General features: G+C 37.0%; 4 protein-coding genes across 7 annotated transcripts in view; 2 read left to right on the top strand and 2 right to left on the bottom strand.

Annotated features, from left to right (window-relative positions):
- LOC121370852 (probable tubulin polyglutamylase ttll-15) overlaps positions 1–23,582 on the top strand; it is a 37,724-nt gene extending 14,142 nt beyond the window's left edge. Inside the window, exons 6-16 of the mRNA XM_041496357.1 lie at positions 1,312–1,387; positions 2,690–2,759; positions 3,682–3,765; positions 4,439–4,523; positions 11,499–11,577; positions 12,232–12,340; positions 15,544–15,610; positions 17,575–17,702; positions 19,356–19,455; positions 20,199–20,312; positions 20,901–23,582. Of these exons, the coding sequence (XP_041352291.1) occupies positions 1,312–1,387; positions 2,690–2,759; positions 3,682–3,765; positions 4,439–4,523; positions 11,499–11,577; positions 12,232–12,340; positions 15,544–15,610; positions 17,575–17,702; positions 19,356–19,455; positions 20,199–20,312; positions 20,901–21,032 (1,044 nt within the window). The 3' untranslated portion in view covers positions 21,033–23,582. The remainder of the gene's footprint in view (positions 1–1,311; positions 1,388–2,689; positions 2,760–3,681; positions 3,766–4,438; positions 4,524–11,498; positions 11,578–12,231; positions 12,341–15,543; positions 15,611–17,574; positions 17,703–19,355; positions 19,456–20,198; positions 20,313–20,900) is intronic.
- Positions 23,583–37,262: 13,680 nt separating this feature from the next.
- LOC121370850 (BTB/POZ domain-containing protein 17-like) lies at positions 37,263–53,742 on the bottom strand. Of its 3 annotated transcripts, XM_041496354.1 has the most exons (5): positions 53,695–53,710; positions 50,027–50,045; positions 48,341–48,375; positions 40,859–41,225; positions 37,263–39,945 (listed from the first exon to the last, which is right to left on the bottom strand). In XM_041496354.1, exons 4-5 carry the CDS (start codon positions 41,213–41,215, stop codon positions 38,851–38,853), a joined length of 1,452 nt encoding a protein of 483 aa, XP_041352288.1. In that variant the 5' UTR covers positions 41,216–41,225; positions 48,341–48,375; positions 50,027–50,045; positions 53,695–53,710; the 3' UTR covers positions 37,263–38,850. The 3 variants fall into 3 exon arrangements, with proteins under 3 accessions (XP_041352288.1, XP_041352289.1, XP_041352290.1); XM_041496355.1 differs by lacking the exon at positions 48,341–48,375 and having other exon boundaries at positions 53,695–53,708; XM_041496356.1 differs by lacking the exons at positions 48,341–48,375; positions 50,027–50,045 and having other exon boundaries at positions 53,695–53,742.
- Positions 53,743–59,120: 5,378 nt separating this feature from the next.
- Positions 59,121–89,781, bottom strand: LOC121370849. The gene is made up of 7 exons (XM_041496353.1): positions 88,432–89,781; positions 69,122–69,248; positions 66,060–66,225; positions 64,340–65,384; positions 63,683–63,800; positions 62,173–62,327; positions 59,121–61,231 (listed from the first exon to the last, which is right to left on the bottom strand). The coding sequence occupies exons 1-7, from the start codon at positions 89,388–89,390 to the stop codon at positions 61,126–61,128; spliced, it is 2,676 nt and encodes an 891-aa protein (XP_041352287.1). The 5' UTR covers positions 89,391–89,781; the 3' UTR covers positions 59,121–61,125.
- A 21,961-nt stretch (positions 89,782–111,742) lies between these two features.
- On the top strand, positions 111,743–143,836 carry LOC121370848 (PR domain zinc finger protein 4-like). Of its 2 annotated transcripts, XM_041496352.1 has the most exons (8): positions 111,743–112,501; positions 113,240–113,347; positions 114,268–114,429; positions 115,730–115,839; positions 116,451–116,661; positions 118,734–119,027; positions 120,066–120,624; positions 142,270–143,836. In XM_041496352.1, the coding sequence occupies exons 1-7, from the start codon at positions 111,973–111,975 to the stop codon at positions 120,605–120,607; spliced, it is 1,956 nt and encodes a 651-aa protein (XP_041352286.1). In that variant the 5' UTR covers positions 111,743–111,972; the 3' UTR covers positions 120,608–120,624; positions 142,270–143,836. The 2 variants fall into 2 exon arrangements, with proteins under 2 accessions (XP_041352286.1, XP_041352285.1); XM_041496351.1 differs by lacking the exon at positions 142,270–143,836 and having other exon boundaries at positions 120,066–121,284.
- The last annotated feature ends 343 nt before the right edge of the window (positions 143,837–144,179 follow it).

Below are 144,179 nucleotides of genomic sequence, written 5' to 3'. Positions count from 1 at the left end.
GTGAGTGCTCCGCAAGGCTCAATGGGTAGGTGTAAACCACTTGCACTGACCAGTGATCTATAACTGGTTCAACAAAGGCCATGGTCTGTGCTATCCTGCCTGTGGTAAGCGCAAATAAATGATCCCTTGCTGCTAATCGGAAAGAGTAGCCCATGTAGTGGTGACAGCGGGTTTCCTCTCAAAATCTGTGTGGTCCTTAACCATATGTCTTGACACCATATAACTGTAAATAAAATGTGTTGAGTGTGTCGTTAAACAAAACATTTCTTTCTTTTTATAGATTTGCCAATAAAACAGTTTATTCTACTAGTAAATAAATTTTTATGGTTATATAGTTAAAAGTGCATATGTAGTGCTGTTTCAGAAACTGTTACTTGAGGATGAGACAAAAAGAATTACACGAGTGTTTCGTTCAAGACCGAAATCCCAACCTAAGAGATTCATATACTACTGTTTGTAGGGGCAGGATTTAGCTCAGTCGGTAGAGTGCTCACCTGAAGTGCTTGGATAAAAAACATTTAACGTCTGTGGACATTTTTATTATTATTGGTGTCCTTTTCTGTCTCAGGCAATCCCTCATGACTTGGGTATCAAAGACTGTTGTATGTGCTGTCATATCTGTGGGCACGTGCCTATAAAAGATCCCTTGTTGCTAATAGAAAATATAGCTTTTTCCTCTGAATTTTGTTTTTCAAAATTATCAAATGTTTGCTTCTAATAGCCAGTGATTAATAAATCATCATTAAATGAAACATACTTTAACTTTTATAACTGTTTGTTTGAAACAAGCCTTGGGAAAGACAGTTCTATCTATCATACAAGTGGTTGGATGTACATGTGTATCTGCTAAGTGTGCAAGAATATATATTCCAAGTACCTAACACACAGGTGATACAATTTAATCATTTGTAGTCTATCCCATCCTACAAAAATGTTTTTTTGCAAATAATTTTAGTTTGGTTTAACATAAGAAAAAAGTAAAAGTGTTTTGGAAATAACAATGTAGAAAACAATCGGCTCAGAAATAAATAACTTGTAGTAAATTCCATAGTATGAAAGAAAGGCGTTCCCTGTGGGAAGGACTGTAGCAGTATAATATTTATACAAAATCTCACCTAAGACAGTTTTGTTGATGAAATGGTTATCCTTTTAATTATTTGTAACAATTATGTACATGTTCCAATAGATTGTTATGTGACATTTGATTTTGATTTCAATTTTACATTGAGCAGGGTGGAGGGATATTAGTGCAGTATGTTCATTACCATCAATTCATGTGACTATAATGTAAAATTTAATACTGTTCTTCAGACCAAGCAGAATCCGGGTTCCAAGTGGGTTCAGAAGAGTAACAACCACCGTGGAGTGGTCATTCGGGCTATTCCAGGTAGATAACTCTTCATCATAGTTCATGGGATTTTTCTTAATACTTTTAACAAAATATTTTCCTTCAGATGTTCTCAACATCTTCTTCACTTGATTTATTCCATATGGAAATTTTTATTTTAAGGTGGATGTGTAGTATTTGTTTCGTGGGGTTTTGGGTTTTATTGTTTGTTGGGGTTTTGTTTGCTTTTGATATAATACATGGAGAATTATGATGGACTTAACATGTGTCATACCCCTTTTTAAAAGAACTGTTGCATAATTTAAAGTTATTTTGTTCATAGCATTCACCGAATAGATACATTTATTATCCACATATTTCAAGATATTGAGGGAAATATAACCAGTATGACACGTGTGTCATAATGATTTCACGTGCACAACAAATGGTGTCATTTTGGGAAGCGACATCATAACTTAATACAGCTTTTCCAGTCTTAGATCTATGTAAACGCTCACCAAAATGACGTCATTTCGGAATATGACGTCGTTTCGTCATCTCTTTCTAATTACATTCGAAGCATTTTGACATGGTCTTAGCTTGTTATTCATAAAAATAATATTTTGTATAATGTGGATAATAAAGAAATTATTACACTCATGTGTGAATCGTTCTGATTTTACGAAATTCGTGTCATGATTCATGCATTGCTCTTGCTCGGGTAATACAATAATCCTGACACTTGTTTCTTAAAATTGGTACGACACACTAGCTCGTATAATAATCTCTCTGTATATGACATCTGTGCATACCAGTGGGAGTTGGCTGCTCATCTTTCAAACATCAAGCCTAGTAATATTTGTTGAGCCATAAATTTTCATTTTGCAATTTCTTTAACATTAGCTACTCCGACAAATATGTTGCATTATTGTAACAGTAGAATAGTGTCTGATGTCATTTACATGAAGCTAATTGCTTAGATGACAGTGACACAAAAATATTTCAACAGCCAGTGAATAAAAAAAACACCCTGAAAACTAACTGTTTGCTTAATATTTAAAAACATCCAGTTTTACCCTTTGGTAGCTGTTTATTTTACTCAATTCAAAAACAGTATAACAGGCTTGCTAAAGCTAACCTTTGTCACTATTATGTAAATATCACTAAATAATTAACACAATATCAAAATATATTAATCTCATATTTTATATTTATTGTGTTTCCATTTATTTATTGGGTACTATGGTTTTGCATTAGGTTTTTTATTCTTTTTATATATATATTATTTTGGTTGTGGTAATTTTCTTCCACATTTTTGTTTTCTGTACTTCCTCTTCTTTCTGTATTTGTATTGCTTTCTAGACCTTGATTTGAAGCAAGAAGGAACATTTGTCCAGGAATATGTTTCAAAACCTTACCTGATAGATGGGCGGTAAGACATTTAAGTGTATTGACATTTTTCAAATCTATGAATCTGTTGTATTCAGGTCTGTTTCAAAATGTTAAGAAAGCTGACTGAAAAATGTTTTAGAATGAACCTAAGAAACATTGACAGTTGAAAAATCTTAATGAAAACATGCACATGGAAAGTAGAATCCCTTACAAAGCTTAAAGTCTCCCATTAACAGTAATTTACATTGTTTGTATAGATGATCACTGCATTTAATAATTCCCTTCTACAGTGAGTGCGAATAATTTTTACATGCTTATATACCATTAGAGTTTCGAGCATGTCCGTCCTGGGGACTGTCTCACAGAAAAAATTATGGGGACAATTTTGAAATTTACATCCAAAAATTAAATAGTGGGCCTTTAAAATTTTGATGCACATCTCTAATTAATTTAATTAATTAAAAACATTCTACTCATTAAATTTGGTCACTAGATTAGATCGGGCGGTCAAAAAGAAATTAGATAGATAGATAACTAGTTTAACATGTTCGTATACCACTAGGGTTTTGAACTTGCCCATCCCAAGTCCAACTTCCGATAAGATCGGTGGCCTGACTTAGGATGGGGGGGGGGGGTGAAAATGGACAGAATTTAAAAAATAGCAATTAGTAAAAGTAACAGGCCTGTGAATTACATTTCCATGTGCAGCCAATATGCTCAAATTAATTTTTGTGTCGGCAGCTGTATTGATATTCCTCCTCCATAAAAGGTACATGTACAGTCCCTATACCAGCTGATGAATATAGTTTTACAGTTGAGCATCTTTTCCTAATTTTCTGTTAACATTACATTTTTAGTACATTTCAGTATTTTATAATACTATATGTATTATAAAATACTGAAATGTACTAAAAATGTCCATAGTCCGACTGGTAACTGGTGTGTGGGGCTTTGTTTTTCAGGAAGTTTGACATTGGAGTGTATACGATTTTGACATCCATTAACCCTCTACGTCTGTACGTCCTGGAAGGTGATGTACTGTTTAGGTAAAATGTCTTATGAAACATTTTCAGAATTATTTATCATGTTATACTTTATCCATTTTACTGCTTCCATCATTGGTCTGTTTCCTAATCAAGTCAAGGACTAGCCCGTGTACATCAGCTAATCTATCAACATGTAGATCATTGTTCTTAACTAAGCTACATGTAGTCCATTGATCCCAGCAACGGTAGACCATCTGCAACAACATAGCTAATGCATCTACTGCTAAGCCTATTGTTAATTTTTAAGCTCCCCATTCCACGAAGTGATCTTAGCCCTAAGATTACCTTAAATGCATATCTACCCTATGCACTTAAGTTGATCTTAGGGCTAAGATTGCGTTGTGGAACGGGGTCCTGGACTAGATCTGGGTGAGCACAATATTTCACCAAATTATCTGTTAAATTTCATAAAAATAACAAAACTCAGTTATTTTTTGATAAAATGTAAATTTTTACATGAAATTATTTCGCCAAATTAAAGTAAAATTTGCCAGTTTTTAAAATTCAGAGCTAGCCCTGCCATTGATAATGGATAATAACAATTCAGAGTGTTAGATAGCCAACCTGTCATATTACCTATATATAGATATACATGTATATATATATATATTACTTGATTTTGATAAAATATATGTTCATCATGATCTGTTGCATATTCTCTCATCTATTCTAGGTTCTGCATTAAGGACTACTATCCGTTTGATCAGAATATTCTTGAAAAATATGTAGTCAAGGACGACTACACCCCTGTTTGGCAGGTTTGTTGCAACTTTTATATTTTAATATTTTTTTTGTATTATTAAGCCAGACTTGCGTGAAGATTTTAGGCAAGGACTATTTCTAGTCTTCTGTATTTGTTCAAGGTTGAGATAGATTCTTTCTTCAAAAACAGTTTGAAAAATATTTGCCAAAAAGCTTTAGAAATAGGGCGAGATGTAGTCCAGTGGTGAAACGCTCACTTAATTTGCTGTCAGTCTATGAATGATCCCCATCAGTGGGCCCATTGGGCTATTTCTCGTTCCAGCCAGTGTACCAAGACTGGTATATCAACGGCCATGGTATACCCGGTATGCTATTTTGTCAGTGGGATGGTGCACATAAAAGATCCCTTGCTACTAATGGAAAAATGTAGCAGGTTTTCTCTCTAAGACTATAATAATTATGTCAAAATTACCAAATGTTTGACATCCAATAGCCAATGATTAATAAATCAATGTTCTTTAGTAATGTTGTTGAATAAAACAAACTAGATTTAACTTTAATATGTTGAATTATAACAATACTGCCTAAGTGCACAATAAAAATGTTAATACATTTCTATAGACATTACCTGTCCTCCAACAAGTGCACCTCCCCCCCACACAAGTGGTCTGGTCCGAACATCCCAACAGCCAATGGGATGGCCTAAATTCTTCTACTGCATACTGCTCTCTAGTTCCGGTCACATGACTGTAACTTCCTTCTTTTTCTCTTCGCTAAAGGGTCTGGACGTCCTTTTGCTTGGCTCTGTTGGAGTCAACTTTTTTATAAGACCTTTGGTTTTGTATTCGTGTTTGGGTGAAATGTTTTTCACCTTCGTTTTCATTAGCTTTCGTATGTTCTTTTCGCGTATTTCGCTTGACTTTCCAAGCGTTTAATTACATGAAATGTTGTTTATATTGCCGGTTGTCGTGTCGGACGCCATTTGCAAAATGGCGTCTGTGTTGACTGGCTTTGTGTTTGGGTAAAATGTTTTTCACCTTAATTTTCGTTAGCTTTCGTATGTCTTTCGCGTATTTCGCTTGACTTGCCAAGTGTTAATTACATGAAATGTTGTTATATCGCCCGTTGTCGTGTATTTGTGTTATGGTTGGTTTTTCTTTCTTTTCACAGATTGAAAAATTACTATTATCATATCTGATAATGTTCAGGCGACTAGTTCGAGCGTGTTACGCTGCAAGAAGTTAGTGCCGGCGGCGACCCACACGACTTATGTCCAGGTTGTCGTGTTCGTGTGGCCTCACTTCTAGATGCGACCTTTGTGCGGGCTTGTCTGATGTCGAGTTCGCGGCTTACCTGAAGGTGGTGTCAGCGAGGACCAAGAAGGTGGAATCTTCGAGGACCAAGAAGGTGGAATCTTCGCCTTCGATTGCTGACTCCGTGGCGGAAGTGTTACGTTCAATTCTACCGACCATGCTGGAAGAAACAATGGCGTCAATGGCGACCTTACCCAAACCGGCGGGTTCGGGGTCAGGTCCGGTTCCAGTCCCCTCTTCAGGGGGTGCGGCTTCTTCAGCTCCACCGATACCTAAGACTTCGGATGACAGGCCTGCGGTCTCTACGCAGCCCTCTAAGAAGCCGGTTCATTCAGATAGACGCTCAACGGATTCCAAGGCTCACCGATCTTCGGCGGGGAAGTCCTCTTCGGCGCATCGGAGCCGGGACCGTAGCCGTTCCACATGACCTGTATGGCTCCCTACGGGTTCCACAGATCGTCAGCGCCAACCTTCAATTGATGTGGCTTCCAAGGCCTCCGAGGGCTAGACGGTACCATCTACGGTCCGGTTAACCGGCGGCTTCCATTACGGTACATCGATTGACCTGTGCTCGAGTTCTACCAGACTTGGTGATGAAGCGCCTGCGGCATCTGTCATTGAAGAACCCGACTCGGCGGACCATATGCCTATGAGGGATTGCTTGGCGGCTGTCTACATGTTGCCGTCCTTGCCACATCCAACGACGATGTGGTCATCCGCGGGACCGCCCACGGTCCGGTTCTCCGGTATCTCCATCGGGCCATGACCAGAGCGACTGGCTTGTTCACAGGTGCTACGTGACTTTCTGATGATGTATCGGTTCTTGCGGTGCTGGAAGATCTGGATGCGGCGGACCACCTGTCACTGAGGGATTGTCTGGCTGTCATATCTGATATGCTACCACCGCTGGCCCATCCACCTGTTTCAGCCAAGAACGGTCCGGTTTCGATGATCGCCACGAAGGTTCCACCGGCAGATGTCGGCATTTGATCGTTGGCTGCCACAGGCCCCCGTCGGTTTACACGGCTACCAGTAACCGGCCCTTGCGGATCGTTGTTCCAGCAAGCAGACGGAGCCCTGTAACGAACTGGAAGATTGCTGCGTCATCGGCTCACCGTTCGGTACCCTCGTCCCGTGATCGATCGAAGTGGTCCCGTGATCGATCGAAGTGGTGCAGCGTCCAGGGTTACACCGGCTCCTGACGGGACCGTCCACGGTCCGTGTTTCTGATTGCAGCCAGTACATTGGATCGAAGTGCCTGTGCCAGGTTACTGACTGATTTCCAGATGATGCGTCGGCACCTTCCGTTATAGAAGATCCGGACGCAGTGGCCCACATGGCTGTGACTGATTGTCTCCCGGCTTCAACCTATCCTTCAACGGTGTGGCGCCGGCTTTGGATGACGCTGTTTCCGGCGGGACCAGACGAAAGAAAGAGTCCACACCAGTCGGAAGCTGATTCGGCGTTCAGGGTTTACACCGGCTCCTGACGGGACCGTCCACGGTCCGTGTTTCCGATTACAGCCAGTACATTGGATCGAAGTGCCTGTGCCAGGGTACTGTCTGATTTTCCAGATGATGCGTCGGCACCTTCCGTTATAGAAGATCCGGACGCAGTGACCCACATGGCTGTGACTGATTGTCTCCCGTCTTCGATCTATCCTTCAACGGTGTGGCGCCGGCTTTGGATGACGCTGTTTCCGGCGGGACCAGACGTCTTCCTGGAACTTACAGATTGGCACGTCCTGTCAATGGCTTCAGTTCAGCGTACATGTACATGGCGACCATAACTCCTCATGTGCAGGATGCCAGAGGATATGCCTTGTTCCAGCCGTCGACTTTGATGTTGGTCTACCTTATATCTTCCGTGACGTCAATGTGCACTACGATTGCACACTATCGTCAACCGACTTGCCTGAAGCGATCCATTCTCGACTTTCAGCACAAGCCGGTATTCTTGGCAGACCTGAGGTCTACATATGTCTCTTTGCTGTGAAGGGGTTCGACGTTACAAGCGTTCCGGGTTGGTGACGAAGACAGTCTACTGGTCCGGTCACTTGTGTTGAGATCCCGTGCACCGATGTTCGAGGAAGGTTCAGCGACATTCGGCAGATCGTTCTCTATATCCGGTGGCGATGCAAGACAGTCGCTACTTCCGCTGGTTCCGGAAGTTATCCAGTTGCCATCGCGTGGTACAGGGATCATTGCGGCTTATCAACTCACTGACGTTCACTGTTGTTACCGCCAGAGTTCGTGACCGATGCTGTCTAGATGGTCTCTGCTGCTGTTTCGCACCGGGTGGTGTGACGACCGTGGATTTTAGCCGGTTGTTGTTTTGCGTTGCTTCACTTCCAGGTATATCGGGCATGTAGCGTAGCGAGTTGCTACGCTGTCTTGGCTCTTGCCTGTATCACGGGGTCGCTGTTTCCGATGTCTTGATTCCTGAATCACTCTATTACTGTTTCATGTGTATCATTGCAAGAGTAATTTTGACGTTGGCGCAACATTTGACGCTTAGAGGTCGCGGTATCCAGTCTGTTTCTGAATCCATGCTTTCAGTATAATAACGCAGATTTGCTGATCCGGTTACCAGTCGCCTTGCAGTCCAGTCCCTGTTGGTGGCTGTGGTTTACAGATGAAGCCGATCTACACATCAGCCTGTTGGAGATGTTGGCAGTTACGTCATCCTTCATTGGCGAGAGATGCCGTCAGGCGCCTCTCTCATGGTAGCCACAGACAGTACCACCGCAGTGGCTTATATCAACCGTCGGGGCGGAACCCACTCCAGCAGTCTGCTGCAGTTGACTTATCGTCTCTACAAGCTGGTTGACGAGATTCCGTTGTAACTTCGGGCTCGCCATATTCCAGGGGTTTCCAATGTACTAGTCGACACACTGTCTCGGCCGTTGTCTCCACATCCGACGGAATGGATGCTCCATCCCGAAGCGTTTCGATGGGTGTGCGACAGACTTTGCACATCAAACATCGATCCTTTCGCCACACGATTCAACCATCAGCTGAGGGTTTACGTGTCTCCGGTGCCAGATCCCGAAGCTCTGGATCTCGACGCATTGGCCATAAACTGGGAACAGATGGACGCATACGCTTTTCCTCCACCAATCCTCCTTCCAAGGGTGCTTCAGAGGTTTCAGCTGTACCATTGTCGCCTGTTACTCATTGCACCGATGTGGCCATCCAGGATGTGGTATCCAGATCTAATACGTCTTGCCGATCCACATCCTTTATCGCTGCCAGACTGGGATCATCTGTTGCTGCATCCCACGTCAAGACTATACCATCCACATCCGCAGTTGTCCAACTGCACGCGTGGAGTTTGAGGAAGAAAGGTTTTTCTTCACAGTCTACGGCGGCCATTTTGAAAGCGCACAGATCATCTACTACTGCGGCTTACAACGTCAGATGGCTTTGTCTTCACCGATGGTGTGTCCGGCAAAAAAAACTCAACCCTCAGACGATTCAAATACCTCATCTTGCTGGGTTTTTTGCTGTATCTGCGGACCACTTTACGATTGAAGGGGTCTACCATCGCTGGGTACGTTTCGGTCATCGCTACTGTTCGTGATGTCACTACTGGAACGAAGTTATCGGGTATTCCTGAGATCCATAAGATGATCAAAGGGTTTCGCCTTGAAGATCAAGTACACCGGTTTCGGCCACCAAGATGGGACCTGAATCTGGTGTTACGAGCATTATCGACCGCACCTTATAAGCCGATCGAATCCTCTTCCCTGCAAGACTTGACGCGGAAGACGGTGTTTTTACTCGGTTTTGCCACGGCTGTCCGTGTCTCAGAACTCCATGCTCTTGATGTAGACTTGGTACGTTTTTCACCGAGATCGGCGTGCAGTCAACTTGGGGTTACTCATGAACTTTGTTGCAAAGAATCAGTTACCAGACCAAGCGCCTCGTTCGTATGTTGTGCAGGCCCTCTCCTCTATTGTTGGTCCGGCAGACGTTGAGGACTTGGCGTTGTGCCCTGTCAGAGCCCTGCACCAGTACATCGAGAGGACCAGATCTTTTCGACAACATCGCAAAAGACTTTTCCTTTCCTGTAACCAGAGTCGGTTGAGGGATCTTACCAAGAACACGGTGGCCACCTGGATCCGGTCTTCTATCCTGACCGCCTATCAGAAGGAGGGTTTACCTGCTCCGTCTGCTTCTAATCCGCATGAACTCCGTGTCTTGGCTGCCACGATGTCCCTGCACTGCAACACACCCATTCAGCACATTATCACTGGTTGGTTCTGGGCTACGGACTCCATCTTCGCCAACTATTATCTGAGGGATGTCTCCACAGAAGACGTTGAGGGGTTCCATCATCTGGGTCCGGTTGTTGCTGCACAGACTCTGTTGAATACAAGCCGTCCTCGTCGCCGTTGATGTCTGTCTGATTCTGGGCTGCATACCGAGATGTCCATCGAATCGACAGATGAGGATTGCTTAGACTTTTGTTCTTTTGCACAGTTCACGTACTGGTGCCAGAACTTTTGTCTCGATAACCTTTACCCTGCACTGCATGTGGTTATTGGTTGTCGTTATTGGACTAACAGATCTTTGGTGTACTAGACAGAAAACACTCGGGGGTCTTGTTTTGTTCAATGTTCTGACGGATGCACCTCATTAGGTTGTCGCTTGTTATTGAAAAACTATAACACTTCAATACGTGAGGGTTACCTAACACCTGCATCCCTGGTGGCTACGTCTTCCCACCCTGTCAGAACCAGCATGAGATGTGGCTTCCGTCTCCTGGTCCATGTGTTCTAGGAGCCGTACCTGCCACTGCTGACGGATGCCACCATTCTGGTTGTTGTTACTAACATCACCTGCATTGGTCTGTGACGGGCATCCCTAGGATGAGGGCTTACCAAGGTTGGCCTTATTCTTCCACTAGTCAGCCTGTTTCCGGTTGGGGAGTTTTCACAAGCATCTACGGATCTCGGCACCCACCACCATCTGTTGAATGCTGCACTTGTTTGAGGACAGGTAATGTCTATAGAAATGGAGAAAACTTGAGTGTTTTCTCTTTTATAGATACATTACCTGTCCTCAAGATTCATCCCGCCCGGGCCTCCCCGCTTCCTGTTCTCCGTGCGATGTGCTCAGGGAAAAAGAAGGAAGTTACAGTCATGTGACCGGAACTAGAGAGCAGTATGCAGTAGAAGAATTTAGGCCATCCCATTGGCTGTTGGGATGTTCGGACCAGACCACTTGCGTGGGGGGGAGGTGCACTTGTTTGAGGACAGGTAATGTATCTATAAAAGAGAAAACACTCAAGTTTTCTCCATTGTCCGAAATATGGTTACATCATTTAGATGCAGTATGTCCATATAATGTGAATGATTAGTGACAGTAACACTGATAATCTTTTGTAGCATATATTCAAATATGCATTTATATTTTAATGTTATTTCTAAATTATCATGTCAGTGTAGATCTGCTAAATTTAGCAAGTCAAATTTAAAAATAAAATGCAGAGTAGAACTAATTCATTAACATAACATTAAATATAAGATAGGTTAGATTTATTTCTAAAATCTACAGATAACTTTATTGTATTTAAATCTAATTTCATTTTATATTTAAATACGATTCAAATTCATTAAAACATCTCATTACAATACAGTGAAGTTTGATGACATGTGTGTATGTGTTCTTTTTTAAATGATATTACATCACTGACTGTTATTACATTTTTTAGCTTCCTTCTTTGAAGAAAGCATATGATGATATGAACTACTCATTCAAGGATACCTTTAACTACTATCTGCAAAAAGAAGGTATGAGGGATGTTTTGTGAGCCTGTATGGTGATTGTTATGTTTCTATAAACCTTTGTCCAAACTGATGTATATGTGAAGGTTTAACAGTCGACTGTCATTGGTGACTTTTATATCACTTCTAGATTTTTTTTTAAAGTTTATTGTTGTGTTGACATTGAAGATCAAATACCTTTCCCCCATTACATATTTTATAACCAAAACTAATTTCAAAAATGTTTAGTTATACAAAAGAAAATCCTCAAATTAATATATTTTATTATAATTCAACAGTAAAAACTTGCAGTACCATATCCAAAATTATAAGTCAACACCTCCCCTTGCACATGCTATGAAATTGTGTTTCGATGAATTTTTTTAAAAGAATTTGTATATAATATTATTCATATTCAATTACGGTATATTAAATATACATGCTAAGTTCATATCATATAGAGATCTTTACTTATGCTCAGTAGCCAGTGTAGTGGCAGCAGGTTTCCTCTTTTTCCTGTCAAGATTAAGTTTCAAGATATGTTAGACACCAGATAGCTCAATTTTAAAGGTTATGATGTGATATTTCCGTACCTTTCAGAACCCTCTGTAAGGAGTATATTTGACACGGCGTTGCTTTAAAAATGTCTTGGATTTTAAGTTTGTGTGGTTTGCTTTTCAGGAAAAGACTACAAAAAGGTTTGGTCTGATATCAAAGCAGCTATCTTGACAGTGTACCTGGACAAAGAACCAAATCTGATTGAGTCTGCTTGGAAATATAAAACAACAAGGTTTTTTGTTGATCATTGCTTTGTTCATGAATTTGTTTTATATAAAAATTAATGTGTACAATGTATGCCACTCTCTCCATAATTCACACACACACACACATACACACTCCCTATCTCTCTCCAACCTCCAATGTATAGCACTCTCTCTCTCTCTCTCTCTCTCTCTCTCTCTCTCTCTCTCTCTCTCTCTCTCTCTCTCTCTCTCTCTCTCTCTCTCTCTCTCTCTCTCTCTTTCTCTCCATTTTCATTTATTCTCCATTAGTAATTTATAAATATTGATTATATTTCTAATTTTGGTTGAAAAGAAAAAGTTGTATTTGAAAAAGGTAAAGATAAGTCTTAATATAGGCGAATCTCAAAACTTCATATTTGATGGTAAATAACTATTGTTTAAGTCAGCTATAACCCAAGCTCAGCTTGATAGAAGTGTTTGTGATGATGGGATACAATGATCAGAATTATATACCAGAGAATTTTAGCATTGAATTGAACTAACAGATGTCAAAGTTTAACACATGGCATGCATGGGATATTAAATTCTGTTCAAATTATGTTTTCAGATTTCTGTGTAATAGGCGTCTTAGCTCAGAACAGGGGAGATAATAAAACAGGTGGCGCGTCACTCGTCAGGGTCCAACAAACTCGGACAATAGCTGTATTTTTTTCATTGCTTTGTCATTCTTTGTTACACCACGATCATAAGGGAGCAAAACCTTATCGGCTCTGTACAGGACGTTCCTATACAGCACGGTTCTGCACAGGACGGTCTATAGTATACGCTGCAGTGAACAGTTACCAGTCGTTACTAGTTGACGTTTGTCTACACATGTACTGAGATATGGGGGGGGGGGGGGGGGGGGGGGGGGGGCAGTAAAATCAGTAATAATAAAGAAAATATATGTATATCGTGGATAATAGTATTAAAAAATATATATAGTGATGACGGCTCTGTACAAGACGTTCCTACACAGGGCGGTCTAGTATTTTATATACTAAGATATGGTGGAAAACACATTAACAGTAAAGGGAATAAATATATATTTTGTATATAAAGAAAATATATGTTTATTTTGGATAATACTCGAATTTTTTTTTTAAATATATTTAACGTGTGCGTGTGCCTATTAAAAAATATATGTAGTGATGACGGCTCTGTACAGGACGTTCCTACACAGCATGGTTCTGCACAGGACGTTCTATAGTATACACTGCAGTGAATGGTTACCAGTTGTTACCAGTTGACGTTTGTCTACATGTGTACAGAGATATGAGGGTGGAAGTCAGTAATAATAAAGAAAATATATGTATATTGTGGATAATAATCAATAAAATACATATGTGCATATGTATCGTCAATGTCCCTAACTGCGTTATGCTTCAAATTCCGTTCACTTTGTTTTTTCGTGCACGGTTCACGCAATCAACATCCGATTTGTTGTCATCGGCATGTCGTTTATTTATGAGGTTTTTCTTCACAGTTCAGGAACATTTTTATAAACAATAAAGTTAAGAAAAGTAAGTATCTAAATACAAAACTTTACAAACCCCTAAAACCATTAATTTTACTAAGTCGTTTTTGTTTATTCCTTAAAATTACCGATATCGGATCCACATGACTCGTAGAAATTGGCTTAAAACGGAGAAAGACGAATTAACTTTCAGTGCGTGTCACATGACCTCACACGTGTCAGATCAACAAGGCCAAAGAATTTAATTTTTATGATTTTTAGGACCCCTGTTAGAATTTGTTTTCAGTTATTATATTCGATCTGCAAAAGGTATGCAACATTTTTGTGCCTCTATTGTAGTGAATAGTATTCATAATACATTCATAAAAAAACAGTTGTAAATAATTTTGAGTATATAAATTTTGTTAATTTAGAATCAATTCATTTAAAAAATTATATTTTACAAACTATGCGCAGATATGGACGTAATGCCTATCAGTATTGACATCAAGTGTAAGCGATGTGTGTTGATAAAACGCGGACCGGACCAGAACGCTTGACAAATTGAATTTTACCTTTAAAAAAAATTGAATAAATTAAGTGTTCGGCAACTGTGCATAATTAAGAAACATATATTTGTTCATGTAGTTGTCTTAAAAATGGAAAATGATGAACTGCACATGCGCATTACGATACTTTTTGCAAACGCATGCGCCTGAATGCAGTTAGAAACGTCGCACTTTTTCCTGTTTACTCTAGGGTGTTTCACTTTTGTTTACTAGAATGGATTTGTTTTACATCCAAATTGTTGATTTTTTACGTTAAATGATTAAAATCTATTTTGTTTCACGTGTCGTAGCTGAAAAATGTAGAATAATATTTCCGTGAATATCGTATTCGTGTTTTTGTGTTTACATGAACGCAGTTTGGGATGTCGATGGTATAACGTGTACGTGTGTAGTATTAAAAAAATATATATATACTTTGTGTATATATATAGTGATGACGGCTCTATACAGGACGTTCCTACACAGGACGGTCTAGTATTTTATATACTTAGATATCGTGGTAAAGACATTAACAGTAAAAGTAAAAAATATATATTTTGTATAATACTCAATGCGTTCGTGTTGACACTGTATAAAAATGTCTGCATGCGTACACTTTGTCGCATAAAAACTCAACTCAACCCAATTTTTTTTTTAATGTACTTTTCCCAATTAGATATACATTAAGAAAAATGCAACAAAACACATTCTGATATTTTAAATATTACTTTACTGTTAAAACAAACTCAGTCACTCAGTTGGTCGCTTATAACCTGCAGCCAGTCCGAGACAAACCAGGTTTCTGGACCCTGTTGATCGTTGCGCCATCTGGAATAGAGTTATCTCCACCTGTTTCAGCTAAGATGCTCATTGTCTTGAAATCAGATATAGTATTCAGTAATTGAAAAGTGCAAAACATTTTGAAGAAACATTACATTTAATTACAAAGGCAATTTAATTACAAAGGCAAGGGTATATGTAAAACCTTTCCCGATAATCAAATTTAAGGCTTCGATATGTTGGCAGTGGTCTTGTAACTTAATAAACTAAGTTTTATCAAGGGTTTATAGTATATTTGTAGTACATTTTGTGTCTCATAAAAAAATATACTGCTACCAAAAATTTGGGAATATTCAGATACACTTTTTGTTTAGATGCACGTACAATATAAAGTCAATGAGCCTAAATAAATTTCTCTACCCTACAGGAACTTTTTCGAGATGGTGAGATTTGACTTTGTTTTGGATGAAGATCTCAATGTGTACTTGATGGAGGTGAGTACATCACAAATAACACCACCTATACAGGGGATTCGAACTAGGATCCCTTAGTTTAAGGAGTCAGCATTTTATCACCTGCACTAATGGCAGTGTGATCAACTGATTAGATCTTAGAAATATGTTGTAACGTGTCACTATGTTTCTGTTTTTCTTTCTGTGCATTTGCATATGTGGTTTGACCTAGAAATATTCAGGTGCCTTTATTTTATTAGAACTCTGTTGCATAGATCTCTATTTTTTATGGTGTATGGAGAGGTCTTAATGCAGGCATTGTCTGCTGATTGATCATGACCATTATAGTTTAGTAATTAATATTGTTTAAAGGGACAGACTAGTTTTTTAAACACTAAGGCATAATTTTCACCTAGACTCTAGTTTTTAAACACTAAGGCATAATTTTCACCTAGACTCTAGTTTTTAAACACTAAGGCATAATTTTCACCTAGACTCTAGTTTTTAAACACTACGGCATAATTTTCACCTAGACTCTAGTTTTTAAACACTAAGGCATAATTTTCACCTAGACTCTAGTTTTTAAACACTAAGGCATAATTTTCACCTAGACTCTAGTTTTTAAACACTAAGGCATAATTTTCACCTAGACTCTAGTTTTTAAACACTAAGGCATAATTTTCACCTAGACTCTAGTTTTTAAACACTAAGGCATAATTTTCACCTAGACTCTAGTTTTTAAACACTAAGGCATAATTTTCACCTAGACTCTAGTTTTTTAAACACTAAGGCATAATTTTCACCTAGACTCTAGTTTTAAACACTAAGGCATAATTTTCACCTAGACTCTAGTTTTTAAACACTAAGGCATAATTTTCACCTAGACTCTAGTTTCAAACTGTAAACATTTGGTTAATTTACAAACCTGTAACAAATTTGGATACAACAGAATGAAACAAGAATCTGTGACGTTGAAATACCCTTAAAAATAGACTAAAACGTGACTCCATAACAGTTCCTTCTCTGACGCACGTGCGTTTTTAAAAATAAGACAAAAATGTATTTTGTGGTAATAGACACACCGTATAACCAGAAACACTTCAATTGTATGGAAATTAATAATCTAAACAATACAATGTAAGTAATGTTTGATTTCAGTGATCATAAACAACTCTTATAGTGAAAAATATGCTGTAGTGTTTAGAAACAAGGGTATGTCCCTTTAAATCAATTAGTAATCTACTTGAACTATTCTACCATGCCCCTATATCACTAGGCTTTCAGACATGTCTGACACGGGTCCCATCTCTCTGGATAGCCAGTGATCTATCTCCTAGGAGATATCGTTTCTTATAATCTTGATTGGTCAAATTTTAATCACATGACATTATTTTGTTAGTCACTGTGTATGTTTCAGTGCTAAACCTATCATTAGTGACGTCACACCACTGTTGTTCTGCTAGTTAACGAGTCTACCGCTGCCAAATATAGTGACTTTCAACCCACATTACTGACACTGTTTACAATTGTCGCAAATGAAAAGTATGATAATAGATGATAAAAAGAATACCACCCTTGTGTCTTGTGATATCATAATTGATCAGCATTCCTTGATAAAAGTATAAAAATCCTCGGCAAGCTTCAGATTTCATACTTTTATCAACTTGTGCTGATAAATTATGATATCACAAGACACTCAGGGAGTATCCTCTATATATCTGAATATTTGAGATTCTAGTGTTAAGACTGAAAAAAAATTATATATACTAAATTGGGAAATTTCAATACCCACAACCTTTATTAAATTATTCATATCATTATATAACATTTTCTACTTTCATTATTGTGAATTAAACATATATTATTAAAGTTTGGTTAGATCCCTTATTTTGACAGTATCTGTTAAATTTTATTGTCATAGTGTAAATTGAATCTGTGAATGAAGCATGTAATAAGTAATTTTGTGTACGAGTATGTATTATTTTGAAGTGTATTTAATTTTGCAGGCTAACATGTCTCCCAATCTGTCGTCGGCCCATTTCCGTGCCAACTCTCGGCTGTATGAACATGTCATCTTCAATCTGCTTGGACTGGTTGGACTGGCCAAATCTGTCTCGTATGACTACACTAAAAGGTAGATTTCTCGCAGTGCAACATGGTAACTATAGTTGTATAGTAGCATAAGAATGTTTCATGTTTGTGCTCATGTTTCACAACTGTTCCTTCATGGGTCCTGTTTATCATATATACTTACATGTATATAGAGGTTATTGCCAGAGTGTTTTTCGGTATCGTGAGTATCATATATTAAGAATAAAAATTGTATTAGGTGAGCATCTGGCGAGCATAATACATTATCTTTATTTCTAATATATAATATTGACAATACCGAAACACATAAGGGTAATAATCTCTTTATCATCTAATGTCATGTTTTTCTAAACTATATGCACAACTTTAATTCCAGTCAGCCATTACCCGATATTCAAATGAGGTAAGAATATGTGGCACGGTTTCTTTTTGAATGGAACTGGCATCAAATGTGAAAGACGTAATTTTGGATATTCTAACATAATAATAAACTAGTGCCTAACACTGGCCAGCTTACAGTGTAAAGTTGTTGTTGAAAATTTTTGTTCGATGACTATGAGTGCATACGTCAATTATGGAATGTCACAGTAATACGTTTGCTTAAATGTCAATAAATGTAGTGCCATAACCTCGATTAATTTACATTTAATTTGCAAAGTTATCAAATTCTCAAAGTATGTGATCTGAAAAATATCACATACTTTGATTGCATTGGAAATGCTAGATATTATATGATAAATATAGAGAGAGAGAGAGGTTATTACCAGAGTGTTTTTCGGTATCGTCAAGGTCATATATTTGGAATAAAAATTGTTCTGATCAATTAAATCTGTAATTGAGGACAAAATATCAGTGGTCATAAAAAGACTTAATCACCGTTCTGATCATGTGACACATTTGGCGTCAAATCCTGGTACTACTTGTCAGTGGCTTTTGCTGGAAATTGTCCACACAATAAAAATATAATAAATTTCATTTCTCCAATGAAATATAACTTTTATTGTGTGCATCAAACAATCAAATGAACACTGGTATGGGACTTAATACAGTATGTTAAAAATACTGATTAAATAACAACGGTCAGGTTTTGTAGCTGAGATTGACTGACTAGTTTTCGTTAGTATCATATTTCTGTACACGCCAATATTTTGTTGTATTTTCTTAGACTTTTTTTGTTGACTGTGTATTGGCCGGCTCCTTTTCTCATGATGGTATTTAGAGGCTTGAAAAGTCGGCTAATACATAGCGATATACAGTATTTCAACTGATTCTTATAACATAGTATATATATCATTTGTGATTTATCAACTTTTTATCTGATTTCAGCTTTTTCTTCACTTTTTTTGTGCGAACATATTTTCACAAGGTAGATAGGATTTGATCTGAAATGCTAATAAATGACCTTTATTTAGGTGTACAGGTAGTATAAAGATTTCAGCTTTTTAAAGAATTATTTCAGCTCGTATTTCTTAATGAGTATCATATCCTTGATATCAGCTGATAGAAGAATCAACATCACATATAGGTAATAAAATGCAGAGAATGAGAAAATATTTCTGGGACTTGTTCGTTTGTAGTGGGGGTTTTGACCTCGTTTTAAGAAAATGAATCCATGGAGCTTGTTCATGTAAAAAAAAGAAAAAATTCTAAAAAGATATTTTGCATTATCAATGATGAATTATGCTCCATATTACAGACCTGAAGATGAAGGGGAGATGACGGTGTCTGATAAGGATATCCAAGTGTTTGCTGACATCTGTGGCAGTGACAAATGTAGAGACCATTGTACAGAGATGGTAGGTTCAAGATTCAGCTTTTAGTAAACTCTGCTTGGCGCCATAACCCAACCATTCATGTAAAAATTATTCTTATGAACAGTTGGCCTCACACAGGTTCAGAAAATAGTGAAATTTTTCACTTGTAAAGATACTACTAAACTGCCAAGTGTAAATTTACGTGACTTTCGTATGCTACAAAAATATTAATGTAAAATTAAGACATTTTTATTGTGCAGTAAATATGAAAATGTTTTTACTAATGTTCATTTTGTTTAAATTAAAGGGACATTCCTGAGTTTGCTGCATTGTAAGATGTTTCCGACTAATACAATATTTCTACGATTAAACTTACATGTTAAATTTTTTTTAAATGTTTAGAATATCAGTGTCTGTATTTCAATGGTCATCTTACTATTTGTAAGAAGCCCAGACTGGATTTTGTCTTTAAATAATTTCATACAGACGGAAAAAAAAATATTTTAGGAAATAAAATAAAATTTAACCCAGTACAAATATTAAAATGATCAGAAACACGTTTAATTTACAGCCACTAATATTTTATGCAGAAAAATATATTTGATATGTAATTACAACCGTTAAAAAGTCTCTGTTAGTCGATAACATCTTAAACATTGCAGCAAACTCAGGAATGTCCCTTTAATCACATTTTATGTTTGTAGAATTGACTTACCTTATGTTTTTTTACTAAATTATGATAAAGATACAAGCTTATATTTGTGTTTGTTTTTTCCTTCTTGCAGATCTGCAAGCTGTGTAATAAATGTTTGACTACCGAGTGGAAGGGTCTATTAAAGGAGACGTACCTAGAACACACTGCCAGGGGAAGCTGCAGGAGAGTGTTTCCAAGGAATATGGTTTGTACTTGGTTTTGTCAGATCATTTACATCCTGTAGTTCAACTTGCCATTAGGGGCCGGGAGCTAGCTCAGGCGGTAGAGGTTATTTGGTCGTAAGATCGAAGCATCTTATTGGACTTAATCTCTAATTCTTTTGTTTTTTGTGCGATCCAATTAGTGCCCCACAGTTAGTATATTAAAGGCTGTGGTATGTGTTGTCCTGTCTGTGGGATGGTGCATATAAAAGATCCTTTGCCGATAATGGAAAAATGTAGCGGGTTTCCTCTGAAGACTACGAGTCAGAATTACCAAATGTTTGACATCCAATAGCCGATGATTACTTAATCAATGCATATGCTGTACCGGTGTTGTTGAAACCAACTTTAAGTTAATATCATTAATTTGGTAATCAAAGAATGTCTGTTGTAATATGTGTGCCTCATACCAATGAACCCTCTTATTTTTAGAATAAAAAATAAATTCTACCACCTAATAAAATGTCACAAAATTTTCTTCCAATCTTATTGTTTTTTGTTGTTGTTTTTTATCTTTATCTGTTGCCACTATTGTGTTAACTGACTAATAAAGACACTGTTTTTATTTTCAGACTCAGTCTGAAGCAGGTGATTTGCAGTCAGTGATGGCATCAGCAGAATTTACAGCACTGAATGACAAGAATAAAATGATCTCACTTTGGTTCATGGGAAAGTGCAGGGAAGATCAAGTCTGGTGTAGCTAGTCCATAACTGGTTCTGTTCAGATAGTTTCATAAACATATGTATTACATGAGCAGACATGGACCCATGTTGTCGAAGCTGTCTCAGCACTATGATATCGTAAAACCGCCATAGGCTATGGCATGTGTCATAGTGACATCATAGCCTACGATATCATACTGCTAAGATAGCTTTTGAAAAATCTGTAGTCAGGATTGTGTTGAAGGCAGGATAGCAGGCAGTGGGTGTTTGATACACGAAGCAACCTTTCAAATGTGTCTCATCTGTCTAAAAACATAAACAGATGTGTCTAAATGAATATTCAAATCACACACAGGAAAGAATTAAGATTTTAATTTTTTTTTACAAATTTGAAGAATTTTTTTATCAAACACTGAAAATATGCACACTAATTTTAGCCAATACATGTAAACCTTTATCTACTGATAGTGTGAGACTTATTAGGCTGAATTTATGAACCTTGTCTTACTCGCTTATAATTTCATACATTTACAATGCTCAAACACCTGCATTTCAGAAAAACAGGCTTCCATATTTATTTCATCCCTTTGTGTTTATATTTGTGTTTTCTAAAGAAACAATATCAAGGGTGTGCCAGTGGTGCACATTTTCTATTTGATTGGCATTACTTAATTATTATTTTTTTATATTAATATTATTGACATTTTATTCTAGTATTTTTTTGTTATTTCCAAAACACTTTTACTTTTCTACTTACGTCATACCAAACTGAAATTATTTACAATTTTTCTTTTTACAGAATGATAGGACAGCCTATAGGTGTAATTTTACACACTGGTATATTCCTTACCTTTACAAATTAGAACATACCAGTCCTATAGTTCTAGACATTGTGCTGTAAATTGGGCAACGTGTAGAAATCACCCCACCGTATGTTTTTGCCAGCTCAGTTTTCTTTTTCTGATATATTTATTAGTATAAAATTAAATGTCTGCTTACTAACTTACTATAAAAATGTGGAATTTGCACTATATTTAAGATCACTTCGTTCACATTTTCAAGTTAAAATATTCATCTGACTCAGAATGATTGCTTTTTTTGTTTTTTTTGCATATGTAAAATAGAATTTCCTCCTACGAAAAAGAGGTGAGAGAGATTGGAACGTTTTTGCTGTGATTACATTTGATAAAGAAAGATAAAAAATTATTTATTTTAGTTTCTGTGGATTATGCACATGTACACAATGTGCTGCCCAATTTTTCTGAAAACGTTTGTATTACTAAAGGGGCATTCTCATCATGCGATTAGTCGCCCCGACTTATCGCATGCGACTTGTATAAGACAAATGTCATTCCAATTTAAAGTCCGAACCAAATTGTTAACAACTACCCCGGTACAATAAATTACTCTTCTACCTTTAATTAAGATTTCTCCCAAATTTGGTCCAGACAAAAATCGTGAAAAAACCATTACAACGACACATATTCCACAAACAAGACTGTAACGATGTCACCGATATTGATTTCGCTTATATTGCATAGGGCAAAATACATGCTGTTTTCTGCCGTCTGCCATTTATGGAATACTCTTCAAGAGGGGTGGATCGATATGACTTAATCTAACATCATAGCACCCTAAGGTATAACACATGCATCATGATGTCAAGATTAATTACATCACATACTTAGGAGGCTTCCATCCCTCTTGAAAATTATTCCACAAAGAAGAAAGATGGCAGATGGTGAAAACTTGCATGTATTTTGCCTTATGCATTCTCAGCAAAGTCAATACTGGTGCTATCATTAGAGTGTCATATGGGGAATCTGTGTCACTGTAATGGTTTTTTCATGATCTATGTTTGGACAAAAACTGGAGAAAATCTAACAGTAATTAAAGGTATGAGAGTAATTTATCATAGTTGTTAACAATTTGGTTCAGACTTTAGGTATTTTCACGATTTGATCACATTCGACAAGTTGGTTTGACTAATCGCATAATGAGAACTCCCCTTATCTGCATCTTCTTTACACAATTTAAAATCCTCCATTTGTTTTTATTTGTTTTTGAAGATGAATAGGCCTACTGATAAGGCATTAATATATGAACTGTCTGAATGTCTAGCATACATTTGAACATTGAGCTTCATCATCTGAGCAGGAAATATTATTTGTTCATTGATTTTAATGTTAAGATAAATCATGTTAACCAGATGTACGGCAATAAAGCATGTTAACAGTAGATTATGAATGACCAAAGAAAGGTTGATATGTAAGTGAGGTCATGTCGGAGACTTGTCATGTTGTGTGACATACTAGTCAGTTTCCAGGGATGTGAAGTGACTGGATGACTAGTGGAACATTTGCATAATAATGAAATAGGACAACTTAACGGAGCCCTTTACTTACAGGTTTGACCATCTTCGTAAGACACGGCACCATTCCATATAGTGCACTGAATTTCATACCATAAAGGGCGGGATGTAGCCCAGTGGTAAAAGCGCTTGCTTGTTGCACGGTCGGTCTAGGATCGATCCCCGTCAGTGGGCCCATTGGGCTATTTCTCGTTCCAGCCAGTGCACAAAGACTGGTGTGTCAAAGGCCATGGTATATGCTATCTTGTCCATGGGATGATGCATATAAAAGATCCCTTGCTACTAATGGAAAAATGTAGTGGGTTTCCTCTCTAAGACTCTGTCAGATTGACCAAATGTTTAACATCCAATAGCCGATGATTAGTAAATCAATGTGCTCTGGTAGTATCATTAAACAAGACAAACTTTAACTTTTTATACCTTAGCATAGTTACCTGTATGAAAATATCAGGAAGTGGCCTCATATCATTGGTTCCCTGTAGAAAAATGTGGTGCTAATCTTTCCTACTATAAACAAAACATTGCTGTTTCCATGGAAACAATTATCACAGGTATTGGGTTATATTTTAAACCGTGCACATATATTATTGTAAATGGATGAAGCCATATTTCTTTCTTGTCCAATCTTAAGCACAATGTAATTGATCAGTAATGATATCATGTATGGGCATAATCATTGTTTCAAATTATTTCCTATACCATTGGCTAGTAATCAGGATCGGTTTCTGCAGATAACTATGCCAAGGTACGAAATGCAGCATACCATATGGAATGGTACCTTGGCTAGCAAAGATGAGGTTTGACTGGAATGTCACATTACTATTAATTTATTTACTATTTACTGGTCACTTTGTCAACAGCATTTAACCTTTTTTACTTACATGGTTACTCTGCACTGCGTGCTCTGTTGATAGTAACCAAACTGTTTAACAGAGGCATTCTCTAAGAAATATTGCAATATTTTTGCTTTTAATACAGTTTGTGTGTATGTGTAAGAATGTAATTGTACTGTTATATGAGCTTATTGTGATAATACTTGTCCAGTGAAATCTCTCAAAACCAGACCCTCTGTAAACTGGAAACATTTTTTACGGCCCCTCCTTAAATATCAGTACATTAAAGCACCGCTCTTAAACTGAATACCACTTAATGGGACATACACTACTTTTTAAACACTAACGCATATTTTTTACTGTTATAGTCGTTTTTGATAACTGAAATCATACTTTAGTTAGAATGTATGGTTTAGATTATCAATTTCCGTACATTCGAAGTGTTTTTTGTCATCCTGGTGTTTTTAATATCATAAAATGCATTTCTCTTATTTTTTAAAACGCACATGCGTCTGAGAAGTAACAGTTATAGAGTCGAGTTTTAGTAAATTTTTAGAGGGTATTGCACCATTTCAAAGTCACATATTCATGTTTCACTAAATTGTAACTGTTAATGTTTACAGGTTGATTAACTAAACTAGGGTAATTTTCCTTTAAAGCGTATAGGGTATGCCCTTTAAAGCTGATGTTTTACTTTTTTCCGTGGGTGTCAGTTTAGAGGGGTTTCACTGCATTGAAATGCACAACACATTTGGATTTAAGGATGACAAATGAACATGAATCATATTGATGCATGTCATAGGTGTAAAGCAGATTGTCTTACTGGAGTATTAATACAGTGAAATGTAGGTCTGTGTGTATATTGTACATATTTGGCACCCTATAGGCCTGGGTCTCGTCGGCCTGTGCACTATAACGACTCTGTGTATTGGTGGTAGTACTATATCAAATAACTTCCGGCTTGGTCACAGTTCGAGATGCACCCAACTTTTGATAGAGATGTGAACACCACAAGTCCTGTGATTGGTGATAAATGTGAGTGTGTTGGTTGTAAAAAAAAAAAAAAAAAAGGTTTTATCTTGGCAAAAAATGGATGCAATTTTATTTCATCTAGTACCACTGTGTCAAATAGCCTTGTGCTTGAAACATGTATGGGGTACCTGTAAAAAAAAGTACTAAGATTTTGTGCGGAATTAGGGTAGTCATAGATGCTACCCATTATCTCAAATATGAGTAGCTTGACCCCCAATTTTTTCTGATTCACTTTAAGGATTAGGGGTGGTAGTATTTATATCCGTGGCGTTTATATTGATTTATACGCTGCAGGTAGGAGTTTTAGCCACATATGTTACTATTGTCGTCTGTGGGATCTGATTTGATAGTATACACCCTGGTGATTAATATGTGAAATAATTGTTATCAGCAAACTCAAAAATGATCGAAATAAAGGTAGTTATGCACTCATGATGAACTTGGCACTAAGATCGCTTAGTGGAATGGTGACCTGGAGTATTAATACAGTGAATGAATGTCTGTGTGTATATTGTACATTATATTGTTATAGATTATATTGATGCATGTATACCAGTCTCATCAATGGTATTGTATTTAAATCACTGGGCTTGGCATTGAGAGGTGGTGGGTTCATGTCTTGGTACCAGATGCAACTCAGAATTTTGGCACAGTAACATCAAGGCAAAAAAAAACAGCACTGACTTATCTGTACAAAACAACACCTTTTGTCCTGGACAAACATGCCTTGCAGATAATGGAGTTGTGTGCCCAGGTTAATATTTCTGAATTTTTATTTGATAGACTGCAAAGCACATATTTTATTACATACCCATTTAATCTAGTAATAAAGACAATTTTGACCGTGCAATAAAAAAATGTTTTATTGAACATATGTGTGATACAAAATCTTGCATGTGTAGTACGTGTTTACATGAATGACGTCATGCCCCTAGCCAGGAATGATGTTATATTCCTAGCCAGGATGCTCATTATTTCCATCAGTTCCATAAAATCCATCCAACTTTCTAGACGAAATAAGTTGTGTTATTTAATTAAACTTTTGTTAATCATAATATAGAAAGGTGGTATATAATAAATACAGAACCACATACCAGTTGTTTTTGCCATGTTTTTTATTGCACTCGTTTATATTGTGCGCAAGATTTATACCGATATGCAGTCTCGTGGTATAATATTTTTGCGCAATATAAAAATTTGTGCAATAAATAACTGGTATGTCGTTCTGTCTATATATAAGGCTATTTCTCACTTTAGCCAGTGCATCACGACTGGTGTATACCAGGTCTTGCTATGTGATGTCTCGTCTTTGGGATGATGCACATAAAAGATGTCTTGGAAAACATGCCCCCGCCCACTACCATACTGGTCGGGTTGCTTGTGCTCTCTAACACCTGCCAGTGCAGGCAGTCCCTTCTCACACCCACCCCAACCCCTTTCCTGTCTTGGAAGAAGGAGCTGGCATAAGTCAACAGCTTGCTCTGAATGTGCATGTTAAGCCCTATGTCCAATATGTCAAAATTACCAAATGTTTGATATCCAATGGCTGATGATTAATAAATCAGTGTGCTCTAGTAGTGTTGTTAAACAAAAAAATATATACATATAATATTATATAAATTAAAATGAAGGAATGAAAGATTGAATATTTGTTAGATTATCTGTTGGGTGTTATGGCAGTAGTAATTTGAAGCATACCCAGTTTATATATTGAGTATCTTGAGTTTCTTTGCATCGATGTTCACAGATTTTTATGTGAAACACTGACATTTTTGTGGATGCTTTATAGTTGTATAATGTTATTATACTACATGTAGTTATTTTATCTGAAATATTTGTGTATATAACTTGTTCTCTTTTTCTTTGTAATATGTTTTATTTATTATCAAATTTATAGATCTTTTTTTTTAAATGGGTCAGAAATTTATAAGTTTAAAAATATTTGCTCAAGAGCCCAAAGATCAAATCTTTTTTTATTTATTTTAATGAAATCGTCGGAGCTGATTATGAATATTTAATATCAAACTCAGTGAATTTACAATTTAGCTCATGATAAATGAAATGTAGATGCTCAGAGATTGGTGGCCATGTCCCTGTATTATGGATCGAATATAGGTTGTTTTTCTCCTCTTGGATCAAATGTCAAGAGATGGATTGAATATAGGTTGTTTTTTCTCCTCTTGGATCCAAACGTCAAGAGATGGATCGAATATAGGTTGTTTTTCTCCTCTTGGATCAAACGTCAAGAGATGGATTGAATATAGGTTGTTTTTTCTCCTCTTGGATCCAAACGTCAAGAGATGGATCGAATATAGGTTGTTTTTCTCCTCTTGGATCAAACGTCAAGAGATGAATCGAATATAGGCAGTTGTTTTTCTCCTCTTGGATCCAAACGTCAAGAGATGGATCGAATATAGGTTGTTTTTCTCCTCATGGATTAAACGTCAAGAGATGAATCGAATATAGGCGGTTGTTCTTCTCCTCTTGGATCAAATGTCAAGAGATGGATCAAATATACGTTGTTTTTTCTCCTCTTGGATCAAACGTCAAGAGATGGATTGAATATAGGTTGTTTTTATCTTCTTGGATGAAATGTCAAGAGATGGATCAAATATAGGCGGTTGTTTTTCTCCTCTTGGATCAAACATCAAGAGATGGATCGAATATAGGTTGTTTTTTCTCCTCTTGGATCAAACGTCAAGAGATGGATCGAATATAGGTTGTTTGTTCTCCTCTTGGATCAAACGTCAAGAGATGCAACTTTAATTTTATTAGTAAATGTTATGAAATTTATTTTTAAGAATGTAATAATTTATGAAATATTTGCAACATCAAAATGTATTAACATTTGTGTATGTGCATGTGTATATTTGTGTATTAATGTATGTATAATTTTATGTATAGTATGTAAAAGGTGTATATGAACATATATAATATATGATTATGTAATACATGTATATATTATGTAAAGCAATAATTTAAGGCCACAACAGTTTTTCTGGGGACAACACAAAATGGGTTTGGGTTTTTTTTTAGCAGGTGTTTGTTTGTGTGGGTTGGGGTTTTTTTGGGGGGGAGGTATTTTTTAAAATAAAAATTTACTGTTTTACCATTATAACTGGTAGGCCATTTACAATTACCAGTATTTTTAGGAGTGTACAAATTATACACTGGAGGCATTTATGCAGTTGACCAGTGTATGCTTTTAAAAAAAATAATAAAATCTGGTTCTTTGGATACCTTGAATACATGTATTATTGCCCATGCCTGTTACAATGGATAGCTGTTGCAGGTAGATTTTGGTCATGTTCATTATACATCACGATACATGTGCTATGCAAGTAACACATTAGATGCATTTAATTACTGTGGCAAAACTACTTTTAAAAAACTTTCATTAAACTTTATTGTGTGAAAGGAAACCACCACTGCAACACTTCTCGTCTTCAACTACCGGGTACTAGTAATCAAAGACAAACAGAATTTGACAAACTAGAAATGAGTCCATGCCAGGACTAGCTCTGGGTGAGGAAAACATTTCGTCAGATTGTCGGTTAAACTTCACAAATGCCAGAAATCCACAGATATTTTCTTTAAAATGTCAATTATAACATGAAATTATTTCGCCAAATTAAAATGCGAATTTGGCGAGTGCCAGAGTTAGCCCCGCGTGCAATAATAATACTTTATTTGTGTAGTTGGAATGAGTGAATGTATGAAAGCTACGGTCTGACAAGAATATTGCCGTGAACATTGCAGGATTCGGTGGCATTAAACAAATGTTGTGTATTCAGCTACTTAAAACTACATGTACGGTAGTATACTAGTATATCATAAATTGTGGTCTTTCATGAATTTGTTTTGGTGACATGTGAAGTACTTCAGAGCAATACACATGTGATTTGATGTGATGAATAAAACAACACTGATATTAATTACTTGTAGTTACTATATTTGTTATTTTTCCCTGTACGATTTACATATTTTAATCAGATGACATTGTTATTTAAACTTTATATGATATACAGATTCCGAAATAAATTATATACTGTCATTTGATTTTGTGGTGTTTTCATGTTTGCTTAACTATTGTTAAAAGATAGAATGGAGTTTATGGGTGTTATTTAAACAGTAGTTAGAGATTTAAATGTTATTTGTGACACACAGGGGACAGTATTTTTACCTAGTCCATCCCATCATTCTACATTGTATAAAAATGTTTTTTTGTAAATAATTTCAGTTTGGTTTCACATAAAAAGAAAAGTAAAGTGTTTTGGAAATAAAACAATACAATTTTTGTGTGTGAAATATACAAATTAATCAGCTCAAAAATAAATAACTTGTAGTAAATTTTATAGTATAAAAAAGGCATTCCCTGTGGGACAGACTATAGGTAATAATTTGTTTCGTTGTGGGAAATAAATCTGCATAACCTAATCCAAATAAAATTGTACTAAGTTTTTTTTCTAAAAATTTATGTGCTATTCGTCAAATATTCAAAAATCAGTCCAGAACATTTTTGAAACATGAATATAAGTTCATTGATTCCGAAATTTGCAACTTTCTGCTCTCACGACTTCTAAGACCATCCAGTTGCTAGTCTTAAGTGTTCTTACAACTCAATTTTCATCATATCACCTATTATTTGTTAATCTGAGCGCACCTGTCATAAGTTGAGAGTTGGGGAAATTACAATTCAACCATAGAATTGGCTAACTTCATCATAACAGTTGACAGTTTGCTTTTAGGCATTAGGTTACATCACTTGACTGACTGGCAGTTCACAAAACCACCACGTAACAGCACGACAGTTCGCATTAAATATACAGGGTAGTGTCCTGTACAAAGTATAATGGAAAGGAAGCCATTGCTGGCACACTGGCTCATTTTCAAAAAGCACTGGGGCTGGATGTAATTCAATACAAACCTGTAGGAGAGTACTCGCCCACATTGTGGAGTTATGACTGGTCACCATAAGGGTTATTTCTCCATCCCAACTGGTATATCAAATGTGGTGGTATGTGCTGTCATGAGGGGAAGTGCATATAGAAGATGCCTTGCTAATTAAAGTCCGAACCAACATGTTAACAACTACCAAAAATTGCTCTCCTAACTTTATTTTACAGTAGTATCTGTAGCAAGTCTGGTTGAAACAATCATGTTTGATACAAGAATTCCTTCAGATTTAAACAGGGTTGGAAATTAGCAGTCCCTCAGTCATCAATGGTGACCTTTATTGGCTAAGATTTTTAAAGTTATTAAGTGAACAAATTATATGTTTCTGAAACATTTACAATACTGGTAGATGAATAGTTTGGTTCATATTTATTTTTAAAAGAAAAACTTACCAATCTCCTCTCCGTCCCCCATGCTCACTGACAACACTTGATGTCAATACAGATGGACAGATGTTCACACCAGTAAATAGTTTGTACTGTGTAAATATAAATTTTCTGATAAATTTACTGTTAATTAAAACAAACAATATACTCAAATTTAACTTACAATTGTTAAGAATGGATGTGTATTTTTACTACAGTAGGCACAGAAAATTCATCATACATTCTACAATCAAAAATATAACTTAAAACCCCCCACAAAAAAACTAATGGTTGGTGGGGGTGGGGGATGAAAATTGTAAAAATGAAAAAAATAAAATGATTTGGCCTTGTTGATCTGGCCTGCATGTGGTCATGTGACATGCAGCGAATGTCGGTTCATCCTCCATTTTAACAAAGTTTCTACAAGAGTAGTGGACCCTGATATCAAGTATTTTAAGGAATAAACAACAAGTGTACTGGTGAGGTACATGATGGAAAAACATATCTATATTAATGAATATGTTACGGGTATGATTCAAGTCTAATTATGTGACTTATGGGATGGATGAACAATTTGTTTTGGATCAACCACCATCCCAAGTTGTTTCTACATGTGGTTTGGTGGTCCTGTATGCATCTGTATGCAAGATATGGTCCGGACAAGGATTTACTGTTATGTGCAGTAGACCGTGAAAAGTAGGTCACAGTGACCTAGTAATAGAACATGACACACCACCATCTGAAGTTGTTCCTACATGTGAGGTTTGGTGGTCCTGTATGCATCTGTATGTAAGATATGGTCCAGACAAAAATTTACTGTTATGTGCAGTAGACCGTGAAAAGTAGGTCACAGTGACGTAATAATAGTACGCGACACACCGCCATCCCAAGTTGTTCCTACATGTGAGGTTTGATGGTCCTGTATGCTTCTGTTATACAAGATATGGTCCAGACAAAAATTTACTGTTATGTGCAGTAGACCGTGAAAAGTAGGTCACAGTGACGTAATAATAGTACGCGACACACCGCCATCCCAAGTTGTTCCTACATGCGAGGTTTGATGGTCCTGTATGCTTCTGTTATGCAAGATATTGTCTGGACAAGAAAAATTAACAGATGGACGGACAGACATACAGACAGACATCACCATACCATAATACAACCCATCATAACTGGGTGTATAAATATGACTTTAGACGCACATAAAGTTTTCTGCTAAGATACTTACTTGTTTGAACTTTATTGTTAATACAAATGCTTCTGAATTGTGAAAAAAACCCTCACAAATGAATGACAAGCAGACAACAACAAATTGAATGTTGATTGCGCATACAAAAAACCCCAAAACTGAACAAAATTTAAACCCTGATGATACATGTATGGCATCTTTTAATTTACTTTTTCTTCACAAATTTCACAATTTTACTTTCAAGGTTTATTTTATTAGTATTTACAATATCCAAATCTCTCCATCCCTCCCTTCCCTCCCTCCCTCTCTCTCTCTCGGATTTTGATTGTACAGTTAAATTTTATCGTGACAACTGGAGGGCAAGTTGAATTTGAGGAGAGTCACTAAGATTTTTCTTCAACTAGTCTTGCTGGCGACCATGATTTTCATATTATCGGGTAAGTTTCAACCCTGTTTAGTGATCTATGGTGCTAAAGTTGATACACCTTTCCAGGAAAACAAATGGAGTTTTATATGCAAACTTAACAGAGTCCTTTATTAGTTTAGTGTTACTATTAGAAACAAATCCTACAGCAGTTCCATGCTAGTCAGTGTTTCAATTTTTAATACCAGTATACCATATATACATGTATTAGATATATGCATTATGTACAGAATAGATCATCCCACTGGCATGTAACACCATATAGCCGATATGTATTTTTGTGCTGGGGTGTCAAACATTCATTCATTCCCACTGGCTTGCAAGGTAAGCATGCAAATTTATTTTCTAACTGGATGCTCATTTTGAGAAAGGTAATTCCTGGAAAACTGTTTAATAATAATATGAAAGAAACAACAAAACAAACATGGACTTATGAAAACAGTTTAATAATTAAATGAGACAGAATGCAGAAATCTAATTGCTAAACAATTCCCAGTGGCACAGCGTAGAAATATTTTCCAAGCATATTTTATTGGCACTAAAAATTGGCTCTGCTTTTCATGTACACCACTTTATGCACAAGTTTATGGATAACCCTACATATGAACAGTACCATTTCACTGTACATGATTCTACATTGAACAAATAAATAAACTTAATTTTAATGACTCAATGGGTAGGTGTAAGACCACTACACTGACTTCTCTCTCACTAACCACTAACAACTAACCACTAACAACTAACCACTTACAGTCTTGGACAGACGGCCCAGATAGCCAAGGTGTGTGCTCAGGACAGTGTGCTTGAACTTTATTTGGATATAAGGACAAAAATACGGTGAAATGAATGAATGAAAAACGGTAAAAAAATTTGTGCACAGAGGGAGAATTCTACATGTATCTATGGCATTACCGGTATTACATAGTGCTTTCCATGCAGTGTGTATATATTTCAATCTAAATCCAAGCGAATCTGATGTTTTCTGTTTGAAAATGTTTATCAAGTGGGAAATAGATCATAATAAGCTCCATGTTCATTCCTTTTTTGCTAAATTTAATTCAACCACAATATGTGCTGGGGTTTTTGGTGGTGTGGTGTATATGTGTGCATCATATGCTTATGATTTCTCTGGGTTTTTTATACAAATATTAAACTAACCTCTTTACAAGCCATAGTCACACTCTTTCATCACATCATATTTTTGTGTCATTTCACATGCATGGAAAAGTACATTTCAAAATTCACAAAACCTTGTGTTAACAGGTGTACATGACAAGCAGGCCTAAGAATGTGTTACTGTTGGAATGTTGAATATGCCTATGACATCCAGTTTTAATATTTTTTAAATCTAAACATCATCGTTTAAAACTTATCCAAATTATGTTTCTATCTAGAGATTCTAAGAATTAATTTTTATCTTTTGTTTCAGTTTACATTAATAAGTCGACTGTCATAAAGTCATCTTTATCAGACTGTCATCTGGGACGTAACCCATTTTTTATTATAGAAAACAACTAAAACAGAAGCTGATATTAAAACACATTAAAGACACATGGTGTAGCAATCGCCTTTGTTACAATAAATGTATATCGCAATAGGTGAGTTTTGTTTGTTTTACCATTTGTTATGGGTGGAGGGATGTGATGTTTGTGCATCTCCTATTTTTAGGTTCAAAAATACTGTTTCCCTTTTTGGGTGGTATTCATCCAGCTTCCTACTTTTGAAAATGCATGTATCTCCATGCTCTTGTAAACACACTTAAATATTAAATGTTTAATGTTGTTCTTAATTTTAATTATGCTTGATGTTTTGCTACTTGCAAATTCTCTGAGATTTTTTAAAGTATATATGTGCATAAACATTCTAGCTCCCTTTCAAATATTTGGTTATATTAGTTTTAAAGTAACCATTTGATTTGTTTAACACCACCACTACAGCACATTGATTTATCAATCATCAGCTATTGGATGTCAAACATTTGGTAATTTTCATGTACATGTGTATAGTCTTAGAGGAAACCCACTACATTTTTTCATTAGTAGCAAAGGATCTTTTATATGCATCATCCCACAGACAGAATAGCACATATCACGATCTTTGATATTCCTGTCGTCGTGCACAGGCTGGAATGAAAAATAGCCTAATGGGCCCACCATCAGTGATCAATCCTAGACCGACCACATCAGGCGAGCATTTTACTACTGGGCCTCATCCCACCCCCTGGTAATGAAGGATACTAGTATTTCATCTGCCAAAAATCAAAGGTCTTTAACCAGAAGGATCTTAAATAAATAAAAAAGAAAACTGACAAGTGAAAAATCGCTTGTGGCCAGATATTGAGAATATTTTATATTTGTTATTAAATACGTCATAAAGATGTTTGCATCTCGAGACGCGAGTGTGACATTTACTCCAAGCATTGCTATCAATGTATGAAATGGCTCTGTACATATGGACTTCAATATTTACATATCCTGACAATAAAAATTCCACAAACATGCTACAATTAAACACACCAAGCTGACCATGTGTGCCATGCTCTTGTAGCATTGTCTGAGGGCAAACAACGGGAAGCATTTACAATTTGGTCATTGTTGGTGGATTGTCTTGACCCCGTAACAAATTATTGATGTTGTTTCCAGTAGAAATTGGCACAACTCAGTTCAGTAGGCTAAATACTTGAACAAAGAATTATTTAGAATATCGGCTTTCTGTAATCTATCATTTCGATTCCACCCTCAACTTATTTAGAAATGTTTATGACATACTATATTTATATACTATTGACATACTATATTTATGTACTATTGACATACTATATTTATGTACTATTGACATACTATATTTATGTACTATTGACATACTATATTTATATACTATTGACATACCATATTTATACTATATGTTTATACTAAAAAAATTAATATACTTGTGATATTTATGCTCTGCATAGCTCTTTACAAAGTGTTTTAATTTTTACTATTTTTTTGACACCTAATAACTGATGTATGTTTGGGCTGGGGTATCATTAAACATTTATTCTGAAATCCAGTCTACCATTTTGTTAGTAGTCTGTCAGTGGGTTTCTATTAACAAAAAAATTATTATTTTATTTTATTTTTTAAAGAGGAAGGAGAAAAAGGTACATGTAAGTACATTTATACTGGATACAACAAAGCTTTTGGGGGTTGGGGGTTAAAGGTTAATAAGATACATGCATTTTCCATTGTCCCTTTTTAACTACTGGTACAGAACTAAACCTCTTTACACAAGATACCCTTTTAAACCCGACTTTTTATTTGGTCTAGTGGGTGTCCAGTTTAGTGGGGTTTCACTGTATATGTAAGGAAAACAGTATTTCTTGAAATGATTTATGAAAATCCATAGAATGAAAAACTTTCAAACTGGATTTTGTTATTTAAATCCCTATTTAAAATTTTCATTTCAATGGATTTTAGTGAATTTTCTTTAAAAATCCAACATATAGTGGGTATAATTTCAATTAGTACTTTAATGAGTCTAATGTTGCAAGCAGATGCCACTTTGGGCCATCTTAGATATAACATTAAATGAGTAGTATATTTACTTGTAAGAAAATTTTAATATAATATTAATATACAACAATTGAACAGTCTTGACACCATGTGCACCTGTGGTCTGCATGGGTAACAAGTGAGTTACATGTGAATGTACATGTTGTCAAATTATTTGTTGCACTGGTGAGTACAGAAATCTAGTTTTAATTATAGTAAATCTGGTTAAACAAAAGATCCAATTAAAATATCACATGATTGACATGTACACTACATGTTTAATTAACAGCAGTTTAAATAACAGCTGTAATGCACTTATTAGCTACTGCAACAAAATAAGTTACAGATTAGGTAATGCCCAATTCCAAACTTCAGGCCTCGACCTTAACGTTTCTTAATGGTAGACCCCTGGGATACTAGGTTAAAAAATATGGAAGTCCTCAGTAAAAATTGGTAGCCCCATAATTTTAAATAAAAGTAAAATAATTTATTTTTATTTAAACATGTTGTTTTAGGTAGGTTTTGGGGGGTTTAGATGTTTAGGTGTCTTATTGATTGTGGAGTAACTGGGTGTGCAAAAAAAAAGCTAGTAGCTCGGCGGACTACCAGGTTTAGATATCTTGTAGCCTGAGGGTGGAATTGGTAGCAAAAACACTCCGGGCTACCGCTAAGGTCGAGCCTTGAACTTTTAATTCTAAATCCATGTTAGTTATGTCAGGCTACAGATGTTTGAAGCTCTTAGCACTACCATATCATAAAATCGTTGTAAGCTACATGTATCATATGACATCACTACAACACTTGTTATAGCCTACAACAGTTTTACGATACCAAAGCACTAAGATAGCTTCCAAAATATGTACCCTGGTGTTTGGTGTGTGCGCATGAGTGAATAAGTGAGTGAGTGAGTGCGTATGTGTGGGTGTAAGTGTACATGCATGTGCGTATGCATGTGCGTGCATGTGTGTTTGCATATAAGTGTAGATTCCTAAAAAAAAGATATATTTCAAATGCTGCCTCCACCACTTTTTCTTGCTACATCTACTCCTTTTTTCTTTCTTTTTTTACAATGCAAACTTACCTCCACTACTTTTAAAAAAGAACCCCTACAAATCATACATATTTCAAAAAAATTATCTCTTCTAAGAGGCAAACAAAATCACAACCCTGTTAATCTTACAAATACATATAAATCAACAAACCATGATGAGTAAATACAGTAACTATACTTACATAAAAACAAATAACATGATTGTATGATGTATGAAAGACTTGGACTGAGGTGTCATATCACCCTGACGACAACTGGTCATTATAAAAATACATTCACACACTCCAGGGCCCGTGCTTATAAAACTTTTATAGAGTCCAGACTCAATCTCTAATGACGTCACACGCATACAATTTGTATGTCGTTGTCATGACATTAGTGTCTCAGACTCTATTAGAGTCTCGAGTCTAAGACTAAAAAAATTTATAAGCACCAGGCCAAGGCTAGCTCTGGCACTCGCCAAATTCGCCAACTGCAAATTTTGAAAGCAGTTGGTGAATTTTATGTTAATTTGGCGAAATAATTTCATGTAATGATTAACATATTTTTCGAAAATAACTGTTGAATTCTGCAATTTTTAAGTTTAATAAACAACTTGGTGAAATGTTTTGCTCACCCAGAGCTAGCCCTACTGACTTTCTTTATGTATGTGTCTGCCATTATTTGCCATTATTTCAGAAACAGTGAACAGCCATTTTCTAGTATATCTTGGAACAGCAAAGAGTGAAAATCTGTTACATGTGGTTTGCTTGATTTTAAGGTACTTTTATGACTAATAAAATCCAGGTTATATCAAATAACAAAAAGATTTTTGAAACTTAATACATCTTGGATATCAGTACCTTAAATTCTTATTAAAAATTAAATTTAATGTATAAAATTGTCACATTTAGAATTTAAATTATGCACCATTGTTTGGTAAAAATCTGTTCTCAAAAAGTTAAAAATAAATCAGCCAATCACAAGACAGCAATACTGCTGGATGTAAACAAATTTCAAACTGCACTGCACTGACATTGCTGGAGGTGCGGGGATGGGGGGGGGGGGGGGGGGGGGGGGTTGTAATACCATTTTTAGTAAAAACATTTGGTTTTTTACCTTTTAACAGTTAAGTGTGGAAAGTTTTGTTTTGTTTTGTTTTTGTTGTTAGGCTTTTTATATATTTTTTTTTTTTCTAGACCCATGTCCACATTTTTAAGTACCACAGAGGTTGCAAAAATTAATACATTGTGTAGATTTGTATCCCTTCTGTGGTACTGATAAACACAACTGTAGCTCCAACAACAAATACATAACCTTAATACGGGCTGTCCAGTACACCCTTATGAAAAGGTAGGATAAAAGTAGGAATGGAAATACAGAAAAGGTAGGACAAAAGTAGAAAAATAGAAGGGAAAAGTAGAACAAAGGTAGGACTGAAACAGTACGTAGCAACATTATTCATGCTCATAAACGAATGTACTAAATCCAAAAGGTGATATTATTGAGAAACGTTTTGCTCAGTTTGTACCTGTATTTTTGTTATCCAAAATAATATAAATGTTATGTAAATTTAAAATGTTGAAATAATATGGTGCAGCAAATTGGGAGATATATCTTGCTGCAAATAATTTTTTTAAATCCCATAACTGTTGACTTTTATAATAACACAAACAATATGCACACTTTAACAGCAATTCTTGGCATTTTGAAACAAAAAAGTAGGAAAACCTAGGTATTTTGAAGAAAAATAGGAAAAAATATCAAAAAGTAGGAAAAAGTAGGAAATGTAGGATCGCTGGACAGTTAAAATAATATGACGTAATTAGAACACTCCAGCATACTGTATAAAATTGCAGTTAGTATCACATTATTTAGAATACGAGAGAATGAACACATTATTACTGTTTAAGCTAATCTTCGCTTAGTTGGGTTTTTTTTACCTGTTATTTTTTAGAAACAGCAGACACCCATACCATGATCTTTTGATATACCAGTCTTGGAAAACTAGTTGTTGAAAAGCAAAATACAGCATGTATTTTTTCCAAGCAGACTAGTTTACTTTCTTGTAAAAAAAAAAAAAAAAAACCTTTACCATTTTATGATCACCATTTTAAGTATGAGCGTCATTCTACTGGTTTCAGTGCTATCTGCAGAATAAGATTATCATTCACCAGCAGTGGAGAGTCTGTCTGGCAGAGATCAGCTACAGACACTTTTTTGTCCATCTCGGTATCCGTCTGGTACCGTGCTTTTGAGAAATTCTTCTTGCCACAGACAGAGTGTAGAATCTGGTTCCGATCCACAACAGAGAGGTGGTACTCAATCGGCCGTGGCTGGTCGAGGATTACATTCGAGTTGAGAACGACGCGGAAATCATCGCTGTTGGTCGAGTAACCCTTTGGGTGCACCTTGAGTTCCCACTCCCATGTCTGCGGTGGGAAGGAAGACGCTCTGGTTGAGAATCGGAAGCTGACCTCTGCTCCTTTGGGACAGGCCGAGTACTGAGACACGACGAACCTCTTGTCCCAGCGTAGATTGGAGTAGTTGCGCAGCAGGAAACTGGACGACATGAACTCCTTGACGTTGGCCCGCTTCACCAGAGGCAGAGCGTGGTACTTGTAGGCCAGCATGAAGGCCTTCTGGAACAGCTCTGGGTGCTGCTGGAACACCGTGTGCGACTCCACCTGGCACAGCTGCTCCGACGTCATCATTGGGAAGCGTATGAACTGCATGATCTCCTTCAGATTGTCCTCGAAGTTGGCCGCCCGCTGCGGATGACCGGTCGACTGCAGCCACTTGACGGCTGCCAGCCACAGGTCGAACTCGTCCTTGATGTTGAGGTCAGAGTTCTGGAGGAACTGGATGAGCTGCTCCTTCTCCAGGTTGACCCACTCCCGCTGCCACTCAACCGACGACGTGATGTCGTCCATCTTCTCGGCCAGCACCTGGACGCACTCGGCAATGAGGCGCACATGGTAGCACTTGGTGGCGTACTGGAACCACACGTGGAACACGTCCTTCAGCTGCAGCTTGGGGATGATGTAGGAGCAGGCAAAGTTGATGCACACATTGCGCAGGTCCTCCACATTGTACTTGTCGGCCAGGATGAGCACGGGCAGCGTGCTGTCGATGTTCAGCTTGATGTGGCAGCCGTACAGGAACTTGAGAAAGCGTGGGAACACAGAGTTGCATAGGCTGTCTTCGACTAGTTCGACTTCCTGTAGAGAGAATGAATGAATGAATGAATGAATGGATGGAATGAATGGCTGGATGAGTGTGGGTGGGAGGGTGTGAGTGGATGGCTGGATGGCTGGCTGGATGAGTATGGGTGGGTGGATGTGGGTGGATAGATGGATGGATGGATGGATGGATGGATGGATGGGTGGATGGGTGGGTGGGTAGGTTTTGGGTCGGTGGGTGATAATGGGTGGGTTGACAGGACAGTACGGATGGATGGATGGAAATGGATGGATAAAATGGATTGGTGGATAAATGGATGGATGCAAGGGATGGGTGGATGAATGGATGGATGCAAGGGATGGGATGGAATTGTAGGGGATGGGATGGGGGAGAATAAGATGGATGATACCCCAATAATAAAAATAGTCCCAAAAAAATAAAATAATAATAACAAATATATGTTTTGTAACTGTGTAACACACTAACTCTATACCATGCAGCTCTATAACACTATGTAGGTGAAGAAAGACTATGTTATTACAATTAAAAACTACTTTGAACAAATCAACTTAACATAGTGGAAGTTATAATTATTATAATAGGCTTTTAGGTATTTTTTTTGGCAATAATCTATTTCAAGGAACATATATTAATCAAAATTTAGTGATGAAATTCAGAAGTGAATCAACTGGTTGTATTGTTTGGGTGTACGGTGAATTTCTCTTACCAGGTATATACATGAAAAAAAGGATTTTCAAAGCTATCTTAGCGCTATAAAATCGTAAAACCATTGTAGGCTGTGACGTCACTACATCACATGCCATAGTGATATTATAGCTTACAATGGTTTTACGATTTCATAGCGCTATAAAATAGTTACGATTATATACACTCAGGTGAATGCATGACAGACGAAATCATGTTAAACACTATACATGGTACGGTAGTTACCTTTGTCTGCGAGTCTGACCATTCTGAGCTGAACATTCTTTCAAAGACATCGCTGGAGCGTACGAGGATGAGCTTGTGGGCATAGAAACGTTCACCTCCAACCACCAGGATCACATCACTCAGCAGTGGATTGTTGAAGAACTTGGCCTGCTCCCCCAACACTTGTCTCTCGTTGCCATGGCAATCAATGCCTTCAGGACTCTTCAGGGCCATGGAGATGGAAGTGGGCGAGAGAGCCATGGGAGGTGCAGATGCTGTAAAGGTCACACGGAACGACCTTTCAGCATCAGCTACGTGGACTGTCGGAGCCTCCAAAGCTGGGAGGACTGGTAGTTGGAAGTTAGGTGGAGAGGCCATAGATCTCCTCCTAAATGTGCGAAAAAAGAACAAATTAAATGTTTTTGTTAAACCAAAGAAAATTATTGATAGAGACATGTAGAAATCCCCACTTTACTTTAAGTTAATACAATTTTACTAAATAATAGTAATAATCAGATATGTCACCTAAAGAGGGAGATAGAGCTTAAAAACACTAACACTGGGGGGTTGGGGTGGGGGCAGGCTATTCATATTAAAACATTTTTATAAAATAAACTCAACTGCAACATTTGACTCTTTTTTTTTTTTTCACTAGCCATCAGGCATGGCAACAATAATTATTTAGTAGCCCAACATTAAATATAACTAGCCATGGGAGTGAGGCTATAATCTAGAAGCCCTGTATATGCTATATTTGTTAAAGAATGATACTACCTGTACATGAAAGAGTCCATGGACATTAAACATTTAATACATTTTTGAAGTCTTTTTGTCCACTTTTTCCACACGACAGTACTTTTTGATACCACCGCACCCATGTGTAATAAAAGTTATTAACATTTTATATTCAATGTAGAACAGTGGTGAAATTCTAAGACTTACATGTAGAATCCTCTTGACACCACTAAACAATTGTTTAAATAAAATAATAATTTAAAAAGGTGGGACCCACCTGACCAACTGCCACTCTCCTAAGCTAACAGTTTGGTTTGTTTAACAACACCACTAGAGCACATTGATATTAATCATCAACTACCGGATGTCAAAAATTTTGCTAATTCTCGTCTTTAGATATGAAATCTGCTACATTTTCCCATCCCACTGGGCTATTTCTCATTGCAGCCAGTGCACCATGTCTGGTATATCAAAGGTTGTGGTATGTGCTATCCTGTCTGTGGAATGGTGTATAATATAAATGATCCCTTGCTACTAATGGAAAATTACCTTTGTCTGAGAGTCTGACCATTCTCTAAGACTACATGTGGATATGTCAAAATTACCAAATGTTCGATACCCAATAGCCGATGATTAATAAATTTTCCAATTAATAGAAAGGGATCTTTTATAAATTATATGCACCATCCCACAGACAGGATAGCACATACCATGGTCTGATATACCAGTAATATACTGGATGAAATGAGAAATAGCCCAATGGGCCCACTGACAGGGATCAATGTCATTTATAAAAACATAGTCACTGCATGTAGTAATACTTATAACCCTACAAATATTCTTAATCATTATTACTATGGTATACTTAAGAGTAGTTAATAATTTCTTAACATTGCTTAGTATAATAAAACCAACTAAAAACAATACAAGACTGTACAATTTCAAACACCAGTGGCTATAGTAAAATGAACAATAATTATTACTAATAGCTAAAGAGTTCTAAATGACTTGCCTCATCATCTTCAAGCCTGATATATCATGAATTGTTAACAGTATGGTTTAGATTTATTGCACTCAAATTGACAGCAGTTAAGTATTATGGTCAACTATCACAGGTAGCTAAACACAGTGAAACAGTATAACACCCAACACAATGTGTTGTCAAGTGTGCTTCCTACACATGATTTAAAATCAGATATTAAAATCCAATACAAGAACTGATAACATTATCCAACTTCACTGCAATCAATCCACTATGTTTAATTCACAATCCACTTTAAATCCATATTTGAGGAACATGAATAACTTTTATTTTAGCTCACTGAGATTAAACAATTGGTGTTTTTTTAAGAACTGCCACATTTTCCTGCGAACAGGCAGGCAACTTCGAACAGAACAAATACTTTTTAGAAGAATAAAATTCTGCCACACATTGTTGTGTATTCAACTACCTGTGCCATCGACGAGCAAATCAAACAGTACATTTTTATCTGTACATCGGCTAAGCGATACATATCAGGCATGGTTAGCCGTCCCGAGCAGCTTTTGTTTTCACTGTTGAGAAGGACTGGTCTACGGCACACAGGCGAGGTTACACAGAGAGATTAATTCAATTTAAACTCCCTAAATGTCCTTTGCGGACATTCAAACAGGTGAATTCTGATGTAAAATACAATAGCATCAAACTGAGATGACTCATCATCAAATGCAAACAGTTTACTTTAACACAACATTAGCTCTCTTGCTTTCTCTCTTTCTCTGTGTAAAGAAATCTGCTCCAAATGTTTGTTTTTGTAATTGTTCTCTGTACACCTGTTACATCTCTCGCATGTATTTAATTTATGCACAGATGTTATCCAACTACATACACATTCATGCATTATCTGTCCATTCATATGTATATATACATGTAGTCAGGAAACATTATTTAATGATATTCCAAATATATTAACTTTTTAATATAAGCAAGATATGACATAAGCAAAAATATACTTAATTTGCACTTATCTGACCAATGTGATAACTAAAAAAACATTTTATTGTCTGGTATCATTTCATTTTTATTTATATGCATTTAAAGAAGCAAAACTTTACTTTAATGGTATGTTTTTGTTAGGGTTTTTTTTTATGTTTTGTTGGGTTTTTGTTTTGTTTTGTTTTGTTTTGTTTTGTTTTCTAGTGTTGGACTTTCTCTTCTTTTTTTTCCCTTTTTTTTCTGGGGTATGTGGGCAAAATAATTTTAAATATAAGGTTCATTAAAGTTATATATGTATAATTAAGGTTCAAGCATGCTGTCCTGGGCACACAGTTGTCTGTTCGGGATAGATATTAATAAGTAAATCAGTGTAGATGTCAACACTCAATCTAAAAATTGGTTCTGGCTCGGACAGAAACCCAGCAACTACCAGCTTTAAAGGTACTAAATCAAAGTTATACATGCAATTATTTCACTATTTTTATATTTATTTGTAACTTGTATTCTGGGAATGTTGCTAAAGCAATACATGTCTCCTACTGGGCCCAACAAATCTCCAAAGTTCAAAGACCACACCTCTTTGAAAAAATTGGTAAATTGCCATGAAAGTCAAACTTGATATATAGCACTACATGATTAGCTAGCTCAGTATATTGAGGCATTGCAAAAACAGTCTAGGTAGACAGACAGACAGATAAAAACAAACAGACAAACAAAAGGATGGAGAGAAAACCTATAGTCCCATCCAGTTGGACGGTAGGGCATTAATAACTACAAATTAATCTTATACATATTCTTTGCATAAATAATTTAAGAATTTATTGAAATTGTATAGTGGTTATACACTGTGTAAACAGTAGCAGTCAGTATAACTAGATTCCTCTCTTATCATATCATAGCAAATGTTAAGAAATAGGGTCATCAGAAACAGATAAGTTGTATGAAAATAGTATAGTTATTGACATTACATTAGTGTTTACCTCAATGGGCATCTTAGCTCAGAACAGGGGAGATAATAAAACAGGTGGCGCGTCGTCAGGGTCCAACAAACTAGGACAATAGCTGTATTTTTTCATTGCTTTGTCATTCTTTGTTATATCACGATCATAAGGGACCGAAACCTTATCGGCTCTGTACAGGACGGTCTATAGTATACGCTGCAGTGAATAATAATAAAGAAAATATATGTATATTGTGGATAATAGTATTAAAAATATATATAATGATGACGGCTCTGTACAGTACGTTCCTACACAGGGCGGTCTAGTATTTTATATACTTAGATATGGTGGAAAACACATTAACAGTAAAGGGAATAAATATATATTTTGTATATAAAGAAAATATATGTATATTTTGGAGAATACTCGGGAAAAAAAGAATATATATATTTAACATGTGCGTGTGCGAGTATTAAAAAATATATATAGTGATGACGTTCCTACACAGCACGGTTCTGCACATGACGGTCTATAGTATACACTGCAGTGAATGGTTACCAGTTGACGTTTGTCTACACGTGTACTGAGATATGAGGGAGGAAGTCAGTAATAATAAAGAAAATATATGTATATTGTGGATAATAATCAATAAAATATATATGAAAAGCCGGGATTGTTTTTATATATCGTCAACGTCCCTAACTGCGTTATGCTTCAAATTCCGTTCACTTTGTTTTCTCGTGCACGGTTCGCGCAATCAACATCCGATTTGTTGTCATCGGCATGTCGTTCATGTATACGGTTTTTCTTCACAGTTCAGGAACATTTTTATAAACAATAAAGTTAAGAAAAGTAAGTATCTAAATACAAAACTTTACAAACCCCTAAAACCATTAATTTTACTAAGTCGTTTTTGTTTATTCCTTAAAATTACCGATATGGGGTCCACATGACTCGTAGAAATTGACTTAAAATGGAGAAAGATGAATTAACATTCGGTGCGTGTCACATGACCTCACACGTGCCAGATCAACAAGGCCAAAAAATTTAATGTTTATGATTTTTAGGACCTCTGTTGTTAGAATTTGTTTTCAATTATTATATTCGATCTGCAAAAGGTATGCTACATTTTTGTGCCTCTATTGTAGTGAATAGTATTCATAATCCATTCATAACAGTTGTAAATAATTTTGAGTATATAAATTTTGTTAATTTAGAATCAATTCATTAAAAAAAATATATATTTTACAAAATATGCGCAGGTATGGACATAATGCCTGTCAGTATTGACATCAAGTGTGAGTGATGTGTTGATAAAACGCGGACATTTTTCCTTTAAAACAATTGAATAAATTAAGTGTTCGGCAACTGTACCTAATTAAGAAACATATATTTTTTCATGTAGTTGTCTTAAAAATGGAAAATGATAAACTGCACATGCGCATTACGATACTTTTTGCAAACGCATGCGCCAGAACGCAGTTAGAAACGTCGCACTTTTTCCTGTTTACTGTAGGGTGTTTCACTTTTGTTTACTAGAATGGATTTGTTTTACATCCAAATTGTTGATTATTTTACGTTAAATGATTAAAATCTATTTTGTTACACGTATCGTAGCTGAAAAATGTAGAATAATATTTCCGTAAATATCGTATTCGTGTTTTTGTTGTTAGGTGAACGCAGTTTGGGACATCGATGGTATAACGTGTGGGTGTGTAGTATTAAACAAACAAAATATATATATAGTGATGACGGCTCTATACAGGACGTTCCTACACAGGGCGGTCTAGTATTTTATATACTTAGATATGGTGGAAAAGACATTAACATTAAAGGTAATAAATATATATTTTGTATAATACTCAATGCGTTCGTGTTGACACTGTATAAAAACGTGTGCATGGGTACACTTTGCCGCATAAAAACTCAACTTTGCCACCCAAAATTTGTTTATGTACTTTTCCCAATTAGATAAACAATAAGAAAAATGCAACAAAACACATTCTGATATTTAAAATATTACTTTACTGTTAAAACAAACTGATACGTAATTTCAAGTCATTCAGTTGGTCGCTTATAACCTGAAGCCAGTCAGAGACAAACCAGCTTTCTGGGACCCTGTCGATCGTCGCGCCATCTGGAATAGAGTTATCTCCACCTGTTTCAGCTAAGACGCCCATTGAAGAACGAGACCAAGTCCATCAGTTGTCAAATAAAGATTTTCCAACAAGAAAACTCTACTATTAGTAAACCAAATTTCACTTAGTTTTTGTAGGTAAATAGATGAAGGTACAATATACAATGCTTACATGTCAAAGCAAACGTCAATAATTTTGGAGGGAAGCCATTACATTAGAGTTGTTACCTCAATTGAACGAGACCAAGTCCATCAGTTGTCAAATAAGGATTTTCCAACAAAAGATCTCTACTACTAGTAAACCAAATTTTACTTGTACGTTTATATAGGTAAATAGTTGAAGGTACAATATACAATGCTTACATTTCAAAGCAAAAGTCAATGAATAATTTTGGAGGGAAGCTGCCATCATACAACTTTGACAAGATATCTACACCATCAAGGCTGATTTTTTCACACTGATCTAAATACCCAATGTTTTATATTGAGGTGGCATTAAAAATTCATTCCTTCATTCTTTTTATAGTCACTACAATTTTAAGCTAAGAAACAAGAATACTGTAACAAAAATGTGTTTCCAGTACATTAAGGAACAATTACTCAGGGCTTGCTCTGGCACTCACCAAATTTGCCAACTGCAAATTTTGAAAGCAGTTGGCGAATTTTATTTTAATTTGGCGAAATAATTTCAGGTAATAATTGACATTTTAAAGAAAATATCTGTTGATTTCTGCAATTTTTGAAGTTTAATAGATAATTTGGCGAAATGTTTTGCTCACCCAGAGCTACCCAAACAAAAATGCATGCTTGCGGCTAGGTTGTTACAAGGCAGTTACAAGGTTGTTACAAGGTAGTACAAGCAATGCAAGCTATTTGCAAGCTAACATTTAGCTCGTGTAAGGTAGTCAGTATTTCTGCAAGCTTGCCACATGCATGTTTTCATTTGTGAAAGCATGCGCAAGCTTGCTGCGTGCATATCTTCAACTCTGCAAGCTTCCTGCAAGCATGTTTTCATTTTTGCTAGCTTGCTGCATGCATATCTTCAACTGTGCAAGCTTCCCGCAAGCATGTTTTCATTTTTGCAAGCTTGCTGCATGTATATCTTCAACTGTGAAAGCATGTCTACACTTGTGGAGAAAAAGCTACGTCCAAATAATTTTCATGGTTATTTTTTTTTAATTCATAACTTCTCATATGATTTATCAAATTCAGTGGGAACAGTGGCTAAACAACCAAACATACATGTTACAGATTTAGATAGTATTTACAATAATAATTAAAACAAAATTAATATTAATACATACGAATGATAATACAATATGGTTAAAACAGAATCATCTTGTAATGATTGGATTTTCAACTGGCCCCCAAAATAATAACATATTCATGGCCATGAGAGGATGACATGGGCCATGCTTGGTTGAAATTAGCCTGGTGGAATTTGAGAAGATGTTGAAAATGTCTGAGCCAATCAGAGGCCAGGGTGGCCATCTTGGATTTTGAATCAGCCACAAAAATAACAACACTTAATAAGTCATGAGAGAATCATTTGGACTATAAGTTTGATTGAAACCTGCCTGGTGGACCGTGAAAAGAAGCAAAAAAATGTCTCTGCTATAGCCGTTACTGCAATGTAGACTAATGCATCTGTTGTATACATGCATATGATTAATGATTAATGATTAATGACTACATGAGTAATAGTACATGTATACCTATATATGCCCTTTTATGCACTGTAGAATTCCACCTAAATAGATTAATACATGTGTATTTGCAAATGTAGGAATGAGCAGAATGCAAACACTAATCATTTGTATTGAACTTAACAAGTAATATTTTCTCAATATTTTTGTTTTTGTTTACTACGTTCAAACTTGCATAAAACAACCAGTGGGGGTGGGGGGGTGTCAATGTAACTTACTGCACCAATATTTCCTAAGCCAGAAATAACATTATGTAAGTTTATTGTTTCAGGGTTTTTTTAAAACATGTAAAATATCCAACTTCATGTAAAATTATGCCTAATTTCCCACATAATTTAGTCGTCAGACTTCAGATATAAAACATATAACATTGTACTATGAGATCTTTATAAATGATATTCAGCTTTTATATAAGTGGCCTTTAGCGACATGTTATTTATTATTACTTTTATTAGCAACTCTGAACTGACCAAAACTTTGGAATACACAAAAATGCAAATACTAAGTATGAATTAGAAAATTCTTATTATGAGTTTATAAAACACTTGTATATGCACAATGGCCATTTCTACATGCATGTTCCTGAACATGTATGTGTAACACCAGACATATTGATATCAATACAGTTACCAATAAACTGAACACTAAATAAAGAAATCGAATTTTTTTAAAATAAGCAAATGAATAACACTAATAATGGCAAATAGTGATGGGAAAACACTGGACATAAATTTTACAAAATACAATAAAAATAGTTAGTCTCTTTCAGGTGTAAGTAAAATTCACAAACGTATGTCCTACAAAACAATTAAACTATTTAAAAACAGAAAATGTCTGTGCACTGTGACAACTCTGTATGATTTACCATTTTGTCCAACTGTTTCCAGAAGTCATCAGAAGAAAAAGGAATATTTGTTTAACAGAACACCAATCACAGTTTTAAACACAAGTAAGGTCAAAAAATATATATTGCTGGTCTCTGATTAGCACGTACATCGATTTTAACCATGAATGTCTAAATATTTTTTATTATTATTCTTGCAGTAACTACCGGCCTCGGTGGCGTCGTGGCAGGCTATCGGTCTACAGGCTGGTAGGTACTGGGTTCGGATTCCAGTCGAGGCATGGGATTTTTAATCCAGATACCGACTCCAAACCCTGAGTGAGTGCTCCGCAAGGCTCAATGGGTAGGTGTAAACCACTTGCACCGACCAGTGATCCATAACTGGTTCAACAAATTCCATGGTTTGTGCTATCCTGCCTGTGGGAAGCGCAAATAAAAGACCCCTTGCTGCCTGTCGTAAAAAAGAGTAGCCTATGTGGCGACAGCGGGTTTCCTCTAAAAAACAATGTCAGAATGACCATATGTTTGACATCCAATAGCCGATGATAAGATAAAAAATCAATGTGCTCTAGTGGCGTCGTTAAATAAAACACACTTTTTTTTTCTTCTTTTTTTCTTATAGTAACTGCAATGTTCAGTGCCATTTATATCAGAAACAATGCTCCACCACCTCAAATAATAATATTGTGAGGCACCATGACATTTTGGGTCCAAAAGAGGTCATGTGGGGGCAAAGTCGAAATCATAAAAGTTACATATATGGAAAATGTGAAGGAAAGCATTTAGGGTGCCAGGGCCAATGAGGAGGGATTAAGGCAGATGAGAAGTACACAACAATAAAATACACCCACCTTTTCTGTGAAATCCATGCTTTAAAAAAAAAAAAAATTAAATTTAAAAACACAATGCATATATAGTTACAGCTATTCTGGAACTTTGGTGTGACCAGAGAGTGACTATATATACTCTTGAAAAACAGTAGGGGAACCTGAAATATTAATGTTAATATCAACTATTGGACAGAACATACGTTTTGACCACAGACATCCTAGTAAAGAACGTTCAGGTCTGCTTATCAACACACTGAAGCACATTCCATAGTTTGCACATGCATCACGCAGTTGTCCCATACATGTGTGTGGGGTGTCATTCTCGATTTTGACAATTTTCAGGAATGTCCATTAATCACTGTGGAACATTATTTCTGTCAATCTTTTTCATTCTGTTGATCATACAGTTTACTGTTTTGTTTTTAGTTATTTTCATTGTTTGAATTTGTGATTTACTGATTTAAAAAATGTCAACATTCAAATTTCACTTCTGACCCCAATCGTCCTTCAAGATCTTTGGTGGTCATAAAACCTACTGTAATACTGAAATATATATTTTTTTTATTTTTTTTGCGGGGGGGGGTTGGGGGCCTAACAAACAGGCCAGCACATCTATGCATCCAGAAAGAAAGTTGCTGAGGCTAGATAAGTAATTTAATTACTGATGCCTTCATTGACACATTAGCAAATCCAACATTTTACTAGTGTCCCTTAAACAAGTACTAGATTACAAAGAACAATACATCATGGGAAGAAACGATATCAAAATTAAAGACCAATGTACCTATGATTAGAATACACAGTTACTAAGGTAGACAACAGTCACTTGTCGCACCTTCATTTTGGTTTTGTACACAGTAAATATACAACATAACATATTTTTCTGTAATTTTGTTATATGTTGTGTTTGATGAATCATACTTTTTCCTTCCTTTGTCATTTTAAACTTACATTGAAGCTTAATATTTTGTCTAAATTGATTGAATTATAAAATTAAAAAAATATATATATACACAGTTTACAAATACAATGTAGCAAAATACCAGGATTTTTAGGGTGCAAGTTATATTGACCCCAAATCAACTCACCCCACTGGTTGGTCAGTTCATAATCAAATCTGTGTAGTAAATTCACCCCAACGGGAGCAGGTCAACTCACCCCAAAACCAACTCACCCACTACCAACATGCCCCAGCAGTTGGTCAACTTGTCCCAAACTGTTTAGTCAATTTGTCCCCAAAACATTATCAACTCGCCCCAATTTCACTTACTGTCCATAATTATGATGATACTATTAAAAATGGACGTCTACATACTTTAGTGTAATAGAATCAAAGGTGTGATACCGAACAGTCAAAGCAAAAAAAAAAAAAGCAATTAACAATTATTAAACTGTTTTTATCTATTGTAACTAGACCGCAATAGACTGCAATAACCAGAGTTTATGAGTGGCATATGCAATGTTCACCGATTGCTTTGCCAATTACAAAATACTGATCTCCAAGACAGAGTCATTTGTCAAGACCGTCTTCAACCTCAATTGTACACTAGTTAATTATGTAAGGGTACAGATTTACAAACAACCTTAAAGTAGACATGACAATTTATTGTAATACCATAAGTTTGTAAATGCCAATATACCATCATTTAATCAAATATATTTATGAGTAAAGACAAACTTGGATAATCAAATACCAAAGAAAAATATCATTATTAATAAATTATTGGTAATTAATCGGTTATTAGGACCAACCCCTGAAATTAGCACAATGTCCATGGCAATAAAACATGCCATTGAAAACAAAACTGAATATAGTCCAAGGCAAAAATGTGCCATGGAGAATTAAAAACTCCATGGCAATCTCCATGGCAATCTCCATGGCACTGTACCGGCCTCAGTGGCGTCGTGGCAGGCCATCGGTCTACAGGCTGGTAGGTACTGGGTTCGGATCCCAGTCGAGGCATGGGATTTTTAATCCAGATACCGACTCCAAACCCTGAGTGAGGGCACCGCAAGGCTCAATGGGTAAGTGTAAACCACTTGCACCGACCAGTGATCCATAACTGGTTCAACAAAGGCCATGGTTTGTGCTATCCTGCCTGTGGGAAGCGCAAATAAAAGATCCCTTGCTGCCTGTCGTAATAAGAGTAGCCTATGTTGCGACAGCGGGTTTCCTCTAAAAACAGTGTCAGAATGACCATATGTTTGACGTCCAATAGCCGATGATAAGATAAAAAATCAATATGCTCTAGTGGCGTCGTTAAATAAAACAAACTTTACTTTTTCCATGGCACTGCTGATTGACGTGGGCAATTGTTGGGGTTGTAGGACCACAGGCACATATGCAGAAAATTGGGTACGGGTGGTCTAAGGCTGTAGCAAATGAAGTTTCTGGACAGTAAAATGTGACTGGGGTGAGATCAACCACTGGGGTGAGCAGGTAACTTTTGGGGGTAAATTCACTAAAAGAGTTTGGGGCAAGTTGGTAGCAGTGAGTTGACCAGCATTCTGCCCAGTGCCTACTAGGGCCTCCATGTACTCGAAGTACTCAAGGGTCAAACTCGACCTGGACCCAAGTGCCCGACACTTACACTAGATGATAATGAGATTACACTTAAGAAATAAAGTAAAATAGCACTATGCATCTTAATTCTAGTGCTGAACATGGATGCCACATCATGCCATTGTATTGCATTCCACATATTAGATTTTTGTTTTCCCTCCATGTATTACAGACCTATAATATAACCGGCATAGATGTATGTCAATTTACAAAGAAGCCACCACAAATTATAATTATAATTCCTATCAAATAAGGGTGAGATGTAGCCCAGTGGTAAAGCGCTCGCTTGATGTACGGTCGGTTTGGGATCGACCCCCATCAGTGGGTCCATTGGGCTATTTCTTGCTCCAGCCAGTGCATGTTAGGGGTGAGCTATCAGTCATTGGAGTGAACTGACTAAACATCATAAAATAATAGGACAAGTTGGAGGTCTCCCCTTTTGAGGGAAGTGGGGAGGGGTTGGTATTGTTGGGGTTCCGGGGAGTTGTTTTGTTTAGTTTTAGTTTGGGGTTTTTTTCTCTGGTTTTTTGTCGGGGTTTTTTTTTGGGGGGGGGGGGAGTGTGGAGTTTTTATTGAGGGTTTTTGTTTGGTTTTATATTGTTGTTTTATTTTGGAGGGTTTTTTTTTTGGGGGGGGGGGTGTGGGGGTCTTGTGTTTTGTTTGTTTTTGTGGGGGGTTTGTTGTTGTTGTTGTTTTTGTTTTTTGTTGTTGTTGGGATGTTTGGGGTACACAGATTGGGACAAGTTGAGCAACTAAACTGCTTCATAGTTATTTAGGCCTACACTTTCACACACACACAAAAATATGCATTTACAAAAAAAAAGTTATTAATTAATTTTAGTCCTGTACATTATGTTTAAATGGTCGTTTATTTTGTGTTATACCTATTTTTCAATTCGACAATAAGGTTTTATCTTTAGTGTTGTCTCTTGTGTTGTGTAGTATACCAATTTACAATAGGCCTAATAGAAAAGTAACCTGGTTTAGCTGCACCAGATATCACTTATCCATGCGGTAGGTACAGTAACAAATTCTACTAAATATGCAACATTAAAGACAAATTACTACATAAATTTTAATGTAAATGTCGGTTATTTAACCTTTTAAAATTGTCAAATATTCACACCTGTTAGCTTTTGTTTACATCGGAATAGGAAGTTCAATTTGCGCATGCGTATGAAGATTCAGTATACTCCTTAACAAATGATCAGCATAATATGACAGGAATGTACATCTATTATCATTTTTAAAGAGGCATTCTGTAAAGAAATTTCTTTTAGCAAATTTTAAGATATGCCAATATACATTATTAGAAAGTGGCTAATTTAAACAGCATTTTATCGGCCAAATAGGCCACTTTGTATAAAAATTGGCAATGGGCATGGTGAGCCCTAGCTGTTTTAATTATCCATGGTTAATTACACAACGAAATTGCAACATCTAAAAAATTAAAACATACACAACTGCTTAAATTATTAAATACAATATTATAATTATGTATCATTAACTCCTAATAAATATAACAATTTGTAACATTTCTTTTTCAAACAGCAAGGCCTTTGTGGAATGAACTGTAGCCTACGCCTATGAATGTTTGATTCAAAGAAAAACTTCTTATTATAAGATATAGGCCTTTATTTTAAGCAATACAATGAAGATTATATTCAATATTGAGGGTTTTGGTGTAATATATATATATATATATATATATATATATATATATATATATATATATATGCCTATACATTGCTGTTAGTTTTTATGGCGTTTTATTATTATTATTATTATTATTATTATTATTATTATTATTATTTAGTTTAAATTGTTCATAATTAGGCTATGTGACGTTTTATCCATTTAATGTTATAAAAGAAAAAAAGAGGAGAAAAATCAGTGGGTTTTTTTTAAATAACACACTGAGAAGATTTGGATAGTGGGGGAAAAAAAGACACATAGAAATTATTCAAAATTATCTATTCTTGATACCCAACTTTCAATTGTTTCTTTTTTTCTTTTTTCTTTTTTAGTTTTGTTATTATTAAAAAAAAAATATATTTTATAAAATTGTTTTGTAATGTTCTATAATTATTTATCAACATTTATAGTCTGGGTGTGAGTGTGGGTGTGGGGTTGGTGTTGGTTATAACTCGTGCCTGTGTAGGCCTATTTAGTTATCTTGGTGTTTAAGTGTGTATTGTACGTATCATTTTATGTTGTTATGCATTTAAATGTATAGAAAATATTACATAGGCCTATATAGATATATATGTGCTCAATGGCCACTGGGGCTTATGCAAAGTATAGATAGTTGGATGGATAAAAGTTCTGTAAATTAAGAGACTATAGATAAGTAATGGTTAACAATATTTTCCACAGCATACGTGTTTCTTTCTTCTTCTTTTTTTAAACAGCTTAAATTAGCAATATATGTAATTATAAAACAAAATATCATATTATTTTGTCAAAATTTTTGTAAACAGATACATTTTACTCTCGACCAATCTGAGCAATTTGCCAATTTCAATAGATTCTCAAACATATAGATCTACCTATATACTGTGAAATAGGCCTAAATACCCAGCTAAATATTTTCATTCGTTTTAAAAAAGTATTCTTTGTTCTTAGTCTGCTGGAATTTAAGAAGTTGGAACATGAATGAACATGCAACATATATTTAAAACATACAAACCGAGCATATCTAATTCTCACAGATGCCATAATGATGTCCAATCTCTTGTCAGAGTTGGAATGGCCAGTGCAGGCCAATTCTTCGACACTGACTGTCCACATTGCAATAAACTTACAGCACCGATGTTTGTATACCAATTAACACCTCGATTAGCATAGGAGAAACAACCAATCCCCTGATGTGTTGTCATTCCGCAGATTTATAATCTTCAGGCTGACCAAAGTCATTGTTTGTTGTCTTGTCAAGAGATTGCGCGCTGAACAAAGCATTAGTCTGGGAATGCCCTAAGACCGATATACATGTGGCAGAGATTAAATTAAGGTTTGTTTGGGCTGTTGGTAAGAACAAGCAAGATCATCGAATGTTCATGTAGCAACCATGCAACCAAATGGCTTACATAGGCTATGCATGTTACTGTGTGTGTGCGTGTGCGTGTGCGTGCGTGCGTGTGTGTGTGTGTGTGTGTGTGTGTGTGTGTTACTGATGGAAAGAAATAAAGGATCGCACAGATAGCAACAAGAAATAATGACTGCATCAAAAATCAATTCATATTGTCAGAAGTTGACTGGGAACATACAGGCAGCACATTCAACACTACAGACATTCAATCCCACATTACAACTTGGTATGAAATACAGACATTATTACGCTAGTTGTGAATTAAATTTGGTCTACAATTTGATGTTTTCACTTATTTCTTTCCACATATATATATTATTTAAGATATGGTGTTTAAGTTAGCTTCAATTCTTAAATGTAAATGTTATTTTGAATGATAATAGAGTTATTGCTGAATTATTTTTGTTTAGTTTACATACCCACAATCATGCCCGTAATTACAATTTGAAAAAGTCCTTGTTAGTTTACAATTCTTTGCCCGTTTGTGTTTAGTGGAACAAAAAAAGAGACAAACGCTCACAATTTTAAAATATTTTTTATTTATGGAGTAAAACATATCACATCATAAATAACACGTGGTGTCACGATTTTATTTTTGTAATAGTTTAGGCTGAATACGGCCCTGAGAATGATAGCAACAACAAAACATATTTTGATAATAATATACATGTCCTTTTTTGAGAGGGTATGAGACATTAGTACACTCCCACCTGAGACTTTTTGTTTGTTTGTTCTGTTGTATATATTTGTACCCCCATTCATATAGTGTTCAACACCCACCCATCAACCCAGCACATATCGTTCCTATTTGCCTGTTTTAGGTAATATTGCAAAATAAATCTTGAGTAAATGTTTGTGTGATTCCGTGCCGGCCCCCCCCCCCCCCACACACCCACCCCCCCCCACACACACAGTGTGTTCATGTACTTCTGATTGATGTTCAAATGAAAGAGATATTAGTCTAGCACATTTAACCTAGTGTTTAAACTGTATAGTTATTTTAGTTATTTTGACACTTGCGAGAGAAAGAGCGAGAGAGAGAGAGAGAGAGAGAGAGAGAGAGAGAGAGAGAGAGAGAGAGAGAGAGAGAGACAGACAGACAGACAGACAGACAGACAGACAGACAGACAGACAGACAGACAGACAGACAGACAGACAGAGAGAGAGAGAGCAAGAGAGAGATATTCCATCCCCCCCCCCCTCTCTCTCTCTCTCTCTCTCTCTCTCTCTCTCTCTCGGTCTGTCTCTGTTTCTGTCTTTCTCTCTCAAAACTGTTTTTTGTTTTGGGGATATGTAAATAGAGTATGTACTACATATTATTGTGTAGATAGATACCATTTATCTTACAACTTCGTTAAAGGCACATACCCTAGTTTCAACCTGTAAACATTAACACTAAGTTTAGTTAATCTACAAACCTGTAACACATTTGGATAAAGTTACAATTGAGTGAAACATGAGTCCAGTGTTATATATTAGTTATGAAACTCCCTGGAATAAAAACCATAAAAATGTGTCAGTATTATCGTGACATGTTACGGTATTCAAACAACCGGCATAAAAAATGACTATAACACCCAGGTTGATATTGATTACACCTGACAGGTGAAATCACAAGTACTAAGTTTAGCAGAGGGGTGGTCTTAGGTGTAATCAATATCTACCTGGGTGTTATAGTCTGTTTCAAATTACATATGTTTAACAGTAAAATTGTAAATACATCTCATATTTCTATCTATAACAGGTAACTTATTGTCATTTTTTGTACCGGTTGTTTGAATACCGTAACAGGTCATGATAATACTGACAAATTTTTATGATTTTTATTTCAGGGATTTTCATAACTAATATATAAACTGGAAAATCACATGGGTATAATTTTGATTAGTACTTTAGTACTAGTATTCTCTATAATATTGAAGGTGCGTGAAATAATTTTAGCGGGGGGAAGGGGGTCTAGACTATCGTTAGCGACGTTTATGGGAGGGGGAGGAGGTCGAGACAGGCTTGAAAATTTGCTTGAGCGGAGGGGGAGGGGACAACCTCCTAAAATGTACATCTGCATACGCGCTTGTATTTTTCTATCAATGTAATTTTAGCCAACAAATATTTTACTACTTTCAAGAAAAACATACTGAACATCATGTGTTATATTAATAATTATTTGTAAAGCTATGTATGTTTTTCGTCACTGAAAAATCGTCATAACTCGTTGTCAATACTGGCATTTCCCTCCGTATCGACCAGCTATGTGTATTCAATATGGCTATATACATTAAACTGAGTGTTCCAAATTTCTCCAGGAGTGGGTAATAATCAGTGACAATTGCTAGCACCAGTAACTTATAATTACTATACTGGGAGGAGCGATAGGTCAGAGATATATGTTCATCAGATTAAAAGATGTAATTAAGTAACAGGAGATTTTCAGTTCAAAATGAAAAGCGTAATTCATGAATGTAGCTTGTATGTTAAAGTACAATGCAGGAGAACCAAATTGCTAAACGTTTTTGTCTTGAGTTAGTATATAATGGCTAACAATCACTGCATGTAACTCAGAGAGAGAGAGAGAGAGAGAGAGAGAGAGAGAGAGAGAGAGAGAGAGAGAGAGAGAGAGAGAGAGAGAGAGAGAGAGAGAGAGAGAGAGAGAGAGAGAGAGAGAGGGAGAGGGGAGGGGGAGAGGGAGAGAGAGGGGGGAGAGAGAGAGAGAGAGAGAGAGAGGGGGGGGGGGGGAGAGGGAGAGATCAGAAGCAATGTGCCATAGTTTTCAACTTATTTTCATGCTTTTATCCAATTAAGCTTCAGGCAAGCTGTTCTGGACACACACCTACCCAATGAGTCGTTAAAACTTCTTCCAAGTGAGAGCCGGTACTGGGCTGCGAACCCAGTACCTACCAGCCTTCTGTCCGATGGCTTTACCACGACACCACCGTGGCCGGTCGTGCCACAGTAAGAAACGCAATGTGGATGATCAATTAAAGGGACATAACTCTTGTCAAATAGGATCTATGAACCCAAGTTGTGATAATGATAAATCAAAATAAAGAACCCCTTCACGTTTCTCTAAGTTATGGGAATGTACTTTTTAAATGTTATGTATCAATGAATAAAAAGATCTGATGATGGTCTATGTTATGTTCTCAATTGCATTACCAGACACTGTGACATTACCAGACACTGTGACATTACCAGACACTGTGACACACTGTGACATTACCCATCGCATGCTAGCACTATCAGCTTCTGAGACATTTGTAACAACATAAAATTAAAATTATCGCTTTGTTTAAATGTAAGTTTATTATTTTGTGACAATCCCAGAGTTCAAATACTGTCCTTACAATTTTGCAGTTTAGAATATATGTGTCTTTTCCATCTTTTATAATTTTTTTGAGGTAAACAATTACATTAATAAAACAATCCATATGGATACAATGAACCCAAAAAGAACAACAAAAAGAAGCAAGTGTATAAAAATTAATTTATTGCCATTATAAAAATCATTTTAAAAACATTTATTGTAATATACAATATGTACATGAAATATTATGAAAAAGTATACATATATTTATATACTAACCTAAGCATTTGATATTTAATACTATAAACAAGAGCACGATTTACTAAGAAAGATTTATAGCTACTATAATATAAATTCACCATGCAAAAAAACAAAACATTATTGTTTCATGCAAATCAATCAACACCTTTACAATCACAAAAAGGTACATTTTCTAACTACATACCTATTCTAAGTATTAATCTCTAAACAAGTCTACATTTAATTTTTGCTTGCTAAAATAAAGATAATTTAGCCAAATATATAACTGAACCAAATGTTTGTTTCGCTTAAAGACACCACTTGATCATATTGATTTATTAATCATCCACTTGGATGACAAATATTTGATAATTTTGACTTGTAGTCTTTGAGGAAACCTGCTACATTTCTCCATTTAGTAGCAAGGGATCTTTTATATACACTTTCCCATAGACAGGATAGCACATACCACAGCATTTGATATACCAGTCGTGGTGCACTGGTTGAGATGAGAAGAAAAAACATTGGAGAAGGAAGGGTCCACTGAGGGGGTTCGATCTTATGATTAAATAATCTCAGTCTGGAGCTCTACTAACTGAGCTAGATCCCACCCCTTAGAACAGATCAGTGAGAAACAGAACTGAATCAAGTACCAACATACTACCCTTATTTTATTTTTTTACCCATTTGATAAAACTGAATTTGTATTTTATTTATGTGCATGTAATTGTAAATTTGCCTGTGAATGCAAGTGTACATGTGTGCATAAACCTATTCAGTTGCTTGACAAATACAGACCTCAATAACCCCTACCACCACCAAACTTCATATATCATTGTACAGGGCTTGAATGGGCAGACTGAAGGAAATGTTAATTTGTGATTTAATGCTCAACCGATACAACCAGATCAGTTGTCACAAAAGGAATGAAACTGTTGCATTAATTTCATACAATGAGCAAACCCAGCCCTAAATACAGTACTAGATAATGGTGTGCAAGGACCCCTTTAATTTGAACTTTGAGCTTGATTTTGCATGGAATGAAAAGAAAACAATATATATATATACCCATTATATTGTTAATTGGTGGCTAAATTGGAGGTCTGAAATAAGGTCTAGATAATGAAAGATGAAACCCACTGATTAGCACCATAGCTAGAGTCTTTCATAATTATCTGAAATCCAGTCTGCATTTCATTTGACAAATATACTGGTGGAAGTAGACTTTCTAAACCAGATTCCAGGGAACCTGTTGATATATGCCAATATGCATTGTGCCCGATAAGACTGATTTCTCCCATGCTATTATCACTAAACAGGTATCCGTGATCATGCCGGTTTACACAGAAATAGTGATTTCACAGACACCAGAATTGACAGAATGCACTGTATATTATTTCAGCTTGTGACACCTTCTAAACAATCCTAGCTACCGACCTTGTAATAGGGTTCGTGGGTAGAATTGTAACTGCACAATCATTTGATCAGATCCTGGTATATTTTGTGTTTTTATATATATATATACACACTTACATACAACTATACAGTTTGATCTAAAATGTACATGATATATCTACTATAAACAGTCAGTGATACTGATATGATAGGTAACAACAGTAGAAAGATTATTCTGAATCAAAAACTTACACATAATCAAAATGACTGGCAAAAAATGAATTACTTGCTTCGTAAAAATTTAAAAACAAACATTTGTTAGAAATTATCAAATACTTTTAAATAGAGACACAAAAGAAACAAAACAATAAATGTCTTGACATTCACAATTATATAAAATATACAAATGTACAAAATTGGCACATTAGGTTTATTATAAAATTAAGATATTTATGGAATGTCATGAAGAAATGTAAAAAAAAATATATTAAAGCAATAGAAAAAAATAAAATTGAAAAAAAGAGTTAATTTTTTTAATTTCCTTGTTGCCACAGCAGCAGACCAGCTGAGATGAAGATGAGAGAGAGACTAGAAACTATGGATGATGCTCCAGCTATTCTACATTTCAGTGTGTCGTATCTGAAAAACAAAATAAAATGTCTTTAGTTTGTTTGTTTTGTTTAACACCACCACTAGAGCACATCGATTTATTAATTATCGGCTATAGAATGTCAAACATATGGTCATTTTGACACAATCATATAGAGGAAACCCGGCTACATTTTTCCATTAAGGGCAAGGGATCTTTTATATCCACCATCCCACAGACATGGAAGCACATACCATGGCCTTTGATACACTAGTGTGGTGCACTGGCTGGAATGAGAAATAGCCCAATGGGCCCACCAACAGGGATCGATCCTAGACCGGCCGCGCACCAGGCGAGCGCTTTACCACTGGGCTATGTCCCATCCCAGAAATCTCTTTAGTGTCTCTTCTAAATACGCACAGACAGTTGCAGTTTGTGTCCCAAAATAACAGGGATCTAACTGACATTCTGGTCAAAATTAGTTATATGTTTATTATGAGATATCAATAACAGTTTTATTACATCAATGGATGAGTGGTGCATTTAGTATGATCAGAATTACAAGTTCTTTAATGGAACTGACTTTTCAAACACATTTATCGAAATAAAACCCAAAACAAATGTCAGAACTCTGTTGTTCTCATGTTACAAGCTGAATCTTGTTAGCTCATTCACCATTCATGTTGGTAAAAATATTTGACCCATTCCAAAGGTAGAATGAGTTATGCATTGTGTCAACACACCCATGATGTTTTTGTGACAGTAATGAAAGCACCAGTTGATAGTTGAATAATCTACTGGCCAGGTATGACATATACACTGTCTGTATCAAGTATTTGTGTGAATGATGAAAGGATGAAAGGTTGCAGAAAGTACTCACCGACTCGCCAAATGTGAGTTAAAAAATGTATGGACAATTTATATAGTTACATTTTGTGGCAAGACCCATGCCTGCACTAATTGCTTGAAGGTTGAACCATCTAGAACATACCTGTTGGGTTCATTATTCTGGACCTTTCGCCACTCTTCTTCCATGGTCTGCCCATCAAAGAACCAGGCAAGGTCGTTGAATGGATACTCGTAACCTTGACGACATTCACATTTGTATCCTCCTCCCACAAATCGCTTGCCTTCTAAAGCTACGCACTGAGAAAAGAAAAGAAGCAAACACAATTTTTAATTATGTAACAATCATATAACCAAATCTACAGTCCAAAAAGCAATATCTGCATCAATGCATGTCTTAAGCGTAAGCAAAATGACAAAATGTGAAAAGCCAAATGAGAAACAAACGGTCACGGCCAAATAAGTACTAAACATACAAACTGTAATTGTTAATTTATAAGATTAATATAATATTATTACTCTTTGTAAAATATATTTCACAAGAATTGTAGAAAAATGGCATACACAAAAATCTGTACATATGACACAGTTGTCTGAATTGACATAATCCACTATGAAATATTTTAGAAGCTTGTAACATCCTTCTAAACAACCCTAGTTACACATCTTGTAGTAGAGTTCATGGGTAGTCTATATAATATCATCAATTTGTTACATACAGACTTGCCATTTCATTGCAATGTAAGGACAAAAGCCAAATGAAATGGGGGAAAAAACCCAAGATGAATATAAAGGTTAAAAAACAAACATGGATGGGAAAATATGCGAAAATAATTATGATAATTGTTTTTCTAACTAAATGAAAGACAATGAAGAATTGATCCACAATCTTGTTTTAAAAAGTAGTCCAATTTTAAAAAATATTGTTTTAATATCATTCTTTTTGTTTTTAATTCTCGACAAGGTGAAGATTTACTGACAGCTAATTTTGACACCAGAAAACAATCACTTTATTAACACGTGATTATTCCGCCAGTGCCAAGACCAGACATCAGCATTTCATACTGGCAACAAAAGCAGCATCAAAATAAAGCCTGCTATTAAAAAAAAAAAAAAAAAAAAAAAAAAAAAAAAAAAAAGCAAGTGTGAAAAGACTGGTACTTTTTTGCTTTTTTTTTTTACCACACCCCTGCACATATTTGAAAACTATGGCTATTTGGTGTCTGATTGACTTATGGTATACATAGAGAAAGAGAAGACACCTGCTCCCATCTCATAGACTACTACCAAACAACAGAAATGGATCTTTATAAATGTGTACTTTTGAGGTGTTTGGTAATACTACAGATAGCTGGTCTACTGAGAGTTCAATCTTGGCACCCCTTGCACACAATACAGATGCTCTGCCATCATGCAAATTAGGCTTTAATCCATTCCAAAACTTTAAACAATTATTTTTGTACTAAACTTTAACATAAATGAAATATATAACCAGATTTTCTAACTAGGTTTATCTGAATAAGCCAAATGTAAACAAAACTTTTTCAAATTTAATGAAAATTCCAAGTCATCAAAGGGAAAAAGCTAATTCAAAGGGACATAACTCTGATATACTGTCCCACAATGAGAGCTAGCTAGAGGTGATAATGACTTACATATTGTGACTCAAAGTGGCAGCGGGCAGTGTTCTTGAAGGCATTGGCCACATAAAAGTTAGAGGGACACTGGTTAATGTCGAGGTAGTCCAGCTTTACATCAATTGTTACAACACCCCTGGAACACAAGATCAAGATAATGTCAAGTACTGTAATAATGTGTACAGTATCAAACAAAAAAAAGTTCATAGAACATCCAACACTGTTACATATTCATCAAATGATGTTTAATGAACAGAAAAATGGTACTTTTGTACCAGTTATACATTTATATCTCTAACTCCATACACACACATTTTCAGTGTAAGAACATCTTAATTTTTAATGCAGATTTATATATATCTATATATATATCTATATCTATCTATCTATCTATCTATCTATCTATCTATCTATATATATATATATATATCTATACACACACACACACACACACACACACACACACACACACACACACACATATATATAACTAAATGAATGTTTGATTTAACAGTGATAAAAATATATTTATTGCATATTATGTCATCATATAAAAATGTGCTAATACAGTAAAACCTGCTCTATCAACCACCTCTATTTAGCAGCCATGTGTTAATTTTAGTGACTGCTATATGTGGGTTTAACTGTACTATTTAATAAAGAAATCATACGTACTTGAATTCAATTCTTGTTTTCAGTGCGTTCTTGCCGAAGAATGGCACTACATATGAGATGACCCAGTCATTAATTCTGTCATCACATTTGAACTCGGGACGAAGCCACTCTCCATCTTCATAGCGAGCCGCTCGGAATGTCAGAGGGTAGTACTCGAACCGGACCAGACTCTCGCCCTGGGGGTTCGAGCGAATCATCGGCTTTGCCGTGAACTTCTTCAGACCATCCACATTGGTCGACCATCTCGCCTTCATGTTCCTGAACCAGCGTTCGTCCGTGTAAAAGTGTTTGTAGCCGGCGAAGTCAATGGCCTTGAACTCGTCCAGCCCGTCCCCATCTATCTGCTGTCTGAACGCGTACGGACCGAAGAACTCTCGCGTGATGCCGCTCGCCAGAGCCGGATCTGTGTTGTTGATCGGCGGAGACATCCGGAACTTGTAACGCTCGAAGAACACACCACTACCCAAGACCTTGAAGTCGCCCATGATGTTTGCGATCACTTCGGCGAATATCTGCGTTTCGTTGATCCTCCGATCGCCGCGGAGATTGCCAAATTCTTCGTACTCGTCGACGTTCTGCAGGAAGTTGCTCAAGAAGTGAGCCAGCCTGAGGGCGGTCCTGCCCTGAGCCTCGAACTGCGTGTTGACCCCATGTCCTGCATCGCCCGGCAACAGCAGCTCATACTTCTTCCTGCTCTTGCAGTTCTTTTTGTTGATGTCGTACTTGCGGAATATGATGCCGTTCATTCGTCTGACGGCGTCTTCGTCGGTGGCATCTCGCTTGTTGCGCTTCGACGGTTTGATTTTCATCTCTCTCTTCTGTCTAGCAATCAACTTGGCTCTCTTGGGAGCTTCTCTCTTCTGTCTCTCCTTCTCGGCATGGTAATCCTTGAGTCGGGACACCAGGTGGCGCTTCTGACGGGTACTCAGTCTGGGACTCATTGAGTGGAATTTGATCAACGTCGCGAACTCGTCCTTCCTGGACAAGACCGATCTCTTCTGTCTGTCAACAAACTCGGGCATCACATTTGGAATGACAAGTCGCTCTGGAAAAGTTAACGTAATACATCTAGAATCATAATGGATCTAATACACAGTGAAACCCCTCTAAACCGGACGCCCTTGAGACCAAGACAAATGTCCAGTCTTAAAAGTGATCCGGTTTAGAGAGGTTAAGTTCTCTCCTGGTTTTTTAAAAAGAGACTGTAAAATGACCGGTTTTGAGGGAAATACCGGTTTACAGAGGGTCCGGTCTTGAGAGATTTCACTGTATATACAGAATAAACAATGACATACAGACATTTATTTATGATGAAACCACTCTAAAAGCAGCAAAATCTAATGGAACATCACTAAATACATGTGTAGACTTCTATGTCTATTGATGTATTTAAAAATGCGAATATGGTGAAATTAGTAAGTTTTATTGTGTAAGTTTTGGACCATAGTCAACCCCAAAACTGTGAAGAGCTGTACCTCTGAATCAGGCCAATAACTTCATCATTGATCAAATATACATACCGGTATATATACATATATATTTTTTATTTCTTAACAAAAGCATTGACCAAACTACATTTGTCTTAATATGTCTGCAAATGACACAATAACAACTTTTTTTTTTTTTTGTCCTTCTATAATTGGATCTTGCTAATCTTAAAAACTACACACATATTAGCATTCATTACAAAGAAGAAGAAAACATCAAAAGGCTTCCTAACCTTCTACTTTAATGCAGTCAAATCCAATTTGATACTCCTCTTTGGTAGCTTGTTCGATCTCAAAGCCAAGGAAGGGTCCATCATGGTACCAGGGAAAGTAATAGCCTGGCTGACACACACACTGATATCCACCACGTCGGAATCCAAAGCCAGGGATTGGTTCACACTTTAAAAGAGAAGACATATTTGCATGTGTACACATGTAAGCAAGGGGTCAGAGCTAAAAGGACAACAGACCCTTTCTGTTCCTTATACATTGTAGCTGAAATTTTTTATTTAAAAAATAAAAAACAAAAAACTGATATTTGAGTAAATACAATAACACATTATCTCAGTAGCCCAAAAAATCTCAAGGTTCAGAAATGGTTCCATGGTATAATCTTTTTAAGGAAGGAAATGTTTTATTTAATGATGCACTCAACACATTTTATTTACGGTTATATGGAGTCAGACATATGGGTAAGGACCACACAGATATAAAGAAGGAAACCCGCTGTCGCCATTTCATGGGCTACTCTTTTTGATTAGCAGCAAGTGATCTTTTATATGCACCATCCCACAGACAGGATGGTACATACCACAGCTTTTGTTATACCAGTTGTGGAGCACTGGCTGGAGTGAGAATTAGCCCAATGGGTCCACTGATGGGGATCGATCCTCGACCAACCACGCATCAAGCGAGTGCTTTACCACTGGGCTACGTCCTGCCCAATCTTTTTAAAGACATAAAACAACTGTGTGTTAATTCAGTCCATCATTGTTAAAGTTAAAGTTTGTTTTGTTTAACGACACCACTAGAGCACACTGATTTATTAATCATCAGCTACTGGATGTCAAATATTTGTTAATTTTGACATACAGGCTTAGGGAGGAAACCTGCTGCATTTTTCCATTAGTAGCAAGGGGTCTTTTATAGGCACCATCCAACAAACACTGGCTGGAATGAGAAATAACTCAATCATTATACTCCCATCGATGGGGATCAATCCTAGAATCCTACCGCTTTACCACTGGGCTACGTCATGTTCCTATCAATCACCGTCTTCAGCTGTTTGGTTCAACATCTAGATAACAACAGTGGATTTTTTTTTTTTTACCATTTGTGGCCATGAAATGATGTGGTGTACATCAAATTAATTTATTTTTCCCTTCACTAACAGCATACGGAATGATTTTTCATGATTTTCAGATTATTTGTAACACATATTGGAAACATAATAAAAAAATATTCTAAGCCTAAAATAGAAATTGAATTTGCCAAACTCAGGAATGTTAAATTAACCCCTCTATATCCAGAAACAACTAACAATTAACTCCTAAACTAGATACCATACCAAGTAATAATCAAGGGCTACTGGTTTGAACAGGAAAAAATCCAAATGGGTTTGCTGAGGAGGGTCAATCCTAAGACTCAAACACCTAAGGCTCTACAAATTGACCTAAATCCCACCATACTAATTAATAACTGATGCAAACAGTTTTAAATAATGTGCAATTTAATGGTAAAACATGATGCAACAACTAAAATAAAATAAATGTGAATATAAATTTCAGCTGTAACAGTAAATTTAGTTGTTGTTTGTTAAAAGAAGAGAGTAACACATATTGAGATTTATGAGAACTACAGGTTCACATATCATTTATCATTTCACAAAAATAAGTAAATTTGTATAATCAAATAAACTTTTTCTAATTACCAAACTACCCCAAACCCTGATTTGCATTTCTTTTGGTGTTTAGTATATTATTCATTGCCTTTAGAAACAAGGGTTGGTGCCTTTTCAATAGATATATGTATTACCTATGAAGAACAGTACACCAGTGTTCATATTTAGGCCTATCATACGATTTCCCTTATATGTCATAACATCCCTTTAAAGTGAATCAGAAACAAATTTGGGGTCAAGCTGCTCATTTCTGAGATAACAGGTAGCGTCATCCTCATAGCTTTTTTGTTTAACAATTGGCTGTAATAAAAGTATGCCTCTTTCTGATTGGCTGATACAATATTCCACAGAGACTGAGGCTATACAAAGTGATTTCATTTACGTTTGATAGCATTTCCATTAAAAAAATGTTTACTTCGTTACATATCCATACATCATTTGAATATTGAGTAATGACTGACTGAAATTAGAGTTAAGTATTAACTTCACCAAAGAGACATCGTATTAAGCTTAAGATTATATTATAAAGAGGTTATTATTAATATGACGTCAGTTTAGAATGGGTTGACTTGTGATTAAGTTTTCAAGATGTCTACAATGAATACAAATTACTCCTTTGGCAAACAAAGATTGGTAGTTTGTGAACATTGACTGGACTGTATATTGACTAATTTAGCAAAACAATTCTACAGTAATAAACAGAATATTACATTCATGCCCATGACAGACAATAGTTACGACACTCATGCCTAAATTATCATTATCCAGTGAAAAAAGCGAGAGAAATGTGATAATTTAGGCACTTGTGTCATAAACATAGTCAGGGCTCACTCTGGCAATCGCCAAAATTCACCAATTGCGAATTTTGAAAACAACTTGCCAATTTTATTTCAATTTGGCGAAATAATTTCATGTAATAATCAGTGTTCGAGATTAAAAATTTGGGGCAGTATCCCAGTTGGATACTAACATTTTAAAATCTGGTATCCCACCTGAGAATGTAGTATCCCACTTAAATGAAATTCATAAATAACATCATAACAAACTTGAACGACACTGTTACTTAACTTCACCAGTAAATGATGACTTTCATTGTTTCAGTGAAAAATAAAAATACAGGATTAAAAAACAAAAAAAAACATATGGTATCCCGGTGGGATACTGGGTTATTGAAGTCTGGCATCCAAAATTAAATTCTGGTATCCCCGGGATATCGGGATACCATTAATTTCGAACACTGATAATTCACATTTTAAAGAAAATATGTTGATTTCTGCAATTTTTTAAGTTTAACAGACAATTTGGCGAAATGTTTTGCTCACACAGAGCTAGTCCTGATAGTCTATCATGGACATGTCACATGCATATAATATCATTCTATGTCTTTCACATTACCATGGTACTGGGTTTACACCTGGCGGTTCCTCCAAAGTAGTTGGGAGCTGGGTTACCCTCTGAGATGGGACACTGATTCATATCAATCCTCTCAAACTCTATATCCATGGACGAGATTGCCACAAACCTGAAAATAAACAACAGTTGATACATAGTCTAAGAAAGAAAGAAAGAAATGTTTTATCTAACGACGTACTCAACACATTTTATTTATGGTTATATGGCATCAGACATATGGTTAAGGACCACAGATATTGAGAGGAAACCTGCTGTCTCCACTTCACAGGCTATTCTTTTCGATTGGCAGCAAGGGATCTTTTATGTGCACCATCCCACAGACAGGGTAGTACATACCACAGCCGTTGATATACATGTACCAGTAGTAGTGCACTGGCTGGAACGAGAAATACCCCAATGGGCGCATCGAGTGAGCGACTTACCACTGGGTTACAACCCACCCCTATAGTCTAAGAATAATTTACACTAACCAGTACCAACAAAAGTTATATTGAATATCTTTGGATAAAAAAAATACTATATTAATGACATAACTTATCGCCTTTAACATGTGAATGTAAAAGGGAAAGCACATACCGCAGCCTTAATGTCAAGCTAAATAACCAAACTTTCTGCAGTATGGTATACTACAATCATGACTTCATAATTATATTATAATTATCAGGTAAAAATGTTTGGTTTTTTAAACTCATAATTCCTAAGTATATAAGTTTTTTTTAATATTTACTACAAAGGAAAATTTTATTCAATTAAAATTATATATGTGAAGAATATACAATAAAAAAAATCTAGTCCAAATCAAATAAATAACTAGTCAGACAGGTCACATGACAAGCAATAAAATGCTATGGCAATTGATCACCCGTATTTTAATTGGTCACTATAACTGGTTATTACTTCAAGCTAATTCAGGGCTAGCTATGGGTTAGCAGAAAATTTCGCCAAATTATCTGCTAAACTTCAAAAATGGCAGAAGCTCAGTTATATTCTAACAAAATATCATTTTTTTTAATGAAATTATTTCGCCAAATTAAAATAAAATTAGCCAATTCTTTTTGAAATTCGCATAATGGGCAAATTTGGCAAGTGCCAGAGCTAGCCCTGTAATTAACTTTCACACAGAATAATACAAATGTAACTTACACACTGAACAATACCACCAAAATATATACTGGCAATACCACCATAACTTATACTGGCAATACCACCATAACTTATACTGGCAAAACAACCAAACCCTTATTTTAATTGGTCACTATAAATGGTTATTACTTCAAGTTAATTAACTTTCACACAGAATAATACAAATGTAACTTACACACTGAACAATACCACCAAAAACGTATACTGGCAATACCACCAAAACATATACTGGCAATACCACCGGAACGTATACTGGCAAAACAACCAAACCCTTATTTTAATTGGTCACTATAACTGGTTATTACTTCAAGTTAATTAACTTTCACACAGAATAATACAAATGTAACTTGCACACTGAACAATACCACCAAAAACATATACTTGCAATACCACCAAAACATATACTGGCAATACCACCGTAACTTATACTGGCAAAACAACCAAACCCTTATTTTAATTGGTCACTATAAATGGTTATTACTTTAAGTTAATTAACTTTCACACAGAATAATACAAATGTAACTTACACACTGAAACAATATCACCAAAACGTATACTGGCAATACCACCAGAACATATACTGGCAAAACAACCAAAACTTATACGGAACTGCACTTCCAACACTTGCATCGAACAGTAAATCTTCATACCGTTCAGTGAACACAATGGCATAGGAAGGTGCCAAAGAGGGTGGGGGACACACTTTTATATTTACACTTACACTATTATAAAGCAAATATAAAACAAAATATCTGAAAAGTGTGGGGGCACATGCCCCCTTGTCCCCCCCCCCCCCTCCCCCACACTCTCTACGCCAGTGGAACAATATGACAGCACCACAACTTAATACCATTACACATCTTGTACTACATGTACATAGCTAACGACAAACGACATTACCTACCCATCTTCTATGATGGCCGGAATGACAGGCCAACCTGCTGGAACACAGGACTATATTGTTAGAAAGCCCATGTCAGTCTGTCACGATGCCAACGTCCCTAATCACAAGCCAGGATCTCATTACCCACAGACCTGGTCTGTAATTCCTCCATCTCAACATACACACACAGTGTTGTCAACCGCATAATACATCACACGAAAGCCAAGATAACCTGGGTCTGCAGTGGCAGATATCAAGGTATGGGAGGAGGGGTTCCCCCGGTACAAAGCATGAGAAAACCGTCTGATCCCAGTCTGAACTTGAGATATTAACAAGGTGACAAATTAATTGTTGTATGTAAGTTAACAAGTCTTCTTCTTCTTTTTTAAATAGTAAATTAAGTTACATGCTCATAGGAGTCGTGGGTCGAACCTCCTACAATTATTAGAAATATGTTTCCATTTTCAGATCTAAGGTGTGCACCCCCATCCCAACAGTGCACCCTAAATGTGATATAACCCTAATCCTACATATGTACAGAAGGTCCAAAGATAACCATACATAGAAGTTAACACACACAAAAAAGTCTTAAGGGCCTAAATGGTCACCTGAGTAAAGTTTAAATCGAGTTTGGTTTGTTTAACGACACCACTAGAGCACATTGATTCATTAATCATTGGCTATTGGATGTCAAACATTGGGTAATTTTGACATATAGTCATCAGAGGAAACCCGCTACATTTTTTTTCTAATGCAGCAAGGGATCTTTTATATGCACTTTCCCACAGACGGGTTAGCACATACCACAGCTTTTGATATACCTATGGCTGGAGAGTAAAGTTTAAATGCATTTCTCTTTACAACTCTAGTAAACTACACTCCCCCTTAGGCACACATAGAGGACTCAGAATTAATGACATTTACAACTCTGACAAATCTAAGTATAGCATATCTGGAAGTAGAGAAGAAGAAATTTAAAAATGGCTTAATTTTTTATATATTTTTTTACTTTTGGGGCCCCGCTCTTCATTCCCCAGGGGGTGGGCGATTTCAACACCCCAGCATGAAAAATACATCAGGTTTGACTGTTACACAAAGGTACTGCCAAAAACAAATTGCATCAGAGATACTTACAAACCTAAAGCTGATCCTAACTGGACGTGACTGATACGAGTGATTATTTTAGAAATCTTTAATTCATTTGCCGTATCCCAACCTGATGCGTGTGATGCGACAAGTTTATCTCTCAAGCTGTACATGTGCGGTTAGGGTACAGCTTTAGGGTCTGGACTGAAGTCTAAACAGTTTACACCAGTTGATGTTGGCAGAAATTTATTTTTTAAATGTAGCAGGTTTCCTCTGATGACTACAAGTCAAGACTTAACAAATGTTTGACATCCAATAGCTAATGATTAATAAATCAATGTGCTCTAGTGGTGTCATTAAACAAAACAAACTTTAAACTTTTTATACAAAATGGATCCTGCTTTTGGTGCAGACCCTCAATGTAATCCAAGTCTGGATTTTAATTTCAAGTCATGTAATGGATTTACACAAAACTGAAAAGAAATGAGTTACCTGTAATTTTACCTGGGTGTATATATGTATGTTCCACAGTCAGGAAAACTAGCAAACAAAGTAAACCAACCGAGTTCAACTCACTTTTTTTGAAGAATGATCACAGCCAGTTGAAATTATTTCCTTTTCATTTCAACACATGAATAAAGAAAATTATCATATAATCCTGCATATACTCAATTCACAACAAAAATACCTCTGACTCGCTAACAATATGTTTTCTTCGAAAAAGGTAACTTCAAACTTAGTGTAGTCAATCAACCCCCGACTAAGGGAACATATAATGCCTGTTTGAGGTGTCCAGTCATGCATGGATCATAACAGGTAGTTTGGCATGGGAACCAAGGTGTTAGCAGGCACAAAATAACAGTCCTTTCACTGTCGGTGAAAAGGAACAATTGCCGGTTTCGAGGTAACCAATTGTTCACCTTACCACTCCATTGGGAACATGCTGAGAGTCGGGTTTCAAATAGCGTGACAATGCACAACCAACAAACAACTGTTTTTGAAAAAAATATATATACTTAGTAGACAAGTGCCATAAAAAAAGGAAATATTCAAATATACACTGTATATATAATTATGTAACAGAACCACTCCATGAGAAATGTACAATATGACAAGTGGTCATTATCTATCTACACTAGGATCGATCCCCTTCAGTGGACCCATTGGGCTATTTCTTGACAGTGCACCATGACTGGTATACCAAAGAAAGAAAGAAATGTTTTATTTAACGACGCACTCAACACATTTTATTTATGGTTATATGGCATCAGACATATGGTTAAGGACCACACAGATTTTGAGAGGAAACCCGCTGTCGCCACTACATGGGCTACTCTTTCTGATTAGCAGCAAGGGATCTTTTATTTGCGCTTCCCACAGGCAGGATAGCACAAACCATGGCCTTTGTTGAACCAGTTATGGATCACTGGTCAGTGCAAGTGGTTTACACCTACCCATTGAGCCTTGCGGAGCACTCACTCAGGTTTTGGAGTCGGTATCTGGATTAAAAATCCCATGCCTCGACTGGGATCCGAACCCAGTACCTACCAGCCTGTAGACCAATGGCTTAACCATGACGCCACTGAGGCCGGTAACTGGTATATCAAAGACCACGGTATGCATTATTCTGTCTGTGAAATGGTACATATAAAAGATTCTTTGCTACTAACAGAAGAATATATCGGCTTTCCTCTCTAAGACTACATGTCAAAATTACCATGACATCCAATAGCCAATGATTATTAAATCACTGTAGTGTTGTTAAACAAAACAAATGTATTGATCTATCTACAGGTACAATAATCTTTACATGTAAAACTAAACCTAGTGACCTTTTAGTGATTGATTGTAATCAATTATCATCAGTTATAAAAATCAATAATTGATTGTTGCAAAAAAAATGTTAACTAGTTGTTTCTAAAGTATCAAGGATGGAATTGATGTACAAATATGCTCAGGTTTGGGTTTGTTTTCATGCGTATGTATTGAAAACAGATTGAATAGGTATTAAATGTAAAATTAGTTACCGGTACGTAATGTTGTGGTCTTTCCTAGCAACCACTGCTTTTTCTTAATTGCAGGGGTTGCCAAGTGAACACAACACCAAGTGCATAGTTCTAGTACCACAATTCAAATTGTTCTTAAGTTGATATAATTCTAACCAAATTCTAACTCAACAACGAAAGTTTAGCAAATATCTTTCATGACGTCTAAATTTGCCATTGTTGAATAAATTTAAAAGAAAACCAGGTCCTCCTGTTGTGTTAAGGCAAAGGTGGTGAGTTTATGTTGTTTGTAAATGGTAAACATTTCAGATGTGAATACTAATTAATAAAAATAGGTTAATTTATAAAAGTTATGCCATTTCTTTTAACACTAGCTAAACTTTGGTTGTTGAGTATATAATCAAAAGTTGATCGGTTAGTACAAATTGATTGTAAATGATGATCAATAATAAAACTCCAATCAATTCCAAACACTAGTGAAACCTTTTTATGACAGGTATCTGAGGTAGTGTAAGAGTACTTATAGCCCATCCCATCATTCTATTAAAATGTTTTTTGTAAATAATTTTAGTTTGGTTTGACATCAGAAGAAAAGTAAAATTGTTTTGGAAATAACAAAGAAATACAATTTGTGTATACAATTTTACAAATCAATCGGCTCGGAAATAAATAACTTGTAGCAAATTACATAGTATGAAAAAAATGCGATCCCTGTTGGATGGACTATAGACAGGTGTTAATTATGTCAAAAAGAAAATTCTTTAATTTTCTTGGAACAGGTTTTTTTTTTAAACAAATTATTTCATAAGAGTGACTGAATTATGTATCCCCTTAAAATACATGTGTATACACCTCTGCAAAAGTCAAGCACCACTTGGTATGGCATGTAAAATCAAACAGGTTTTGTAGGACATTTTCAAGATTTTCCATCAAAGAATGTTAAGAGATCTGATCATCAATACAAACAATGGAATATCTCGCCTGGTTCTTATAAAACGTTTAAGAGTCTAGAATGAAGACTCTAATAGTCTGAGACAATAACGTCATGTCCACGACATACAAATAGCATGCGTGTGACATCATTAAAGATTGAGTCTAGACTCTTAACATGTTTTATAAGCACGAACCTTGGAACAAGCACTTAGAGAGGAAAGACAGAGAATCCCTCATTATGAATCAGGTTCTAGTAAATTCATTAACGGTAGAGTCAACTCAAACAAGAGCCGTATGTGTTGGAAAGATGCATGCCCAGACCACCAACACATACTGACACTTTAACAAATGAAAAACGCATAATTTTAGAGTTAATAAAAAACCCCATGATTATTCCTGCTAACTGGGGGCAGCCATTTTGTTTTTGTGACGTCCGGTGGTATAGCTTGGGGCGAAGTGACGTCAACTCCGTCCATCTTCTCTATGCATAGTGTAAACAAATGCTCTAATTTACTACAAGGCGCTTCACTTTCATCAACCTGACTTGTAAAACAACATAAATGACTTGATAGTATAATAAACTATTTAACTAAATACATTTCAGGTTACATCAATAGAACGAAATGGAGTTACAGTATTTTTCTTTTTAAAAAAAATCCAAAGAAAAAATTCATACTATATTAGGCCTATTGGTAGGGCACGTTCGAGCAAAAACTACCACTCACGATACCCAAGTGATACTTTTCTTTTCTTTGGGACGATGTAATTGGTCAGTTTTGTGATTTTAGATGGGAAAGTCTTCTTAGTCAAGGGTTTTACAGAATTACTTACAGTAATAAAGCAGGGCGATTGGTAATGTACATTACGATTTGAGGTGTATCCGTGCTGTTATCACACAATACCCTGTGATCTTCATAAAAGAGGCACGTCTTTTTAGTGTGTCTAGACACAGTGTCTGGGGACCATCTGAATATATACCTGCCAATCAGGAACCACAGAAAGGCCACGGAAAGAAAAGACCAATTAACCAAGAAAACACTCCGATTATTGTTTTAGTACGTGGGTTAATTTATGTACGAAACATAATACAGTTATTTCAACACTTTGACAATGGTGGTTTATTTTGTATTGAAAAATAATATATAATTGGTACTGGCTTACTAGGATGGATATAATTACAGAACATTGCGATGCATCTACAAAAATCAGGTATGTTTTGTTTCTTCAGTTCGAAGACTAATTCCTGATGTGACACATTAGGTATTACGTAACCACCAGCTCGCCAGAGGGTGTATTCACTGGAATGGTACAAAATGGCTGCACCCGTTATATATAATAGCCGTCACATTTAACCGTTTTATTAATTAACCATACAATTATACTTGTTGATATTAAGCAATAATGTGCATTATATATCGTTGAATATGCATACCAGGCCAAATACCTTAATTGTTCCTTCCTTTAACCGAGTTTAAAAATGCATGCAATTCATTCATACATGTGGTGGATACATGGAGTACTGATTACACTTTTACCAGAACAGTGTGTGTATCCTGACTGATATTTGTAGCAACGTGTGTGTCATTCCACCTAGTAGTTCTCATTCTATGGATTTAAAGATAAAACATATATAATTCAATAATTTACTATCCTTTGAAAACCTTTTATATAAGGCCCCAAAAAAGAAAAGTCGGTCTCTGGTCAAACCAAAGGTCCAGAGTATTTTTAAGCATGGATTGCACAGAAAAGGTGGGTATATTTGATACTGAAATAAGGGGCATATTTAAACTGAAATCAGAATGCACATCCTAGTTCATGTGTGATGTCATTTTGGCTCCAAATGCAGTTTTAAGTCATAGCAAGAAAAGCTTGGCAAAAACTGACGTCATACTGCAGGAAATAATTTGTAAAAAATTTGATCGTGAGAGTCAGAACCGATGCATGTGCTGACCAGAGAACAGGTATTTATTTTGTTTTGCCTAATAACAAAACAAAAACAAAAAATGTTTAAAAGATTTCTTTCTGTGGCTTTCTAACAGATTTACATTAAAGTTTCTAATATATGATATTCGAACAATAAACAGTAATTTGACTCCATTTGAAATGCAAATAGATCAAATATTTAAAAAACAATTAATGGTGCTTAACTTTTGCTGTTGTGTATATATATATATATATTAACTTGAGTACACATACATGTACAAAAGATACAAGCGGAGGTGTTGTTGTTGAAGAATGTGTCTAGTGAAACATTATATTCACGCACATGTAACTGTAGACATGGCTTACATACAAAGCTTTCAGAAGTTTTGGCCCATGGTAATTACCAAGTCAAGAAAAAGGTACTCTGTCAACCCCGAAAATGTCATTTAAATGTACGATCATGACCTGTGACACATAATACACACCTCCGCATTGGCTGCGGTGCGCAGTTCAAAAGCTAAAGATGTCTGAAAGTGTTACAAAACAAAACACCAGAGAACAAATGAATAATATTGTAACAATGGAAATTACATTTTGATCATACAAGGTCAAGATGTGGCTAAACGCACACTGTTAATGTACAGCATAATGAACGACTAGATACTCACCTTTTAGAACAATACAAAGGATTCATTAACAACATGCATTTAAAGACACTGACTAGAGTTTTCTGTTATTGTAACAGGCTTTTAATAGAAAGTTTAAAATGTTTGTTTTGCTTAACGACACCACTAGTGCACATTGATTTATTAATCAACAGCTACTGGATGTCAAACATTTGGTAATTTTGACATATAGTCTTACAGAGGAAACCTACATTTTTTCATTAGTAGCAAGGGATATTTTATATATGCACATGTATCCCACAGACAGGATAGCACATACCATGGCCTTTGATATACCAGTTGTAGTGCACTGACTGGAATGAGTAATAGCCCAATGGGCCCACTGACCGGAATCTATCCTAGACTAACCATGCATAAGGCGAACACTTGACCACTGGGCTACATCCCGACCCTGTTTCTAACAGAGCCCTAGCAACTAAAATTACATATTAAATACATTTTATTATTGAAGAATATTGGTGTAGCCCTGTCTATTATGGATCAAAGACACCTAACTTTCCTAAGCAGCCATGCATAATTAATACCTTATGATAAATACAGGTGTGTAGGCATGCATATTATACACACATTATACATTATGTTCTATTTTTGTATGTTTCACACTTTGCCATGAAAAAAACATGAGGCGAGTGATTTATTGTTTCCGTATCTTAGATTATGGCGAACCATTTAAAATATTACCACATTGAGCACCAGTATTTAATTTAGTATTTGTAGTACTTTTAAAAAAAATTCACTGCTAAAGCTAAAACTTACTCTCCTTGAACAAAGTCTCTGGGGAGAGATGGGGAGTCAATTGAGAGTTATAGTGCTCCTTAAAGCTGTATCCTAAGTGATTATTTTAGAAATCACTGCTTTCAACTGCTGCATCCTAACCGCATGCGTGCGATGCGACAATTATCAGAAATCATTGAAATCAATGGTTTCTAAAATATTGCTTGCGTCATTTGTGTTGCTCACGACCGGTTAGGATACAGCTTTAATGGGGAGTTCTGCTGGATATAAGTCTTACATGCATGTAAAATATAAAAAAAGGAAATGTTTTTATTTAACGATACACTCAACACATTTTATTGGCATCGGACAGTGAGAGAGGAAACCTGCTGTGGCCACTTCATGGGCTACTCTTTTCAATTAGCAGCAAGGGATCTTTTATATGCACCATCACACAGACAGGATAGTATATACCATGGCCTTTGTTACACCAGTTGTGGAGCACTGGCTGAAACGTGAAATAGCCCAATGGGTCCACTGACGGGGATTGATTCTAGACTTACTGCATATTAAGTGAACTCTTTACCACTGGGTTACGTCCCGCCCTTTCTCTGGTGAGAGATGGGGAGTCAAGAGTTATAGCACCACTTAAATGGGGATTTCTGCTGGTTATAAGTATTACATGCACGTAAAATAAATGACATTGGTCACTAGTCTCCTTTCGTGAATATTGGCCAGTTATTAAATAGTTCTATTGACAAATGAGTCTTGTCATATTTGAATCAAGATTTTTCATGATAGTAACCTAATAATAGTGAAGTCACAATGATAGTGAAGGGGAAAATAGAAAATAATAAACATTTTAAAAAGAGGAAAATTTTACTAGATTTTATATGTATATGGAGGAATGGTTTTAACATTACAAAATTTTTATATTATAGGGAGAGTGGTTAAATAGCACCTGGTGTTGTAAATACACATTTTTGACCAGCCTTAATATAAAAAGAGAAACTTGCATTTCCATGAATACAAAAACTATTGCTGATAATTTTGAGTATGCTGTAGTCAAGCATAACAAATTTAAGTTAAGTCTCATTCAAACATGCATTCTAAAAACCTATTGCTGGACAAATTTTCTAGTTTATACTGCATCTGTCAAGCATAAGTTGAAACAAATGCATTTCAGCTTGCATACTGGTATAAACCTGGCCTTGGTGATAGAGCGTTTGAGTACTGCTGTAGTCAAGCATAAGAGAAACTTGCATTTCCATGACTCGAATACTGGTAAAACCATTGGCTGATAATTTTGAGTATGCTGTAGTCACCTGCATGGTGCTTCTAGAGAAACTTGCAATACATGAATACAAAAACCATGGTGCTTCTAGAGCGTAGACTTTGAGTATACTGTAGTCAAGCATAAGAGGAACTTGCATTTCCATGAATACAAAAACCATTGCTGATAATTTTGAGTATGCTGTAGTCAAGCATAAGAGAAACTTGCATTTCCATGAATACAAAAACCATTGCTGATAATTTTGAGTATGCTGCAGTCAAGCATAAGAGAAACTTGCATTTCCATGAATACAAAAACCATTGCTGATAATTTTGAGTATACTGTAGTCAAGCATAACAAATTTAAGTTAAATCTTATCAAACATGCATTCTACTTTCCTAATTCTGGAAGAATTTATCTAATTTATTTGTCAACATCCGTTTCTATTCATATCTAGTTGTACTTAGCAAATGGTATTTTTACTGGTATACCTAGCCTGGTGCTTTTAGAGCGTAGACTCGAGATTCTAATAGAGTCTGGGAGCGAGATGTAGCCCATTGGTAAAGCATTCACTCGATGCGTGATAGGTGTGGGATCGATTCCCGTCGGTGGGCCCATTAGACTATTTCTCATTCCAGCCAGTGCACCACAACTGGTATGCACTACTGTGTGTGTCTGTGGGATGGTGCATATATAAAAGATTGGAAAGAGTGTCCCATGAAGTGGCGACAGCGAGTTTCCTCTCTCAATATCTGTGTGGTCCGTAACCATATGTCTGACGCCATATAACCTTAAATAAAATGTGTTAAGTGTGTCATTAAATAAAACATGTCTTTCTTTCTAATAGAGTCTGAGATGTGAATGTCATGGCAACGCCATATAAATGGTATGTGTGTTAGGTCATTAGAGATTGAGTCTGGACTAAACGTTTTATAAGCACGGGTCCAGTTCTCAGACTGGAACAAAGTTTGGCCAGGGCTTCTAGATTATGGTAGCCCCACTCCCATGGCTAGTGATATTCAGTGTTGGGCTAGTAAATAACCACTACTGCCATGCCAGACAGGACTTCTAGATTATGGTAGCCCCTCTCCCATGGCTAGTGATATTCAGTGTTGGGCTAGTAAATAACTACTACTGCCATGCCAGACAGGGCTTCTAGATTATGGTAGCCCCACTCCCATGGCTAGTGATGTTCAGTGTTGGGCTAGTAAATAACTACCATTGCCATGCCCAACGGCTAGTGAATTTTTTTTGTCAAATGTTGCAGTTAAGTCTATTTTGTAAACATGAATATCCTGTCCCCACCCCAAACTCCCGATGTTAGTATTTTTAAGCTCTATCTCCCTCTTTAGGTGACATATCTGATTATTACTATAATTTAGTAAAATTGTATTAACTTAAAGTAAAGTAGGGCTAGTGAATTTTTAATTGTGGCTAGTAAATTGTTAAAATCACTGATCCCATGGCTAGTGGATTTTATAAAAATTCTAGAAGCCCTGGTTTGGCTTAGCCAATTTTCTGAAATGTTGAGTATTTCCCTGAAACTCATTAAAATGTGGCTAATTTTCTGAAATGTAGAGTATTTCCCTGAAACTCATTAAAATGTGGCTAATTTTCTGAAATGTAGAGTATTTCCCTGAAACTCATTAAAATGTGGCTAATTTTCGGAAATGTAGAGTATTTCCCTGAAACTCATTAAAATGTGGCTAATTTTCGGAAATGTAGAGTATTTCCCTGAAACTCATTAAAATGTGGCTAATTTTCGGAAATGTAGAGTATTTCCCTGAAACTCATTAAATGTGGCTAATTTTCGGAAATGTAGAGTATTTCCCTGAAACTCATTAAAATGTGGCTAATTTTCGGAAATGTAGAGTATTTCCCTGAAACTCATTAAAATGTGGCTAATTTTCGGAAATGTAGAGTATTTCCCTGAAACTCATTAAAATGTGGCTAATTTTCGGAAATGTAGAGTATTTCCCTGAAACTCATTAAAATGTGGCTAATTTTCGGAAATGTAGAGTATTTCCCTGAAACTCATTAAAATGTGGCTAATTTTCGGAAATGTAGAGTATTTCCCTGAAACTCATTAAAATGTGGCAAATTTTCGGAAATGTAGAGTATTTCCCTGAAACTCATTAAAATGTGGCTAATTTTCTGAAATGTAGAGTATTTCCCTGAAACTCATTAAAATGTGGCTAATTTTCTGAAATGTAGAGTATTTCCTTGAAACTCATTAAAATGTGGCTAATTTTCTGAAATGTAGAGTATTTCCTTGAAACTCATTAAAATGTGGCTAATTTTCTGAAATGTAGAGTTTTCCTTGAAACTCATTAAAATGTGGCTAATTTTCTGAAATGTAGAGTATTTCCTTGAAACTCATTAAAATGTGGCTAATTTTCTGAAATGTAGAGTATTTCCTTGAAACTCATTAAAATGTGGCTAATTTTCTGAAATGTAGAGTATTTCCCTGAAACTCATTAAAATGTGGCTAATTTTCTGAAATGTAGAGTATTTCCCTGAAACTCATTAAAATGTGGCTAATTTTCGGAAATGTAGAGTATTTCCCTGAAACTCATTAAAATGTGGCTAATTTTCGGAAATGTAGAGTATTTCCCTGAAACTCATTAAAATGTGGCTAATTTTCGGAAATGTAGAGTATTTCCCTGAAACTCATTAAAATGTGGCTAATTTTCGGAAATGTAGAGTATTTCCCTGAAACTCATTAAAATGTGGCTAATTTTCGGAAATGTAGAGTATTTCCCTGAAACTCATTAAAATGTGGCTAATTTTCTGAAATGTAGAGTATTTCCCTGAAACTCATTAAAATGTGGCTAATTTTCTGAAATGTAGAGTATTTCCTTGAAACTCATTAAAATGTGGCTAATTTTCTGAAATGTAGAGTATTTCCTTGAAACTCATTAAAATGTGGCTAATTTTCTGAAATGTAGAGTATTTCCCTGAAACTCATTAAAATGTGGCTAATTTTCGGAAATGTAGAGTATTTCCCTGAAACTCATTAAAATGTGGCTAATTTTCGGAAATGTAGAGTATTTCCCTGAAACTCATTAAAATGTGGCTAATTTTCGGAAATGTAGAGTATTTCCCTGAAACTCATTAAAATGTGGCTAATTTTCGGAAATGTAGAGTATTTCCCTGAAACTCATTAAAATGTGGCTAATTTTCGGAAATGTAGAGTATTTCCTTGAAACTCATTAAAATGTGGCTAATTTTCGGAAATGTAGAGTATTTCCCTGAAACTCATTAAAATGTGGCTAATTTGAGGAAATGTAGAGTATTTCCCTGAAACTCATTAAAATGTGGCTAATTTGAGGAAATGTAGAGTATTTCCCTGAAACTCATTAAAATGTGGCTAATTTGAGGAAATGTAGAGTATTTCCCTGAAACTCATTAAAATGTGGCTAATTTGAGGAAATGTAGAGTATTTCCCTGAAACTCATTAAAATGTGGCTAATTTTCTGAAATGTAGAGTATTTCCCTGAAACTCATTAAAATGTGGCCAATTTTCGGAAATGTAGAGTATTTCCCTGAAACTCATTAAAATGTGGCCAATTTTCTGAAATGTAGAGTATTTCCCTGAAACTCATTAAAATGTGGCTAATTTGAGGAATATTTTATTAGCCAAAGTCTAAATTTTGTAGCCATTTAGCAATTGGCTAATATGACACTATACAGAGTCAGCCATGGTAGCCATGGTATAGACCTATATTAACACTTTTTAAGCAAAATATATTGAAAACCCCATCTACAAACCACCTACATGTACACAGGTGTGGTAACCACAGAAAAACATATCATTTTATTTTGTTGATGTTTAATTAATGAAGATATCAGATTTCCGACACTGTCAATCAAGTAGTAATTAGTATAGGTCTGCTTCCTTTGATACCCAGTAAGACAAACAGGTAGAGTGACACATCAAAGTCATCAGTGAAAGGTGTTTAGATTAAAAGTTAACATTGTCGGATACAGGTGTTAGCAAACTGACAACAACAAAGCCAATTAAATAAAAAAATAACTTGATCTTCTGGCCCGTGGGGATGTTGACCAGCAAAACCTGGTCGGGACGACAGAATTTCAACCCTTGAAATGTATGTTAATTTTAAACATACACAAATCAATAAAAATATAGTGTTCGGTGTTCTTGCACAGTATGCAAGTGGACCGAAAATACTGTTAGCAGATAGGTAAATTTTATTTGAAAATACTTAGCCAAATTCATTTTGTCCTGGTTTTAGCAAAGGATCTCAAAGCAAGCTAATAGAGTATCAAATTAAACTTTATTATGTCAGCAAATAGTCTACACAGATTGAACTAGATTAAGTCAATAAAAAGGACAACTTTCAGTATTATTTAGCAGGACTAGCTTAAATTCACGACATTTGCCATTTGCGAATTTTAAGAACTGCAAAATTTTATTTTAAATTTGTCGAAAACAATTTTTGTAATAATTGATATTCTGGGGGGAAAATAGCTATATAGGTTTTGCTTTTTTAAAAAGATAAATTTTGCAAAATGTTCTGAGTACTCAAATCTAGCCTAGTCTATAATGTGCAGAATTTTATAATTTTTCATACATGCAAATGATTGGGAAGACGGGTTTTAGTATAGACTCATATAAATTTAACAACCATGACCCACCCATATTTTCAAAGCAATCTTAGCCTATGAAATCATAAAACTATCGTAAACTATGATTTCACTATGGCATGTGCTGTAGTGACGACACAACATACGATGGTTTTATGATTTCGTAGCACTAAAATGGCTTTGAAAATATGGGCCCATGTCAATAAAATAGACTTAAACAAACATTTGACTCATGGATTTTTATTAAGGAGTATTAATAGTTAAACAGATAGGAATTTCATTTCTGTCTACAAAATGAACCTACACTACCCGGATGGTAAAAAACATGAAGTGGAAGAGATACTACAGGTTCCTCTGTCCATGTGTATGTATAGCTTAGAATTCTCAATATCAGAGGTGATATCCAAAACTTTAAAGTACTTATAAAACAAATCTTGGACAAAACTAAAATGTACTTTGGACTTAAAGAGACAGAACCTAGTTTTTTAAACACTAAGGCATATTTTTCACCTAGATCCAAGTTTCACCCATAAAAATGGACATTAAGTTTGGTTACTTTACAAACCTATAATAAATATGGATACAACAGAGTGAAACAAGAGTCTGTGACATTGAAATACCCTTAAAAATAGACTAACATGCGACTACATAACCATTACTTCTCAGACACATAGGCATTTTAAAAATACGAAAAATGTATTTTGTGGTATTAGAAACACCAGGACGACCAGAAATGCTTTGGTCGTATGGAAATGGATAATCTAAACAATAAAATATAAGTAATGTTTAATTTCAGTGATTATAAATAGAGGTGCAACGATACGGTCAAAACCGTATTGCGATATATTGCGATATAAGAAACCGTATTGCAATATGTATTGCAATATAGTTGATATTATTTAAATGTAATATTTATGGGTTGTTTTTTTTAATGAAAGCAGAAGGCATAAACTTTTTAATGATCTTTAGTTTCAGCTGTTAGGCTAAATGTTTTAGGCCATATGGGTTTTTTCAAGAAAATCAGCATATCTACTACTTCGGGATTGAGTGCTGTTACAATGTCCCCAGCTGTCTGTGCTGTTACAATGTACTCAGCTATACTGAATACACGTTCTGATGGTACCGATGTTGCTGGAATACACAACCGTTTCCTTGCTAACTGGGAGATAATAGGAGACTGCCACTGGTGTCCTTTCCACCATACCAATGGGTCTTCTGACATTGGTATTAGAGCCTCTCCCTTGAACACATCAATCTCAAATATAGCCTGTTCCATATTTGACTTCTGGGGTAACATCTCCTCCTTTACAAAAGCAATATCACCCAAAATGGAGGCTATCGGGCTTTTCCGTTGCTGCTCGCTTGACACAGAAATATACGTATTGAGTCGCAATGTTTCGGCAGATCGACTGAACCGGATATTATTGGGCGAGGTGTTTTGAACGATCAGCCGTAGTATTCCGAGTTCAGGGAAAAACAGCGAAGTGCGATTCTCACTTGTTGGTTTATTTCTTTAAAGATTATAGCCATAGCTGTATTCCAACGTAAATGAACAATGACTAATAATGTGTAAGTAACAAAACATTTATTTGTAATTACCGTTAACTGGGGCTTTTTTTTTCCGGACTTTTAACACGTTTTGTTTAGAAGTTAGAACCAAGTATAATCGACCTATCATTTCGTATCATACGTATACCAACAAGTAACCCGACTACGCTTGACGTGATTGTTACATTTCCTGTCATCACCAATTAATAAAATGATGGGGGTTTTGTTTGTTTGTTTGTTTGCCTATTTCAAGTCAAATAAGATACAAGTAAAAAAATAGCTTGTAAAAATCGCTATACGCAAAACTGTACCGCGGTTCGTATCGAGCTGATCAGTTATTGCGGTATACCGGTATACCGGTTTATCGTTGCAGCACTAATTATAAATGGCTCTAATTGTGAAAAATATGCCTCAGTGTTTAAAAACTAGAGTCTGTCCCTTTAACAAATTAAAACTGCCAAAAATAAATACTATGTTTTTCAAATAAACTTCAATTTGGCGTCTTAATTTTATTATTTAGCTACAAACAAAAGACATAAAGAGTAATCCTGTCAAAGAAATATAATAATGTGTGTAGTATGTTTTTCAATTTTGTTAGAACTGTAGATACATAGTCATTTGGAAGAAATTGTTTTAAAAATTTAATCACCTCACCTTCATACAAATTACCCTATAAGACTGAGCCACTTAACATGTTTGTTTTTGTTGTGCCATAACATGCACAATTTAACACTATCATTTTATATATACTCAAATATATTAACAAGTTTGATATGATGATTATATAGCTGGTTAAATTTACTTTTTTGCCCATTGGGCTATTTCTCATTTTCGTCAGTGTACCATGACTGGCATATCAAAGGCTGTGGTATGTGGTATCCTGTCTTTGGGATGTTGCATTTAAAAGATCACTTGCTACTTGCTACTAATGGAAAAATGTAGGTTTCTTCTATACGACTATACGTTAAAATGACCACATGTTTGACATCCAATAGCCGATGATTAATAAACCAGTGGGCTCTAGTAGTTTCATTAAAGAAAACTAATTTCAACTTTTTGAGTAATGGACATGTGAACAGAACAATTCATGAGAAATATTGTGTCCTGAACTCTCAGTGAATAACCATCAGCACACGATATGTTTCACAATACCCTGTGAATACCTCAATACACTTTAAATCACAGTTATAAATATAGCAATTTCAACATTTATTTTAATAATGAGAAACGAAACCTGTTTCCATGACAAGGTAACCCTATTAGATGGCAGCAATATAAACCTTTTATATGCAGTTTCACATATACTGGACAGCACCTACCATCACATTTGACATATATCACTATAGATGACTACTTTGGTGTCTAACATACCATCATTTTGACACTGTTTATATTATCTAGGAGGAAGGAAGGAAATTATTTATTTAACGATACACTCAACTGCTGTCGTCACTAAGTCTTCATGGGCTACTCTTTTCTTTTATATGCACCATCCCATAGAAAGGATAGCACATACGACGACTTTTGCTGTACCAGTCGTGGTAGACTGGCTGGAGCGAGAAATAGCCCAATGGGCCCACTGACGGGGATCTAGGAGAGGAAACCCACTGCCACTAGACTCCATGACATTGGTTGGAATAGGAAAAAAACACCATTGAATCCACTGAAAATTATTGGTTGCATGACCCATCAAACCTCCACACTGTTTCATAACATATTTGAATACCTGACTAATGTAACATGCCAAATCCACTTTTGTCAAAAATTTAGTTAGCACTAGAATAACACTTGGTGTTAATATAACTATCTGTCAGTGTAAAATAATAACACACATAACTCAAACTCCAAGCCTATAAATACAGCATGCTTGTAGTTCTGCTGAGTAAAATAATATCCCCCAACTCCTGGAAATGTGCTGTTTTTTTCATGGTGGAGTTGGTATGTTGTCAATGGTAGGTATTCATTATGTTCCTGACATGATGGAAGAATATAAAACATAAAAAGTGTTACCCCCCCACCCCCGGAAAGACTTCCGAACATTACAGCATGTATGCTAATACATGTACCATCACTAACCCTAAACAAAAGCCTGAATGAACCAAATGCTGGAAAGTTTAGAAGTCTTGCCCCCCCCCCCCCCCCCCCAGTGTTGTGCCATTCTAAATTATGTGTCAAAATTACCTTCAAGAAATTACACATTTTCTAATTGGCTTTAATCCTATGGGACATTTGTAAATTCAATTGCACCAAAACAAACCCTCACCAGCTACTGACCTGCTTGTGCTCCCTTACACATACCAGCATGGGCGACCCCCTCTCCCCTCCACCTCAAACCTGTCTTGGATGGAGGAGCCGGCGAAAGTTGACACCTGTGCCCATGACAGGCAAGCACTACAACAGCTTGTTCTGAATGTGCACATTAAAACCTATGACCTGACCTGCTCACCACCAAATACAAATTAGATAAAACACTGTATTATATAGCTTACCTCGCTCTTCGCAGATGGATGAAGATAGAGTATCGTGGGAAGTATTCAACAACTGGAGCTGTCGCACTGACGATCCACTTGTTGGATCGGCCACAGTCGTAGTAGGGCTCAGTGAATCTCACGGGAAGGTAGATATCCTTATCCTGCTGTCCTGGCTGCGGAGGACCAAAGAAAGACGAATCCTCGTACTCTTCCCTTCGGAACATCCCCGTCGTGTTGGAATACTTTATCTTCACCGAATACGTAAACTTCCTCAGGGAGTCTGCATCGCCCGTGGTATCGGGCATCCAGAACTTGTACCAGGGGTTAGTCTTGTATGCGGGGTTCGTGTAATTGAACGCCCTGCCACTACCGTAGTCGTGAATCTCGATGGTGTTGTTGGTCGGTTCGCGGAGGAAATTGGTTGGCTCGTTGTAATCGTCCGCTCTCCAGGCTCGGGGCCCGAACAGAGGGATAGTCCTGTTGAAGTCGTAGGTTCGAAACCAGTTCGGATAGCAGGTGTGTCTGTCGAAGTACAGTGCCGATCCGTTGATGAATCCTGGACTGGCGGAAACGTCAGCTGCCGCGGACATGTACAGGTACATCAGACCCGGCTGGTACAAGAAGTCAAAGGTGTGGTTCAGCTTCTGGTAGATGAAGCTGTAGTAGAAGGCACGGTTGAGAGCCATGTTGTGCATGTGAAGCATGGAAGACCTGTTGGAGTATATGACAGTCCTCAGCAGCATGTTGTAGCGAGGGATCTGAGCTACAGTGTCCGCGGGGAGTCGCAGCTCGTCCGCTGGCTTGGCGCGGCAGTTCTCCGGGGTGACGGCGGAAAACCTGTCGTTGATGATGTCGAATTTGTCATACTCCATCCACGCGAAAGGCGCATCCTTATTGACGGGCCCCGCGACCCAGGAAATGGCGCACAGACACACAAACACCACAGTTATTACCTGCACGACAGCGTCTTTCATCATGTTTACCTGGTCGCCGCGTCTTCAAACGATTGTCATGTTAAAACAGGTGTCAACAGTCCCAACAGTCACCGTTTTTGAAAAAAAAAGACGACAATAATAATAATTAACGCTACCTGTAACAACACCTGGATTTCAAAATGGCCGACACACACTCACCTTATTCAAATTAGGGAAAGGACGCTTTGTTAAGACCGAGAGGTCGCTTTACTGTTCAGGTGTGACAAAATAAATGGGTCATCTTCTCTGCTTGAATGTAGGCCACAGACACATATAAGCTATTTCCAATCGCTGGTGTATATTTGTTTTAGTTACTAAACTCGGAGTAGTGTGTGATTATAAAAATAAGTTTAGGTTTTCGATACAGGTAAACTATACATCTGTCATTTGATGAAAGAGAAGCGACATTATGAATAGTTTGCGTGTTTCGCGGTAGGGGGCGCTGTTAATAGGTATTACTCATAACAATATATATACAATCATCGGGGGAAAAAACAATGATTCAGATTTTAAATGATGGGGTTTCACATAACTTGTCAATGGTCACATTCAAATTAAAAAAGAGATAGGCTATTTCTAAAGCAGAAATTTCAAAACAGATATATCTTTTTTCTTCTTCTTTTTTACTTTTCTAAAAATATTTTTAAAAACTTAGACGACAAAATTACTGTGATATTTTTTTTACAGATAATTGTTTACCAAAAAGTTAGTTTTGTTTAACGACACCACTAGAGCACACATTTATTAAGTTATGATTACGACCAATACTGATACACTGCATGACATTGTCAGTCATATTACTATAGGAACAGTACATGTCCTTTTCAAAAATTAAAATACAAACACTATTTACATACTGCAATCTGTACATACTGGTTACTTAAAAGTCAACATTTAAGATTCAATCATATCTGTCTGCATAAACGTACGAGACGGGGGTGGGGGCATGGGAGAGGGGGGAGAGGGCAGGAGGCCATAGGCCCTTAGTTCTGGAGCAAAACATTAAATTAGGGCAAAAATTATAGAGATATTCGGGCAAAATGTGCTAACCTGAGACCTTTTTACCATGTATTTCCATCATTCTGCCCTCAAAATTAGTTGTAATCCATTGTAAAAATGCGTAATGATTCGTTTTTAACCCTATATAGCTGTTTGGTAGTAATACTAATTATATGAATAAATATTAACCGGATTCAGACATTTTCGTTTAATTCGGGCAAAAACTAACCTCCCCTCCCCCTACAAAATGGGGGGGCACAACCTTCATTTATAACAATGACCCTATCATCGGTGTGGGGCGGGATGTAGCCCAGTGGTAAATCGCCCGATGCGCGGTCGGTCTGGGATCGATCCCCGTCGGTGGCCCACTGGGTTATTTCTCGTTCCAGCCAGTGACCACGACTGGTATATCAAAGGCCGTGGTATGTGCTATCCTGTATGTGGGATGATACATGTAAAAGATCTCTTGCTGCTAATGGAAAAAAAAAAAAACGTAGCGGGTTTCATCGCTAAGACTATACGTCATAATTATCATATGTTTGACATTCAATAGCCGATGATTAATAAATCAATGTGCTCTAGTGGTGTCGTTAAACAAAACAAACTTTGTTTTTGGTCGTAATCATGACTTATATTTTGTTTAGAGGCGCAGATCGTAGCCTAGTGGTCAAGCGTTCGTCTGATGCGCTGTTGGTCTGGGATCGATCCTCGTCGGTGGCGCCTTGGTTTATTTCTCGTTCTAGCCAGTGCACAATCAAATGCTTTAATATGTACTATCCTGTATGTGGGATGGTGCATATCAAAGATCTCTTGCTACTAAAACTATATGTCAAAATTGCCAAATGTTCGACATCCACTAGCCGATTATTAATAAATCGATGTGTTCTAGCCTACACTTTTGAGGGTTTTTTTTCTTTCTACTTTACTACCCCCACTTCCCTCCCCATCACCCCATCTAATTATTTTATTGTAGGTGCACCCATGAACGTTTGTATATTTTAATTTTTGAAATTAGTTTTTTTCCTTTTTTAAAGTGGAAAAAAACTCTACATTTAATATAATATAGGTTTTTAAAACCCGTTTGTCTCTGGTCAGACCAAAGTTCCGGAATTGATGATTGGTCCATCCTCAATTGTCATGGTATATAGCCAAGGCAAATGTTTTTAAAACAAGCCATGCTACACATTCATAACAACAGGACCTGTTTTAAACAGAAATTAAGACAGCTAATGGTAGGTAGAACAACGAAATATTAAAAAATAAATATATGGTCAAGTTTTTTTTATTTTAAACAAAAATATGCACCAAAAGATGTAAATTATGAAAACCGGGCGGAAAAATATTTAGTGGTTAGAAAGTTATAGCCCTTTCAAGTTTGGCGTGCTGTGAAATATGTCTGCCAAATTTTGACTCGCTTTTTTAAACTTGCCAGTTAAACAACACTACTGATCGCCATGTGTATATTTCACTTTAAAATGGAACTGAAACACGCCAGATATTATTCTGGAATATGTAATATTGTTTTTGAAGCCACTGGAAAATGGTAACATATACCATTATAATGTTAAAATGTTATCATGAACCCTAACGTCGTTATAAACGTAAAATCGGAAAAATAAGCAATACAAAGCGACGTTGTTGTTTTCACAACTTAATATATTTATTTAGCCATCACGACAATGCAACCATACCCCCATTCATTTCCAACTTCTATACTCTTCAAAAAAAAGAAACGCAAAAGGGTACAAATGGGTTATAACTCCGATTTTATGTTTCCTACCGGTTCATGCTTTGTGAATATAAGGTCATTGCATGTCCCAAACACATTCCCACGGTTACATTCGATAAAACGCAGCTACTGTAAAATAAAGTTTCAAAATGTGAATATTCGCAAAAACGCAGCCACGTGCAAACCATGTCACCACTGCACGTGCGTTGTCTGCACGTGCAACATGAACACCGACAGTATAAAAGTGCAGGGTGTTCGCTTGCCTGGCCTCTGTATCTGGCCGACAGTTGACAATCCAGGACATGCCACGTCTCAGTGAACCGCAGAGAAACAATGCCATCGGCCGACTAGACGCAGGCGAATCCAGAACGGCCGTTGCCAGGGCATTCCATGTGTCCCCAAGCACCATCTCCAGACTGTGGGACCGTTACCAGCAACATGGATCAACACGTGACCTCCCTAGATCCGGTCGACCACGGGTCACTACCCCCGGGCAGGACCGCTACATCCGGGTACGCCACCTTCGGGAACGATTGACTACTGCCACCTCCACAGCCGCAGCAATACCAGGTTTGCGCAGGATATCCGACCAGACCGTACGGAACCGCCTACGTGAGGTAGGAATTCGTGCCAGACGTCCAGTTCGAGGTGTCATCTTAACACCACAACACCGTCGACTCCCGACTGCAGTGGTGCCAGATTCATCGACAATGGCCTCAACTGCGATGGAGACAGGTGTGGTTCAGTGACGAGTCCCGATTTCTGCTCCGACGTCATGATGGAAGATGTCGCGTGTATAGGCGTCGTGGTGAACGTTATGCGGCAAACTGCGTGCAGGAAGTGGACAGATTCGGCGGGGGTAGTGTCATGGTGTGGGCAGCCATCTCACACACTGGCAGAACTGACCTGGTCCACGTGCAGGGCAACCTGAATGCACAGGGCTACATTGACCAGATCCTCCGGCCACACATCGTTCCAGTCATGGCCAACGCCAACGCAGTGTTCCAACATGACAACGCCAGGCCTCACACAGCACGTCTCACAACGGCTTTCCTACAGAACAACAACATTAATGTCCTTCCTTGGCCATCGATATCACCGGATTTGAACCCAATTGAGCATCTATGGGACGAGTTGGACCGACGCCTCCAACAGCGACAACCACAGCCCCAGACCCTGCCCGAGCTGGCAGCAGCCTTGCAGGCCGAGTGGGCCACCATCCCCCGGGACGTCATCCGTACTCTGGTTGCTTCAATGGGCAGGCGGTGCCAGGCAGTTGTCAACACACGCGGAGGCCACACCCGGTATTGACTCCAGATGACCTTGACCTTGGTGGTGTGTCCTATCACTTACTCACAATGGACTAGAGTGAATTGTGAACAATCCTGCAACATTTGGTAATTATCGGACTCACCATTCAATAATTAAATCAATTCTCCAAATGTTACGACAATGTGGTTTTGCGTTTCTTCTTTTGAAGAGTATATTATGCATAAATAGTGAAACAATGTTACATAAAAGATAAAGGCAGTGCACATGGGCGTTTGAATGAGCAGGTGACGAAAGCTAGTGACAGGGACTAGTCCATTGTAATACAATAGGGTAAAACAGTCTGATGATAGTGAAAATATTTTGAAGAAAAATAAAGTTGGTGGTGGGGGGGGGGGGGGGTGACGGGTCTTTTGGGGTGGTGGTGGTGGTGGGGGTGGGGGTTGGTGGCGAAGTTCTTGATTTAAGCTGAGTAACAAAAAAATAGATTTGGAAAAATATATATAAAAGGCTGAAAAATATATATATACTCTTCAAAAGAAGAAACGCAAAACCACATTGTCGTAACATTTGGAGAATTGATTTAATTATTGAATGGTGAGTCCGATAATTACCAAATGTTGCAGGATTGTTCACAATTCACTCTAGTCCATTGTGAGTAAGTGATAGGACACACCACCAAGGTCAAGGTCATCTGGAGTCAATACCGGGTGTGGCCTCCGCGTGTGTTGACAACTGCCTGGCACCGCCTGCCCATTGAAGCAACCAGAGTACGGATGACGTCCCGGGGGATGGTGGCCCACTCAGCCTGCAAGGCTGCTGCCAGCTCGGGCAGGGTCTGGGGCTGTGGTTGTCGCTGTCGGAGGCGTCGGTCCAACTCGTCCCATAGATGCTCAATTGGGTTCAAATGCGGTGATATCGATGGCCAAGGAAGGACATTAATGTTGTTGTTCTGTAGGAAAGCCGTTGTGAGACGTGCTGTGTGAGGCCTGGCGTTGTCATGTTGGAACACTGCGTTGGCGTTGGCCATGACTGGAACGATGTGTGGCCGGAGGATCTGGTCAATGTAGCCCTGTGCATTCAGGTTGCCCTGCACGTGGACCAGGTCAGTTCTGCCAGTGTGTGAGATGGCTGCCCACACCATGACACTACCCCCGCCGAATCTGTCCACTTCCTGCACGCAGTTTGCCGCATAACGTTCACCACGACGCCTATACACGCGATATCTTCCATCATGACGTCGGAGCAGAAATCGGGACTCGTCACTGAACCACACCTGTCTCCATCGCAGTTGAGGCCATTGTCGATGAATCTGGCACCACTGCAGTCGGAGTCGACGGTGTTGTGGTATTAAGATGACACCTCGAACTGGACGTCTGGCACGAATTCCTACCTCACGTAGGCGGTTCCGTACGGTCTGGTCGGATATCCTGCGCAAACCTGGTATTGCTGAGGCTGTGGAGGTGGCAGTAGTCAATCGTTCCCGAAGGTGGCGTACCCGGATGTAGCGGTCCTGCCCGGGGGTAGTGACCCGTGGTCGACCGGATCTAGGGAGGTCACGTGTTGATCCATGTTGCTGGTAACGGTCCCACAGTCTGGAGATGGTGCTTGGGGACACATGGAATGCCCTGGCAACGGCCGTTCTGGATTCGCTTGCGTCTAGTCGGCCGATGGCATTGTTTCTCTGCGGTTCACTGAGACGTGGCATGTCCTGGATTGTCAACTGTCGGCCAGATACAGAGGCCAGGCAAGCGAACACCCTGCACTTTTATACTGTCGGTGTTCATGTTGCACGTGCAGACAACACACGTTCAGTGGTGACATGGTTTGCACGTGGCTGCGTTTTTGCGAATATTCACATTTTGGAACTTTATTGTACAGTAGCTGCGTTTTATCGAATGTAACCGTGGGAATGTGTTTGGGACATGCAATGACCTTATATTCACAAAGCATGAACCGGTAGGAAACATAAAATCGGAGTTATAACCCATTTGTACCCTTTTGCGTTTCTTTTTTTGAAGAGTATATTTAAATAATAATAATACAAATGTGATTAATGATAGTAAAAATATTTCGAAGAAAAATTAATGTTGCTGGGGTGGGTGATGACGTTTTTTCTTTTTGGGGGTGGTGGTTTGGTAGGGGAGGTCTTGATTTAAGCTGAGTAACAATAAAAATATATTGGCAAAACATAAAAGGCTGATTTTTTAAAAATGATTAAATTAATTAATTAATTAATTAATGTGCGTGTTCGTCTGGGTTATGTTTGTTTTTGTTCTTATTGTTTTTTTTTTTGTTGTTTTTTTTTTTTGGGGGGGGGGGGGGGGAGCGTGTGTGTGTTTGCCGAAGGAGAGGTATTTTGTATTTTATTTTGGGGTGGGGTTGTTGTTACTGGGTGGTTTTTCTTCTTTTTTTTGGGGGGGGGGGGGGGGGGGGGGCATGGATTGGGCTATTTTTATTTTTATTTTTTATTTATGTCTTGATTTGCCTGCCAGTTATGCTTACAATCGTGTACAACAATGTCGTCATTCTAACATGTTGGACATCTGGGCCCTACCCATGCAAGACCAACATAAACATTACAGTTACAGTTACTAGATCGATGTTTTTAGGATAAATTATTTTTGCTGTTATTACAGCAAATTTTGCAGTTTAGCATGTTTATAATACAATTTAATGTACATATAAAATTAATTTGAAGCATTGAAACAAAATATTTTGTAAAACAGGCGCCTGTGCAGGAAATTGTGTAGAGGTCTAGACGGTGGCTAGCAAAGGTTTTTGTGTGTGTTGGGGTAGGGGTAGGGGTCGGGTCATGTTTCCCTGGAAAATACATTTAAAAAGAACAATATAGCATGTGGGGGAGGGTACTGTGTGCTGATTGGAATATTACCTATAAATATCTATTTTTTTATTTAACTATTAAAATTGTGTTACTGTCACACACAATTCTTTATAAAAACAGTAGGTGTGTTTCTATGAAGTTATGCTAATTAATGTGAGTTAAGATGGCAGCTTTAAAAAAACAGGAAGAAAATTTCCATGCAAGAAACAACCAAAACAATGTAATTGTGGGTGAGAGCTCGCTAGCCATAGTGTATTTGGGCTACATTCACCTCCGATATTTGACACATGGTCAGTTATAATAAAACGCAATTTCAGTAACTTAGGCCCTAATATTTATTTTTAAAAACTAAATTACATGTAACATACTAGGCAGTGCCACCTTGAAGCAATGCATTATGGGATTGATAAAATGGCTGCCGCCATGACTGCTGAGACAACCCCACTTAGGACGTCTTGCGCTCAAATGCGCTATGGTGAAATGACTTGAAACTTCAAAGAAAACATAGAAATAGGTTCATTTTAACAATTGAATATGTGAACTCGATGTGCCGAAGTATAGAAATATACTCAAAATCCATTTGAAGTTCAGTGTTTTTCAAAGTACATTTAAAATATCACATTTCGTTATCAGTGACAAAATCGACCTTTCTCTATAATGAGCCACGTCTTAAATGCCTCAAAACACTTCTAAAAGAAGCCATTGACGTCAGACACCGCGTTAAGACAAAATTATCATGTGACCCTATCAGCTGTAAAAATGGCCGCGACGTCATACTTTTTACGCGACGTCATTGACAGAGCTCTCTTGAAAATCGTTATTGGTGTAGTTTTAACCGAATTATAAATTAAGTAATTACATCTGTTGGAAAGACGATAAAACGTTGTGTATGTACATGTATTTAATATCACTGTATTTCATTGAGAAGCTGTAATATTTGTGTTGAAAAGTGAGTCATTTAAGCTGGTGGCAGATATGTAGCGCAAAGTGACGTCAAACTTTGTCATACCTACTAATGGGTTCATGCGCGATAACATTTTGGCTCCAAATGCGGTTTTACGACATAGCAAGAATTACGCGAGAAATTAAAAAAGAAAAGAAAAAAGTTAACGCGTGCGCTGACCAGAGACCAGAAATGTATTTTGTTTGGCTTTACTACTCACTTTCAGTTTCTGATAGTAAGTAAATTATTATGGTTGGTGTGTCCTTTAGAAAGTGTATGAAGCTCTCGTCTGAGAATTGTGTTATAGTTTTAAAAATCCAGGCAGTACTCCACGAGTTAATATTAAGCTATTTAAGAATAGTTTCTGCCGTCGAAGTTTCTCAAAGTACAAAAATGCCGACATTGTTAATTTTCTAAAAATACGATTCGGCAGCATTTCTCTCGAACGCATTGACGTAGTAATTAATGTTTTTCGCGGATTTTTTTTCAGAAAAAGTACAGACGATTCAGAAGATCTATTGTTATCATATATATAAGGCCCCCCCCCCCCAAAAAAAAAAAGTTTGTTTCAGGTAACATGGCCAAAAAAAGTAGGTTAGGTAGGTAGGGTTTTTTTTATATATTTTTTTTTTTTTTTTTTTTTTTAGTTCAAAGAAAGGTTACCCTACCTTAAAATTTATGTGTTTGCGAGAGAAAAACTAAGTCTCAAGATGAAAGACATGAAGGCAAGCTGTCTGAAAAATCTTAGTTTACTCTTTGCAGCCAGAGAGAAATAAAAACAATCTCACTGTCAATGTCAGTTTTAAGTTTCACATGCCATTTTCAAAAGACAGGAAAATAAAAAAAGTTCAAACTATTCCTTTCACCAATAAAAGTCAGTAGATGACTGCACAGAAACTTCACAGCTTTGTCCAGTTTTGTCAGAGGATGACTGCACAAATTTGTCCAAGTTGGTCAATAGATGTTTGCACAAAAAGTTCACAGATTTATCCAGTCAGTAGATGACTGCACAAAAACTTAACAGATTTGTCCAACTTGTATTGGAAATAACAAAACCATACTAATTTTGTGTGCAATTTACAAATCAATCGGCTTAGAAATGAATAACGTGTAGTAAATGTCATAGTAATAAAAAAAGGCGTTCCTAGCCCGAGTACTCTTGAGTGTAAGAGAGTATAGACAGACATTTGGACATAAATAATTAGAGCGTGTTTATGTTCAAATGTCCGTCTAGCTCTCTTACAGTCAGAGTACTCGGGCTAAGGCGTTCCCTGTGGGACGGACATATAGTTTTAATGTTTATTAGCTTATTGAACAGACCCATGCCAAAATCACCCAAATTAATTTATTCCCAATTAACTGAAACACTGAAATAAACGTGAACTGTTTAATGTTTGTGGTTATTCTTGAATATTCCGTTTATTTAATTATTACCCATGCTCAGCAATTGATACGCCTATCTACATCACTGGCGTAGGAAGCGGCATCGATGGTTTATATATTAATTTTATACGTGTGTGTACCCACCCACCCCACGTTTTTGGTATCTTCCTACAGGCTACACCTGTGTATATTATGTATATTAACAAAGTCTGGGTACTAGGCCTAAGCAGTAGCCAACAACGAAAATTGTACCACGTCTTCTTCAAATGACCTTCACCTTTGCATGCGGAAAAAAACGCGATGACTTGTAGTCTGTGCATGTGGTATCGAGAAATCCTTGATTGTTTTGTTGAGATGGCACGTTGTTGTTTTTGGAAAATAAACCTACAATGTATGAGATGACTGGAGTTACGATAATACGATATATTTTCCTCTATAGGCCTACAGTATTTAGCAGTTTGTAATAAAAGCCGTTACCGTACTGTCATGCGATCACGTGTGTCGCCAATTACCGTGGTACCTAATAAGAGCACGTTTTAATGATTCCAATTTCAAACAAATTAGTTATGCTCATATCCATTCAACGTCCAGTCTAGTCTGGGTCCAGTCTCTAACAACGCCAGTGATTGGGTCCAGGGCATGGCGTAAGAAGGTGCCAAAAAGTCGGGTGGGGGTGTATAAAAACCATCGCTGCTGCCCCCCCCCCCACCCCTCAACCTCCATTTAACACACACACTGACGTGTAAGAGTTATCCTACTTGAGTACTTCTGTCGTCTTCTTTGTCGATCCGCGACCACAACTTCTCTGTGCGCTTCCCCCCCCCCCCCCACCCCACCCCAGCAGAAAAAAAAAGTTCAGGGTCGGTGGCAAAATTTAGGGTCGGTCGGGTAACCGGAAACAAACGATTTTTTTTTTTTGGCCTAATGAATATTTTCGAAATTCTGACCCGACAAAGGTCAGAAAAACGTAAATTTTTCGATGTCGCCAACACGATTTTAAAATTTTGACAATGTATTACTTACTGACTACGTGTGTGACGCAATATGTCGACTTCGAAGCGTTGTCCCAAAAATTCAATTTATTCCTAAGTGCCAATAACCACATTTAAATCCACTAGAACAAGTCAAATTGAATGACAATGAACATTTTTAATATTTATAGTCCGTCCCATCATTCTATAAAAAACTTGTTGGGTTTTTTTTGCTATTAATTTCACTTTTGTTTGACGTAACAAGAAAAGTAAGTATTTTGGAAATAATAATAAAAAAAAAAATAATAATAAAAAAAAAAAAAAAAAAAAAAAAAAAAATCATAGTATGAAAAAAGGCGTTCCCAGTCGGACGGATTATAAATATTGTTATTGTAATTATCACATAGGCCTAATTCTAGTGAAATTATGTTGTAAATTAATTTACAATTGGAAACAAAATATGTTACTTTCTACATGTGTTTGTTTTGCATTATATTTGTTTTACAACAAGCACACATCATCAATGAGTCTGCATGAGAAACAACTGATCACTAGGCCTAGATCAGTTTCAGTTTGTGTGTAAACGTGCCTAAAGCTCAGGTCACACTGTCAAGGATCAGAACGCTGGGTTAGCCACGGATACGATCCGGCATCATTCGTGACAATCCGTTGTGGTCCGTAGAGGTCCGTAGCTGTCCGTATTAAATCCCTGATCAATCGTAGTAGTACTTGTATGTCCGTGAAAATTTTGAACATGTCCAAAAATTCATCACGGATCGAACAACCGTAGTATATCGTTAATGATCCGTAGAAGAACGTCATAATCCGTTCTAAAATCCGTAGTAAACCATACTTAAACCGTACTTATCCGGACTTATCCGTACTTAATCGTAGTATCCCCGGCCTCAAACCCCGTCACTTCCAAGATAACTCTCGATGAAGCTGGACGCTGTCGCTTGTGCTCTCGACTTGCACCCCCCCCCCCCCCCCCACACACACACCTGGGGGGCTTGATTGCAAGCTTTGGATCGCTGCTGGAGTTTCGCGTCGCATACACCGGGTCACGGGCAACCGTGACTTTGGTGTACGGCGACTCGGACTCGCAGAAGAGGAAGGGAAGAGGACGGAGGAAGAAGAAACGTGCGCCAGGGGTGGCTCAGGGGGGAACAAAACTGGCGGCTCAACCGCCAAAGGCGGTCCCTTCTGCGTCGCCGTACCCGGCTCGGCCCAAGACGAAAGGACCAGCTCATCCGGACCCGCCGTCAACACCGAGGGATGCTCTCAACGCGCCATGAGACGCCCGTAGACGGACCTCCATCTACCTCTACGCCAGTTCGGAAGGCGGCGGTCCGGGCAGGAGCCGTTGCGAAGAGGAAGGCCGTTGCTCAGCCGAGCGACCAGCCTGACAAGGCAAGGCCTCCACCTTCACAGGCACCGTCCCCCTCCGACTCGGAAGCCGTCTGGAAAGTTCAGATTGGGAAAATTAGGTCCGGCTTCCTGAAGTTCGTGCAGGGGGACACCTCAGATCCGGCATCACTGATGGGGGGACTAGTGGAACCAGAGCTGAAACAACTGCCTGGTGGAAGCGCTTACGAGCTACACACCATCAAGTCTACAGCCGGCAAGACGGGGTTGGTACTAACTCAGCGCCGAGAAGGAGTCTAACGACAAGCGGTCCTAGTTAGAGAGATGGATAGCCACACCATCCACAGGATCGTCAAGGCCCTTTTCGGCAACGACTACCGGAGTGTCATAACCATCCTCGCCGACCAGAGATGGAATCACTTCATCCCCGCCTTTGCCGGTTCTGCGCTCATCAGTTCGCCGTAGGCCAACCACCACACTCTAACGGCCTTAACGAGGCCACTCACGTGGACATATAGATCGGACTTTAGACCTTCGTTCAAAATTTTATGTCGAAATTACTTCTTCTTTTTTGATATTATTAAATAGTCTGATCCTCTCTTCTTTCTCTTATTTATTTTTGGACTGTCCTAGAATGCTCCAAATTATATAAATATTCGGCCGAGCAGTCAATACTTTTTATTTTTGGCTTGTACTTTAATTTTTTTTTTTTTTAAATTATTCTAATAACCTTTTTACTAATTGCTATTTTCAGAATTCTGCCCATTTTCAACACTACCCCCCCCCCCCCCCACACACACACACACACATCCCGAGTCCGGCCACCGATCTTATCGGAGGTCAGACTCGGGATGGGCGTTTATCCGTTGACAATCTGATTAAAATTAGCTCTACTGGTCTCACCAGTAGATCTAACAGTATTGCATGGACTCCCATGTCCAGGTGACATTTCATCTATAAATAACAATTTAAAGATCGACCAATTACACTTCGCCTTTTATAACGTTATTCTTGAGCATACAAATTCTAAAAATATCGGTCGAGACTATTTATGCAATAGGCGAACTTGTTGGTATGTTTCAGCATTTAAAAAACAGGGGGGAAAATGCAGTAATACACTCTGGATTGTATATCAGTATAAACAGAATTTATGGCTAATTCACCCGAATTATTTCGAATACCTTCGGCATAATCCCGAATGTTTCCAAATTCTTTTCAAATCACTGGCATGATTTTGCAAGTAAGGTTTTGATTGGTCGAATGAAAGGTCAACTGGACATGAGCTCCAATGGGCTGCTGTTAGATCCACATGTAATAGTGGAGCTAATTTTAATTAGATTGATCCGTCGAAAACCGCAGTTAAACCGTGGTGCATTCGTAGGGGACCGCGGATAGACCTCTATCCGGGGTCATCCGTAGGGCCTAAGGTTTTCATCCGTCGTGGATCCGGCCAGACTTTCCTTGACAGTGTGACCGGGGCTTAAACAAACACCCCCAGTCCCCGGAGAACCTGATTTCGCTAAGACAATGTCGATGTTTTGCTGCGAGTTCTAACTCTAAACAGGAAGGAAGTGAGGAAATGTTTTATTTAACGACGTACTCGAACACATTTTATTTACGGTTATATGGCGTCAGACATATAGTTAAGGATCACGCATATATTGAGAGAGGAAACCCGCTGTCGCCACTTCATGTGCTACTCTTTTTGATTAGGAGCAAGGGATCTTTTAAAGAGAGAAGTTCTAGCAGATACACGTACGCATTTGTTTTCCTTATACACCCGTTGGTGAGAACATCATGCGTTATTTTTTATATGGGTTTTTACACACGTACGTGTGTTAACACTTTCAAGACATACGACTGGCTGCTCCTAGGTGATGACCAGGTCATCAGTGCATGCATCCAATGAAAAACAGCACGGTGAAAATAGATTACACTGTGACGTATAGTTAACCTGACAATCATGTGTCTGTATCGCGTAAACGTGTCTGTGACGCGTAAAAGTTAGTTACAAGTGCAGCGGCTGTAAATAACTTTTAGTCGAAAAATATGTTAAAATTTGCTTAAAACCTGGTTTTTGAGGATATGTAAGAAATAGAATAATACATTCGTGTCCGTTAGATTTATCTCACAACTCGTGTTTAAAAAGGTATCAAACTAAAAATATTTACGCATTCTTCTACGCACACATGGAGACAGTCATTACGCATACGCGTACGTACACGTTCGCGCATACGTATACGCATACGTGCATATGGAGACATAGCGTCACTTTCACAAAATTACGCAACTGTTTCAGTTTCTCTATAATCCCACGGGATATTTGCAAATTCAGTAGCACCAAAACCACCACGCTTCCCGATCCCGGTCGGGCTGCTTTTGCACCCTTGCACATGTCAGCGCCTGCGATCCCCTCCTCACCCCCAACCCTTTCCTGCACTGGAGACGAGAGCCGACTCCTGCGCCCATGACAGGCGTGTGCTACAACAGCTTCTTTTAATGTGCACGTTAAATCCTATTACCTAAGCTCATTAGGGTTAGAATCATTCGACCCTTCGCCTTTTTAATTACACAAACTAATGTTACGTCCATCCTTCGACTGGTCTGGGGATGAACTAAATTTTGCTGTCCTAGGTGAGGAGTAAAATTACGAGTGATTCGTGTTACACACCAAACTTTTTAGTATTGTTTTCCGACTACCGTAAGTTTAGTAGGCCCGTCTTCCGACTGCTTCAAGTTATGAGTGTGCACTTAAGGTGATCTTAGCGCTAAGATCGCTTTGTAAAACGGTGCCCAGGATAGCCCATATAGCTGAGGTGTGTGCCCAGGACAGCGTGCTTGAAGCTTAATTGGATATAAGCACGAAAAAATAAGTTGAAATGAAATTAATTAAAGTGCTTATAGACTAAATGGCCTATGTTGCGGTACCGAGTCATTCCGACTTTCTAATTACCAAATATCCCAGTGGTAAAACGCACGCCTGATGCGCGGTCGGTCTAGGATCGATCCCGTCGCTGGGCCCATTGGGCTATTTCTCGTTCTAGCCAGTGCACCCCGACTGGTACATCAAATGTGGTATATGCTATCCTGTCTGTGGGATGGTGCATATAAAGTATCCCTTGCTATAGTGGAAAAATGTAGCGGGTTTCCTCTCTAAGACTATATGTCAGAATTACTAAATGTTTGACATCCAATAGCCGACGATTAATAAATCAATGTGCTCTAGTGGTGTCATTAAACAAAGTTTCTAACTTTTTACACCTTGAATATCCCAACCGTGGCAATTAAAAAAAAAAAAAGCCGTGCAAAAAGATATGCCGTGGAAAAAAAAGTAAATATAATAACTCTTAAAATACCATATTTTAGGACTGTTTACTATGTAGATAATTTTATTTTCTATCAAATAGGATGTATTTAACTCATTTTGGGAAAATTCTAAACAAGAAAATATTTTTAATATGTAAGTTTAATCGTAGAAATACTTTATTAGTCGGAAACATTTTACAATGCAGCAAACTCAGTAATATCCCTTTAAGCCATCGGACTACAGGCTGCTAGGTACAGGGTTCGTAACCCGGTACCGGCTCCCACCCAGAGGGAAGTTCTTAAGGGCTCAATGGGTAGGTGTAAGACCACTACACCCTCTTCTCTCTCGCTAACCACTAACCAAATAACAACTAACCCACTGTCCTGGACAGACAGTCCAGATAGCTGAGGTGTGTGCCCAGGACAGTGTGCCTGAACCTTAAATGGATATAAGCACGAAAATATGTTGAAATGAATGGCGTAGCCAAAGGTGTGTGTATGCGTGTGTGTGTGTGTGTGTGTGTGTGTGTGTGTGTGTATGTGTAAGGGGGTGGAGGTGGCATTGGGGCTATGCCATATTGAAGCGGGTTTCCTCTCTCTTCTCCACCAATCTGTCTCTCTTTATCTGTCTTTGTCTGTCTGTCTGTCTGCCTGTCTGTCTCTCCGTCTCTCTCTCTCACTCTCACTCTCACTCTCTCACTTTCACTCTCTCACTCGACCAAGTATGGAAATGACAATGTGCAAAACACAATGATAATGACAATGCACATATTTGTGATGTAAAATGTGCATAGGTGTTGTTAATAACATTCCTTTAGTTTTAATTCGGCCTGACAACGTTATGGATAACACGGACTTTTATGTGTTCTTATGAACCATATTACTAATCGGTCTAAGGGAAGTAATTACTCAACTTCCGCAGAGACATATTACTAATCGGTCTAAGGGAAGTAATTACTCAACTTCCGCGGAGACATCTGTGACTTTCTTTGGATTAAAAAAAAATCATATTATGATTTAGCTTGTTTAGGCAAAAGCCCAATTCATAAAATTGAAAAAAATGCACGCGTTTGTCACAACTTTGTGTTGCACCTGAACAATGTTTTAAACAGGTGTGTGTTTTTTCCTTTAGCACTTATTATTGTGGTAAACATTTAAATTCACATTTTATTAAATCACCAGACAAGTCACAAGGTGAACCATTCACGTCGATTGTGTCTGTCGGTTTACACAGTTTGCTGAATAAATAGAAATTTGATTCGCTAATGTCAAAACCTATATTAGCTCTGCCACTTTCTTTTTGACCGACCGTTCAAAATTGCGCCCAAATTCCTCAATCAAAATTGCGCACCTTTTCTCATTGGCATAATTATGCTCCATTCAAAACTCCATAGCACCATTAACACCCCCCCACCCCACCCCCCCACCTCCGCCTGTTACAGTCGGACTGCTGGTGCTCACTTGCACCTGCCAGTGCAGGCGGTCCCTCCTTCCACCCCCCCCCCCCCCCCCCCCCCCCCCCCACCTTTCCTGTCTTGTGCCCAGGACAGGCGTGTGCTACAACAGCTTGTTCTGAATGTGCACGTACAACGCTATGACCTGACCTGACCTAAAGAGAAATTGTTTTCAGGTTAAACTCTGCGCATAATTTGTTATTGTAATCCTATCAGGAAATTATCTGCATGAATGGCTCTAGAAATTTATTAATATTACATGACATTGACATGATTAAGAATTGGCAAGTCTGTATGTAGTCCAATATATGTGCCATGAACTGAGTTTGTCAAACCTCAGTTGATGGCACATGTATTGGACTAAAGTCTGAACCACATTGTTAACAACTAAGATAAATGAAAAGAGTTTGAACTGTACCCCTCTATATCAAAGGCTCTAAAGACTAACCCTAACCCTGAAACTAACTGTAACCATTTAAAGGGGTTACTGGTCAAACTCATGCCCGATAAATTACTCTTCTACCTTTAAGAGTAAAATATCCGATCGTTACCCCCTTTTTTGGTTAGTAAGTTTAGTTAATTTTAAGGTTAGCCATTAGTGTTAGAGTTAGTTAGATGTACATGTAGTTAGGGTTAGGGTAAGGGTTACTTTTTAGATTAGAGTGAGCTATCAGGGCTAGCTCTGGGTGAGCAAAATGTTTTGCCAAATTGTCTATTATACTTCAAAAATTGCGTTACTTTCTAAAAAGTGTCAATTTTTACATGAAATTATTTCGCCAAAATAAAATTTGCCAACTACTTTCAAAATTCACAATTGGCAAATTTGGCGAGTGCCAGAGCTAGCCCTGGCTATGTTACCTCTTTACATGTATCAGTATAATGGGGGGGGGGGGGGGGGGGTGGGGGGGTGACAGCCCGATATCTTTCCATAAAACTTTTTAAAATGTTAATTGAAATATCGTCAGAATAAGTTTAGTTTCTCTTTAAATGCACACTCCACCCCCCACCCCCACCCCCCCACCCCCCACCCCCCACTTACATTTTTTTTTTTTTTGTGTAATTTTATTCTATGTAAAAAAAAAAAAATTATGTACACATAGAGGTTGAGCAAATTCTGATGCTGCTTGTAGAACTACTAGAAGATGGCTGACACTCTATCATCCATTAATGTTGACAAGCTGACCAGCTCCGTTAATGATGCTGTCGGTGGAGGAGCCTTTGAGATGTCCCAGACAGAAACATCAGAAGGGACTCCGGTGCCACAGGTCTCCTCAGCATCCTCTCCACAAACAACTACTCCTGTCTTACCCAAGGGAATCTATTCTCTTACACCAACACTGACACCAAGGTTGGCCACCATGAACCAGTTGTTTCAACTTAGTAGAGCTCTATCTATCAATGTAGGCCAGACTTGTCCTGTAACCATGGTTACGCAGGCCTCCATCCAGCCTGGAACACCATCAGATGCTGCTGTCAGCACTGCAACAAGTTTCGTTCCGAAGACTCAGTATGCTTCTGTGCCATCGGTCTCTTCCGATTCTGTGGCGCAAGGGCAGTTGTATCCCATGGGTCAGTGCTTGGGTGGTGTTCAGTCTCCGTCCTGTTTGGTAAAACAGCAAGAGTCGTTCACAGGAATTAGAAATGCACCATTGACTTCAGGCTTTCAGTCCAAAGTTCCGGATTTGGGTCCTTCAGTAAATGTTCCTATATCGGAGTCGTCATCGCCAGAAATTAATATGAATGAAACTCTGTCTTCAGTTCCTGGTTTTGGAATGATGAACAAACCATCTGGAGCTTATAGCTTTCCACTGACTTACTTTCACCCTCTTAGTCCAACATCTCAAGGAACAGTGTCATATTCTTTACCGTCAACGGTGTTTGGACAGCCTGCTGTTACTCAGACGCTGTCTCCGACTTTGACTACAACAACAGTAACACTAGCATCAAACCTGCCATCAGTATCATCAACAACATCACCAATACAGGGTACAGCACATTCCTCCACAGGTGAGTTTTAAAAATCTGTAACCGGATGCTAATATTAGATTTCAGTTTACTGTAATTAAGGGAAGAAACGATTGTTTATAATGCCAGCAACACATTTTAAACTATGGCTGTTTGTTCTCCAACATATGGTTATTGCTGTACTCAGGGAAGCCTTTGCTGTCTATAAGGCTACTCCTAACAAATAGCAGCAAGAGATCCTTTACAGAACAGCTCATACCACTGACTTTGGTGTACCATTTGTAGGATACTGAATGTGATTTAATGCATGATCTTCATTGATCTGTTATTTTAGTCATAAATTGTTACTAGTTATTTTAATTGTGCTTTGTTCAAAAACAAATTGCTAGTTATTCATTTTGAAATTATTTTATTACAGATATTTTATAATTTTGTGTGATCTTATTATAATCATTAATGCACATCAAAATGTAAAAAAAAATTTTTGGTTCGAGTTTATAAGGTCTGTCTGTGTCTTACACATGTGTAACACAGTGTGCGAATTTGGTTTAAATAAAAAATTTAAGTGTCTTAAGGTCTCCCTGTTTGCAAATCTTTAGAGCCCGCCACCAACGCAGCAAGCCCTGCCATTCGTCTCCACTAAATGTATTGCATGAAATTATTGAAAAGATCGCTCTTCAAGACTGTGGTTTCCCAGTATTTTGAGATATATACTGACTGTGTCATTTCGAAGAATCAATGTAATTTGTACAAATAATTTGTATGAGCCATGCAGGCTCGTATGCTAGCCAAGCTAGAGAGTCCTATATGATTTTTGCCAGCCTCAGGCTTCCGTATTCTCCTAAAAATTGCACACTGGTACCTGCATACATTTACAATGCTTAAACACCTATGTTTAAGAAAAACAGGCTTCGTAAAATTTGGCCCAGTGTGTTTTATGCTATCCAAATTAATAAACTATTCTTTTCTTTGTTTTTGCAGCACCCTTGTGTATTTCTCCAATATCACCAGCGAACTCACCTGTCATGTCTGCACAGCCTAGCATCCACAATCTGAACATTTCCTCACTGCCATTCATGCTTTCCTGGCAGGTGGCCGAGAGACAGTCCGGTTAGTTTATTGTCGAATAAACAATGTCAATATTATTTATATAATTTATTATATATTAAGTAAAGTAGCTAAAAAAAATATTTTGATGCAATTTTTCTGAAAACTGTTTCTTTATTTTAAAACTACATTCCCTGGAATATTTTTATTATTTAAGCATATAGAACAGAAAATCCAATTACGTTTGGTGCATATATGACGCCACACTCCACATTAGTTTCACTATGCTGGCTTATCCAGGTCAAAAACAAAGCCATGATTTTGAAAGTGGAACACTTTTGACGGGCTCGTACCGATCTCGGTTTTCATTAGCTTATGACAAGTATAGAATTCCCCAACAAGAGATCACGTAAGATTTCGCAATTTTTGAACAAATTTAACTGTCTTGATTGAGGGGTCGTCTCATATCTCCAAAACATATTTATATCCACAGTGGTATGGTACAACGCCTTTCCAGGGGTCGGTGAGTGGGGGATTTGCCTTGAAATTTTGACAGTGGCCAGCTGTTGGCATACATGTTACATGTAAGGGGGGTGTTACTAATTATGTAACGCTCTAGCGGTAGAGGAAAAGGGTACTGTGTTCGATTTACATAACATTTTTCAAGACTATGTTATTTTTATTTATTACTTAGACATAAAAAGGTGTTTTTTGGAAATGCGCGGTCAATCTAGGATCGATCCCCATCGGCGGGTATACAAAAAGACCATGGTATGTGATATCCTGTCTGTGGGATGGTACATATAAACAATCCCTTGCTAAAAAAATGTTTTGTGGGTTTCCAAGGTGCATGTGCAGGGACTTCAGCGGGGTTGGGGTTATAGACTGTGTTAAGTGAAGTTTATATGGGGCCTTGCTCCGCCCAAAAATACATTTAAATTTTTTTTAAGCTTGGGCAAGTAAGGGTTTCGACCTCCAATACCTCTCCCTGCACATGCACCCGATTCCTCTCTAAGATTATATGTCAAAATTACCAAATGTTAGACATCCAACAGCAGATATGGAATGAAGGATAGGATATGTTTTATTTAACGACACACTCGTCACATTTTATTTACGGTTGTATGGGGTCGGATGATTATTAAGTCAATATGCTCTATCTTTGATGTCGTTAAATACCCCCCCCCCCCCCCCCCAACTTTACCCTTTCCAAACGAAATAATATTTATTTGAATTTGTTGATTTTAACAAGTAAAATTAAGAAGTGAAAACATTCATTGTCTACTTTAGTATATTTTATTTTAAAAATATATACATGATTAATGTGTTACTAGTATACAAACTAAACTTTAAAAGTTCTACTAACACTTTATAAAATATCAATTCTGAAATAGGAAGGTACGACTGTCGATAATACGTTTTCAAGATCAAATCGGTTTTAACTACAGCGCAAGATTTCTCTTTTAATTTTTTGAGACGAACCCTACAATTTGAAATCGGCAAATGCATGTGTTAAGTGAAACTGACAACAGGCTGTTGTTTGTGCTTTACCGAGCTATGGCGGCACAGGCGACTAATCAAGCGTATACGTTTGACGATAACCGTTCATAGTGAACACACAAAACTTTTTTAAAAGTGCATTTGAGCTTGTATTTCACATTTGTACATGATGTTATAATATGGTAACCAGATAATGTAACTTTAAGTATAATCTTTTGTTTATTTTGTTTGAATAAAGTTTAATTTTTTAATATTTTAAATGTATTTATTTTTATTATTAATATTACCATTTAATTTGTTTTTAAATGTACTGTTATTGCATAAATTAATTGTTTAAGTTATGAAGAAGAGCAAACATAATCCCCTCATAATAGTGCATGTGGGAATGTGTAGCAGGACTAAATCTGGGTCCACAGAACATTTCGCCAAATTATCTTTCAAACGTCAAAAACTGCAGAAACCTGGCTATTTTCTAACAATTGACGTCCAATAGCCGATGATAAGATAAAAAATCAATGTGCTCTAGTGGCGTCGTTAAATAAAACAAACTTTATTTTCTAACAAAATATCAATTTTTTTCATGAAATTATTTTGCCAATTCAAAATAAAATTTGCCAGTTCTTAAAATTCGCAGTTGGCGAATTTGGTAAGTGCCAGGGGTAACTTTGTGTAGAGTACTGCTAATGGTGAATTTGTACTTAGGTGTTGAAAAAAACAACATTAGTAGCCATGTACTTACCAATAAAAGAATTTTTTTGTTTTGTTTTGAAGTGAGTCTGTATGCATTAAGAAAATGTTGTGTTACAGCATACTAGAACCATTTGTTAGGTACCTTTAGGTATTCTTATTTATGTTATTTGTGTTTTTCAGAGTCTGCTGATAAAACAGCAAGTAGAACAGTGTCACCTGCAGATCCTAATCGACTGACTCCATTTACAAGTACGTCCTTTCAAAGAGATCTAAAATATTGCTTTGACAACATGGTTTGAATTCTGTGCCCAGAGTCATTGAATCTTCCATGTTATTGGAGTAGTTTGGGAGTGAGCATGCTCTAGTCCATATAAGATTATTGTGACCATTTTATTTTTAGTTGAAGGAAGAGTCCAATAGTATAACAGATTTTTCAAAGAAACATTGCATGTAGTTGTTTATCAACTTTTAATAACTAAACATGCATGAATTATTATAATCAGGGTTCTGGGCCTGTGCTTATAAAACTTTAGTGTCTAGACTTAAATCGCTTATGACATTATATGCATACAAATTGTATGGCGTTGCCATGACGTTAAAGTTACACCAGTTGTGGAGCACTGGCTGGAACGAGAAATAGCCCAATGGGCCCACCGACAGGGATCGATCCTAGACCGACTGCGCATCAAGCGAACGCTTTACCACTGGGCTACGTTCCGCCCCAGACTCTATTAAAGTCTTGAGGCTAGATTCAAAATGTTTGGTAAGCACAGAGCCTGATTTTTATATTTAAAATGGGTAAATGCAAGAATTTTGTCATCATCATCTTCTTTTTTTCCAGCTCATTTTCCAATCTCTCTGCCAGTATTAACAGCTTCTGACCGACAACTCATACAACAGCTCCCTCTGTCCGGGGAAGAGTTATCCACCCCTACCGAAAGTAATGGAGCATTTGCACAGGAGAACCAGTTGATAGTAAATTCTTCCCACCAGGAGAATCACTTATCTGACGGGCACCAGCAGACTGACTCCCACTCCGAATTGTACAGTCATTCAGCCAATGAGGTCCATTCATCTTCAAATTTAGACCAATCGGAAGTCAACAAGACTGGCTTAGGCATGGCCTTGAGTCTGCTGAGCCAGTCGAATCAGCAGGACCAGTCTTCAAACTGTCAGCCTAGCGTCACCATGGCGATGAACCTCTTGGCTCAGGTGGCGCATTCCGAATCTCAGAGTCAGTCTGTGGACTGCCAGCCGAACGTGACGCTGGCCATGAGTCTGTTGAATCAGGTGTCTAATGCCAACGTCATACCGCATGACGAGTGTGACACGGAACAGGGCGGGGTCGCGTCTCTAGCGTCCCTGTCTTCGTCTCTAGCTGGGCAAGATGGCTTCCCATCCGTGCCCGCCAACATGGCTCACATGTTTCAGTTCAGCAGTCCGGGAGTGCCGTCTGCCTCACAGACACAGATGCTTCCAGCCATCACTTTCTCTCCGGACGCCGAGGGGCAGCAGAACCTTCCCACCAGAGTCTACATGTCTAGTCCCATCACCATGGTGCCCATGTCACATGACCAGCAAGACAAGAATCACCATGACCACCTGACCTCTCCGAGTCCGGCTGCATTAGCATTGGCAAACATGTCTGGTTGGTTTATAGCAGATACTTTAAAAAAAAAGAGAAAAAAAAGAGCATCTTTTACTAAAAGTTTTATGTTTGTTTTGTTTAATAACACCACTAGAGCACATTGGTTAATTAATCATCAGCTATTGGATGTCAAACATATGTTAATTCTGACACATAGACATTAGAGGAAACCCACTACATTTTTCAGTTAGCAGCAAAGGATCTTTTATATGCACTTTCCCACAGGAAAGACAGGAAAGCACATACAATGTTTTGTATGTATAGTCATTAGTTGTACATTTATACCCTAAAACAATAATGAAATTATTTGCTGGATGTGAAGTGATAAAAATAAATCAATTATCATGATAATGCATGTATTCATACTGTTATCCCTTTTGGTTGCAGAAATTTATTGTGCAAAAGAATTTAAAAAGCTGAATTTTACTGTTCATTTTTTGAACAAATGTTGCCAAACTGCTACCAATTTAAAAACTATTTTTGGCTTTTTGTGCGTTACTGTGTACATGTATATAAATATTAAATCGTATTAGCAGATTACCTCTCATTCCCAAGACCATATATCTAACAATTTTCCTTGGTAGACCCCAAATAGTGGCAGTTTAAAGTGTACTGAAACAAGTAGTTTACCTTTCGTTTGTATCTAGTTAGTATTTATGTATCAGTGTGTATAGTTTGTATATGTATAGTACAGTATATGGTTAGTATATGAATGTTAACGTTTATTTCTATTTACAGTGATTGACATGCTGTTGAAAAGTCACGGAACTGAGCTGCATGCTGCTGAAAAATCTGCAGATGATCTACCTACTAGTCTAGCCAAAACACCGGCCATTAGTGGCCACTGTAAGTATGGCATACTATATAGTTAACATCTCTCCCATTCTTTAAGATAAATTTTGATTTGATGCGACTGTCTTGGGCCCAAAATACATCAAAGCTGGGTCTGATTCTGGCGTGAGATGCGGTGTGGTTTGTCACATTTTATTCAGTGTGTTTCATTTTCTACTGGTACCATACTCGCCAGCTTTGATGTGTTATGGGCCTAAAGGTCTGTTCATTTTAGTGATGTATTCATGCATCCAGTCCATCCATCTGAAAGGGACATTCCCGAGTTAGCTGCAATTTTTAATGTCCCTTGAATGTATCCATTCATCTGTCCATTCATCCACCTAGCCATCCATCTATCTGTTAATCCGTCCGTCCATCCGTTCGTCCATCCATCCATCCATTCATTCTTCCATCCATCCATCCATCCATCCATCCATCCATCCATCCATCCATCCATCCATCCATTCATTCATTCATTCATTCTTCCATCCATCCATCCATCCATACATGCATCCATCCATACATTCATCCATTCATCCATACTTCCATCCATCCATCCATCTAAAATTTTGGATAATTAAAATTACATTAAGGATTTGTTTGATATTTAGATGATCATATTTTAGTTTTTGATGGGTAAAAAAGGATATTATGGCATGTTTATGGTACAAATCAAGGTCAATATATAGACTGTTTTGTATTAGGTAGGCAGTCCTTAACAACTATAATGAATAGAATTCTGTGTACTATTTCCCTCCATCCAGTGCTTCATGACTGGTATATAAAAAGCCATGGTATGTGCTGTCCAGTCAATAGAATAATACTTATAGTATGTAATGCTAACAGAGTAGATTTTGTGATGACTACCCTGTATTAATATTACTAATAATTTAATATAATATATGTCGCCTAATAAAATGTGTTATTTTTTGCAGACTGTGTGGAGTGCAATAATACATACAAAGAACCGTGCAAGTTCCATATTACTGATTACATGCACCTCACTGATACTCCCTTACTGTCCAGGGCCAGAGCGTCACTGCCGCTGACGTTAAACCTACAGAAATCCAGTTTAAATGGACATTTCAGTGATGTGGGTATGTGGCAGATCTTTCTAACATAACTCAGTTGGATTTACATCATTGGTACAGAGGGACGGGATGTAGCCCACTGGTAAAGCGCATGCTTGATGTGCGGTCGGTTTGGGATCGATCCCCGTCGGTTTCCCATTGGGCTATTTCTCGTCTCAGCCAGTGCATCACAACTGGTATATGAAAGGCCGTGGTATGTGTCTGTGGGATGGTGCATATAAAAAATCCTTTGCTAGTTATGGAAAAATGTAGCGGGTTTCTTCTCTAAGACTGAGTCAAAATTACCAAATGTTTGACATCCATGTTTGATGATTAGTAAATCAATGTGCTCTAAACAAAACCAACTTTAACATACTCTTCCCATTTTGTTTATTTCACCCATGTATACACATGTCAGTCTTTGCCTGGAAAGGTGAGAGATACCCACACTCCCCTCCACACTCAACTGGGAAGTTTTAGGACAGTTGTAAACTGTTCACCGTGCAAACAAAATGTTTAATATTCTGATTCCTCAACTAGCACCATTTCAGGAAAGTGGTCCTCAAGCTTGCCTTGATTTTCCTCATGGTGAAGATGGCATGTAGTTTACCTACTGTTGCTGCCCCTCCCATGGACAAACATGTAGTCTACTCACTGTCTGCTTCGTGTTAGAAGACAATGGAAAAGCAGTTACTGTAGTAATTGTCAGTAAATGAACCCATACTGGATATAGTTTACAGATAAAAACACTATACAAATAATAATAATCGTTACATTAGATTACATGTAAAACAATAGACACACTCTTATACATGTATAATATTCATGTGCACGTATTGTTGATGAATAATTATATGGACATTTAAACAAGTTTGTTTTGTCCACTGGAGAACATTGATTAATTAATCATCGGCTATTGGATGTCAAACATTTCGTAATTCTGACACGTAGTCATCAGAGGAAACCTGCTACATTTTTCCTAATACAGCAAGGGATTTTTTTTATATGCACCATCCCACAGACAGGATAGTACATACCACGGCCTTTGATATACCAGTCGTGGTACACTGGCTGGAACAAGAAATAGCCCAATGGGCCCACTGATGAGGATCAATCCCAAACTGACCATGCATCAAGCGAGCGCTTTACCACTGAGCTACATCCTGCCCCGTGAACATTTGATGTTCTCTTCGTAATTCACATCTGTGTTTTTAATCCTGTGAGTGTTTGTCTTGTTTGAGGTGTACCATAGTTTGACACCCAATAGCCGATGTATTTTTTGTGCTGGGGTGTTGTTAAACATCTATTCTGTTCTGTTTTGTTTTAGGTGTGTTCTGTAACGAAACTGTCAAGCTGAGAACTCTTCTAGGGCCACTTGTTGGAAAACCTGTACCATGTGACATGTGGCAAAGTGGAAAAAAGTTTGTGTTTTGGAAGGTAATGAATCATCTGTGATTTTCATACATGCACTTGTTAAAAACACTTTACCATACATCTGACACGCAAACATTAAGGGCCAAATTTACCCAGCCTGTTTATGTCTTATTTGCGTGTAACGACATACATTTACAATGCTTAAACACCTGCATTTAAGAAAAAACAGACTTCATAACTATGCCCTTAAGTTTCTGATTTTAGGCCTAGTGTATAATTGTTTTCAGAACAAATATTATATCTAAGCAATTATGTAAGGACATTATAAATCAATAACATTTAAGATGATCGTGTTTTGGGGTGTGATACCTCCCTGTTTATTTGCAGATGTACGATATTTTCCTCTTTGACATTTTGAGATGTGCTGTTTTTCACTCTTCTGTGGGTTTCAGAAACGAAACTCAGATATTTACATGAATATTTGTCATTAATGTGTATATTGTGTATTTAATAGTGTAGATTATATCATTCTTCAATATTTTCCTGTACACATCATATACATTAAATATCCCATAATATGTGCTTGTCCCACGTCAATATTTCTGTTAAAAAAGAGGAAATATTTAAGTGATCTCTTGTAAAGATGAATTTTAATGATGAATCATGTTTTGCAGATATTTTTTGAAGATTATTTTTCTGTACTGGACATCAGTGATGAAGATGAATCTAACTGGCTGATGTTTGTGAAACCAGCACGCAATGCCCTCGAACAGAACTTGGTAGCCTTTCAAAAAGATGAGGAAATCTACTTTGTCACCTGCAAGGATATTGAGCCTGGACAAGAATTACTCTTCTGGTATGCAAAGGATTATGCAAAGTTGTTAGGTAGGTATCTGAATGAAGATCATTGTGTCTAGAAATTGTTAATTGAAAATTTGAATATAATATACCATGTTAGGGATTCTCGAAGCTATCTTAGCACTATGAACTTGTAAAACCATAGTAGGTTATCACATCACTACAGCACACTTCATAGTAATATCAAAGCTTTCGATGGTTTTATGGTTTCATAGTGTTAAGATGGCTTAGAAAATATGGTCCCAGTACATCTCCATATGGAAGGAAGGAAGGAAATGATTTATTTAACAACGTACTCAACACATTTTATTTATGGTTATATGACGTCTGACATATGGTTAAGGACCACACAGATATTGAGGGATGAAACCTGCTGTCGCCACTTCATGGGCTACTCTTTTTGATTAGCAGCAAGGGATCTTTTATATGCACCATCCCATAGACAGGATAGCACATACCATGGCTAGTCTAGTCGTGCACTGGCTGGAGTGAGAAATAGCCCAATGGGCCCACTTATGGGTATCGATCCCAAACTGACGGCGCATTAAGCGAGCGCTTTATCACTGGGTTATGTCTCGCCCCCATCTCCATATGGAGTAATGACAATGTTTGAAATATTTCACTTGTAGTAATTCATTCTATTAGTGGCAACCTTATTTTTATTTTCTCTAGACCTTTTTTTTTTTTTTTAAATGAGCATACAAAAGAGCTGTGCAGTATCATGTGAAATAAATGCACCTTTAGAATGGAATATATCTAGTGTTGTCAATTGGATGACACTTGTAACTGGTTATCAGTTTGCATACACTGCCATCACCGGTGCTTAATTATTGAATCATTGAATATTAAACATTGTGCTGGGTTGTTGGCAGACAAACAAAGCTTTCCTTTAAATAAACCCCTTCAAACTTACATTGGCTATATTATCTAAAATATACAACAAATGTGTTCCAAATCCATTTGTTTTTAAAAGCAGCACCAGGTATTGAAATAAATACAGTGCCTGGTAATCTGTGCGTGTTACGGTACCATAAGTTACAAGCCTGGCAAGGGATTTTCAAAGCAATCTTAGGGCTACAAAATCGTAAAACCATTGTAGGTTGTGATGTCAGTTCAGCACACGCCATAGTGATGTCATAGCTTACGAGGGGGTGGGATTTAGCTCACTCGGTTGAGTTCTCACTTGAGGTGCTTGCATCGTAGGATCGAACCACCTCGGTGGACCCATTCGACTGAGGGTTTTTTCCGTTTCAACCAGTGCATCACAACTGGACAAAGGCTGTGGTATGTGCTTTCTTGTCTGTGGGAAAGTGCATATAAAAGATAGCTTGCTGCATTAGGAAAAATGTGGCAGGTTTTCTCTGATGACTATGAGTCAGAATAACCATATGTTTGACATCCAGTAATCAATGTGCTCCAGTGGTGTCGTTATATTTAAAAAAAAATTAATTCATATCTTACAATCGTTTATGATTTCGTAGGCTAAGATTGCTTAGAAAATATGGGCCCTGGTAACCTATATATTACATTACATTTACAAATTTTACAATTCCAATTACCATTCCTTCACAAACCACACTGGTGCTTTGTTATTCATTCACACGGCTGTGTATGTAATTTATGTTTAAACAGCACACAATAGTTTTTGTTCTTGACATGTGGTGACCTCCTGGTAACCTGAATGACCGTTCTCAACTTACTTCAGTTTTGCTTGTATATCAAAGGCTGTCGCACATGTTATCCTGTCTGTGGAATAGTGTATATCAAAAGAAAAACATCAACAAAATGACCTGCTAATCTATAGTAAAGCAGTGGATTTTGTCTTTTTCACTGGCTTACACTTTGGTTTTACATAATTATTTAAATATTTTCATATACTTAACATTTGTGACACCCAATAGCCGATGTGTATCGTTAAACATTCATTCATTCATTTTTACTGGCTAGACCCAAGTCATAATTACCATACGTTAGATGTCTAATAACCTGTGATTAAACAATATAGTGTTGTGTCTTTATATAAACTATTCTTTTATTTCTTTACTTTTTTGTGTGTTTATCTTCATTTATTTAGTTTAATTCACTTATTTCCTTTTCAGGATTAAGTCCAAAACCAAGACGTAATGGTACTTCGTATTGTCCCTATTGCTGTGTGTGTGAAAAGGTGTTCCCTGACCGGAAATCCTTGAAACTGCACAAGAAGGAAGAACATCCCAACCTGACTGAGCGGAAGTGGGCGTGTCAGTTCTGTCACCATCGGTTCACATCGTCGGCGAAGCTGAACACCCACGTGATCGCGCTGCACCTGCATTTCAAGCCGTTCTACTGCCGTCACTGCGGAAAACAATTTGCTGACCAGAGCAATCTCCGACACCATATGAATATACACACAGGTTGGTCACATGCTGCCATTACTTTATGTGGGTTTTTTTTTTTTTTTTTTTTTGCCTTTAAAGGGATATACCCTAGTTTTTAAACACTAAGGCATATTTTTGACTATTAGAGCCGTTTTTGATAACTGAAATCATACTTTACTTAGATCCTGGTGTTTTTAATATCACAAAATGCATTTCTCATATTTTTAAAAACGCACGTGTGTCTGAGAAGTAACAGTTATGGAGTCAAGTTTTAGTCTTATTTTTAGAGGGTATTTCACCATTTTAAAGTCGCAGACTCATGTTTCACTCAGTTGTAACTTTATCCAAATGAGTTACAGGTTTGTAGATTAACTAAAGTTAGTGTTAATTTTCACAGGTTGAGACTAGGGTCTGCACCTTTAAACTAATAAATATGGTGGACTCATCTAAACTGGCTTAAAGGGGGCATATACTGAGGGCTGGATAAGACAAGTGTCATCCAAGCTATTGTGAAAGACACAGAACAAGTAATACAATGTAGTACAATGAATCTTAGCTGCAGTGCATGATAGGGCTCAACAGTCCTCTGACCCGAACATAATTCAGTTACCTCCCTTCTTTGTGAATGTTTTACCAAAAACATGTTATAGAATGTGGATCCAGAATATGAAGAAGAGAACACCTAAAGATATTTTTACAGACCACATTCTGACAGTATTAAATAATCTTGTGGATTTCTATCATAAAGACTTAAATGTATGCAAGTTAATAAAGAAAACCAGAACCTTTTCTTGCATTTTGTCACAATGTTAAAGCAAAAGAATTTTTTTAAATGGAGATGTGTGTTTTTAGATTTTAAAAAATTGTAAATCACTTTTCAGACATAAATTAATGTTAAACAAAATACTATTTATCTGTTTTGATTTGAATTTAAGAATAAAATCAATGTGGAATTGTTTCTTGTTTTTAATTTTTAATATTTCTTTTATAAATGGAATTCAATTTTTTTTTTTTTTTTTGGTTAATTTTTGATTTGTTAAGTTTATAACTTAATTCATGTTTTCATTCTCTCAGGTGAGAAGAAATTTGTCTGTGAAACGTGTCAGAAATCGTTCCGACAGAAAGCCCACCTGACGGCCCACAAACTGGTGCACACTGGAATCAAGGCGCTTCAGTGTCAGTACTGCTCCGTGAAGTTCGCACGCCGCTCGGACCTCAAGCAACACGAGTACCAGCACACCAAGGAGAAAGTCTACCCGTGCAGCGAGTGCATGAAGGTCTTCTACAAGCTGCAGAACTACAACAAGCACGTCAAGATTCACAACAACGAGAGGAACTATCACTGCCAGCACTGCCCCAAGACGTTCGTCACCAGCTATCACTTGAAGAGGCACCTCAAGGCGTGCAAGGGTCTCAAGAACGCCGCGATGAAGATGACGGCTGATGCCGATGACGTCTTGTTTGAAGATTTCAATGACAATGCCGACGATGATGAAGACGGTATTGCGAGGATTATCGCTGATGTGGCACCGTCTGAAGGGTCGGGTGTGTTCGAGTCTGGGGGGACGCGGCGCAGTCAGAGGAATGTAACTCGGATTAACCTGGAGGAAACGTGAGGTTGATGATTTAAGAAGTTAGTTTACATGTCATACCTTAAGTAGGGATGGGATGATTAGTCATGGTTCACGACGTAAGTAGTCAGTTTACATGTCATACCTTAACTAGGGATGGGATGATTAATCAAGGTTCACGACTTAAGTAGTCAGTTTACATGTCTAGTCTTGACTAGAGGTGGGACGATTAATTGCACGATTTAAGTAGTCAGTTACATGTCATGCCTTAACTACGGGTGGGACGATTAATCACGGTTTCTGATTTAAGTAGTCAGATACATGTCATGCCTTAACTACGGGTGGGACGATTAATCACGGTTTCTGATTTAAGTAGTCAGATACATGTCATGCCTTGACCAGGGATGGGATGATTAATCGTGGTTCACAATTCAGCTAGTCAGATACATGTCTCGCCTTGATCAGGGATTAGATGTTTTAAACGTGATTCATGATATTTGTGGTTTTATGATACACAATTTTCCCACTTGCGTACCAGTTGATTTAGATTTTTTATTTTTTTTATTTTTTTAATGGTACATGTATCAGTGTTTCCGTAGCTTGCACTCTGCTGGAAATTCTGATGTTGCAGTAAGGTACTTTGGCCAGTCACAGCACTCTATTCCGTTAAACCTGACAGTGACATGTTTGCATGATGGTTCTCCTATATCTTTTTCAGACCATGCACAGACCCACTGAATTTCTTTGCTAGGGTCCCGTTCCACGAAGCGATCTTAGCTCTAAGATCACCTTAAATGCAATACTACCTTATGCACTTAAGGTGATCTTAGGGCTAAGATCGCTTCGTGGAACGGGGGGGTCCTGGACAATAAAAATTGTAACCACCCAAAATAGGTACTGGCCTCAGTTTAATAATGAGTTGTTTTCAGTCATATTTATAACAGACAACACAATCACGTGTTTTAATAGCAGGCAAAAGTAAGGCGCTGGGAAGTAGAGTAACCTATCCCATATTTATAACAATTCAAGTAAAATGGGTTCAAAGTTTAACTATTATTCTGACATATCAGAAGCAGATACCACAATGTTGTATGTTTTTGTTTAACCATTGGTGTAAAACTTAGATTTTTACATAATAATAATAATTTTTTATTTCATATTAACCAAAATAAGAGGGAAAACTTAGGATAGCCCACAATACTTCTCACAAATTTCAATGTTTATATGTTTATAAAATGTTAATTACTTAGAACTAAAACATAATAATATGCATAATTTTCTTTTAATTTCTTAGTCGAATGTGGCAAAATTATTAAGAACAGTTAGTTGTATGTTTAATTCGTAAAAGTAAAATAACCTTTAATACGAACATATTTTCACAAATTATTAAAATAAGTTCTAGGAGTAGGCCGTAGCAATTTAGTATTGTATAGTCAACTTTTGTTTTAAACTCTTTGCTATAAGGTACTGTATAGTTATCGCAATACGAACAAAGCAATCATAGATGTACATTGACATTCACTTGTACGGTGCGATAGCGAGGTTATCTGCATGACACGAGTCCTCCTGATCAGATACCCAATTCACAAGATCACATTCACTTCCAACCATTTGAGCATCTTTCAAAGAATGGTAGAACCGATGGTGAACTGGGGGAATGTATTTTAATAATGACATTAAGTCAGTAATTTTGGCATTCCTTCAATGTTCTACCATTTGGATAGAGAGTTAGAAGTTCAGTACAACCCTGCATGTCGAGCTCTTCTTCTCTTCAACCGGGTAATTTAGAAGTCAGCTTTACTGAAGACTGCATCAGTGTCGCACGAATATTTGTAAAACATGTTTACTTTCTCTGACTCTAGGGATGGGACGTAGCCCAGTGGTAAAGCACCCGCTCGATGCATGGTCGGTCTGGGATCGATCCCCGTCGGTGGGTCCATCGGGCTATCGGGATGGTGCATATAAAAGATCTCTTGCTGCAAATCAAAAAGAGTATCCCATGAAGTGGAGATAGCGGATTTCCTCTCTCAATATCTGTGTGGTCCGTAACCATATGTCTGACGCCATATAACCATAAATAAAATGTGTTGAGTGCGTCGTTAAATAAAATATTTCCTTTATCTGACTCTAAAAATTTTAACCATTCTACTTTATTTATATTCTGTTTTCTGTTAACTGTCGTCCAAAATACAAAATAGATGTACTGAAGAAATTATCACTAGTCATCAGTATTACATTAAACATTGGTTGTTTGCACTTGGCATGTCAAACTATATACTGCCATTCCTTCAGAGCATGTACGGGACTGGTTTTCTTGTTAGCCTCGTTGATCAGACCAAAATCCTGATTATTGAGGAGGAAACTGTGTCCTGAAACTAACACCTTGTGATCTATTTGTTCAATGTTTGTGGATGTATTTATAATATACATCCACAGTAGTGCCATTTTGTAATTTCTGTTTTGTCCCCTGCAAGAGTGAGTTAGCAGTGAAATGTTTTATGCCCTGCTTGTCGATACGTCTGCAGTAAAACAGAAGGAAGGAAGTGTTTTATGTAACGACGCACTCAACACATTTTATTTACGGTTATATGGTGTCGAAGAGAGAAAACCCACTGTTACTACATCATGGACTACTCTTTTCGATTAGCAGCAAGGGATTTTTTTATATGCACCATCCCACAGACAGGACCTTTGTTACACCAGTTGAGCTATGTCCTGCCCCCACAATAATACAAAAGGCATGACCCTATTTTACTGGGTCACGTGAAGCAGTGCCCTCGTGCCACATGTACGTGTGACACGTGTCACCTTGTTGCTGCAATCCTGTGCTGTTTTCCATATCAATCGGTTTACATGTATTTTCGGTGTTGCTAACAAATAATCCATTTTCGATGTCTATGACATGTATTTCAAGTAAATGATTGACGTGATTCATGTTGGTATTCAGCATATTTTCTGCCGCATATCAATTGGTCTATGTACATGTATTAAGTTATTTATTTACATGTACCGTACTGAAGTTGTAATCATAGTCACGATATACCAAAAGAATCTCAGAAAAGTTTTATGATCTTCAAAAAAATCACAGCTGTGACATATATGTTTGATGTCAGCCATTATTGCTACGGGTTCCTTTTGAAAAACAGAGTAAAATACCGAGAAGATTGTTTATAAGATGGGGACCTATAAGTAGCATATTGTTGAATGAAATTCTGTTGTTTGTGGCAGAGGAGTTGAACACAACTCTAATTTGATCTGGCTTTTTGGGATGATATACTCCAAACATGAATAAGAACCAACATCCTTCTCCTTCATTCAAGGATGGGGCTTTATTACACCGCGGTGGAAGAGATACCCATTTGATATTTATTGTCTCTTCACATGTAAAAATACGTCTTTTGATAGGTCATGACCTCTGATCAGATGATCGACACTGTCACACAGTACAACTCTGGATAGATCTTCATGCAAAAAGTGTTCATATTTTTAAATAGGAAAAATACTTGCTGTCAATTCTTAGCAGCACAATTGAACAATATATATTTTAATAATTTTGTTTGGCCTTGAATATGTTTATAATATTGTTTGCAAACTTCATTGATAGATGTGTGACATGAATGCAAGTTTCATTGATAAATAGCTAAATGAAGTAAATACAACATGACGTCATCATTTGGTAAACGATGTCATGTTCTGGTCTTTAATCTGTCAATTTTCATGTCTTGTTTAGTTATTTTGGAAGTCATTCTGTGCAATGTTTGTTCATTGATGTGTGGTATATTAAATAAAATACTATACTAGTTCCTATGTGAGACCATTTATATTACAACTATGTGTTTTTAATCGTACATCACTTGCTTTCGCTAGTGATGTACAATTGAAAACACACTCTTTGTAATATAAAGTCTCACACGGGAACTCGTTTAGTAAAATAATTATCTATATCTCCATTTATCAGGGTCTGTTAGCATGTTTTCCTGCTGCTTCCTCTTGCTTTTGGGGTGGACTTGGTCTACCATCACAAAAGGGTAGAGGAGCAACCCAGTTTCCCACAGGGTTTTTGAAGAAACCTTTATCCATGAGTTACATGTAGTAGGGGAGAGTGGGGTGGGTTGGAACATATATCACAATATGCATCATATCACTAAACTTATTTTATTTAAAAAAACTAAAGTTGGGTCAAAGTTATGACACACATTCCTGAAAGAAAAGTAGCACAAACAAAACTAAGAATATCTGGTCATTACAAAGTTATTGTGAAATTACTGAGTTCAGTTTTAGTGTTCCAATAAACCCCAAATGAGTCTTTGTTGAAACGGGTAGCAGGGTAATTTGAAACATTACGTGTAAACAGGTTGAACTATTCTTAAGTCTGACCTGTATGTGATGTTATACCAAACATCTACACCTCAGACTTCAATAACAAAAATAAAATTGGAATTACAAAATAACGTTTTGGTTTTAGTTTGTAAATATGTCTCATAAGCTGAGTGTTTGCTTAATATATGATTATTTTGGATTATATACAGACAGATCAACTGGAAATATCTTCTGGAAACACCTTTTTGTGACTCCACTTTTTTGTGGAGGGAGTAGTTTTAGAACCACATCCTCTTTGTCATGAACTGATATATCATCAATTTCGGGGAAGGAAAATGTAGGGTGGTTTAAAAAGTTTTTTCTGTTGCATCTTAGAAATTTTGTTTCTATTCCATCTTCTGGAAAGCTGATAATTTGCCCAATATAATAATGTTGCAACTTTTTCCCAAAAAAGCCAACCAGAATGAAATCTCCTACATCCAATTTGTCATAGCTTTCAAATTCCATCTTACTTTCTAAAGATTCTTCGTCACTTTCCCTGTCTTCATTTCTTTCCACTCTTACAGTTTTTTCAGGCATACTTAATCGTTTTGCAACTTTACAGTTAGATTTGGCACGGGGCTTATTCTTTTGCTTTTCTGCTTCTTTGGCAATTTCTATTTTTTGGGGCGTATCTGTTAAAATCCTGGTCCTTCCTGGCTTTCTTCCACTTTTGTTTGTTCTTGGTCCGTCTTTCATGAATGGTCTGATATCCTCTGGACTGAGTGTAATTCCAGAAGTTGAGGCAACTGGGCCATCTGTCAGTTTAGATGATCTGGTAAGTATCTGTGTGGCAGTTGGTTCAGTTTCTGTTATGTCAGCGGGTTGAACTTCATCAGTCACAACAGCTCTGTCAGTGGTAGTGGGTTGACCTCCCTCAGTCACAACAGCTCTGTCAGTGGTAGTGGGTTGACCTCCCTCAGTCACAACAGCTGTCAGTGGTAGTGGGTTGACCTCCCTCAGTCACAACAGCTCTGTCAGTGGTGGTGGGTTGACCTCCCTCAGTCACAACAGCTCTGTCAGTGGTGGTGGGTTGACCTCCCTCAGTCACAACAGCTCTGTCAGTGGTAGTGGGTTGATCTCCTTCAGTCACAACAGCTCTGTCAGTGGTAGTGGGTTGATCTCCCTCAGTCACAACAGCTCTGTCAGTGGTAGTGGGTTGACTATCCTGAGGTGTATACGGTCTGTCTGTTACATCAGCTGGCATGAAATCTTCATCTGTAAACACATCTCGGTCAAATGGGCAGATACCAGAAACCCTAAATCCAGCCTGGATGTTTACAGGTGTCATGGCCCTAGGAAACGCTTTACCTACTAACGAAGGTATATCATAAATTGTCATTGTTTTGCCCTTGTTCTCGAGCATCCAGTTATCACAAGCTGTGTTGTAGAATTTCTTGAAAGGGTAGAAAACTGATCGATCTAGAGGTTGGTAGTTTGTGTGAACAATGGGGGGAGGAAAGACACCATGATCACTCCATTTTCCTTAGCATAGTCAAGTACTTCGATGCTGATATGTGATTCATGGTTATCCAACAATAACACAACTTTGTTATCAACCGAACACCGAACATGCTTTATAAAATGTTTCATAAAAGCCAAAAATGTTTCTGATGTCCTACAGATCCAGGAGGAGCTCCATTGATAAAGTGATCCCTATAGTTGACACGTGGAAAAATTAACATTGGCGGAACAGTGTTCCCCACAGCACTAACAGCACAACACACTGTTACTAGTTGACCTCGCTCAGCTGACACGATGGCACCTATCTGTTTAACACCAGTTTTTGCAATTATCTTATCAGGTTTCTGAACTGTTGTACACCCAGTTTCATCAACGTTCCAGATGTTGCTAGGTGTAATTCCATCTCTCTCAATAACCAACAGCAAATTATTGAAAAATGCATTAACATTGTGCCTATTAAAGTTAGTAGCACGGCCCAGAGAGGTTGCTTCAGGGGTCCTTAAAGTAATGTTACTGTTTCTTTTAAGAAACCCAAGAAGCCAATCCCTGCCAGCCCTCTGATTTTCATACCACTGTGTAGGCATGTTTTGCCCAAGTTTTTGTGCATATTCAAAAGCTAAAGTCCTTGCTTCATTTGTAGATAGACCATAATATAATGAAGCTGCCTTCTGCAGGTAATTCACGAGAAATGTTTCTTGTTGTGGAGTAAAGACAGCTCGATTATTAAAATACCCAACATGCAGCATTGTACCACTGGCACGTGTCTTTAAACAATATCTTCGCAAAGTGACATGTGGTATGCTAAACTGCTCTGCCACCTCACGACAGGGTCTACCGTTAGATATTACTTCTTTGACAGCTCATTCCATGATGTCCGGCAATGTCTTTCCACGATCTGTTTTCCGCTTATAAACCCGTGGCATGGCTGAAAATAGGGAAATAAAAGACAGAGATAGCACTAAATGTCTGTTCAAAAGAAAATAGAATATTAAAATTTAACTTTACTATGATAGGGGTTATTTGGAACATGTTCCAACTAACCCCTATTGTAATGTTCCAACTAACCCCAAGCTGGTACTACGACATTATATCGTGTCTATAAATAATGTGACTCGATGCCAACAATATAATGCAGCTCACAGTATGGTTAATTGATAGTACAATAAATACCCTTAATGGGATGGCTTTGATCAATTACGAGTTTTGTGATAATAAACAAAAATTAGGTATCGAAAATTTTACTCCAAACATCGAAAAATATACAAACCTTACTTGTGTGCACAGTTCAAATTGGTCGCGCTTCTAAACAAAATGGCTGAACAATGTTGCATATATCTTCCTCCCTATAAAAGCACCGCATTATATTTCTGCATCTTGAGGGGGATATTTGCAATGTTTCAACTAACCTACCGTTCCAACTAACCCCACTCTCCCCTATTATAGCAAATTCCACCTGGAAGAGAATTATTCTATGTGACGTTTTTCATCGTTTTGCTTTATTGTTGGGTAGAGTTGGTCTGCCGTCACGAAAGAGTAGAGCGGCGACCCAGTTTCTCCCAGAGATTTTCAAGAACCCAGCATCCATGAGTTAGTTCTCCTGGACTTTCCTGTGAACTACGCAGAACATCTTCAACGGACACCTCCGTATCCACATGGACTGTGAAGCAACACTCGCCAGTTGCGGGACAACAGCAACTAAGTATTTTCTGCAGAATCGCCATCATAAAAAGTGACGATTCCTACCCCTCCTTCCCTTGTCCTGTCCTCTTCTCCAAAAATAATAAACTCATTATATACAACAAATATTATTGCAAATTCTACATGGAAATAGCTAGAAAATTATTCTGTGTGATTTCTAGCTTGAAATGTTCTTCGAGCCTTGGGATGAGAATGAAAATATGCTTGTTCTTATGTAGACTGCTTGGTCCATCGGTCCAGATCTTCACCGTCTTTACACTGGGCAGCTCCTTATCTATGTAGTTTTTTCTCTTGATCTCTAATATGTGATGCGATTACCCAGTAGTTGGTTCTTTCTCTGTTACATGTGGTAATCATATATAATGTTATTTGTCTTTGTTTCCAGTGGGCGGACTGGATTTCATCTTGTGCAGAAACAGTGAAGTTCTCTGAAAAGTCCATTTGCAGCACACATGATGTACTGTTAGCCTCTTTTGCTGCTAACTTCTCTTTCTCATAGGCCTTTGCTTGTTTCCTTTTAACGAAGACATGCCAAAGGAACTTGGATAGCTGTGCATTCAAGGTGTCCGTTGCGTCTTCTACGGTTCCTTCAAAAGGATGATTCTCCAGGTAGCCAGATTCATCTTGTCCCAACTGGTACCATGTTATTCTAGTTTACTGATGATGTTCGCATGGTGCTGGTGGGTTTACCACCGATACTTAACTGGATACTGTGACTGAAGACTGCATGTAAAACATTCCGCTGACGAAATCCAAAATTTTCAGCCAATCTCTGTCCACATTCCTAAATGTTTTCAACTTGTTTACAGTCCTTGTTATCAAGTTTGACAGTGGTTTCTTGCCAACATCGCCACAGTCGATGTTGTTTTCTTTAAACGTCAGCAGCAAAGTGTCTGCTGTCCGCACAAAACGTTTGTTTGCTGTGCATTCGCAGAACAAAACCATTTGTCAGTGGTTGGAAGGACGTGAATGTTTCCAGCAGATCTTCAAGGTTTTTCCAACTCATCTAAAAATATATACATTTATAAATTTACAGAACAGATAAAACATCCACACCGAAATCAAAGCAAAACTTGTTATTTTATGACAACAGTTTTTCCTAATCAACAACAACAATTAATAGATTGTGGAATACATAGGCTGCAGATTTATTATTATTACACATATATTTATATACATATATACATGTATATAGCATACCCATTAAACTTGCTCCAGCATGGAGACAATAACGACAACAAACGCTACATGCCCACCAGCTTAGTGAAAGGACAGAGTAGCCAAAACCCTGTTCCCTGTGAAAACCAGGCAAACAAATATTATGACCCCTGGGAAATGCACGCTGTGCAAACCAGGCAGTCATTAAACTGTAAGTGTTTATGTTAATGTTTTGTCAAACCACAATAAACTAAAATCCCTTGGGTTAACCAAGCAGATTTAATACATACTTAAGTAATATGCATCCAGAATTCTGCCACACAGAAAGTCAATACTTACTGCCCCAATTCTGGACTATAACATTAATTATTCACAAATTGTAATTTCTTCCTTTTCAAGAAATTGTTCAATTGCACCCTGTAAATTATGTATCAAAATGTCTGAACCAATTTCGGAAGGATGAGTACCGTCAAATCTAAATAAACCCTGACAATCGAAAGTGATTTCAGAATGAGAAATAACTTTTCCATGTAATGCAGAATCCTTAACAATTTCTCGCCCCTTTCTATTTATTCTTAACCATTTTCTTTTAATTGCTTTTATATTTTTAGCACCGTACCAAAATAATCTGGGTAAAATATTCTACCAAACTAAACACGTATCTGGCAACAAGTCTTTAATTGGGTGCAAATCTCTGTCTACTGCACTGCAGAGGTCATCACATTTCCAATTAACTATGTCATTGGACCCTAAATGTATAATCAACATTGTAGGGCTTCCATAGTAATTTGGTTTTTTAACAAGTTTAACAAGTTTTTTAACCAATGGTACTAAATCATTCCACTTCATTCCCCAAACACCTACCCATTTTATCTTCACATTCCTCTCTTCCAGCCTTAGGTTGACATTTAATCATTGACACGCTCATTTATATGCCCAGTAAATAATTGAAGAACCTATTATCCAAATCAATGATTCTGTTTCTACAATAACAATTAAATAAACTGATTACAATTACATAGACAAACAAAAATAAAATTAATTAATCAAAATAACAATGAAAAACAAGGCAATTTCACTTAAACACCTTTGAGCTTTCAATTCTAATGTAATTTTTAAAACAATCTGAATTCCATCGACCCATTTTCTGTGTATCTGATTCGGAAACTTTGTTCGTGGCCATAGAAGTAGCTGCACCAATTCTAAAACTATGAGATGCTGTCGACATATTAATTCCAGAAAGAATTTTTTTTTTTTAAAACTGCTGAAAATTGGTAACATGTTAAAGGTTTTCCATCAACATGACAAAAGAACTGTTTCTGCTTAGTGTTGGGTCTCAAAATTTTAAATTTCTTGATGTCCTGTACTGGACACAAAGGAGAAGATGGCAGTTCACTAATTACAATCATGCAATCTTCTGCAGTTCGATCAGTTTTTCAATGTCTTAAAACTAAATGTATAGAATTATTTTTTATTTCTATATCTGAAACATGCAATGCTTTGTTACTCTGGAAAGGTGTTAGCACTATTTCTCCTACCCTTAATAGGCCGAAAAATACCAAAATATACGCTGCTTCAAATAAATGTCTTTCATATGATGTTGAACAAATGAATTTAACAAATAGTATAATCTTTTTAAGTACTTCTAATGTTATTGGGTATCTAACATCTTTTGTTGGCTTATTTTTCTTAAAGCCTTCGAGTACTTTTTTAACAATAATTTTTTTGTGGCATCAAGCCAACCATTCATTTTGTGTTTATGACTTATGGCAGATAAATATGTCTGAGCTGTTTTGAAAGAATAATTGTTAACTGACATAAAAGCTATATATTGCACTAAATGATCAACTGGAACTGACCACAACTTTGATGAAGTGTACAATTGTCTGAAATCCAATAAAGATTTCAATGCATTTTCATAAAGTTTTTGTGTATTCAAAGACAAACTTTTCTTCAATAGTTTGTTTATCTCTAATCCAATATTTTCCATAGATGGTCGGGTATTGGGTAAGGCTCTTTGTCTGCCCATGGAACCAATTTCCTGAATTCCTGTAATTTCAAACAGGAGTTCGCATCACATATAACATTATGACTACCTTCAACATATTTGGGTCATTCTCCATTAAGTGCACTTTTTGAAGCCACAATATTTTTATTTTCGCAGTAGTATCATTTCAAAAAATATTTTGATATAGACATTATAAGTATATTTTTAATATAAATTTGTGAAAATAAATGCTTAAATGTTTAATCTTAATTAAAAAAAGATATCTCAACTACTTGCATGTCGGAACATTTTGTCAGTGGTGTTACGGACGATAGAACAAGTATGCAAATATGAAATGCATCAAATTTATAAAGAAACTTACATATACTGAAGTTCATATGTCACAAACATATGCCCAAGGGTTTTCATCCAATATGAAAGCTGAATATGTGCAATAAAATGACTCAAAAGATGATCATATATATATATTTATATTTATGACATGGCATTTTTATTGTATTTTATGTTTCTTTGGTATTTAAATTATTTTTAACACAATGTGGGGTTTTTTGCAATATATGTATGCATACTGCACATTTCTTTTTATTGGCCAAGCAAATTATTAAAATATTCAGTGTGGAAAATGTACTGGTTACACCACTGACTCATAGTATCACCACTGACCACAGTAACACCACTGACATACGAATCTGATTCAGTTTTAACCGGCTTAAACAGTATACCAATATGATAAATTAAATGCTATAGTTGACATGCAGTAACAAAACAGTCAAACATAACTGTTAAACATTCAAATTTTATTGAAGAAATATTCACTTAAAATGCTTTTAACACAAATTCAACACGAGTTCCAGTCTTGAAATTAGAGTAACTAGATGCATATAATTCTGTTTATTGTTTTATTGTTTGTATTTCATTTAATACCAGTTTCTCCACAATGGCATTCAAACTAAACATTCAAACTTTATTTAAAGAACTTTCACTTAAATGTTTTAAAACAAATTCACAATAATTCCACAAAACGTGTACTGAAATAATAAAATGCTTTTTTTCAGAGAAGACAGTTAGTCTAAAGCACATTTTTTTTGTATTTCATCCCAAACTGCTTTTTCGACCATGACATGTCTTCTGTTGGCATACGTAGGTTCAGAAATGAAACAGATAACCTGTCCATCCCCATACCAGTTGATATCCTCATGAGGAGATGGCCAATAAAATCTATTCGTTCCAATTCAATGCATACATTTGATTTTAATGTCATTGTTTTCAACTGCTTGTATTAGACCTGGATAAACTTCTCCGTCATATTGTATAGCACACCACTTTCCAATATGTTCGTTCATGACTGCTTCAGGTCTGTATATCAAGGATGCCTGTATTCCAGTAGATGAACCGACAGCATTTCCGCCTGTTTCTTCTGTGGAGCTTTGTTGGGTCTCTATCACGTTGACAGCTCTCAATGCATAAAAGGGCAGTCTAGTTTCCCTGCTGAACATACGCAGCTCACAGTCCGGACTTGTAAATTACCTGGAAATAAACTTATGACTTCGTGCAGCTGCATGGTGCCCTTTACATTCATAAGAAATCCGACCCCTGCCAACATATTGAACTTCTCTTCAACTTTTTGACTGGAGATGTGAAAGAGCTTTATGGCTGAATTTTGATTTTTAAGTAGATTAAACAGTGATGTTGCGTCAGGAATGTCATGTCCTTGACGTACGAGTCTGTCGGCAGTTCTTTTGACTGATCCTCCGACACCATCAGGTGCTCCTTTGCCATGGCTTGCTTCAAAGAAATGCCAGGCAATTTGTCTGAAGCCTTTCTTGAATGGTTCTGATGAGAAAAAGTAAAAGTTTGCCTTTTGTCGGTACTGTGTTGCAGGACTGTTGCTAAACACATGTAGAGTATCAACATCTGGCTCCATGTGTGTCCAGATTGCAGCTGGGTCATGTCGCCTTGATTCCGACAGTGTACAAAACGACAACGGTGCCTCTGGAGTACTGATGTAAAGGACACCAGTATGCAGTGAAACCTGTTGATGGGATCCTCCAAAATGGACTGACTGTATCTCTGATGCATATCGGCATTCATAATTTTCGCTCCAGTCAACATGTATAAGGCATTCATTTGGTTTCAAGTTTTCTCTGACTTTCCGATATGTTTTGTATTGCCAGCGGATGTTGAACAAGTGTTTTTTGAACTTGTTAAGACTAGACTGGAACATGTCAACAAGACCAGACTGTGTTGTTTTCACTTCAGTTTTAACTGTGATTAGAGAAAATGTTTCTCCATTTGCATGAAGCTTACGCTCTTGTGTCCACTGAAAATAAGAAACTTCATCTTGTCCTGGTTTTTTGGCCAATTCGTATGGTGTCGATTTACAGTCTAGGCACTGACCATAATAACATGACTTAGAGGCTGGTTTGCAGACAACAGAATCAGCTATATTTTCCAAGTCTCTTGATTCTACAATCTTAAGTTTATATAGTGCATTGACCATGAACTGTAAATTTTCATGTGTTTTGCATTGACAAGTTTCTCTGTCTTGTTCAGTAGGTGACCAGACCCAAAACGGCCTCATCTTGCAGAAGAATGAATATGATATCGCTATTGGTGATTCTGCCAGGAACTTGATGTGCAGGTTTTGCAAACTCTCACACAATAGTCGACGTTGTTTCTTAACTTTATGAAGAGTAACAGTATTCTTTTTACCTGTAATGATCCTGCTGACATCATCACGAAGATAAAAGTTACATATTTTCTTCTGCAGGTCAACCTTTGCTCTCGTGCTTCTGATACCATCTACATATCCTGTCTTGTGTCTTCCATTTGAAAATCCTATTGCCTGTCTTGCTAATGTCATTACTTTGTACTTTCTCAGAATCTTTCCTGAAAATATTTGTCGAAAGTTTTGCTTTGCTCGATCAGTTTTGGTATGAGAATACTTGCTTCTTAGCTGCTGCAGTAAAGCATAGTGGAATGTTAATGTTTTCCGTACTCTTGAAGGTTTGATATGCCATATGCGCATGAGGTGTTTGGTTTTTGATCTAGGTGTAAGTTGTCGATCTGTATCTGATGCCATTCTTCTCTTAAGGCGATGGTACCGCGTTTTGTATTTGTTAAGATTTCGCTTTTCCTTTTCTAACTGTTGTCTTAACTTGACATTCTCTCTGTATACTTTAGCTCTCTCTCTGTTAACTAATCTTCTACCTTGCCTGCGTTGTCTGGGAAAAATTATCACAGACCCAACTGGAGATGCAGGTGGAGTTATGAATGCTGCTTGATTCCGATGATGCCTGCTTCTTTGTTGTTGGCGTCGCCAGACCTTTCTCTGCTGCCTATGTTCTCTTGGTGTCAGATCAGAAACCAAGCACTTCTGTCCTGATGCTAGATCTGCCCGATATTTCTCTCTCTTCTTCTGAAGGTATTGTGCACGACATTCTGGGTTTGCATTACGTTTAGCCCTGTAGCGTCTTTGTTTCTCAGCATTAGTTAATGCCATAACTGCAATAATAATAAACAAGAAATCAACAGAATGATAAATAAGTTTGAAAAAGGTCCATATAACACCAAATAATTAAAATGGACACAACAATGGATAAGTTATTTGTTAACGGTAACTCAGCACATTTGAAACTTCAGTTGTTTGGAGTCCGACTTGGTCTAGTGGGAGGCAATATGCTACTCTCATAAAGGCTACTCCTACCATCACACAACAAGGAATACAGGACAGTACATACCATGTAATTTGCTGCACCTGGTTATGATAGGACAAAAAAAACCTGGAGTCCTGTATCAGTCCTACAAACCATTACTTTTCAGTTGAGCACTCTACGCTTGCTTTACATACTACCACTGGATATAACAACAACACTGTGTGTGTGTGTGTACTGTGTATGTGTGTGCTGTGAGTGTGTACTGAGTGTGTGTGTGTACTGTGTATGTGTGTGTGTACTGTGTATGTGTATGTGTGTGTGTGTGTGTACTGTGTATGTGTGTGTGTGTGTGTGTGTGTACTGTGTGTGTGTGTACTGTGTATGTGTGTGCTGTGAGTGTGTACTGTGTATGTGTATGCTGTGAGTGTGTACTGAGTGTGTGTGTGTACTGTGTATGTGTGTGTGTGTGTGTACTGTGTATGTGTATGTGTGTGTGTACTGTGTATGTGTGTAGTGTATGTGTGTACTGTGTGTGTTTACTGTGTGTGGGGGGCTGGCTATGTGGGTGGGTGGGTGTGACAGGTGTGTTTGTCTTTGTGTGCATAGTGTGTGTGTGTGTGTGTGTGTGTGTGTGTGTGTGTGTGTGTGTGTGTAATTGTGGATATTAATTTAATAATACCCATTCATCCACAGAGAAAAAACCCAGACAGAGAGTGAGACTGACAGGCAACATTCAAACAGACAAAAAGAGGGAGAAAATTATATATATTGGTGTTAAATGTACATAGTTGTCAGTAGTGTTATTTGGTTGTCAATGGTGTTACCAATTGCTTGGTTACACCACTGACAGTTACACCACTGACAAAATAATACTAAACAACGAATTCTCCCCAAACCATGAGATTAACCAAAAAAGTTACCATGTGCTCAGGATTTGAATTCACATGTTTCACATGCTACAGTGTGTTTTTCTTATTAAACTTTGTTTCCCACTGAAATACAGTTACAACACCAATGACACATAATAAACATACTGCTAAAAACTAACCACCAACGATAAGAATACAAGAACTATTATTCAAGAATCTTACCTGCTTAGCCTGCCATTTGTTTCTTGTCTGCACTGCAGAGCCCCCTGGTATTCAAAATTGGTAATTTGGGGTTCATCAAGTGTTGATATCAGCAAATTCATCATCGGTTACACCACTGACATAAAAACTTGTAACCAACATATATAAGAATTTTTTTTCAAATTAAGAATACTTTGATATCATTTCATTTTGTTTTTCTTAATTTTCATGTAAAATATGATATAATGACATAAAATATCTAACCATTTTCATTATATTTTCCGATTTTTAGGTTAGGTTAGATCATTGTAACTACTCCAATATTGTCTGAGTGAAAAATTATCTTTTTATCCTTTCAATAATTTACCCCAAATGACCACTGCTGTCAAAATCGGAAAAAAATCAAGTAGAGATATGCTATTTGTATACCATGCCAATCAGATGGCCAAATTCCCTCTGCCCATTTTCCATTTAGAAATATTCCAAAACCTAAACCGTTACCTCCGCACTGTCAGCATATAAATTCAAAACCTCACTGCTCTCCCAGTAGTGATTGGGGAATATTGTAATTCCATTAAAGTCGTTGAAAAAAGTTATCCATGCTTCAGTATCCTGCTTTATAAGTTTTGTTATTCTTAAATGATGATGCGGTTGTGTTAAACCAGCTAATGAATTCATTAATCTTCTATAAAAAGCCCTACCTGGACGTACTGCTTTGCTTGCAAAATTTAATTATCCAATTAAAGACTGCATTTCTCTTAAAGTGACCTTTGTTTGGTTAAAATATAGTTTAGTTTTTGACAAGTTTCTTGAACCTTCTCAACTGGAATCTTTATTGTAAACTCTTCTGTATCTATTTCTAAACCCAAGAAGCAAAGAATTGTACAAGGACCCAGTGTCTTTCCTTTTGATAAAAGAATACCTAAATGATCACATATTTCCTTGAATCGTTGCAGTAGTTGTGCACAATGTTTTTTATTTGCTTTTCCCCAAAATAAGAAATCATCAAGATAATGTAGCAGAAATCTTTCTCCAGACCTATTCCTAACAATCCATTCTAAAGCACAGGCGAACTTTTCAAAGACTGAACATGATATAGAGCATCCCATTGGCATGCACAAATCCACATAATACAAATCTTGTAATTTGAATCCTAGTAAAGTTACATCATCCGGAAAACCTGGTAGTAATCTGAAAGCTGACTTAATGTCTGATTTTGCTAATAAAGCCCCTTTCCCTAATTCTTGTACCATTTCTATGGCCCTATTAAATTTTGTATAGTTGACTGAACATAATTTATCATCAGTATATAAATTTACTGAATTATCTTTAGGATATGAAAGATGATGAATAAATCTAAATTCTCCTTCCTGTTTTGGGGGAATGATGCCAATTGGAGATATTCGAAGGTCCAGCTACTCTACCCAAACTAACTTCTTTATTTATCAGGGCTTCTAGAATTTTTATAAAATCCACTAGCCATGGGATCAGTGATTTAAAAAATCTACTAGCCATGATTAAAAATTCACTAGCCCTACTTTACTTTAAAGATAATGTAATATTACTAAATAATAGTAATAATCAGATATGTCACCTAAAGAGGGAGATAGAGCTTATAAACACTAACATTAGGGGGTTGGGATTGGGGCAGAATATTCATATTTACAAAATAGACTATCTGCAGCATTTGACCCAAAACAATCCACTAGCCGTCGAGCATGGCAATAGTAGTTATTTACTAGCCCAACATTGAATATCACTAGCCATGGGAGTGGGGCTACCATAATCTAGAAGCCCTGTATTTATTTTCTCCAAAGTTACTTTCGTATTTAATCTGACTGACAGAAGATTTTTTGTATCAAAATATTCTCTTTGTCCACAATAATGCAATTTAAATTAAAGCCTTGTTCAAAACCCTCAACTAATTCTTGTGCTATTTTCTGATCAGGGTGGTTTTTTAACTCTTGACACAATAACTTACTTTGTACTGGTGTTCTACCTAAACATAGCCGAATTGAATTGCTGACTGCCCTTTGCTTGATTCCTTTGTTGGGTACGAAAACAACTTAATGCGCCATGATTGCCGAAACATTTTTCACACACATGTGCAAATTTACAATCTTTCCACTTACAAACTGATTTATTAAAAGCATTACAAGTATTTACTCTTGATTTCCTTGGAACCATATTATTTTGCATTGTTTGTGGTGTCATAACCTTTAACCATAAGTCAGAATTAATTGTCTCCCATGATTGCAGTGGATTGTGGCTTAGTCGTACTCTGAACTGTTTATCATATGTATGTCATCCAAACAGAGTTCCTTGCAATGATGCATTTCTAATCGTTTGCATGTATTGTAACATCTCTTGGAAAACTTTCGGGATATTTCATCAAATAAATTGACATATAAACAAAAAATGCATCAGTCCAGTTTTCAATTGTCATAATTTTATCTTTACAAGATTGCGGTGTGTTTCCAATTCTCCATGTTTATTTATTACAATTTTTGATTTCACAAATTGATTTAACTTAACATTATCTTTTAGAAGTAATGCTAAATTAATATATTCATAACCCCAAATGTTTTACTTCAAATTATGTGGGACCTGTAATCCTATTGCATCACCATCTAATGGAATTATCTCAAATGGGATTTTTTACCTAAAAATGTTACCTTCCTATACCATGATACTTGGACCTGCAGCATTGCCCACATCAACAGAAGACTCATTTAAATTAAGTTTCAATTCGGACACCCTTTTTGCCTGCTTGCCTGCCTCTTTTTGTCTTGTGGACACTGGTCCTCCAGCCTTCCGTTTTGTCGCTTTCCCTCTACCATGTTGGTATTCAGCATATTTTCTCCTCAATCATTTAGTACTATAGTTTCCATCTCTGAAATGCCAACCACACATTTTTTTTCATTTTTTTTTTCATTTTTTTTTAAATAATTGCCAGGATAACACATCCCTTCATGGCTATTCATATATATATATATATATATATATATATATATATATATATATATATATATATATATATATATATATATATATATATATATATATATATATATACACGCCTCTGTATTGCTACAGAGCATGGCGTTTTGTTTTGTTTTTTGTTGTTGTTTTTTTGTAGTTTTTTTAAATTGCCATGATAACACATCCCTTCATGGCTATTCCTATATATATATATGTTACAGGAAATATGTATTATCAGGAAATATGTATAATTCCTGAAAATTTCAGGAAATATGTGTAATGTATGAATCACTCAGGAAATATGTGTAATTCCTGAAATTTCCAGTAATTATACATATTTCCTGAAATCTGATGGTGAAAATTATACATATTTTCTGAAATTGTTCTGATGAGAAAACCAATAGTATTTAAAGAATAGTTTGTATCATGTCTGGCATGAAATAACAACAGCAACATGTTTCTAAATTGAAATACATTTTTATTGAAACATCATTTTAAAACGGAAACATAGCACATTATTTCAACATAATACATATCGGAATTGCTACAGAGCATGGCGGGTTTTTTTTTTTTTTTTTTTTTTTTAATTTGCCAGGATACACCATAATCAATTTTTTAATGCCTGGATCACACATCCTTTCATTGATCTAAAATATGTTTTTTGTTGTGTGAAGTGTACCCCATCATTACCATACAGCTGGAAAACGTCCCAGATTTCCCTCGAATGGGACCACCATGTAACTCCTTCGAATATAAGTGAACTGGCCAGGCGCGAATTAACTTTCTTCACTCTATCGTTATATATCTCAACCGACACATCTCCTGTGTGTGCCCTAGTCTTTCCTCTTAAGAATAATTTACACACTGTTACATGTTTTACATACAGTTTAAAACGCAGATCGTGTAATAGTTTCTCAACTGATCTGACGATCGAATCAACGTCAGCGGAAGGAGAGCTTATGTCGTTTCCCCCAATCTGGCAACAAACAATATCGGGTGCCAGTTTTCCCCATAATCTCGGGACGATATTAACAACTGACGCACCTGGGATACCTAAAAAGTGCACAGTGTTGAATGCCAGACCAAGGCCATAACGGGTTGGGTCGCTGGCTGTATACTCTTCTAAATGGGAAATAAGGCTGTGTCCCAAAACCACAACCCGGCATTTTTGGTCCGCCATTTTTTAATAGGCTAAAAGGTCAAACCACAACAAAGTAGGTCAGATCACACTGCATCCAAACACACGTGTTCGATCTGCTTTCAACTTTAAATAACAGTCATCAAAACACAAAGAAACAACTGTATGCTGTACCGTTTACACACAAACCACTTACTATGTAAGAACTATGTATTATAATTTTACCGTTCCGTACTTATCTTTTAACTGAATTCTTTTGTTTCTCTTTCAAATGATATTCATGGTGGTTTCTATTAGCCAATGAAAATTAATTACTCTTTGTTATATAAATGTTGGAATCGAAAAGTATAAATTGTGGATTCTGAACCGAACGTTGATAGGAAAGAAATGATTCCGAGTAACTGGGGCAAAAATGTGTCTTTTAATGAGACGTGTTAATTTTTCTGCCGCATCCTCGCTGTTTTCCATATCGATCGGTTTACATATATGTTTGGTGTCGATACTTGATGTCAATCCTTCTTTGATGTCTTTGACATGTGTTTCAAGTAAACGATTAAAGTGATTCATGTTGGTATTTGGCATATTTTCTGCCGCATCCTCGCTGTTTTCCATATCGATCGGTTTATATGTATTTTTGGTGTCGATACTTGATGTCAATCCTTCTTCAATGTCTTTCACATGTGTTTCAAGTAAACGATTGAAGTGATTCATGTTGGTATTCAGCATATTTTCTGCTGCATCCTAGCTGTTTTCCATATCGATTGGTTTACATGTATTTTCGGTGTTGCTAGGAAGTAATCCTTTTTCAATATCTGGGTCATTCCATGTCAAATCACCCCAAAAAATTGAAAAATGTCACCTCACCCTCTCCGATTTTGCTGAAAACGATCATATTCCAATTTTTAGAGAGATCGGACCAGCGGTTTCCGAAATATAGCCCACCCAAATTTGGCGATTTTGACCAAAACGGGCGTTGCCGCCAGTATTCAAATGACCATATCTCAGTAACCAATTGGTCAATCTTGATGAAATAGATATTTCTAAATTTGGCATATGAGTAAGGTAAATAGTGGTGACCTTTTGACCTTTACTTTGACCTTGAATTTGGCCATGTGGGACAGGTTACCTTGAAATTAACTCACCTTGAAAATTTAGCACAACATGTTATCTAAACAATATAAAAGAATTGAAGATATAATATTTCTTATTAGCCTGTAAAATAAAGTCAAACTAGGTATACCCGCGCCTAAAGCGCAGTATCTGTTGATTATAGTGCATGCACTACATGTACTATGTACTAACATGCAGTATGAAGTCCATAACATAGCCAACCTGTTTTGTTTCACAAGGTTCTTGTCCTTAGTCCAAGTCAATTTCCTAGCTTGGGCAGACCTGTGAAATCCTCACTACATCATTTTGCTTAATGCAGTAATTCCTTGATGAGGAGGATGTTAGTGATGGCGTGAAAAGACTGCAGAGAATGTCAACCTTCGGTATCCAACACCCATCCTTTCCTAGTGGCCAATGAAATTGTCTCGATGGCCCATGTGGATGCATAAAGTTAATCTTATAGTCCCCAAACTCATCTGAGATTTCCTCCACCAATCCAATCCAAGGGAAATTGTCATAGAGACAACAGACGAAGGACTGTACTTGAAGGGGTACGTCTCCTAATGCTGTTGGTTCATCGTCCATTTCAATGTCATCGCTTTCTGATACAGACACCAGTTCTGGGTCAGCAGCCTGTGAACTCAACCTATAGACCTTCAGGGTAGATTTTGAGACTGGCACAAACCTATGGAATTGAAGAGTCCCTTTAATTGTCCTTGCCAACTCAAATCTTGCTTTCAGTTCAATTTCTGATTTTGCTACTTCCTCAGCTGTGACATTGAAAAACTTGATACCTGGGATATTCTCCTTGCAGTAATCAAACATGGTGTCAGTAGTTAATATTTGATCGCTATAAGGGCGCTGCAGACTGGCTTTAGTCACAAGGCGCTTAACTGTACCTCCTATGCCATCACAGGCACTCTTACCATGGGATGTCGCAAAGAAGTTCCAGTCTGCTAAAATTCCAAAATCTTCCTTGTGAAGACACAAATTTAGAAAATTATTTTTGTTTTTATATTGGCCTGCACATCCGTCTGTAAAATAGTGTATTTTCTTCATTTCAGGGATTTCCGACTTGAGATGTTCTATGACCACTTTCAAAAATGCATACACTGTTGTGGTTGTATGATCCCTGCAGTCGCTCAGCACACAGATGTTTCGATGCTGCATGGTGCCATCGGCCTGTCGTTGACATGCGACGAACGGGTGTAGGGTTGCTTGTCGATTTTCCCAGTGGAAGCTTTGAATTTCATCTTGTACTACATAAGAGTAATTTTCCGCAAAGTCTCCCTGAATTAGGATATCCTCCATTGGTGTCATAGAAGTCTTTAAACTCTTCATGTACTGACTTTGGGATTTAGCTGTATAACTATGGCGTGTCAGTTTGAATATTTGCGTTGCTAAGTTGTCAATAAAATCGTCTCTGGGTTCTGTAATGGTAACCAACTCTGTTCTGTCTGTACTCACCCACTGTCTATATGTTACCACTTCAACATCACTCAGTTCATCACATTGATTATGGTAATCAATTAGGCATTGCTGCCCTGGGCGGGCTATATCTCGGGAAACCGCTGGACCGATCTCTATAAAAATTGGAATATGGGTGAGGGTGAGGTGACATCCATTGGGTGATTTGACATGGAATGACCCATCTTTGACATGTGCTTCAGATAAAGGATTGACATGATTCATGTTGGTATTCAGCATATTTTCTGCCGCATCCTAGCTGTTTTCCATATTGTTTGGTTTACATGTATTAAGTTATTTATTTACATGTAATTGTTTTGTTTGAAAACTACATGCCCACCAGCTTGGTGAAAAGGACAAAGTAGCCAAAACCCTGTTCCCTGTGAAAACCAGGCAAACAAATATTATGACCCCTGGGAAATAAATGCACACCGTGTAAACCAGGCAGTCATTAAACTGTAAGGGTTTATGTTAATGTTTTGTCAAACCACAATAAACTAAAATCCCTTGGGTTAACCAAGCAGATTTAATACATACTTAAGTAATATGCATCCAGAATTCTGCCAGTTATGTTATGCACATATATATCTGAAATCTGCAACTTTAATTTAATTAATATTTATATACACTTTTTGATATTAATTAGTAAGTATGGCCTGTTCTTGTAGTCCATCCTTTTTAAAAACGTCCATATAAATGCACATCTTTGTAGAAAAAACATGGGGTTTTTTCCTGTTCCACGTGATCTGAAATTGTAATAAAACTAACAGCAGACTATGAAATTGATCTTTATACTTAGGGATGGGTGAGTGGGTGCTTAAGTTATTTATTTACATGTAATTGTTTTGTTTGAAAACATTCAAACAAGTATGACATCATAAACAGAAAGTATTAGGTCATAGCCCAGCGTAAACTGTGACATCATAACCAAATAGCAAGTGCTACATAAGCTCTCACAACCCATTATGAGAAATTATTCAAAGTAGGTAAATTCATTATACCACTTTTATCTGCAACCAACCTTGTCATCACTGTAGCAAAAATAAATTGGTTTAAATTTTAGCTTACATAATTTATTATATTTTATTAATACAATACAAGCATATGTATAAATAAATCCTATAGCCTATATATAACACAGATACCTACATCAGACCAGCCCATTTTTAGAAAAATTAGGATAGGGGCACTTTTTTTGCGGTTCTTATAAAATATACTAGAGATTTTATAACAACAGTAAAACTTTTCATATTACGTTTTAAAAGGATGGAAAAAGCATTCCTTGTGTCAGTTTTGAAAATCCTTTACTCCAAATATACTAAAGTTGAACTTCAAGTGAACATTCCTGCTAAATATGTAGCATTCATGCAGATTTTTATCAGAAAAAAACAAGAATCAAGATGGATGTCTCTTCTACAAAACCGGAAGTGGAAATTGATGATTTAAATTCAAGTATGGAGTGTTAAAAAAATGACGCAAACAGCACAAAGTGTGAAAAAAAATGACA

Source organism: Gigantopelta aegis, chromosome 4 (genome assembly GCF_016097555.1).
Source record: "Gigantopelta aegis isolate Gae_Host chromosome 4, Gae_host_genome, whole genome shotgun sequence".
In the NCBI taxonomy this organism is placed as follows: domain Eukaryota; kingdom Metazoa; phylum Mollusca; class Gastropoda; order Neomphalida; family Peltospiridae; genus Gigantopelta; species Gigantopelta aegis.
This window is presented reverse-complemented; position numbering and strand designations above follow the sequence as displayed.

Bases quoted from the DNA above. Each gene is read 5' to 3' on its own strand.
- LOC121370850 (XM_041496356.1), bottom strand. From the start codon at position 41,215: ATGGCCTCTCCACCTAACTTCCAACTACCAGTCCTCCCAGCTTTGGAG. The intron at 39,946-40,858 runs GTAACTACCGTA...TTCTCTCTACAG, and splicing joins GGTCAGACTCGCAGACAAAG to GAAGTCGAACTAGTCGAAGA.
- LOC121370849 (XM_041496353.1), bottom strand. From the start codon at position 89,390: ATGATGAAAGACGCTGTCGTGCAGGTAATAACTGTGGTGTTTGTGTGT. The intron at 65,385-66,059 runs GTTAGGAAGCCT...TAACTTTTCCAG, and splicing joins TGACTGCATTAAAGTAGAAG to AGCGACTTGTCATTCCAAAT. The intron at 62,328-63,682 runs GTAAGTCATTAT...TTCTTTTCTCAG, and splicing joins GCCACTTTGAGTCACAATAT to TGCGTAGCTTTAGAAGGCAA.
- LOC121370848 (XM_041496352.1), top strand. From the start codon at position 111,973: ATGGCCTTGAGTCTGCTGAGCCAGTCGAATCAGCAGGACCAGTCTTCA. The intron at 116,662-118,733 runs GTAGGTATCTGA...TTTCCTTTTCAG, and splicing joins GGATTATGCAAAGTTGTTAG to GATTAAGTCCAAAACCAAGA. The intron at 119,028-120,065 runs GTTGGTCACATG...TCATTCTCTCAG, and splicing joins CCATATGAATATACACACAG to GTGAGAAGAAATTTGTCTGT.